Source organism: Erpetoichthys calabaricus, chromosome 17, assembly GCF_900747795.2.
Source record: "Erpetoichthys calabaricus chromosome 17, fErpCal1.3, whole genome shotgun sequence".
In the NCBI taxonomy this organism is placed as follows: Eukaryota; Metazoa; Chordata; class Cladistia; order Polypteriformes; family Polypteridae; genus Erpetoichthys; species Erpetoichthys calabaricus.
Window position 1 is genome coordinate 29,651,705 of NC_041410.2, and position 144,179 is coordinate 29,795,883.

The 144,179-nt window shown below is 41.2% G+C and overlaps 3 protein-coding genes across 7 annotated transcripts in view; 2 read left to right on the plus strand and 1 right to left on the minus strand.

Annotated features, from left to right (window-relative positions):
• Positions 1-3,343: 3,343 nt before the first annotated feature.
• islr2 (immunoglobulin superfamily containing leucine-rich repeat 2) lies at positions 3,344-7,201 on the plus strand. Its single transcript, XM_028823376.2, has 2 exons — positions 3,344-3,816; positions 4,586-7,201. The coding sequence occupies exon 2, from the start codon at positions 4,595-4,597 to the stop codon at positions 6,647-6,649; it is 2,055 nt and encodes a 684-aa protein (XP_028679209.1). The 5' UTR covers positions 3,344-3,816; positions 4,586-4,594; the 3' UTR covers positions 6,650-7,201.
• Positions 7,202-17,049: 9,848 nt separating this feature from the next.
• Positions 17,050-116,864, minus strand: stra6 (signaling receptor and transporter of retinol STRA6). 4 transcript variants are annotated; one of them, XM_028823199.2, is made up of 18 exons: positions 116,728-116,864; positions 83,661-83,877; positions 74,758-74,824; positions 70,489-70,574; positions 65,648-65,787; positions 55,409-55,575; positions 51,958-52,083; positions 45,805-45,869; positions 43,936-44,012; positions 39,679-39,740; positions 36,393-36,555; positions 32,980-33,055; positions 30,093-30,226; positions 27,122-27,239; positions 26,852-26,953; positions 24,579-24,742; positions 20,959-21,096; positions 17,050-17,615 (listed from the first exon to the last, which is right to left on the minus strand). In XM_028823199.2, exons 2-18 carry the CDS (start codon positions 83,741-83,743, stop codon positions 17,398-17,400), a joined length of 1,986 nt encoding a protein of 661 aa, XP_028679032.1. In that variant the 5' UTR covers positions 83,744-83,877; positions 116,728-116,864; the 3' UTR covers positions 17,050-17,397. The 4 variants fall into 4 exon arrangements, with proteins under 4 accessions (XP_028679032.1, XP_051776591.1, XP_028679033.1 ...); XM_051920631.1 differs by lacking the exon at positions 116,728-116,864 and adding an exon at positions 116,376-116,544; XM_028823200.2 differs by lacking the exon at positions 83,661-83,877 and having other exon boundaries at positions 116,728-116,854.
• Positions 116,865-121,700: 4,836 nt separating this feature from the next.
• The window catches only part of ccdc33 (coiled-coil domain containing 33), a 309,934-nt gene continuing 287,455 nt past the window's right edge, over positions 121,701-144,179 (plus strand). The window contains exons 1-6 of one of the 2 annotated variants that reach the window (XM_051920613.1): positions 121,701-121,969; positions 126,298-126,446; positions 130,744-130,793; positions 136,024-136,299; positions 138,684-139,195; positions 144,032-144,179. The exon at positions 144,032-144,179 is cut by the window's right edge and continues 29 nt beyond it. In XM_051920613.1, the coding sequence (XP_051776573.1) occupies positions 130,745-130,793; positions 136,024-136,299; positions 138,684-139,195; positions 144,032-144,179 (985 nt within the window). In that variant the 5' untranslated portion in view covers positions 121,701-121,969; positions 126,298-126,446; position 130,744. The remainder of the gene's footprint in view (positions 121,970-126,297; positions 126,447-130,743; positions 130,794-136,023; positions 136,300-138,683; positions 139,196-144,031) is intronic. The other variant, XM_051920615.1, reaches the window with a different exon arrangement.

Here is a 144,179-nt window from a genome sequence, read left to right on the forward strand (position 1 = left end):
TTTTTTTTGTAAGAATGATGCCCCATCGCAGGACCCTGAGAGGCTGGCTGGGTCTCCCTTTTTCCAAACAGGCTTCCCTGATGCTGAGCAGGGTCATTGGAGGGCTGAAGAAGTTGACCCCAGCAAGTTTCATACACGGGACAGGAACAATCCATGGACAGGGTGACAGAAAATCACAAGGTGCAAATACACAAACACACAGCCCAGGGTCAATTTAGCATCACCAATCCAGCAGTCTGTGGACTGAAGGAGGAAACTGAAGCACCTGCGGAAAACCCATGGGAACATTCAAAATTCACACTGGGAGTAGGCAGTAATTAAACCCAGGCCTTCTTATTGTGATGCAGAAATGCTTTGACTGTGCCACTCCATATTATTTCAAAGTCACATATTTTAATATACGGCTCAATTGATGTATCTATTATTTATAAGCTACCTATGTCAATTCAGTGGCCTGTGGTAATAATTCGGATTTTTTACATTTATATAGCATTTTTCTAACTACTCAAAATACTTCACATAGAGAACAGGGAGCCACTTCAACCACCGCCAAATGTGCAGCTCCCATCTGAATGACATGATGGCAGACAATTTTGCACCAGTTTGCTCACCACATCTCAGCTATTAGCTAGTGAAGGGATGAGAGAGATAAGTCACATAAGGGACAGGAGATGATTAGGGGGCCAGAATGACCAACATGTGGCGGTTAATTTAACCTGGACGTTGGGACACGCTCAATACTTTACTGAGGAGGCCCAGGGATCATTTATGGCCACAGACAGGCAGAACCTTGGTTTTAACACCCCCTCGCCATTTTTCCAGCACAGCACTGTATCCACACATAGACCACAGGGTAAGCGCCCCCACCTGCTGGCATTACCAACACCTCTTCCAGGAGCAACTCGAGATGTCACAGGGAACTAGGGCGAAGTAGGTTGGCATCGATAAAGATGTTGCTGCTCGTGTCTGCATAAGCAGGTAGGAAAATAAATGAATGGAGGAATTAAATATGAAGAGTTTGCAGAGAACTGTCACAATGAACTATTAAGACTGAGCGGAGAAATGTCTCAGCTGGCTTTTCCTTTAATCGTTCAGTTACAGAATTTTAAATGAATACATGCACTGTTTACAGTTACATGTCAGAAAGGGTATTACAGACTTAGTTAAAGCTTCGCTGATTTAGTTATGTTTTTTTTTCGAGTAAGCAGAGCAGTTTTAGCAGTAAACGCTGAAAAGCATACGTTTACAGCTATCCTCCAGGAGTGTGTGACGTATCTGTACGCGGTCAGGTCACGCAAGTGCATTACCGTTGCAACCACGAGATGGCGCCGCTGAGCTGTATAATGCTGCAGGTCATTTTCCAGACACACGAGCCTTCCCATTGTACGCACCTATACGTGTATATTATATGTTTTGATGCGTATTGGAATATATTATCTGTTTTTGTCTGCAAAAAGCCGTCAAATTAGTCAACACATTTAATCATTATACTAAGAAAATAGTTTTGATTTTATTTTTTTTACATTTTAAACGATTTTAACACGTGCTTAATTGTGTAACGATATGCAAATAATAAATCGACTTCAGTACTAAAACAATAATTAAATAAAATAATTAATGATATGAAAGACGAGTAAATGCAGGCCGTTTCCCATGACATATGATCAGTTCTATAAGATGTAGAAGTAACGATTGTGATCAGATACAGTGATGAATAAAGAACTGAGGTAAATTATGAATTCAAAGTTGCAAAGGTGATTTCGTTAAATCGAGAAGAGCGCATTTTATTAAATCACTGAACTCATACACCAGGAACAAAGCAAGCATCTCAAGTGTGACAAAAAGTATTGTTTCTTGTCATCTTGTATACTTTTCCTTTTGTGAACTGTAATTGAAGTTTTAATTTCTTAAACCGTTAGTAGTTTAAAATATCAATTTACTGTGTTTTAGACTTATTGATAAAATGTTACATTTTCAACGTAAGCTTTTTTTTTTTTAAAAAAAAAAACACTTCTCTAAGGAGTTCGAATTCCAATTGTTACATGCTTGATGAATAAATAACTGAAATAAATAATAAAGCTACTTTATCACTAAAAATAAAAATTGTTGATAGCAGAATTCGAACAAACTGAATTTATTACAGAAGACTGAATCATTTCCTAGAATGTTTTGTCAGACACATAACGACCAAATTAATTTCCTTTCAATAATCGGAGCATTTAAACAAACACACTTATCTTCTGAAACGCGTTGGACAACAACAAGCAATTATGGGTGACACATAATAATTTTACATAAAATGATCAAAGCGGAGATATTTCCGTATACATTGTAATTTTTCAAACAGATGTACCCCGATATATTCACATATAAATCGGTGTATTCATTTATTTTCTAGGGAACCCAACATGCACAAATTGTGAGAAAGGCAGTTTAAAACTGAAGGACAAAGCACCGCCTAGACAATGAGCCGAGCCGCACTGTATGGTTACTGTATCAGCAGCGCAGTTTAAGTATGGACATTCATATAGGAAGTGAAACAAATTCGTGACATTAATCGCCGATTTATATAAAGAACACCACACCGCCTGGATACGGAATGAAGTGCTAATTCCTTCGATAAAACCGTTTTGTGAAGATATGGGTCTTTGCAACGAGTCGTGGATGGCTCTTTTTGCATATACATTTAAATCACGCAGACAATAAGGAATATCTTCTTTACAATAAAGTAATTTCATATTCTGTAATGAAAGTAAACCAAAAGGAAGATGCAAGCATATCACTCAGCAATGAACAACTCATCAATTTCTTATTTACGACGAACACAATTCGCTTTAAAGATAGACTTTTGATGACTCCTTTGTTTCCGCCAGATTTGCCCCCCATTTTGAGGGAGTGTGGGAGGTGCACGTTGGCGCTCGTCCATCCTTCACTCCTGCGCTGCGCCCAGCGCTGCTCGGGTGGGCTCCGGATCCGCCCTACTCTAACTGCATCATGTGGGCAGGAAACACTGCTGGTTGGATATAGAAGAATGGACTGACGTTCCGCCTTTTTATCTTCCGAAAGAATTGGTACTTTCTTCCAAATTACATTAGACGATGTCAAATATAAAAACGAGCCCCGTGTACACCACCCATAACGGGTAAGGTTTTTCGAAATTGGATTTAAGTGTAGAAGAGCTAAGTCGGCTCAACTGTTTTGGAACAAGTTACTCCTTTGTAGACTTTAAATGTTGTTGCCCCTCAAAATTCGCTTTTTTCACAGAACATTACTCCCTACACTGTTCATATAGTTCAGAAAATCTACTTTCGCAGAAAAAAGCGACGCTTCAGCTTGTTTTTATCGCCTGCCTTTGAATGAACGTCGGTTTAAAAATGAAACGAATGGGCATTCATAAAATGGCGATTACTGGAAAAAAGAAAAAAGAAACATCGGGGCAGGGCATCACTGCAATAAAAATTTCATAAGGCGCGCGGGGCTCTGTGTCTTTAACGCTGATAAAAAAAAGAAAGCAGGCTGGAAATGGGTGAGGTTGCGCGCTCCCGGCACCACCTTCCTTTCAGCAGCCAAGCGGGTGCGCGCAACAAATGCAAAGCGAACTGAACAGAAAAAGAAGAGCAGCTTCGGGTCTTCGCGCTTCGCATAGCAAGGAAAATGAGCCTGGCAAAGGAAATACTCGTCTTAAAAAAGTTTCGAATGGGAATGGATAAACTAGATGAAAAAGACATCCGTTAATTTGCTGTCTTATTTCTCCTGAAGGATTTATAGTTTCCCGGTCCATCGAGATTTTTAAGAATCTGTACCATTTGGAAGAAGGTAAGCTTGACATGTAAAGCTTTATTTGATGTTAAGGTCTAAATATTGAGATTTAAATTGTGCACGTTAAATGGATTTGTAATGAAAGAGAAGCATGATAATACGTTAGACTACAGGAAAATGAAGTCACGTTTAATTATACTGAGGTTTTATAAACCATGCAGGTTTCATCAGTAAACGCGTATTAATCGTAAACTGGATTAGTAAATAAGTGTTCATTCTGTGTGCTACATTTATAGTCGTGTATATGCTACAATTCATTTGAAATATAGTGTTATCTATAGAGAGAAAAAGGTATGTCGAAAATTCAAGGCATTGCCGCAGTGTCCTGAAATAAAAGGACATCTAAACTTTCAGAATCGAATTTTTATTTCTAGCACGACGGATATTTCAATTTTCTACTAAGTGTCAGGGAGTGCCGATCCAGTGGAGTCAGATTCATTCTTATATGAGCTCGAAAACTCAACAAGTCATATGTAGGGTGCATTTCAATAAGGATGATGATTTTCCATTCTGAGGCGGTACCAATGTGATGTACCGATTTAAAACGAGTAGAACCACTCGCTCTTTGTGTTCAGATGTGAAGCCCAACATAAAATATTGCTCATTTATTTTAGAGAGGTGTTACTCACAATGAGCACGAATTGGTGTTCAAGTGGACGTTTCCTGTTACTGTGCCGGGCTAACGGACTTCATTACAGTGTTAATTATATGTCGGACTGCAGGTGGCGGTTGGACCCACTAATCTATGCATGTGCTTTGTTTACAGGCACCGGGCATGATGGCATACATGCGCTGCTTAGTCCTGTGGACTTTTTTCATGAGAGCCGCCCAGAGCTGCCCCGAACCTTGCATTTGCACCGACAAATACGCGCATCAATTTACGGACTGCGCCTACAAAGAACTGCAAGTCGTGCCCGAAGGACTGCCATCCAACGTGACCACACTTAGCTTAACCGCGAACAAAATCAAGTCCTTACTGAAAAACTCTTTCGCAAATGTCACCCAAGTCACCTCTCTATGGCTGGCCCACAACGAAATCGTGACCATCGAGAAGGGCACTTTGGCAGTACTTGTCCAGTTGCGGAATCTGGATCTTAGCTATAACCAGATTGCCCATTTCCCTTGGGAAGACCTCTACAATCTCACAGCTTTACAGCTTCTGAAAATGAACAACAACCACATGGTTAACCTTCCGAAAGATGCCTTTTCTACTCTCAAAGACTTGCGATCCCTGAGAATTAACAACAACAGGTTTACCTCCATACTACAGGGCACCTTCGACTCCTTGAGCTCAATGTCACATCTCCAAATCTATAACAACCCGTTCAGCTGTACCTGCACTCTCTACTGGCTGAAAGACTGGATTGAAGGTGCGCTTATCTCCATCCCCGAGCAGGAATCTATCGTATGTGAGTCTCCGGAAGATTTCAAAGGGATCCAGATTTCAAAACTGCCAAAGCTCCAATGCGTACCCCCAAGCGTATCGATCTCTACTCTGCCCAGTCTTGACAGCACCGTGCTCGTGGAAGGCATGACCCTAACGCTTCATTGCAACACCAGCGGGAGTCCCAAACCAGAGGTGAAGTGGAACATCAGGACCGGCAACCAGAACATCCAGTTTAACCTGCCAGTAGGTCACACGGAAAATCACGATCTACCCTTAGAGGACTCCCAAAACACGGCCACACGCTTCTTGGTGTTTAAAAACGGAACGCTGATCGTCCCGCATATCAGTAAGCGGGATAACGGCAGTTACGTGTGCTCTGCCAAAAACGATCAAGGGAGCAAAGAGAGCACAGTTAAGGTGGCGGTGTCGGGCATCGGCAAAGGTGCGGTTAACACGATGCAAGAGCGTATCTTTGACAAGAACGCCATCTCTGAAGGGAAATCCGGCGTGAACGTTTTCAAAAACCACGAGATTAGCCTTCCGGACTCGGAAATCACGATCACCGGCCCCACGAAGGCTACTTACTCCGTGGCCACGGAGCGAGGGGGTGCAGCGGTCGCCTCCGGGGCTCCCGTAATCACGCAGAAGTGCGGCATCAGGGACAGAACTCAGTACATCTCCAATCACGCATTCAACCAAAGTACCGAGGATCAGAAACGGCACACTTTTGACTTCGGTGTCATTGCCTTGGAAGTCTCTGAAACGGAGGCCAAAGTTCAGCTGACCGCGTTACAGACCTCCGTGGAAAAGGCACACTTGGAAATGCTTTACTTGTGCGTAGATGCGGGGAACGGCCACTCTTTGGTCCAGTGGTCCAAGATCGAGGCGGGGGTTAATGCCTATCAATTCCAAGGCCTCCATCCGGGTACCAACTACACCCTGTGCCTCACTTACACTGGAGATGACTGTCAGGTGCAGGTTGTTTTCACCACGAGAAGGAAAGTTCCTTCCTTGTTGATCATCGTGGTGGTGAGCACGTTTTTGCTGGCCATTGCTACGGTTCCACTGCTGGGGGCCACCTGCTGCCACCTGCTTTACAAATACCAAGGCAAGACCTATAAGTTGATCATGAAAACACAAAATCCCGATCAAATGGAGAAGCACATGGTCGCCGATTTTGACCCCAGGGCGTCTTATGCGGATTCGGAAAAGAATTACAATGCGAGTGAGATGGGAGAGACGGCGGGGGACGGGGAAGAGGTGGAGGCAGAAATGGAGGCGGACGAGAGCATTGTAAACGAATCTATTCCCGGCTCTCAATCCAAAACCAATCAGGAGGAATTCGAAGTGGGGTCCGAGTACAGTGATCGCTTACCGCTGGGGGCCGAGGCCGTGAATATCTCTCCAGAGATTAATGGCAACTACAAACAATCAGGTCGCTGACGGCCAGAAGCACAATATTGTTAAAACAGGAGTACTTCACGGATAGTGTTTAATACGAGCCCTGATAAAAAGAAGGCGCACTCTTAGGTGCTTCTGTTTCTTTCTTTTCTTTTTTATTTAGTTTTTCATATAAGCACTAAAAATCCCAGCCGAGGTGTCAGAGCAAGCCCCCTAGAAATTATCCTCGGCAGTGTAAGGGGATCACTTATTAGCCAAGCCGTCTTGTATTTTTAAGTGCCAGGTGACTGGGCTTTAATAACTCAATTAGAATGTAAAATGAAATCATTATATTGGGTCACCGAAAACTAAACAAGCAACGTAAAATGAAGTCCAGCTCAGCAGAGCCGTCTTCTCTCTTTACTCAGGGCTCTCGACTACGTAACCTCATCGTGGTTTTTCACTGGCACTTGCTTCAGACAGTCGAGGTGCTGGACAGCGACATTCGTGACTGCGTGTGTGTATATTGACTGTTTTCATATTCTGTGAAGTAGACATGCAGTTTAACATTTGAAAAGTGCTGGAAGAATCCCTGGCCCCTAAAAAAATGACAAAGTAAGCCGTGTTCCGTGTACCGTTAGAGCTGCTCTGGGGCACAGCCGTGCTCAGTTCTAGTGTGTGCCCCCTCCTCTCTGCAGCCGTGTCCATCCCCGTGTCTCCTTCTTAGAACCTGCTGTCTGTTTGGCATGTCACACATCCGTATTTGAACGTGTTTTCGATAGTAGAGCATAGGACTTGTTAGATATTCTTCATGTTAATGTATCGTGTAAGCCGCTTAACTCAAAAAGAATGCAGATCTTAAGAGATTTACAGAAAATGTCAGTTTCGTCGGGAAGTTATAGCCTACTTTGTGTGATTCTTCAAACTGATAACAAGTGCATTTCTAGTGACTGTTCAGAAATGTTTCACATCTAGCCTTTGGCGTTTTTGATATGATTTTATGTAAGTGTATTAAATAAAATAATGAGAATGAGAAATGGACACATTTTCTTTATTGTCAGAGAACAAAGAGAACGCAACGAAACGCCGGGCCTCACGATCTCATTAAACAAAGCGTATATAAAATAACATTCGGAACACAAACCTAAACTTGTAGCTCATTCATATTATTTTTGAATTAACACGTGTCAGGCGTTTCACTTTAAGAGAATGAAAAGAGACACTTCATTCCATTAATGCGATGTTAATGTGTGGAAGGGCTTACTTATGGGGGGAAACATCATTTTTCATTTTTTGTCCATTTGAAAGAAAGCTTCATCAGACCGATATCTGGTGGATACGTGAGTATCAAAGTAGTAAGCGGCAGATAGAAAGAAACGCAAAAACATAACAGCGCATTCTAGTAAAGCGGGCTCGGCGATGCCATCTGTGCGAGAGAAATATAAAATAAATAAGACACCTACGCACCATCCCCGCTTGTCTGCATCTTAATTATCAGCTTGTTAGCATCTCCTGTACAATTGTTCGCTTTTATTTAAATTGCAATATGGTGTTAAAAAGAAACGCCATTGCGAGATCATTTAAGAAATGTAAATACACGAATGAAAGCTGCAAACAGGCTCATGGTGGCTGGAGCGCTGCAGCTCCGTGCATCTACAGACATGGGTTCAAGTCCCATGGAGCCCTGGTGTCGTCTGTGTGGAGTATGCGCGTTCTGCCTAAAAATAAAAGTGCCGGACTTGTCCTTCAGACTGATGACATATAGGAGAACCATTTTAGGGTCCCAAAAGACTCATTCACCGAAAAGGCTTTAGAACGAACTCTTGTATTTATTTAGAATATTTAACAGGCTCCATGCAGTAAAAAGCATAAATGGATGGTAACATGTTTGTGAAATACCACACACTAAAGATTTCGGTGCGTTTTTCAAAGCACAAAGAATCAACTTCATATGCAATGAGCCCTTTCCTGAATGAATGGATCTTTGACAAGCAATAGGTCTACGAGGAACCACACAACCCAGTAAGGATTTGCCATTAAAGAGCCAGCATTTTTAAGAATGTACACTGTTAAAATAGTTGTTCTGTAATGGCACTTTACTGGTTTTTATAGATCCAGAACTGTTTTTTTATAGATTCACTCCATTCTGGAAAGATATATGTGAAATCGAGTCTTTAAGGCTTTAAAAAGGTTCCTAATAGGAAAAGTAAAAATCTTGAATGAATAGTAGGCTACCTAACAGAATACAAAACATCAAGAAAACCTGAACTTAGCCCGAATGATTACATACAGCAAGAATCCTTTTAAAACCAGAAACCCATCTATTATCATCTACTCGTGGTTATTGATGGTGTCTGTTAGGAATCTAAATTCTTGATTCTTCCAGTGGATGGTTCTTTTCAAAGAAATTCACTATCACACTTTTATTTTCAAGAGTCGGCTCTCTCAGTCTCTCTCCACATACTCCAGATGCCTTCGACATCCAACATATGCGCCGGTTCACTGGTGTCTCTGCATGAGAGTTTTTCCAGTCTAACGTCCCGTCCAGGCCTGGTCCATATAGGCTGAGCCCGGTGTTGCCTGGATTTCGTCCCGCTTTGTGCGGCTCAGTAACAGGATTGAATGCTTTATGAGTTAGCTTCATGGATTTCCGTGCAGTCGACTCTTTGAGAACTCGTGCCGTTTTAAATCGCACTGCTTTCCAAGGTAAACCGCGCCTAAAAGCACCGATTGTAGGCCTGAGTGCTCTGCGTTAGCAAATGCGATTTGTTGCATCTTCACAGAATGAATACGCATATGGACGTAAAATCAAATTTTCATCCTTATTATTGACTACCAATGTAACAAGCTTGAATTCTGTAAGCTACACCGTGGCATGAACAATTGACTTTCTTTCTGCAACGAATAATTGAAGATGAAGAAATAAGTAGCTATCAAAAATTCAGTATGCGTGTATTATTTTATAAGATGCAAAAATATACATTTTCTTTCGTCTGCCCTATCACATAATATAACAAGCTAGACCAATATAATCTCAAATAAATGTGTGCGCCTTTCGGAACGTCGAATGGTTATTCTCGGTTTCTGCTGCAGCCTCTCCCCAAAAGTGAGCGTATAACAGTAAGTGGCCTCCTAGAAGGACATCCCTTGTTTTTCAGACGCATCAGCCACGCTATTTAATGTTCTAGAAGACAACCAGACCGTCAAAGACGGAGCACTAAAGTGATTTTGTCCCAACAGCGTATAAGTGCAGTCGCGTAAACAGTTCCAGGCTTTCGGTGTTATTCCGGGGATAAAATAAAATCAATATTTTTACAGTTAAAATGATTGCTTTGTTGTTGCACGAATTCATATAATTTAATTGACTCTGAATTAGTTATTCTCATTAGAGCTTTAGAAGCAAACCCTGGACGGGACGCCGTGGCCTCTCATTCACTTAAACACCACGCGTCATTCTAGCGTAACCACACATCTACTTGCACGTCCTCCTTGGTTTGTGAGAGGAAGATATAATAGAGGTAATTATAAATAGAAATGTACAGTGAATTGTATAAGCGAACGATTTAAATAATTGGAACAAATTTACATGTTCATTTGCATAGCGCACATCACACTCTCTGCGAAGTGCAAAATGATAATTGTGTTAACACTGTACAGAATAAGCTGTCATCTTCATCAAATTACTGCGATCGTGCCTCCTGGGCCAATTGCAACCCCCCAAAATAATGTAAGCAATTTTACTATAATTTTACAGACACAGAGTAGGAACAATGGTTTCATAATTCGGGAACGGATTTAGTGCGGATAGAACTTTCACATATTTCCTTCTTGGTTTGGATTTCTCGTAATGAATATTTAATGATGCTCGACTATCTCGCGATTATCATGGCGACACCTCACTAGGATGCTTCACAATTCAACCCCCGTAGTTCAGACAGCCTTCCTCCAGGCTTTTCTTACTGTGTAGCTGGGCGGTACCGTACACCTCCGAGCTTTAGCTGTTCGTATATTCTTGAAAATTGCCAACTAATCAATAGCATTTATATAGCGTCTTTCCCGCTCCTCGCGCGCGTTATATAGACAGAGGGAGAATCTCCTCAAACACCACCAATGTGTAGCACCCACCTGAATGATGCGACCGCTACCCCACTGTGTTAGTACACTCACGACGCGCCAGATATTAGGCAGTGATTGGGTGAGAGAAATAGCCAATCAGAGACTAGGCAAGAATGGACGAGGCCGTAAATTGCAGTTTGGTCAGGACATCGGTTTCAAGGACGGTGACACATTTATAACACGGTGTCCCCGTCACTGCACTGGGATCCACACACAGACCACAGGTTAAGCGCCTCCTGTTGGCCTCACCAACACTCCTTTCTGCACCAACCCTTCATTTTTGTAGATGGTCTCGCACCCATGTACTGACCGGACCCATACATACTTCGCTTTAGGTGGATGACGTATTCTGAAGCACAGGTGGTGTAGCTGCTGGCCATGGCGCTCTTCTGGGTTATGTGGTTTATCGCAGCACCACTGATTGATAAAAGAACCGTTTTCATTCTGAGAAAGCTTTAAATCTCATGAAATCGGTTCTTTGAGCTTTGAAAAGCTTCCTAATATGTGGACAAAACAGCAATCATTTAAGGTATTGGAGGCTACAAGCAGAATGCGACAGATCAAGAAAATCTGAACTCAGCCTTTTGTTATATGCAGCAAGAGTCCTTTCAAAATCTGGAATTTCTTGGTATTTCACAAATCTGTAATCATCTATTCATGGCTATTCGTGGAATCTGTTACGGATTTAAATAAAAGGTGCTTTCTGGTTCCTTCAGGATGATTGTTCTTTTCGGAATCAAAAATGTTTCCCTTATGGCACCGCTCTGAAAAATACACGCTTTTTAAAAGTGTACCGGCAATGCGTCCTGGCAGCGTGTAATCGAAACGCACCGATTCACGCTTATTCTATCAGTCCCGACGACCTCCATCCCCCGGTCGCGTCGCTCGAATCTACCCCCCTACTCTCCAATCGACTATTCTTGTATCGCTCGAAGCGCCCTCTCATCGTGTACCAAACTCCACGCTCTGCAGGAAGACGTCAGTTTTAAGCATTGGGTACCAGCGCTCGCTCATGTACTGCAGATCCACTTCAGGCACCGCTGTGTAGGCAATGAAGCTCATCTCCACCTCCCAAACCTCCACTACGTGCCTCGAGGAAATGATCAGAATATCCGACCCCTTATCACCTTGAAATGAACCTTATAATTAATCCGTAATACCGATGGGTTGTGTCGGGGATGACAAATACACTCACACAAGGGTTTAGAAAATATGGCAGCGCTATAATGGAAAAAAAATTAACAGAAAAAAGAAACAATACTATTACTGTTATAGACATTGTGTACCACTTTGCCAAATCCACCGTCCTAGAAAAACAGACAAGCGAAAAGGACGCCAGAAGTCAGAACATTTGAGAAATTCAAGTCAGTGGTCGGCCAGACGTAAGGTCTTTGCCAGAATTATCAACTTTGGGGAGATTTCATACCTTAGTTGAGAAAAAGGAGAATGGCCGCATAGAAAGAAACCATTGTTTTCAGACGAAACAGCCACTCAATACACTTAAGCATCACGGCCAGAGTGGAAGGTAGAATTCGTTTCGCCCGAATTCACACAAGGCCACGCCCACGTGAAACCCCGCCCACAAGCGCTTGTCATTCACTCGCTTATTTTGACAGCACTTTTGTAAAGAAAACATCCGACACTTTGATGGTGAGCACAGAGAAAACATGCCAGCTTCGCAAACTCTGGAATGTACCCCAAAGTCAAAGTGGCAGGAGGGGGGCACCGGTGCTGCCTCACAGTCTCCGTTTAAGTGCTGTTGGTATCTTTTATTTACCTGGGAGCCCTTCTATGCCTCTAAATCAGGGGTTCTCAAACTCAGTCCTGGAGACCACTGTGGCTGCAGGTGTTTGTCCCTCCCAGTTTCACAATCAGTGAGTCATCTTACCTCTTATTGATCTCATTTCATTAGTTCGTCTCTTTTCTCTCCTCTTATTCTGAAGAAGAAGAGCAATGGAGTGTGATTTTTACATGTGTCAGACAATTGGGATTTTTTGTATTTCTGCTATAGCTTTAAATGTTTAAGTCTCCCCTTAATTGGATAATAACAATTAACAGAGAGCTGAGAAGATACAAGGATTAACAATACTGAATGCTGAAAAACTGCCTCTATACTCAAACAAATATTGATTCTATAATGCTACTTTACGGGTTGTAAATGGGAATCTTTGAAGGGTTCTTTGCATATCAGATTGGTTCTTTGGTCTGTGAAAAGGTTCCTAAATATATGGAAAAAAACAGAAATCTTTAAAATATAGTAGACAATGTAGCAGGAAACCAACAGATTGAGAAAACCTGAACGTAACCTGTGTGATTGTAGGCAGCAAGAGGCCTTTAAAATTCATGAATCAATCGGTATTTTACAGATATGTTATTATCTATTCATAGCTATTTATGGAATCTATTACAGATGAAAAGAAACAGATTCTTTCCTGAACCTTCTTTTACTTGGTTCTTTTGGCAACCAAAAATGGTTCCCATATGGCTGGGCTTGTTTAAGAATGCTGATGCTGGTGGTGCAGTTAGCAGCCCCATCGAAAAGTGGGGGGATCGGGGGGTATGGACATAATTATGAGTTTGGATCATGGTTAGGGGTGGCAAAGCAAATTTCTGGGGGAGCATAGCCCTTTGCAGCACCCCTCGTAGATCTGGCCTTGTTCTATGGCATTGCTCTGAAGAGCCGTTATGGCCAGTTTAATTTTAAAGGATAAATTCCATATTTTTAAATTTGAAGTTATTTCTTCACAATCATGATATATATATATGCATTTGCAATGCAAAATGGTGTTCTTAGTTAAGCGCTTTCTATAGTTTTAAATAAATATCTTACCCACACTTGAGCTTTACAATGGAGGCACTGAGGAAAAGCTTAAAAACATACCAAACACATCCAGTTGACTGATGCCTTTATCTGAGGTGACTTACAACATTTGAGATACAATTGGTTCAATTTCTTTTTTGGTTTTCCAATTGGAGTGCAGGCAGGTGAAGTGACTTGCTCAGGGTCACACAGTGTGAATGGCAGGATTTGAAGCCATAACCATGTAGTGGTTAAGACCCAAAGCCTAAACCACTACATCGCATTGCCCAACCAAGCTGCCTTTTTTGAGCCAAGATAGTTGTCAAGTATTGTTATGCGTCTTGTGATTAAGCACACATTAAAAAATAGTTTATACATGTTATTTGCTTCATCAAATAGCCATGCACGATCACTGAGCACTTAGTTTCCCTGTTCAACATTTTTATATCCATATATATACAAAGGATGAAGCTCAAAGTGCTTTATGAGATGTCAAAAAGGTAATTACATGCAAAAGAAAAAAAAAGAAATTTAGGTAAGAATAACAATAAATAATAGTATACAAAAAATAGATAAATAATGTGCACTTATATAAGAAAGATGATATAGTTAAGAGAAACAGAGTCCTTAAAATATACAATTGTTTATATTTAAAGTTTCTAAATGACAGATTGATGGTAAACTCAGATGGTCAAGTTGGACAAAAAAATATACAAAATATTCCAGGTAACCTGGAAAAAAAAAGTAAACAACAAAATTTGCAGGGGTTCCAGGCCAAAAGACCACCCAACACCTCAGTGGGTAACAACCTTTCACCACCCATGTACTCTTTTTTTTGCCACATGGTTGGTTTTGCTTTGATTGACGTCTGTGTTTATGTGAATAGCAAACGTATCCTTACCACAAGAAAAGTAGCGCGAGAAACATAAATATTTCAAGATCACAGAAGGTGCAGGTCAATACTCGACAGCTGTCATGTCAAAAATGGACATATTTGGTAAGTTTTTAAGGTTTTCCTCGGTGCCCCATAGCCTCCATTGAAAAATACCAGTGAAGGCAAGATATTTTTTTACATTTATAAAAAGCATTTAACTTTAGAACACAATTTTACAGGGCAAATGCATATATACCATGTTCGTGAAGAATTAACTTTGACTTGAAAAATTCCAAATTTATGCTATGAGTGTAGTTTAGCATCCAACCACAAACATGCTTTTTAGTAAATAACGGATTAATTAACCAAAATACCTGGAAAGGTACAATGGAAACTGATGATGATGAAAATTTTCAAAAATAGTTTTAAAAAACACACTAAACTATCCCCATGTAACATACACAAATGCATGGCACATTTTAATAAAAACCTGCCAAACGTAGTTGCGTTATTTCTCCATTGCTCCTAAAAAACAGAAACTGGGAAATCACAGCTTGCTTGATAAGGCCAGGAGGCCAATGAAAAAGAGAAGAACAAAACCCTGCAGCCACAATGGACTGCCAGGACTGAGCCTGAGGACCACTGATCTGCACCACACACAATCACCTTAATATCAGACAAACAGTGAGAGTAGGGAAGATCATTTTATTCCATGGAAGAAAACGGTTAATATTTTGTTAAAAGCTGATCGTATGTTGTTATCCAAATCAGTCAATCAATCTTCACTTACACAAAAGCATCAAAGGCAATATGACGCAAGCAAGAAATTAAACAATACATCAAATATTCAATGACTGTCAGCCTCAAGGCAACAGAGTAAAAGCCCCTGTAACAGGAAAACTGTCAAAGGGAACGGCACCCTGGGGCATTTCCTACTCAGGATGAAGGGGCGTCTTTGACAGGATTCCAAATGTCATCTAATGATTTGGAGTCTACTGCATGTCTTTGTACAGTGCTCACTGTATGTAAACCAGCACCTGGAATATACGTTTTTGCAAATGTCTTAAAGTTTCTGTTTGTGCCTGATGGGTTCAAGTAGAATTCCAGCCAATCCAAGGTGAGTCCAAGGTGTGGATCCCACACATAGAGAAAGACATCCACCTTTACACGGATTTTTACCAGGTGTTTTATTTGGAAATATTTGTAAGTGGACAGGAGTGTTTTTTAGGACATAATATTACCGTATTACTCCAAGATGACTTATAACATTAACATGAGATACAATTGGTGACATTTCTTGTGATTTTCCTGTTTGAGCAGAGGCAGGTCACAAGGTGTCAGCAGTGGGACTTCAATCCCTAATCTCAGGTTTTGAGGTCCAAGGTTTTAACTGCTACACCACATTACCACCATGATTTGTATTGGAGGAAGCTTCTGGGTTTCAGTTTAGATGCTGCCTTGAGAAAGCGAACCAACCATCATCTTTATTTGATGTGGTGTCTTTCAATAGGGCTCCTCATCCAAGGGCACTTTACAGTACTAAGGTAAGGGCTGATTAATTGACTCGGTCAGGGTCATGCCTTTAGTCAGGAGTGGTCACCAAAACCACAGCCCTTAACTTTATAAACTAAGCAACATTATATTTAATAGAAACAAGATGAAATTCAAAGATCTTTAAATGCATGTTAGATTTTGAGGAAACAAACTTTGAAGAGCCTACAAAAGATGGGGGCATTTTTATGAACAGTATGGGATGCCAATCCAGTAGAATCTGGATAAGTATGGCTGATACTGAAAATTCAGATTAGGAATCATAACCTGTACAGTGAGGTTGATTAAATTACTTCAAGGTGATGCTGTAGCTGCACTAAAAGGGTCAAGCCGATCAAAGATGAATACGTCCCCTCTCATTCCAGAGAACACCATGGTCAGCAGTATCCAAAATAGTGTGGTCAAAGGCTGGGGGGCATCAGTATTCATACAGTAAGTGTTCCATTTCAAGCCAAAAGTAGATTCATTTCAGTGCTGTCTGGGGTTCAGAATCCATCCATTTTCCTAACTCACTTTGCATTGCAATTCACAAGGAACCAAATGTGGAGTAGCAAAAACAGCAGGAACCAAGTGAGGACCAATTCCAGTCCATTATAAAGCAAATGTTTTAACACTGGTCCAATTCAGAGATGCCATTCAACTAAGACTGAGCACTGTGGGCAGTGGCTTGGACATCAGTTGAATCCTGGTCACTGGAGCTGTGCAGGTGTGAATCTGGGTGGCTCGAAGTTAGGTGCCAGTGCAGGAATCTTCCATTTTGAAGTAAGTTCACCAGACTGACTATACCTGCAGTAGAGCCCTGGCATGGCTGGACTCAAGTGAGTAATGCTGGATAGGCCATGCAATGGCCATGCCAACAATGGAGATCAGGAGATAGCATCCTCTGAGCAAGGAGTGTTTAGTGGCATGATCACCATCCTGTGGGGAGACGAGCTCATTTGAAGCATACATGGCTACGGGACAAACTGAAGTGGGCAGGAAAGTCCCAGAATCAATGATGACCCTCTTCTGCGAGTGATTTATTCATGAATCATTTGATTAAGAGTCTTTGTATCTACATGTGCATCCTCCCCCACCACTTACCATGAGATGAAAACAGAGACAATCCTCTGAACATGGTGATCAAAGAGAAGAGATGTCTTTATTCGTTTTGTATCTAAACACGTGGCGGAATTCTAAATTCTCAGGTTGCTCACAAAGTAAACCTACAGTAACAGTTACATTCATTAGTGCTAAACAGCCCTGTCCACTTAATGGCTTTCTTCATCTAAACAGGACATTTGTTAACTAAAAGTGAAAGGCTGAGGAGTGCTTCATACAGACATAGGTGGGTGCTGCAGTGCTCCCTTCTGGTCCTGCAGCCATGCACTCTTTGCTAGGGTTAATGATGCCATTTTGTTGAATGTCCTCCTTACTGCTGCTGTTCAGAAAAAGGAAGCTGTTGGGTGCCAGATTTACAGGTGACTTCATTCAGGCCTCTGCTTTTTCAGGCTTCTTCTCACTCCCCTTATTGTCACGGTTCAGTGTCCCATTGTAAAAAGCTTCAGCGCTCTGACACTGGAAGTGCTTTCTAGAAGCCACAAGTGATGGGTTGTTGACCAGAGTGAAAAGTAGCCACCACCTGGCCCGGGCCACTCGGGACTTGGAAATCTTTGTCTTTTTCTTGTCCTGTTGCACCAGTTGGATACCTGTGAACACAAAGTAACTGCCACCACTTGTCTTATAAAATAGGGATAGGGAGCAGAAAGGTTTGTCTTGGGCTGATCCATCCAACATTTACTACAACACTTCTGTGTTTCATTGGTAGGATGGTAGAAAATAAACAGCCTGTAGGGGCTGCTGCACCCTGGTAAGGTCAAAGATGGCAGTTTGCAATACCTGTACTGGCAAACTGAAAACCACTAGGGGGGCAGTGTCCACTCTGTAGGCCCTCAGTGTAGGAGTGGGCATCACACAGGATAAGATGCTGGAATATAAATCATAAGGGTGCCTATTCAGTCCCTGACCCTGAGTGAGACACTTCACCTGCCTGTACTCATATGACAGAATTACAGAAATATTTGTAGTGTACTTGTAAAACATCTTGGGATGGGGTCAACTATAAATGGCTGCTATGTACAACTATGATTTCTAAGTCATCTCCGATCAATTGGTTTACTAAATACATAAGTGTAAATGAAAGCCAGAGTGCAGGCATACAGTGTACGGAGCAGCCACTAGAGGACAACACTGCAAGACAGACTCCAGAATTTTGGAAGAAGATACCAGGACCAGATAAATAAAATTGTGAGGCGGCCTAAAGATGGGATATAAAAAAAGTACCTAGTACTAGATGCATTGTGCTTTACAGTCAGGAAGAGTAAGGCGTAGAAGTGAAAAGAAACCTCATTTTTTTTTACTATCTTCTCTGAAAGCTAATTTAGGAAAAATGACAGCTGTCCTGTGGTCAGATTTTTGATTACTTGATGACAGATGACATCCAATGTGTAGACAATGCAGACACCAATGAATCACTTTTGTGTGGTTTAGGGAACACTTGTCCTGATTAAGGGTTCAAAGGAATAGTCCACCAAAAAATGAGATCCATCTATCCATCTGACTTACTGATCCTCTTATCCAGGTATTTTGTACACATTACTTAGCCCTTATAGTTTGTAGTGATGGCTGAGATACATTTCAATGTCTGTTTTCATAAAAAACAGAGATAACAAAGGTTCATAGATGGAATAGGTGTCGATGGAGGCCAATGCCGCACAACAACAAATATCAACAACATCCATAAAAAAATCTCACGTTACCCGTGTCACATAATCCTTATGGTAAGTCTTTAACCTGTACACAATATCCCAAATACATGTACTTTTACTCAAATACTGTTAAATAAACCACTTCCAGAAACCACTCTCCTGAGACAAAAATGAACACGCTCAGACGTGAACAAGCATTTGCAAGTAGACCAACCTGCCATTGTTACATTTATAGTCATAGTAGCCACATTACATGTTGAAGACAGGAAATAGAATAATTAAAAAATATTTCTCATCTCTTGCTCTACGTACCTTCAGTGCCATTCCTTTGTATCTCTTAAATGGTGCTCTCTCTCTCGAATGTGTGCTTCTAAGAGTCTGTCATTGTTTTCAAGACCCCTTTCTCACATCCTGTCCGGTTTTATACTTGCTGTCTTTGAAGGTGACTCTCTCAGCCTGCCTCATATGCCTTTACTCCTCTTTCTGCATATCACACTCGCTCTTCCTCTTTCATTGCGTCACTAAAGCCAAACTGACCAATCACATTGCTTAGAGGGACTGGACACACACATACCTTAGTGTTTTATTATATAGTAGATGCACAACTGTAGTACCGTGGGATTATTCAGAGACAATCTGTGAAATTGCATGGGTGACTTGACCTCCTGTTTGTTAAATCATCTCGGATATGCACAAGTACGAGATGTATTCTCCTCTTCATGATGGTTCCATGTGTATATCATTAACTTTTCATGTTTAGTTCTACAAGTCTCTCAGTTCATGCTTTTTGTTGATAACGTGTGCAGTGCAGCGTCAGCCAATGAATGAGCTGTTACTGGGCTGGACTCGTGACCAATGAATGAGGCAGGGAGGCGGGTCTTCAGTTCATCTGCTCAATCACATGTGTGCAGATTCCATTTTAGTTCATGACAGCATTTTCCAGAGGTGGCTTATTTAACAATAGTTGACCTTATATACATGTGGATTATGTGAAGTGAGATTTTTTTAATGGAAATTTTTAAAATTGTTTGCTGTTGTCCTGGTATGGTCATCATAGAGGACTATTATATCAAAACTCTGTTATCTCTTTTCTGCATGAAAACATGAGATTACATTTTTTTTTCTCTGGCATTACTGCTAACACAGTAAAATAAAAAATGACAATTTTTAAATGGAGTAATGGGCTCTAATTACAACAATATGAATATGCCATGAGCAGCACCCTGGTGGAGTTTTAATGCACGAAACTGTTAAACTGAGAATGGACCAACATCTAAAAATCCATGAACCAATGACAGTCTTGTGACCAGACAGAGACCAATGATGAACTGTCTAGGAGTCTGCCATAATTTATTAGGATGGGTTACAGTTAGTCAACTAGCTGGTGAATCCAGCAATGGAGAGGAACTCTCTATAGTTTGTGTACCCATGATTAGCTGGTAGGCTGAGGAACACAAACAACAGAGGATTAGAAAAATGTTGCTTGATCTGATCAGTCTCAGTTCCTGCTAGTTCATACAGATGGGAGGACAAGAATTTGGTAGGATGATGGTTACACTGAAATTGAGTGGTGTGTTGTCAGACCCTTTACACAAGAAGAACATCACAAAACCCACATATTACTGCTGAATGGGTACATCCATGCATAAATGCTACAGCCATCTGCAAATGGGACATCTTCAGCAGGATAATCTTTCAGGAGGCAAGACTAGGAAAATCCAGGAATGCTACACAAATATGAAAGTGGATTTGGAATAATGCATGGTCTTTGGTACCAGATTTCAAATTGGTATAATGCTCGGGGCATGTATTCTGCGAAAAGCGCAAGACTAGGCTACGTAGATTTGAATTCTTCCTAAAGGAAACTGTGCTATTTGTTGTAGAGCTCATTTATAACCTTGGGGACCCCATGAGGTCAGCACCCCTGTGAAGTCAAGGACTGCACTTTATCCAAAATGAGTCCCGTCCTGGGGGAAAGTTAAGTACTGTAATGAAGCCGTGACAGCTTTGTATTCTTGAAGCATGTAATGTTTAAATATAATATTTTCAAAATGCTCAAATAGCAATCAAGTTAAAAACAGGAATGCAAGGCCTAAAGCATTTAAAATTAATGTCGGCGACAGTGATTTTGAATGTGAATTTCAGAATATTATTAATAGTCGAGCGCTATTCTGTCTGAGCCACTCCGACTACAGACGCTCTGCTCCACTTCTTCAGCTAAAAGAATAAGAATGGCTGTCAGGATTCTAAATCTGGAACACAAATCCCCTGTGTTTGTACTGACCTTCCTCTGCATCTTGGATCCTCTGAGCCACGGCCTCCTCTAAGCATTGAGACTGAAGTAACAAGCTGCAGAAGGCTTTCATGACGGGATGCGACTGGCTGACTTCAACCTTCAAGTAATGTGCATAGCAGCGGTAGCCTGCAGGTGAGAGACACTCCGTTTATTTATTTATTCACTCTATGTCTGTTTAGCACTCAACACCGAGTGCAGGCGCAGAGTGCTGTGACAAGTTCACAGGTAAATGCAATTACAAACTTTACAAATTAAATAATGAATACACACAATGAAACAGAATGAAGCAAACACACAGTAAACAAAGTAGAAACTGGTTAACATAAATGGAAACCAACAATATCTGTCCATTTATTAATTGTTGACCTATGGTCAGTTGATACCGGAGGAGAAGGAAACAAAAACTCCTGTTGACAACATCCCTGGAGGAAATAAACCCCTGGAAGGTCCACAGGAAAGATCAATGTGAGAGTGCAGTGGGGCACCCATCAGAACTGACTCCCAGAGCGCTCTGTGTGCAGAGGTGAGCCCCCTGGTGTCACTGCACCCTCAAACATGGAATTCACAGATCTGTCCCTTCTATCTCAGATGGAAAAACGAGGAAAAAGGGGCAGGGATGGATTCCAAGTCCATGGGTCCCTGGGCCTGACAAGACTTTGGGGCGCTTACACTCAAATCCTGTCACCAGCCAGAATCAATTTAAAAGTGCATTATTCAAGGAAATGTCAATGTTTATTTGTATTTATAAGACATCAAATACAATCTAATAAGCTCATGATACTAGCTGAGTAGACAGCACCCACCACACAATACAAAAAAACGAGTGTGCAGTACATGAGGAGCTGGCAATTGGGGAAAAACACCATAGCCTAAGCACAAAACACAAAACCAGTAAAGCCCTGCAGTAGCACAAACTAAATAGTAACACAGTCAACGTTTGCTGGTCTTTGGTTCCCCACATGCTTTCACAAGAATCCCAGTCACTAGTTTACTGGAATGTAGACTGTCCAAGCTAAAGCTGACCTATAGTAATGGCGCAGTGTTGGACCATACTGCACTCTAAACATCCATCACTGCAGCCCACAGTGAGGTGTGTCTCATCAACTCTGTACGGCTACACATAACCACATTATACGGGGAGATTCACTCGAAAGAGGCCCCGAATAGTTTGTTGTAACTCCCATTAGGATGAAGCAATGTGAACCAAAAAAATATGCAATATACCTTGACGTTTGTGTAATCGATTGCATTACAGGTGATGCTGGAAGTGGTTTCCGTTTTCTGCCAGACATATTTCGACGTGGTGCTCCATGTTCATGAATGTATTGGCTAGCATCTCGGGGGGGAATAGCAGAAATTTTATGTTGGATGTTTTCAATTCAAATCTTCCACAGTGCGAGGCTTGTCCTGATAGACTTTTCCTTTGCATATACCCAAAAGGAAAAAGTCTGGTAGTGTCAGATCCGGCGACCGTGGTGGCCAAAGCCCCTTTGAAATCACCCTGTTGCTGAAAAAGGACTCAATTTCTGCCATGCTCCTTGCCGATGTGTGACATGTTGCTCCATCTTGCTGGAAGAAACCTCCCATTAACTCCAGTTGATTCTGACATTGCTTAAACGAATTGGTGACCCAATAGGTTCGCACCATGAAGATGCGCTGCTCAATACAGTACATCACCATTCTGATGAGAAGTCAAGTGACTGAGTGAAGGAGTACGGGCAGTATATACCAAGAAGTTGCAAATGGAGGTTAAACGTCATGACAGCTATCTGGTGCCTACCTCATTGCTCTGACGCAGGGGCATCCCGGCTTGTTCGAAGCTCTTACACTGAGGAGCACATTGCACGTTGTTTCATTCAGATTGCTTCATTCTAGCAAGAGTTATTACAGAATATTTGGGGGCTCTTTCAAGTGACTCTCCCTGTAGCCATCATCACAATCTGTGTTTAAAATCCTAAATCAACCAACCAATAAAGACTATCAGCACTTTTCTCCTATTTTGTAACTAGGCTTCTCCAGCCGTGGTTTCAACATAAGTTTTATGGCCGAATGCCAATCATGAGCTATCAGTTGGTCTAAATACTGTAGAAAACACAATAACAGAAGAACTATCGAACAACAATGAATAAATCAGTTGTGCTGCCTTACAGAAGGTTCTGTCTTGTTTTTCTCCTCACAAATTCATTAACAATGTTATCAATGTCCACATTATTAGTCAGTTTGCTTTCCATGGCTATTACAGAAAGTAACTTCAAATGTTTAGATGGTTTGAATTTCATGAGCGCCCCCTTAATTCTTAAGCCTGAGCTTGACAGACCTGTTTGGGTATTCATGTTTAAGAAGGGGTGGATGATGAGATTTTTGTGGTCCGATTATGTGGGCAGCACATTCTAGCATGATGGTCTCCAGTCTCTCTCTTGTTTACCACATAGCAGGGGTCGCCAACTCCGGGCCTGGAGGACCACCGTGGCTTGCAGGTTTTCATTCTAACCCTTTTCTTAATGAGTGACCTGTTTTTGCTGCTAATTATCTTCTTTGAACTAATTTTAATTGACTTGCTCTTGAAGACTCAGACCCCTTAATTGTTTCATTTTCCTTGATTAGCAACCAAACAATAATGAGATACAAAATGAGCCAAAACAACTGGTATCTATCATGCAATATCTGAAAATAAAGAAAGATTAAGGTATCAGGAATATCAATCTGCACTGGTCTCCAAAATATTTTACCAGTGCTCTTAGAAAAGAGAAAATCAGCAATTTTGGAAATGTCTGCTAATGCACCACAAGAGCAGCAACAAGCCACGAAATTAAAGAATTGGTTTAATTAGAATCGGCACCTCATTAAGCAGCTGATTGGAGTGAAATTGGTTGGAGTTTGAGGCCCTCACTTAGTTGGTCTTCTGTTGGCTCACTCACTTCACATTTCATTTCTCTTTGGGTGCCATTTAAGGAAAGAAATGAAGCAATTCAGAGGAATGATGAAGAAATTCAGGGGAGCAAATCTTAAAAAAGCAATTCAATTAAAATGAATTTAAAAGAAGTTAATTAGCAGCACAAACAGGGCACTCATTTAAAAAAGGGTTACAATGAAAACTTGCAGCCACGGTGGTCCTCCAGCACCAGACTTGGCGACCCCTGCCACATAGCATATATTGGCACAGTGGTTAACATGATTGGCATAACAGCTTCAGTGACATGGGTTTGATTGCTGGCCTGGTTACTTTGCTATCTGTATGGAATCTGCATATTCTTCCTGTGTCTTTCCCTGCTAATTCAACTTCCTTCTCCCTTCCAAAGATCTACTGGTTAGGCTGATCAGTGACTCTAACTTAGTTTGGCATAAGTGAGTGCACTGCATGATGGGCTGCTGATTAACTCTCCAAAACCCTTAAGAGAAAACTGTCAGTCGTGTGACACGTTGCTCAATTTTGCTGGAAGAAACCTCCCATTAACTCCAGTTGATTTTGACATTGCTTAAACGAATTGGTGACCCAATAAACCCAACTGGAAGGCATCTCTAGTCATGAGTTCCCAGACACATTTCTGACTTTCCTTCCACAAGATCTACAAGATATTGCTTTGTGAGAAAAACAAGACCATACCAACCTGGATCAAAGGACTCCACAGCCCGATTGAGCAGGCTGATGTCCAGTCTGCTGAAATGGATAATATTGTAGAGGGAAGATATGACCATCCGCCACAAAGCAACGAGAAAGCCCACCAGCACATTGACTGGAAACAGCAGGTAAGTGAGTAGAAAAAGGGCATGCCTGTCAAGAGAGAGAATGAGAGAGGGATGTTAGACTTTTTTTATATGGCACTTTTCATAGAGGCATCTTCTACTAAGCACACAAGTGGCTGAGCCATTTCGATGACTGTCACGGTATAGCAATGCCAGCACACAATACCCCACTGGATCACTGGTCTCTTTATGAAAAAGGATGTGTATTGGCCCATTTAGCATGATGTTCTTTTAGACCTTGCCCTGTCTGTGTTTTACTAGAGCACATGCACTTATGTACCCCATGAAGACATACAGTGGTGTGAAAAACTATTTGCCCCCTTCCTGATTTCTTATTCTTTTGCATGTTTGTCACACAAAATGTTTCTGATCATCAAACACATTTAACCATTAGTCAAATATAACACAAGTAAACACAAAATGCAGTTTGTAAATGGTGGTTTTTATTATTTAGGGAGAAAAAAAAATCCAAACCTACATGGCCCTGTGTGAAAAAGTAATTGCCCCCTGAACCTAATAACTGGTTGGGCCACCCTTAGCAGCAATAACTGCAATCAAGCGTTTGCGATAACTTGCAATGAGTCTATTACAGCGCTCTGGAGGAATTTTGGCCCACTCATCTTTGCAAAATTGTTGTAATTCAGCTTTATTTGAGGGTTTTCTAGCATGAACCGCCTTTTAAGGTCATGCCATAGCATCTCAATTGGATTCAGGTCAGGACTTTGACTAGGCCACTCCAAAGTCTTCATTTTGTTTTTCTTCAGCCATTCAGAGGTGGATTTGCTGGTGTGTTTTGGGTCATTGTCCTGTTGCAGCACCCAAGATCGCTTCAGCTTGAGTTGACGAACAGATGGCCGGACATTCTCCTTCAGGATTTTTTGGTAGACAGTAGAATTCATGGTTCCATCTATCACAGCAAGCCTTCCAGGTCCTGAAGCAGCAAAACAACCCTAGACCATCACACTACCACCACCATATTTTACTGTTGGTATGATGTTCTTTTTCTGAAATGCTGTGTTCCTTTTACGCCAGATGTAACGGGACATTTGCCTTCCAAAAAGTTCAACTTTTGTCTCATCAGTCCACAAGGTATTTTCCCAAAAGTCTTGGCAATCATTGAGATGTTTCTTAGCAAAATTGAGACGAGCCCTAATGTTCTTTTTGCTTAACAGTGGTTTGTGTCTTGGAAATCTGCCATGCAGACCGTTTTTGCCCAGTCTCTTACTTATGGTGGAGTCGTGAACACTGACCTTAACTGAGGCAAGTGAGGCCTGCAGTTCTTTAGACGTTGTCCTGGGGTCTTTTGTGACCTCTCGGATGAGTCGTCTCTGCGCTCTTGGGGTAATTTTGGTCGGCCGGCCACTCCTGGGAAGGTTCACCACTGTTCCATGTTTTTGCCATTTGTGGATAATGGCTCTCACTGTGGTTCGCTGGAGTCCCAAAGTTTTAGAAATGGCTTTATAACCTTTACCAGACTGATAGATCTCAATTACTTCTGTTCTCATTTGTTCCTGAATTTCTTTGGATCTTGGCATGATGTCTAGCTTTTGAGGTGCTTTTGGTCTACTTCTCTGTGTCAGGCAGCTCCTATTTAAGTGATTTCTTGATTGAAACAGGTGTGGCAGTAATCAGGCCTGGGGGTGGCTACGGAAATTGAACTCAGGTGTGATACACCACAGTTAGGTTATTTTTTAACAAGGGGGCAATTACTTTTTCACACAGGGCCATGTAGGTTTGGATTTTTTTTCTCCCTAAATAATAAAAACCATCATTTAAAAACTGCATTTTGTGTTTACTTGTGTTATATTTGACTAATGGTTAAATGTGTTTGATGATCAGAAACATTTTGTGTGACAAACATGCAAAAGAATAAGAAATCAGGAAGGGGGCAAATAGTTTTTCACACCACTGTATGTCTGCCTTCTTTGATCATGTCAATTTGTTTTTGCTGTGTGGTTCCTCTATTTGGGCCGGATCAAGCACCAGAAGCATTAAGCCTTGGGAAGGACACCAGTCAATTACTAGGCCTCACTCACACACACACTCAAGCCTATTAAAATTCAGTGCTATATAAAAAGAAAGGTGGTCACATCAACCTCTGTCAAATGGTCACCATCTACACACACGTTGATCCTACCTGTTGTCCAAATCCAGAGTCCCGCCATCTTTTTTGAGGAAAGCAAACTTTGCAGCTACATGCTGAAGAATTCCTGCCAGGCAGAGTGTGAGCCACAAGGGCCTGCATGAAAACAAGCAGACAGAATTACTGAAGCAACGGAGACAGAGGTGGGGTTCATATATGGAGAGTACATGCATAAGAAACCGAGGGAGTAGAAAGTGGATTAGTGAATACCCATCAACCCCCACCACTGTCACCAAGACATATCATGCTTCTCAAATCACTCACCACATTGCTTGTAGGATCCTGAAGGCAAACAGGTGTCTGCCATAGAGGATAGGAAACAGGATGAGGAAGACAAACCACAGAAGGCAAATGAAGAAGACCACGGTCTGAATCAACATGCCTGTAAAGAGGAAACCGATTTGAAATAATCAACACATTAGCAATAAAAGAGAAACAAAAGTGGACATCGCAGGTGATGTGTCTGTCCCATCACCTGCCTGTCATGCGTCTTCCATCTTGACATCCAGGTGCAGAATGCTTTTATGCTGCAGAACCTTCACTAATCCTGGGCCACCATGATCTCGTTTTGGTGATGAGCAGTGCCATTAAGCTGCTTAGGGGCCTTGGTTTTTATTATAATGCTAATTGCTTTAGTAATAGTGCTCTCTTTGAAAGGCATGTCAGAAAATATAATCATTTTAAAGCAGTTTAGCAATGGGAACTCATTTAGAGGAATTTGCAGTGATTACAGCAGACAGTGGAAGACAGAAGAAATGCATAAATACAGTGCCAATCCAGCATTTTATGCCTATGGTAACTTTTGTTTCGTAAAGTATGCTATGTGAGAAATACAATTCAATTGAACAACATGATTTACTAACTAAAGTCATGAGGCAGCATCAGTCAATGCTTATTGTATATAACACCCTGCTATGCTTATATAATGTCAAGGTGCATTACGGAGAACAGAAGAAGGCAATACAGTGGGTAGGGATAAGTGTTGTGTTCACTTTAGGGTAAGTGAAGCCGATCCACTAGAGCTATTCTCAATATGGCCTCTGACACAAAGTGCTGGATGAGATGCCTGCAAACAGTGCGTCCTAATATTAGCAGGCCCTTCTAACAAGGAGCCACTGCCATCACTTCAATTAGCCACAGAGGCGAGAGGAGCCATCTGCCAGCCCGTGCCAGTGCTTGTGCACATCTAGTGAGTACAACTGACAAGGTGTCATTATCAAACTGCATCTTAGGTGTGAAATTTGCCCTTTGAGACAAAGTGAGAAAAATGTGAAAAAAAATAAAAGAGCAGCTGCAGGTAATTAAAAAAAATGAAGATTTAATCAAGTCCTGATGCAGTGATCCTTAACCCTGTGCAGCCAAATGCAAGAGGAATATCAGAGAGCGCCAGCGTGGGGGGACTAGGCGGCTCAGTACTAGGCAAGATTATCTTTGTAGTACTGTATACTAGTATATTACTCGCTTCGCTCGCCAGCCCCCCGGCCTGTGCTACACGCCAGCCACTTCGCGTCTCTGCCACTCGTATATGTGGATTTCACTTTTACCAAACAACAAATCTTTTAATTCTCACGGATACACCTTATCATTGGAGAGAAACACTACTTTTCCCAGATGGCAACACAAATTAAACGATCTACAAGTCTCTGACTTAAAATTTAAAGCCAAACAATATCTACATACTTCTGTCATATCACCTATGTCCATATATTCAATCTCTTTTCACTGTTCCATTATTTCAACAAGTAATAATCTCTGTTTGTTAGCGCTACTGCGATCTTTATTATCAGTTTTGTGAAACTTTCGAATTTTAGTACTTTCATAATCTCTAACCTGCTCTGCATGTGTATCACACCCAAAATGTTTCAACCTCTTTACAAAGTTCTACTTTATCTTCTACTCTTTGTCTTTTATTTCCGACCCCGCTTGGAGCTGACAGCTCAGCAACTGTGTCTGACAATAGCATTCAAATGGATGAGAAGTGAGTGGACTGTGGGTGTGGTTGTAAATGTTCGAGAGGAGTTTGGGACTTGTCAAAATCTCTTGGCAAAAACTCTTGTCTCGCAGGACCTGAAATTATCTCCAAGAAAGTCTCGTCTGAGGATTTCCTTTTATAATAGAGAGATATAGTAAAACGCTAAGGTCTGTGTGTGTGTGTGTGTGTGTGTGTGTGTGTGCGTGCGTGTGTTCGACCATCCCCAAAATACAGGTGTAGCATTATTTTTTGTTCCAAAGTGTAAAATAATAACCCCCAATTAAACCCTTAGGACTCCTTGAAAGCCTAAATATCAAACACTGGAGGGAGGTGTCTCTGAAAATAAATGTTCATAACCTGTAATTGTCTTATAAATCACGCAGTGCCTATTACTGGGCTTGAGAGAAAGTATTGCAGCAGCTGTCTGTGACTTCTTAACAGTAGGCAGGGCTAGATGTTTGAATGGCGGCTGGCTGGGTGGAGCTGGATATTCGAATGGAAGCTGACTGGGCAGGGCCGGTTGTCTGACTGGCAGCTGACTTGGTGGGGTTAGATGCTTGTGCGGCAGATGGTTAGGCAGGTGCTACATGCTTGATGGATGCTTGAGTTGCAGCACTCTGTCAAATAAGAAGAAGACATTGTATATAGTAATATTCTTCGGATGGATTTGAGAAAGAGAAGGGAGACTTTCAGAGAAAAAGGATAAATATGAGCCCCACACAGCCATTTCAGCTTTTCTTGGTCTGAGTAATGCTGGAAACCGAGTACAGAAGAAAGTGGCAGGAATTGCTGATACTAGGATACCATGACGCCGACAGTGCTTGCTTCTTTACGCTCGAAATGGTGTGCTTATGCTTTCCGTGCTCTGAACTAACAAGAGCTGCAGAGATGGTCTGTAGCTTTATGGTAAATTGGTTCATGGTGTGCAATTAACTTAATCTGTTTATGTGATGAAATAGCCATTTTAGTGTTGCGCACACAGCATCTAAGTGCATTTGTCTCGCGAAAAGTGTCTGTTGTTTGTAGATTGCATATCCTTGTATGATGCTATTAGTCTACTAACGTTATGCATAACCTAATGCTGGTCATTCAAATGTAACTGTGCTTATATAACCCTTAGCTTCGTCAACAGTGGACATCAGTGTCTAACATCTTACATTTTGGAAGACAGGCCTCTTAAAATACTATGCAGAACCTCAGTGAAAAATCAGAAGAGACAGATGGGAAGAGCATGTCAATGCCCACAAACAAGCTTTGCCTTACCCAGGCAGACGAACGCTGACTGGTAACTGGTGAAGGACATCCAGCATACAAGAGCGGGTCGCGATGGCCGGATACTGCGTTGGCAGTTATAGACGGCATAAATGTCCCCTCTGTAGAGTCCTTGCAGGTTCAACCTGACAGAAAAAAGCAGCAAAAGAAACAGTTATTGATCTGCTTATGTAGTGCCTTCCACATGTACCCCATACCACAGTGGCAACAGGAAGATGAAGGATCTCACTGAGACAGTTGTGTGGATCATTTCAGTTTCAAGGCTTTTGGAGCCACACTGCCAGGCTTAACTGAAGGCATCACTACATTTTAAAAAATCAGTTTGGGGAATTTCCAGTTATTGGGAAATGGTCTTGGTCCTGCGTGGTTCACTTGCTTCTGACAAGAACCTGTGCCCATCTCACCAGGGTACACCGAGCAGACTGCAAGTTGAGACTTCTGTAGCTGGTCTTACAGAATGCTGCATCATTGTGTCACTTTCAGTGCTCAGAGCCACCAGCTTCAATCAGATATTTGAATTAAACCACAGGCATCCGCTTAAACCCCAAACGTCATGACTCAAGCACATAGCAGGAAACCCACTTATAGTGTGGACCTAGTGTTGTGAGGCACCGTAAGGCATGACCTTTGATTTCTTGAAATTTATTTTCACATGAAGGGGCACTATACACAGCAAATGGATCCTGTTTAATACTCAAATGCTTTACAATTCTCTGCTTGAATTTTTGGCATAAGGTGGGATTTGCTGCCACAGGAGGCAGTGCAGTTGCAGAAGACACTCCCACAGACCCAAAGGGGGCGTGGTCAGCACGCCATCTGAATCTTGTAAACTATAAACACATTCTTAGCAGATCCTTGTCATTTCACCATTTGGTATTGGAGGGCACACAAACAAGACCATGAAGATAAAGCTGGGAATACAGTTACAGCATTAGGCAACACATCCACAGTCATATTAATAGTAATAAACAATTAATTTCAGTTATATAGTGCTTTTCTAACCAACTCAAAGCATTTACATAGACAATGGGGAGCCACTTCAACATCCACTGATTTTTATCACCCACCTGGATGATGCAATGGCAGCCATTCTTGCAACAGCATGCTCAGCACACATCAGCTATTAGGTGGTGAAGGGGTGAGATAGATAGTAGGCCGCTAAGGAACAGGGGATGATTAGGGGGCAGCAGTGGGCAATTTAGACAGGATATCAGGAAACACCCCACTGTTTTCAAAAGATGCCCAGGGATCTTTTATGACCACAGGACCTCGATAGGATGGCACCATTTTACAGTGCAGTGTCCACTTACTGCACTAGGGCTTTAGCATCCATTCATAGACCACATGGTAGGTGTTCCCTGATGGCCTCACCAAACCTCTTCCAGTAATCCAAGCCTTTGCAAGTGGTAGCTGGGCTTAAACATGCTTACCTGTCCTTAAGTGCAAGCAAGTAACAAAAGTGTAATTAAACCAAACAGAGAGGACCTATAGAACCGCAGGATATCACTTCCTGATAGCTAAGGGTTTGAGGACATACGGGTATAAGTCTAAGGACTCCAGGGTAGTGGCGCTTTGTGGTAACAGCACACTAGTGGCTGAGATTCTGAGGATGTGTGTCTCACATGGTCTCAAGGCTGCAGGCAGCACTTTCTAGTGATTGATAAAGCTGAAGACTGCAGGACAGCACCGTCTAGGGCAGGGGTCCTCAATCACAGTCCTGGAGGGCCGCAGTGCCTGCAGGTTTTTGCTCCAACCCAGTTGCTTAATAAGAAGCACTTATTGCTCAAGTAACACTTCTGCTTTACTTTAGTTGTCTCACTTGTTAAGATTTTGAACCCTTACTGCTTATTTTAGTCTTAAACAGCTGTAGTCTTGGTTTTTAATTGCTCCTAATTAGCAATGAGTTGCTAATGACAAAAGAGACCAGCATTTCTGTATTCAGCTTGTTACCATTTACACCTGCGTGTATTTATCATGCACTATTGGGTTTAATTAAATACTTGGAAGGAAAGTAAAGAGAAAAAAAAGAAGGACTGAGAATTACTCACCCATTTCAGCCTTTAAATCATTTGGATGATATCCTTAGAAAGGGGAAGAATATCTAGGATATGAGAATAACCTGACATTGCAGAGTTAAAGCACTAACACGCCATGAAATGACATTATTGGCAAGAATTGCTTTCTAATTAAGCAACCAGGTTAGAACAAAAACCTGCAGCCACTGTGGCCCTCCAGGACTGTGATTGAGGACCCCTGGTCTAGGGTCTGAGGACATGTGGGTGCCGGCCTCTAAACATCAAGGCAGCACCACCCAGGGCCTGAAGTGATAGCTCTGAGTTAGTAACCACAGCCACCTTTGGTCCCATGGAAAGAACAGGTACAGAAAAATTAAGTAAGAATGGACTGGTATTACCCAGCTACCTTCTTCTTGTCTTACATCTTTGCTCTTTGCCACAAGATTTCATATCTGAGAGTCATGTTTTAGATAAGACTCAGAAGGCAGCATATCTGAGTGTCTAAAGTAGAGATTTGGTGGTGAGAGGACAGCCACAAAGATGGCAGCTGCATTTAGCTGGTTTATACATACATACAGTGCATTCTCACACTGCCTGAAACACGCTGGACGGTTGTTAGGACACACACATGTACACATTTACTTACACTGGGGCCAATTCAGAGATTCCAATCCAACTACTTGAGTAAATGAGGAAAATCCACATTAACATGGGGAGAACAGGCAAACTTCATACAGAAAGCAACTACTGGACCCGTGAGGGCACTGCACTAACCACTGTGCCACTGTGCCGTCCACATCTGGATTTGTCTGAGCAAAATATAAAAGCTTTCACTTCAAATGTGGATGGGACATTAGGATTACCTGTGTAAAACCATCGACCTCATGAGCATCGTCAGGGTCACCAAGCAGGACAGTGTCAGTGCGGAGTTGTAGCAAACTGGAAAAGAAGCCAAAGAAAAGAGTCAGCTGGGGAGGTCACCTGGTACGACGCATGTCCAGAGTATATTCAAACACTTAAGAGTGCCAAGGATGAGGCTGCTACCTATAGTATCTGTGAAAAAGAAGTGTTTTGGTGTAAGGTCGTGCGTGGGGCCCATTATGTGCATTTTCTACAGGTGTCATCTTTTCTTCTTCCCTTCAGGCCATCATCTCCCTGTGACTTCTCTTATGCATATGTGCACTTCAGCTCTTGATGCTTTGTAGTAACATGGATGGATGGATGTCTCCAGAATAGTTTGTGATGATGATTACCAGGAAAGATACTATATAAAAAAGCCTCCAGAAAATTTGGGACAGTTCTCACAAAGAAAGGCAGAATTGAAAGCTTTCTTCATACAGTTCACAATGGCGCATACAAGGGATGGGACTACATAAAACAAAGAGGCTCCTAGAAGTTCCCCGTATATTTGCTCATTTGACTGCCGAGCCCTTAGAGACGTAAACTGGGCACAGGTGCACCTTGTCTGCTTCCCACCCATGCCTGCTGCTGCCAGGAATCCAGCTGGGGCCTTTCACTCACTGCCAAAGGAATCTGCGTGGGCTACGGCCTCAAGGTCTACACGAGACGAGATAGCAGAGGGCCGGCACTAGTGGTCAAGTCCTTCATGAATCTTTTATCACAAGCCTGTCTCATATCTCAGACTGAGGATTTGTGGCCATGGCTTGGCATGGCCCACCTGCTGATCAGTTTGGCAAGTTGATGCCAAAGTATCGGGAGTCTGAATCAAACCGACACCCCAAGCGTGCAATTTCAGAAGTGGTAGAAAACACAGCGTACGGTGATTTAAATTGAATTTTATTTTATGTTTCACCTTTCTCAGTGCCCCTTGTCACAAACTTTGTTTATCTTATTTAACACAGTTCTACTACAGTGCTGTGAAAAAGTATTTGCCCCTTCCTGATTTCCTCTATTTTTGCTTATTCATAACACATAATTGCTTTTGACCACCAAACAATATTAGCATAATACAAAAGTAAACACAATGCACAGTTTCTAAATGATTATTTGGTTTATTGAAGTAAAAAAATTCACTACCATCTATATTATCTATGTGAAGAACTAATTGCCCACCTAATACTTGGTTGTGCCACCTTTAGAAGCAACAACTGCAATCAAACTCTTCCAGTAACAGCAGATCAGTCTTTGGCATCACTGTGAACAAATTTTGTCCCACTCTTCCTACAGAATTGTTTTAATTCAGTTCCATTGGAGAATTTTTGACTATGAACTGCCCACTTAAGGTCCTGCTACAACATCTCGATGGGGATCAAGTCAGGCCTTTGACGAAGCCACTCCAAAACATTAATTTTTTTGGTTTTTTTCAGTCTTTCAGAGTTGGACTTGCTCTTGCACTTTGGATTGCTGTCCTGCTCTACAGCCCAACTGCATATGAGCTTCAGGTCATGGACTGATGACTGGCATTCTCCTTCAGTATTGTCTGGTAGAGAGCCGAATTCATACTTTCTTCAATGATGGCAAGTCACTCTGGCCCTGAAGTAGCAAAGCACACCCACATCATCACACTGCTGCCACCATGTTTTGACTGTGGGCATGATGTTCTTGTTGTGCAAAGATGTGTTGGCTTCACACCAAGTTTATCGGGTCCCATGTCTTCCAAAATGTTGCACTTTGACTGATCAGTCCACAGAAAATTTTCCCAAAAGTTGTTTCATGGCAATTGTTAGATCAGCCTTTATGTTCCTTTTGTTTAGCAGTGGTTTTCACCTTGAAACTCTCCCATGGATGCCATTTTGACCAGAGTCTTTCTAATGGTGGAATCATGAATGTTGACAGCGGCCTGAAGAGACCTTAGATGTTTATCTGAGTTTTTCAGTGTCTTCCTGAATCATGTAGTTTTGCTAGATTAGCCACTCCTGGACAGACTTGCCACTTTTCCAAGTTTTCTCCACTTTGAGATGATGGCTCTCATGGTGGTTTGCTGCAGTCCTAGGGTTTTAGAGATTGTTTTTTAAACCTTTCCTGACTGATATATTTCAGTAACTTTTTTCTCAGGATGTCTGGCATTTCTTTTGATTGAGCCACAGTGTGTTGCTGGAAAGGTTCGATTTAAGAGACATTTCAATTCAGATGGACTGGCAGCAGTCATCCTTGAGTGTATCTAGTCTAATTTAACCCACTATCATTTAAATTTGATTCTTTGGTTGACTGAGTGACTAAGAGGGCAAATATTTCTTTCATATTGGTGATAACAGTGTTTACCTTTATTATTTTAAATGGTCATTTTAAAACTGTGTATTATCCTGTACTAAATTTGTTTGGAGATTAGAAACAATACAATACAATTTATTTCTGTATAGCCCAAAATCACACAAGGACTACTGCAATGGGCTTTGACAGCCCCCCAGCCTTGACTCTCCAAGAAGACAAGGAAAAACTCCCAAAACAAACCCTTGTGGGGAAAAAGTGGAAGTTCAGAGAGAGACCCCTTTCCAAGTAGGTTGGGCGTACAGTGGGTGTCAAAAAAAAGGGGGTCAATACAATACAATACACTGAATACAAGTAATCCTCAATACAATATAATAGTGCAATAGAAATATTACAAGTGCAGAGAGGAATTCAACAGTAGATGATATTACATAATATGATTTGGATTGGTTCAGAGTCCTGGAGATCTTGGCCATCAAGCTGCCTCCCCCTATTGGCCATTCCACAGCTGAGTCAGTGCTGGGCCAGCCAATCTGATGAAAGGACTCCCTACCCAACGATTCCTACGATCCTCCATCAGAGATGACTTTACCTTAGGCAGGCAAACCAACTTGCACCCTATGCCAGCTGGGATAGGCTTTGGCCCTAAATGAAACCCTGATCATTTGCTATGATTAAGCAAAAATACACAAAATCAGGAAGGGGGCAAATGCATTGTTACAGACTGTATGTGCCACTCCATCAATATATCTTTGGATTTTTTTTACCTTGAAATTACATTTCTTCTGTGCTCTTCTTCAGTCTTGTTATATATAGCGTCTTTCACAGCGAACTTTACCATGAGGCGCTCGGGTTCACATAAACTAAGTGAAGCCACAAGTGGCACACGGTAAATTTCAGTAGAAGAGTACAGCAGCACAAAGTGGGAGACACAGCTGCTCAGACTCATTCTGACAGAAGAGCCCATGAAGCCCTAATTTTAATCTCAGTTCTTCTTGAACTGTCAGATCTGCAGTGAACATGTGGACTCATCTTTGTGTGAGAGCAGTACATATCCATTAGTCAGTCTGTCAAGAAATGACCAAGACGGAAGAGGAGGCTCACTCACCTTCCACCACCCAGAAGTAATAGCGCACCAGCTCCACCACTTCAGCCTTGCTCTCTGACAGGACGATACCAAAGCCAGCAAGAACGTAGACAATGTCCTCCTTTACTCCGGCTCGCATCTTCTGTAAGACGGGGACCACCTGCACCACCAGGAGCAGTGCCACCTAATGCCAGTAAAACACAGTTAGCCTCTGCAGTCACTTCACCTGAGATCCTCCATCTGCTCAGGACCTCACCCATATGATAATCCATAAACTGCTTCACTGCCAACAAAACCGCTAACAAATAAGGAACAAAAAATGATGCTATGGGAGGACATAAAATCACTAACATAAATAAAAACACATTGAAACAAAAATGCAAAAACAAAATGGCTATTGGATTCCATTTTCACATAAAATCTCAAAGTGATGTTTAAATTAATTTTGGGGCCTGTTTAAAAAATGTTATAAATGATAGTTTCAAATTGTCACAAGTATGCGTTGAGAATTAATGTTAGAGCTGGGCTGATCAAACAACTTTGTAAATAAACGCACATGTTTGTGTTGGCTGGGATTGGCTCCAGCAGGCCCCCCATGACCCTGTGTTTGGATTCAGCGGGTTGGAAAATGGATGGATGGATGGATGTTCACCCGGTCATGGCTTCTATTTTCTAAAGTAATCAGTTTGGGGTTTTGCATTGTTAATTAAGTTTTTGATAGTTCTCTGTATTTGTTTAATAATTCTACACTGTTCACTGTTTATTAAGTTACAAGGGCGTTACCTCTTGCTCGCTTTACTCGCCAACCCTCCAGGCCTGCACTACGTGTCAGCCACTTCGTGTTTTTGCTGCTCGTCGCGTGAAGAGGGGGGCTGAACGCACCCCAAGGAGATGTGGTCGCTCCTCCGAAACCCCCTATTAAATGGTGATACAATGGGAAACAAATAGTTTTTTTTTTACCTTCTCTTTGCTTGATCAGCTGCTGCTGACGTGCCGCGTGATCTGCATCTCGCGCTGCACTTCGAACATTTAAAAGTCTGTACAGCAGCTGTCCTACTCTTTGTCTTTTATTTCTGGCCCCAGGTGTGGTTAAATCTTTTGGCACAAAGTCTCGTCTTGCAGGATGTGAGTTCTTGTTAATTTTTAGTTTATAATTTAAAAATGGAATATGAAATCTGAAAATCTAACAACATCACATTAAAGTTCGATAAATTCTGAAAAGAATGATACCAACCATATATATGTAGGTTTTAAAATAAGCTGATTTAAAGCGTGACAAAAAATGTGACATAAACACGTCACATAAAATCGTTGCACAAAATCGTCTTCACTTTTAGGCTTAGGATTTTATATATAGAGAGTAGATTAAGGTAATTGGTGAATTGAGGAGTGAGACCACTGATTATGTAACAACCCTCAGATGCCTCAATTAGTTTAGCTAAGCCAATGTCAAATTACACAATGTTTAGTCATTGGGTCTGTCGCAATTGCCGACTGCAATTACTGATCTTGTTGCTGAAGCATGTCAATTTAAATGACTGAAAACCATTGGGCATATCCAATCTAGTGACTACTGTATATATTTTTGTATAAGTTGGTACTTGAAACCCAAAATATCGATCATAAACTTATACAGCCGTTCAAAAACACGACAATTTTTTTTTTACATCTTGCCTCCTCCAATCTTGCACCAGTTCCTCAGATACATTAAATTTTGTTGCAGCAGCGCAGTTGCCAATTTCTTTTGCAACTTCAATGACATTTAATTTAAAATCAGCTTGATATTTTCTTCTGATCAAACGCTCCATCGTAGATGACGGATGCTCTTACGATAAAGGTGTGTGAGGGTGTGAGATACAAAAAACACAAAACAGTGCAAAAGTCACTTTGGAATAGTTTGGGTATTACCATGTGGTCACATAGGTACAATACATAGAAAAAAAAAGGCCGTGTGCTCCGTGGTTACTCTCAGGTGGACGTTAGCATATCATAATCTCTTGGACCAATAGCGTGAGTTTTCCACATTTTACTTATAAGACTGACTTATCCGTGGGAGAACTTAAACATGAATATATACGGTAGGTGACAAACTTTCATCACAATCATGCTCACCCCTTTTTATGACAGCCAGCACCATGCTGCCTGTGCTGTATGAAGGGTTAACAGGTACGCGGGTTCAGCCATAATCTCTGCCCTGTTTTTTCCTTTTATCCATTCTGTTGTCATGTCATTTTCTGACCCAATTAATCCAGGTCAAGGTTTGATTTGGGGCTGGAGCCTATCCCAGCTGGCACAGGGTGTAAGGCAGGAACAAACCCTGGACAGGGCGCCAGTCTATCGCAAGGCAAACACACAAACACACACACCAAACACACAATATGGTCAATTTACTGTCACCATATAGCCTAACCTGCATGTCTTTGGACAGAGGGAGAAAACCGGGGCACCTGGAGGAAACCCATGCAGACATAGGGAGAACATACAAACTCCACACAGGGAAGACCTGGGATGCAAAATCTGGCCCCCGCACCACCCTATTTTTGAGGTCTAAACACCCTTTGTTCCTTATTCCTCATTGCTGCATTCTACGCATTCATTGGCTGTCAGCTCCCATGCACACAGAGCCCGTCCCCTCGACTAAACACAAAATCAGACCTGTCACTCTGAGTCATAGACTAGTTGGATTGAGTCTCTGAACATGCCAAATGGTGTGATTAGACTTCACAAGAGCCGACTGCCTCAGACTCGCTAAGATTAACAAAGGCTATGACAGAAAATCGCTGGAAAAGTCGTCTAATATGACATGACCATAAGAGTAACCGAGGGCTAAAATGTATAAACTTTAGGCAGCCACTGTTTCATCTGGGAAGCCCCTGCTTCAACTTTCTAACAATGTTTTTCTACTCTTCCTTGTCTTCATTTATCTTTTTAAAGTGTTATCTTTCTTTTGATCATTTAAGTTGCATTTTGTTGTGATTTCTGAGTTTTGGTTTTATATGTTGGAGTGCAGAGTTTTGAATTGGTAATATTTAATTATATGTGGTTTTCATTCTGATGTTGCATTTTTTTCTTTTTGTATTTTGAACTTTGTAATCTGAATTTTTGGAGTTTATTTATTAAATGTTGTTTTTGAATAAACAAACAAATCAACAAACATAAATAAATAAATAAATAAATAAATAAATAAATAAATAAATAATCCATTTATTTAAAGTTTTATGTGGTCAGAATTTTGACAGTTTTTCCTCCTTTTTGGGGTTAAATTCATAAAATGTGCACTGATCAATAGATATAATATGCTGATTACCTGATAAACAGTGACAAAAGCCACAACCGAAGAAATGGCCACTTTCAGAGGAAATCGAAAATCTGAGATAAAAAAAGATACAAAAATTAAAAGTTTTCAGATATTATGTCATTTATTAATTATAGGAGTTAAGTGGGCAGATTTGGGTGCAGCGTCATAACCAACCCTAGTCAAGATGCCACTCTATCACAGGGCACCACCTAAACTAAATGTATTTGGGCTGTGGCAGGACACATGTGGGGACACTTTGAGACCCAGAGAGCAACTAGTCTGGGGTTTAAACCCAGGGATCTGAAGCTGTGAGGCAGCACCACTAACCGCTGGCTCACACAGAAACAGTTTAGTTATTTTATGTGGTGCTCTTCATAAAAGGAAGGCTAAGTAAGAAAATGGTAAAATGATAGAAAAATTAGAAAAATATACAAAGAGGAGCTACTAACAAGCCAATAAAGATGAGAAATATGTTGATTTTACAATAGGATAGACTACAGGCAGCATGGCAGTAAAGAAAAGGAGGTAAAAACAAAGCCAATAAATTTACATCATGTGGAAGAATAATTTTAGGGTAACATAGCATTCATCCTAAAGAAATAGCATAAAGGGTTAATAAATGCAGGAAACCAAATAAAGGTCAAGTGAACAACAAAATGTACACTGAAATATAAGAATTAGTTTAGGATAAATACTGAGATGGTCAAGTAAATAAAGAATGTACCAGAAGAAAGGTTGATGTAACATACAAAATGTACTGAAAGATGACTAAGAAATCAGCAGATGGCCTATAAATGGACAGTTGTTATCTGCACAGAAATTTCAAGGGTGGTGTCTCATCTCAAAAGGTGTAAGAAGAACCAGAATAGAATATAATAGGCTTTTATTTTATATAAATCATTTGGGTGTAAACCAATGAACCAACCAGAGTAAAATGTTCAACAGTTCATGAAATGAACCTCGACCCTTTGTTTCTCTGACCATTCTGAAGAATGCACCCTCCAAGGCATTTTGCCGAGGAGTCATTAAAAGATACAATGAACAGCTTTTCTCCAGCCTGATTACTGAATTGTCCTATTAGAGGAGGTTTCTTTCTTAAAGAAGATGTTAAATTTTGACCACAATCATCATGTAAGATAGAGAAAAACGGCCCACTGAGCTGAGCTCTGCTCCTCGTTTGTATGCCCAGCGCCTTCATTTGGCACTTTTGAGTTCAATAATGTAACTGACAAGCAATCCTACCAAGTTTTAGTTATCTGCTGAATACACAAGCATCACTAAAATAAATCCAGTACTTCAGTTTAACATTCAGCTATCAACAGGAAAGCAGATTCAACACATAAAAAGTCAGCTTTAGAGTAACGCTAGGAGAGGTAAGGAAGAAAAGAGTGTTTCATGGACCTTCAACAGTTTTGTATCCAGAAGACTTTTCTATAGAAAGTGGAGTTTTGAATTTGGGGACGCTTGGATAACATCTTTGGGACAGGCTTACAGGCTTATTTGAGGCACTGGGTATGCCAAGCTGCTAGCTATCTGCACACATCAATTATCAACTCTCCCCTTTGTAAATGTTCTAATGTTTAATTGGCAGCATGTTGAGTACTGTATAAACTGTAATCTACATTTATTTTCAACATGGACTTGGTCAAAGAGGTATTTACATGAATTAATAGCTCAGAAAATGTTGTGGCAGAAGGACTCTTTGCTGCCCTATGGCTGCTCAATCTACTTCAGTGGGGCGCTATATAATAACGAGTCATACACCGCTCAAGTGTGGGCTCTTAGTTTTCCACCTGTGCATCGTCTCTATTCAAACAATCCAAAACATCACTGCAGTTTTCATTGTTAGGCTGCATGACTGACAAAGCCATACGAGAATCTGCAGACTGAAAAGAAGCTGTAGGAAGGCTGAAGTCAAAAGGCATAACTTACAATAACAAGCTAATGGAATGCAAAGTCTGAAGTCCTGAGCGGACACAAAAAATGATTTTGAACTCATTAAAAAAACCCTCAGAGTGTTTGGCAATGTGATTCTTAAGAATTTCATTTAGCAGAAAGGATGTAGGTGGAAAGGGATGGAAAACAAAAAGTACTTCTTTGCATTAGGGAAATAATATTCTGCGACGCACTGCCTATTTTCGTTGTGGAAATATCTTTTCAAGAAGCAAAAGGACACTTCAGTAATTGACTAATTAAAAGAGGGACATGAATGGAAGGATTTATTCTTATTAAATTTATAATTTTGTGTCATATATTGTTCACTTTGAGTGTGATGCAGGCAGGCACAAATTTCAGTATTTCATTAATTTTTATATCAGCGTGAAGTAGGAATGTAAGCCATAAAGGGGATTAGCCTGAATATTCTAGTAGTTGGCAGACACAGGAGGTTTCGGGTTATTATTGAAAATTATGAGGGACTAAAGTTACCTTCTTTCATTCATTGCAGAGAGCCTGGAATCACACAGAACTGTGGCACTCTCCTTGATTGGCCAGGACGCCTTGGGAACACCCTAAGCTTTTCAAAAGATACCGCAGAGAGTCAGGGCCTTGGTTTTAAGGTCTATTGTTTGACAGCACAGACATTGGGATAAACCCTACTCCTGTTGAAAGACGCCCAAGGCTCTTTAATGACCACAGTGTGTCAGGACGTTGATTTTACGTCTCATACATAGGATAGTGTCATATTTATAGTACAGTGTCCCTTGTCAGTACACTAGAGCAATGGCATCCACACATAGACCACATGGTAAGTGGCCCCTAATAGTGTCACAAGCAGGGGTGTTGCACAGAACTCTGGGCCCTAATCGTAAGCAGTCTCTCTGGGTCCCTTCCTCTTGAAAACAAACTTTTCATTCCAGGCTCCAAGTGCTCCTCGCACAGTGGGCCCTGGGTAATCATTACCACTTTCCCCCCTCTATGATGCCCATGGTCATAAGCACCTATTCCAGTTTTTCCTAGACAAGTGGGTTAGTAGCTCCATGGATACCATCAGGTTTTGTAATGAAAGATTTCTTGTCTTCTTCAGTGTTTTGTTATCATGCCTCCCACACCCCATGGGCAGCTCATAATAAAATAAATTTGACCTGTTTGATGTCCTCCGTCCATTACAGTGACCATCCTGTACCACTGTATAGTTTACATGAGGCCTGGTGGAGCTGATCCACAGTAGGAATACAGTCTCCTTGGAGGGGGGTATCTTATATAAATGTCTACATGTTTAAGTGTGTGCGTCTGTCCGGCCTGGAAGTGAGAACCACTCCACCTCCGAGGAAACAGAAAATTTGTTTAGCCGCTAATAACACAAGTGAGGCCAGCACGTCAGCAAAACGAAACTTCAGAAGAAAGGCAAAGTCGCTTAGCCGCTAACATCGGTGAAATGGTATCCCTTTTACTTTTCCTTCCGCTGCTAATGCACAAGAAATGCAAGCATGTCGGCAAAACAAATCCTCCTAGGAGAGAGATGCCCAGAGTAGTTCCTTTCAATTACCTGACATCTCTACATTTCATTTTTTTTTCTGATGATTTCAATAGTTTCTAGGACCCTGGGCTTTTTACAGCACGGGCTTACACAGCTAGCTCATTATATTAGCCTACCTGTCCAGAAGTTATTCTTTGATAATTCACTGCTTCCTTTTGTAGAAACAGGCAAACTCTTCCTTTTGTAGAAACGGGCAAACTCTCAAAATTTTGAGAAAAGTAAAAATAGGGAAAAAAAATGATATGGCAAATTCCAAATCCTCATAGCATTTCTTGCCCTGGGAAAATTAACAGATATCAGTACTCGGGGTCTCCAATCTTTTTCATGTGTTACTCTATTACAACGATTGAGTGGTTGGCAAACTGTTGAATCAATTCCATCTTTAAAAATGTTCACCCCACAACTTGTTAAAGATTCTGGAAAATGAAAACACTGCTGCCTTTTATACATAAAGCATAAAGCGACAGTCATCTTCTCTCCAAAACCTCCATGGGACCATCTCAAAATGTAGAAGGTGGCCATATAGACCTGTCAAGGTCTCTTTAGAAAGGTCTGCTAACCCTTAATACTAAGCCATTCTCATACTAAATTAAGTGTCTACAACAGTGGCATATCAGGACCCTGAAGTTCCCATTATCCCCTCCATCCACAGCAATGGGCACCGGTGTCCACCCCGCTAAGCTTTAATAGCAGGAGAATCATTAGATGGAAATAAAGAAGAGGAGAGTAAAGCATTAGGGAACAAAGGGGAGGAAGAAGTCAAGCAAGTCAAGAAGCGAGGGACCTACCATCCTCAGGCTTGTAGATGTACCCACTCAGGAGTGTTTTGACTCTTGACTGCAAATTAGGAGTTTCTGGGCTCAAACTGGGACAAAAAAACAAAGAGAGTTGGTGATGATATTGTGGGAGCATTTGGCATTTGTTCTCATCCGGTTGGCTGTGGTAAATTCATAGAACATCACCTGGATTGCATTGAAAGCATACCTAAGAGTAATAATATTATATCTACACCATTCTGGGCCTGTTCTGATGCACATGCTAACCAAGAGACATATCCTTACATAGCAAATACTTCTCAAGCACAAGACACTAGTGAGGTCATCTCAGTAGCCTTATTGACCACCCTTTGGAGGCATTACTCCCGGAAGCTTTGCTTCATTGATTCCAATATCAGATAATGCAAAAAAAAAAAATGACCAAGTAGGTAGCCCTAACTGATTAGACAGTAGTAGAAAGACTTCCATGTGAGATTCGAATGAAAAGCAAGCTGCTGAGCTCAATGGTGTGGGCTAAAAGTCTTTTTAATGAACAGAGACATCCTGGTCAGGAGCCACATTCCTTGATGAACAGATGTTAGCATGCACTTTTACAGCCCTCTGAGTGTGAAGAACTGTAGCGTCTTCCTTGTGTCAACCACCCATTGCTAGAAGGATTTAGCCCTGTCTTGTTTTACCATATTAATAATTGGGCATTGAAGAACATGTCTGCAGGAAGCATGAACTAAGTAAGTCATAGTGGACCTTAACTGGCATCATGACACAACTTGTGAATTTAATAGTCAATGACATCTCTCAGACTGGCAGGAGTTTCCAGGATGGATTTAGTATGTGGAATGCTGTTGGATCACTTTATTACCTACACAGATCTGGTACAAACATACACACGAATCCACCTCTATATAAAAATATGGCTACATATAGGTAAAGGACCACAAAAGCATCACAAACACACACATGCATGGAAACAGACACAAACACACAGCAAAATGAAAACTCATCGCTTATCTACCTAGTGGTTCTCAAAGTGTGATCCATGAGCATGTGCCAGGTGGTCCCTGAGCTCACCAAGTCATCCTTTTTATTGATAAGGCCACATTAAGCAGCTCAACCACAGAACATGCTCTCTGACTTTTTTGTAGATGATAACATCTTGCACTTCTGCACGTCTTCTTTCCACTCCAATCCCATACTCACAGCCAGCATGTTAGTTCATAGATTAGCAGTACATGAATTTAGATTGTATTGTAGAAAGAGACTGAGGAGCAGTCAGTTCTGTTTTGTTGTCATTCTTATGGAGCCAACCAAAGGCCTAACAGCAGAAATGACACAGGCACTTAAATTTAGGAGGTGCTTTCCAATAAACAGTCCAGGTCATTCCTCCTGACTCAGTATTTGAGTTTGTATGCCAACTCTTCTACCAACAATAGAAATGCATGCATGATTTTGAGTTTAATGCGTGTGTAGCTGTGAAGCTTGCATCTACCTCTCTGTAGATCCATACAGTATTTTATATGCACTCACACTGAACACACTTCAACTATACGCAAGATACACTCAGAACGTCTACAAACTTGTTAACATAGATTATTATAAAAAACAGTTCATCTGTACATGCATATCTACAGACATGAAAACATGCATGGACACACACAGTTTTACAGAGGCATAAACATCATAGCAACTTAGAAATTAGCACACAAACTCATGCAAACATCTCTACACTTGGTAGTACGCTCACAAGCATCTAAACTGAGTTCATCTAGACTCACATCTTCATATATACAATATTTTTACACACACACATCCGCAGACACATGTATACACATCCAGCACATTAAGGACATGTGGACACATATATACAGGATGTCTCTTCCCTACCTGATTTTGATGGGCTTCCTCAGGATTTTACGCACATAGTCCTTGTAGTAGCTGCTCTTGAGGTCCTAGGAGAAGAGAGAGAATGACTTTGAAGAATACACACGCACTGTCTGCAGCGTTGGCCATGCCAGTAAAGTCATGAAGGGTCTGACACCCACCTCCTTTATGTTATCGGGCTCATATACTCAAGTAGTTAGGGAGACCAGAGGTACTCCTGAGACCAAAGATGCCAATTTATTGGCTCATCATTGTCTCAGCCCCAAAGTCTCCCTTAAGTGATAAAACATGTGCAGTGTCTTCTAGATGGCCTTAACCACGCAGCAGACAAGCTCGACTGTGGCACATAATGGGGCTGCTGTGATAGTAAGCCTCATAAAATTAAATGGCAACTGTCAGGAGGTTTAAAAATACAGGAATTTATTTAATTTGCTTACTAGTCATCCACTGAAGCTCCCTAAAGTGTGTTGTGGCTCTTACAGAGGCAGGTTGGGTCTGAGTCTCCCATCCACTGTGCTTCATTGCCACCTTGAAAAAGAAAGGAATCCACCGGTGCTGACACTCTTCACAAGTGGCACCTTGGCTAATTATAAAATGAATGCGTGCATGGCTGATTCAAAAAGATCAGGTAGTGGTGGTGGACAACATGGACACAGGTCAAGTTCACCAGGGGTGTCCCTTGCATTCCACATGTCTTCTCTCCACCCATAGTGAATGCATCGGGTCAGTGCAGATGACATTACCTGCTGCACTGTGCCCAAATGTTAGTTTACACCCCCAGGTAATGGGCTGCTCATTAAATTCATCATCCAGTCCAATCCCTGAGTGGATTTCACACTGGCCACGTGAAAGCCTGTGTCACGCCTACAAGCGCAACTTTCCTCCATATCGTTTTTTTGTAAACACACTCTTGCATTTGTGTTTCCATTTCTTAGCTTGGTGCTACTAGCCGTTGTAAATAAGCCCAATGCCGCTGCCATCCCTGCTGTGCGCTTGTACAACATTGAAAGTGTAAATCTAAAAACAGCAAATACACCAGCAGGGCTGCCACCGACGGGCAGATGGCAAGCAGTAACAGGCTGGCAAGAGAGGCAAAAAACGAGGCAAGCTGTTACAGAAGAGCTGAGAAAAAGGAGGAATGTGTCTAAGGCATAATGAGCTTCATCAGTGCAAGATAAGAGAGGTATGGCAATGGCGGGACATTAAAGGATGACGGAGGCAACAGTACCCACTCGCATCCCACCTCTCATTATCCGGTAACACACGAGACAGTCCTGGCTGCAGTATTTGCAACACCCTGTGTCACACAACAAATTCAGGAGGTTACAGTAAGGTGGCACAATGCTGGAGTGAATGTCACAATTAAAATGACATCCTCAGACCCAGTTTAAGTCTGCAAGGGTGTAGAGCTCATTATACACATTCACCATTCACAACTAGGTGATCGTCATTTGATATAGTGCCTTTCACACTGTGCTCTGTAACACTGCAGTTTACCCTGTAAATTAAATTACAGCCTAATCACATAGTGTCCTCGTGTGTTTTTTATTACAGTGTCTGATATGAAGGGTAAAGCAAGGAAGGATTTAAGTGCAACACAAGCCACTTACGTGACTACCTCCTCCAGCCCCCAGGGATCTAAGCAAACACCAGTGACCAGATTTATCAAGCACCTCAGAGTAGGAAAAGGGTCCTAACTGGCTCAAAAATCACAGAGTGATACAAACTTGGAATAATCTTAAGAGTAAATGTAAAAGCATTTTATCATTTTTCCTAATTTAGGAAGCTACTGTTTAACTTCACCAGGATTTAGGAGAGCTCTTGAGCTGGCCTAACTTGCTCGTAGCTGGCAGAAGATTGGCACACAGAATATTTTGGAAATGCTGGACAACAATGAACTCCTAAAAAGATAAAAAGATTTGATAGAAATGGAATAATATTTGTAACAGATCACTCCTTCTACACGGAGAAGCCATGAGCTTTCAGTACGGGTAATATACAGAAAAATTTTTTGGCCATGTGCAAAATGCAGCTTTGCAAAAGCGATGATTTAGGTATGTCATAACCAACCATTTCTCAACGTGTGAGTTCATACGCAGATCTATACATTTCCATGTCAGGTTATGTTAAGGCAAGCTGCATTCATGCAAGTCTCTGTTTTTCCTTGATTGATGGCACACACATAAAGGTGATTGCCCCAATTGTGGATGAACACACATACGTGAATCGCAAGTGATATCACAGTATCGGCACACAGCTAGTCATGGATGTAAAAACCCTAATGATAGGCGGGGCTGGATGGATGATCAACTTCGAAATGTCACACAGGTACAGTGGACTCTGCATTCTACAAACCATTAGAACATTCACAAGATTGGGAAGATTCCAGAAGGCAGGCAGAGACTCCTGGGGCATTAGATAAATAGAGCCTCTGAAAAGATTAAGTGGGGATGAGGACTCTGGAAGACAATTGGGAAAACTGGAAGAGAGAGCATGGTTTCAAAAGCAGTGCTGCTATTTACGAGCCCTTTCCCATGGCCTTAACAACGGGTAGAGTGATTCTTCTGAAAGTATGGCTGTAGATCATTCATTGTTAACTAAGCGTGCCCCCTAATTGGGCTTTACTCTCATTTGATGTGTGTGTATGTATCAGTCATTCCATCTCAGTGCTCATTACAGGACTATTCTTGATGTTATTGTTAAGTGGCAACAATAAGGTGCATATGATTTTCTTCTGCTTTTCTTACTACTCTGAATATTATTATTATTATTACTGTTGCTATAATAATTATTATTATTATTTTTGTGCTGAAACCTTAGCATTGGTGTCAGAAAACTATAAAGCACTAACATGATTTCCAAGGAAACTACAAAACACCTTCATGAGTGCCTTTGGCGGCTGAGGGTGTCATGAAATTGTGATGTTGTTTGTTCTGAAATGTAAACTCCTACTCTTTGCTGGCAGAGCGTGTAGCACACATCATACCTACTTCTCACGTCTTCCTCTGGGGTAGAACTAATTCTGCTGCTAGTCAGACATTCGGTGCAATTCCTAGGAGTAATCCTGAGGCAAATATGAGCCCTGGCTGAAGAGGCCTAACCACCACACCTCTAGTTCCCTCTCTGACTCTACTCCTTCCAGTTCAGACAATAAAAGAGCTGCCAAGCAGGAAGTCACTGATCATTTTGGGACCAACAGAGCTCAAAGGCAGCTTTACCTTTACCATATTTACCGGATATACAATTTAAAGAGATTGCTAATTTCATGGGAATTATTACATATGCATTATTTTCACTTTTACTTTAAAACTTTTGTAAAAACAATACTGTACTTGTCCTTTATTTCTGGCCCCGGGCATGGTTAAATGTCTTTCTCGCAGGATGTATAATGCTGCTCGCGTTGTGAACACACACTAAGGAGAAGCAGTCGGATCATCTGCTGGCTTGTTGCTGCTGCTGGCGAGCTGCGTATCCTGCTTGTCGTGCTGTGCGTCGATCATTTAAAAGCCTGTACAGCAGCTGTCCTTTTGCCACTTCGCGTCTCTGCCGCTCGTGTTGTGAAGGAGGGGAGTTGGCTGAACGCATGCTAAGGAGTAGCAGTCGGATCATCTGCTGGCTTGCTGCTGATGGCGAGCTGCGTGTTCTGCTTGTTGCTTGTCGTTGTTTTAAGAGCTGGGAGGACATGTCGTGTTTCTGCCAGAAGCATTCCAACAACTGCTAAGTTAGATGTCCGTGAACTTGTTTTAAATGTTGTCTCACTGCCTTGTCTCGCGTGACGTTAAAGTGTCTCTCGCGGGACGTCAAATTGTCTTCCGAGAATTTCTGAGAAGATCACGTCTTGTCTCCCTAGTCTCCCTTTCAAGATTTTTTTTTTATAATAGAGAGATGTAATAATAATAGTAATAGAAAGGAAACAAATATACAGCGTAACATACTTAAACCTCCTTAATCCAGTTAACACCATTCCAGCAGCACTGTGTCTCAAGGCAGGTGACATCACGCCCACTCACACTCATACCCACACAGGGTCTATTTGGAATTAACAGTTAGAAGAGTACTTCACCCAAAATGTGTGTGTTTTTTAATATGTTACTTATTCCCCCATTCATTGGTCAACAGTCTTGCCTTCAGTTCCAGAATTCTGATTATTTCAGAGGCAACTATTTAACAATATTTTAGTAAAAATGCATGTGTTTTGCATATTTTGAACATTCGACGGATAACTGAAATGTGAATTATGTGACATGAGTAAGATGAGATTTTTTTTGCATGGATGCTTTTCACAGTGTTTACCATTGTATAGAATTGATCACCACTGGGTTCTATTATATCATAAACATTTTTTCTCACCATTCTTTTTAAAAACATGAGAGATTATTTTTTTCTTGTATATCACTACAAAATACATGGGGTAAGAAACAAGTAAAAAAATATTTTTGGATAGAGTACTTTAAATTAAACACTTTGTGATGGGGATGTGGGAGGAAGGTTGGAGTACCTGGGGAACCCCACATTAAGTCCACATGGACGAAAGCTAAGTGTGGGAGTCAAACCCAGGAGGCCTGTAGGCAGCAGTACTAACCACTGCACCATTATGCCGCCCAATAAGTGGATAAAACTTTTTCAAGATATAATAATAATAATAATAATAATAATAGAAAGGATAGAAATATGCAGTCACCATCATCATTTGTACCATTTTTCCTGATGAGATTCACCACAGCGACTCACTAAACTATGCTCATCAGGCCTCCTCTGTCCCCACCTACATTCTGCAGACATTCCTGGTGAATAACCAACTCCCTCCAGGACAATCAAGGAATCTGGTCTGTCCAGTGTGCCCAGCACATCCTGGCTCTGTCCCTTGGTCTTCTCCCGGTGGTCTGTTCCTTGTATACCTCCAGTTGGGTGCTGGTGTCTCTAAGATGTCTGCGGTTTGTTATCCCTGCCCTTCCTTCCTTAATAATTTCCATAGTGTTTTTACCTACAGTTTTTTAAGAATATGTCCTTCTATATAAGGCGCTATGTAAATAAAGTAAATGCTTGCAAATGTCTGATGGTTTTAGGTTCTTCCCTAACAACTCTTTGGATTCCCATCATTGGGAGAACAGCCAGTTAGGAAATAGGAAAGCCGGGAAAATCCTAAACACTCAATTCTCTGTTTTTAATTGTCCTCCATAACGAGTGGCACAAAGCAGCTTGACCTGAGGCCATACTGAATGAGGCCCTGCAGATTAGTGGCCAATAAGCCCGTCTTTGTTTCAGACAGTGTGGGAAAACATGGAGTAAGCAGTTATGAAAGACATTGTGAGGCAAGCCATACAGAAGCATTCCCAGAAAGTTTTTGCTGGGATCCCAGTGCAAATAAAGCTCATATGGCACTATAAACTGAATAATAATAAAGAGTTTAATAGAAACTAAGTTGTGAGTCCAGCTATCTCATGAGCTTGTCTCATTTAGCCTTGTGTAGATCACTCCACAAATCAGCCAACTGCGCACCTTCAGGGCCTAGGCTACTATACTCTCTGCTAAACTGGACCAATGCCAGCTGGGGACAGAGAGACTCTTTCACCCTGCTCCTAATGGTGTCATATGAGGGATCAAGTGTTTAGGTCTTGTATTTACTTTCCAGGGGCTTGATGTTCATGCAACCACCATTTGAAAGCTTGGGAAACCTAAGAACATCATTTCACATATTCCTTTCACCCATACAAATGGTCAATGGTTCCACCTGTATAAACTCTCTAACACGAGGAAGGCTGGTGAATACCCACAGATCCACACCTTGGAGGAGAACCTATGAAAACCATTCAGAGAATAAGAGGAAGTGCAGTTAGTTGGAGGTACCAACTTGTCCTACTCCCAGGATCCCCCTTGTGCCTCTCTAGCTAAGGGTTGATATTGTTAATTTGAGATTTAAGGTTCCTTGCAAGGTGTCACATTCTTGGATACTGATACTCTCTCCTGGAGGGGGGGCCTTATGGCTAACAGTTAATAACAAAGAAAATTAGGAGAACACTTAAGGGGGGTCCAGCAAGGCACAACATTAGAATGTAGCAACAGGAGACAATGGAATACATGTGGCCAGACAAATGGTTAAAGTACTCCAAGCACGTCGGCCTGACTTGTGACTATGTTCACCATGGGTATTCTTACCTCACTTGCATTTGTTTGGCTCTCCGTGTTGAAGTTCTTGAAGAGTAACAGAGGATACTGAAAACTGAGGAAAGCAAGGCATCCCATCTGAGGAAAGCTGCTGAGCAGTGAGTGATATTTATAAATCTGGAAAAGATAAAAATCAAAAGGTGAAAAAGAGGAGACTGTGACTGTAGCGGAACACAGTGGACAGACAACGTAAAAATAGATGAAAGCCAAAAAAGTGACCTTCATTACATCAATGCTTTTGTTATATAGTGCCTTTCATAGAGTGCATCATGACAGAAGATACAGGAGATGACATAAAACAAAATCCATTGGCCATGCAGATTGGGGTCTTGAAGGTAGGAGTAGATGGAGATGGGGTACAGATGGGACATCTTAGACAAGTGACAAGTTATGATGACCAGGCAGGCAGCAGAGCTGTTTCATGCTGGTCTTCTTTATTGTCCAACATGTCTCCATCCATCAAACGTATGACAGGCCCTGCCACCTGCATGTCCAGCATGCCACTCAGACTCTCAGGTACTTGACCAATGTCTGTTTTGCAAAATGACTTTCAAGGCCTGGATATGTTAAAACTGTTTACACCATTTTTTACAGGCTGATTAACTAGCTTGGTTAAGGCAACACAATGACTCTAAAGCAGGAACTGAACAGGCAAAAGCCTAAGGCCTTTGCCTCTACATCACGGCACCTGAGAAACATCTTGTGTCCCCAGCAGCATCATTTTATCACCCATTTCTTCCTCCAATTTGTCCACATAAGAGATGCAATTGCTATTTCCAGCTCAGTCACCCCTCTGCAAAGCATGACAGCAATTTTTAGAAGCCAATTTTGTGCATTCAGCAACTCTGCTGACAGAATGTCACTTTCATTTGTGGTGGACTAGCTGCCATTGCACATTTTCTCATGGGTGGCTTTTTCTATACACATATAATTAAGGTCCCTGGTGTCAAAGTTGTCTGTGATGTAAGAAGACGGGTCATTTTAGGAATATGGGGAACATATGACGTTCATGTCACTAGCAGTCTATTGACAGTTGGTAACATTTGGAATTTACATTTATGGAGTTATTGGGTGACAATGCACCTCACATGAAGAAATCAGTGATTATACACCCAATGAGGAAAGTCTTCAGATCACTTTTCTAATACTGAGTAGGACCTCCCTTTACTCTCGCAACAGCCTCAGTTCTTTGTGGCATGGACTCTACAAGATGTTGGAAACATTCCTTCGAGATTCTGGACCATGTTCGCTCCTATGATTGCATCACACAATTTCTGCAGGTTTGTTAGCTGCACATTCCTGCTGTGAATCTCCCATCCTTCAACATCTCAAAGGTGTTCTTCTGGATTCAGATCCAGTGACTGGGAAGGCTACTGTCACATTCATGAAACCAGTTTGAGATGACTTTTGCCTTGTGACATGGTGCATTATCATGCTGGAATCAGCCATTAGAAGATAGGAAAATGGTGGCTATGAAGAGATGCACATAGTCAGCAACAAAACTCAAAATAGGCCGAGGCATTCAAGCGATGATTGATTGGTATTAATTGGCACAAAGCATGTTGAAAAATATTCCATAATACCACCAAAACCAGTCTGGACTGTTGACACACATCAGATTGGATTTCATGGGTTCATGCTGTTGGCGTCAAAATTTAAAGCCTACCATCTACGTACTTCAGCAGAAATTGAGATTCATCTGACCAGGCTATATTTTTCCAGTATTCAACTGTCCAGTTTTGGTGAGCCTGTGCCACAGCCTCAGCTTTTTGTTGTTTGCTGACAGGAGTGAAACCTGACATGGTCTTCTGCTTTGTAGGCCATCTACCCCAAGGTTCAAGGTGTTGTGCATTCTGCAGTGCTATTCTTATTATCACAGTTATTCAGAGTTGTTATCTGCGTTACTTCTGTGAGCTTCAACCAGTCTGGACATTCTTCTTTAACGTTTCTCATCAACATAGTGTTTCCATCTGTGGAACTGCCAGTTGCTGGATGTTTTTTGCTTTTGACTCTGTTCTAAATAAACTCTACAGACTACTGTGTGTGAAAATCCTAGGAGATCAGAAGTTACAGAAATGCACAGACCAGCCCATGCAGCACCTACAATCATTCCTGGTGCTTGATGTGAACATTAATTGAAGCTTCCGACCTGCCTCTGCAGGACTGTAAGCATTGCACTGTTTCCACATGATTGGCTGATAAGATAATTGCATGGATAAGCAGGTGTACAGGAGTTCCTAATTATTTTTTCAGTGAACGAATGTAGGAAATGAGTCTTGGTGAATACACCAGCATATCATCAACATAAACGATGACATTTCAAGAAAGACTGAAATCCCATAAAGCAGGCTGACAAGATAATTGCATGGATAAGCAGGTGCAGAGATGTTCCTAAGCATTTGCTCAATGACTGTACATAGAATGAGGACATGCAGCAGAAACTCTGATAGACCATTAGTTCAGTGACAGGCAGACATATGAGAGCATGCGCTGACAGCTAACAACATAATATACAGAATATAACATAAATAATGTAACCTAACATTTTCTGACCCTCTTAGTCTACAGTAGTTCCAGCTGCACAGGGCCGGGGCTTTTCTCCATCCTCTAGACATGGCACCAGTTCCCACACTTATGGTCACACAGTCTGAAATATTCCGTTGCCTTAAACTGCATGTCATTGGGGTTCAGGGTTGATAAACTGGCAACCGTCACAAGCACAGGAAGAATGTGAAAACTCTACAAAGAAAGTGAGCGGCTGTGGGATTGGGATCTGTGTGACAGTAGTACTAATCGCTGCACCACCATACTGCTCTAATTCTGATTAATCGCATCATGAAATGCTGATTTTATTTAAAGAAACCCTAACCCTGTAGAGTTGGTAATGCCCCATTACTGTAAAGCCATGCTCTCCATGAGTATAAAGTGTTCCTATAAAAAGCTGTAAGTCCTTTGATGGGGGAACAACTAGGGTTGGAGGACATCAGGCCAAATCCTACCCCACCATCTGGATGACAGTCAGTTCTGGTTTCTAGTTTGACCCCTGGTTATGTGTATTATTTCAATTTTGCCAAAATCTGTGGCTCCATGAGTTGACCTCTGAGATACAGTCTTGGGTGACCATAAAACTTGAGACAGTGGCTTGCAGTAGGGAATGGCAGAACAAAGTTCCTGTGTGGTTACACATTGCTGGTGTTTCACTGCTGCACCCTACAGTTGCATCGGGACAAGTTTCTGTTTTTTTTTACTGCTCTCATCTTTTCTTTTTTTCCCAACAAATGAGCTGAGAAAACGAAATCTGCTCCTACCTTCCTGCCGTCTGAGCCTTTCTGCAGTTCCTACTTCTTGCTGACATCACAGCGCACACAAACAGGATTGGTTGATACAAACCATTCAAGTATGCCAGTAAATGCCGTGCACCCAGCTCAATTACTTCATTTACCTCTGGCGTCCGGGGACAGTCAGACTTCTGCCAGACAAGAACCGCAAAGTGAGTCCAGGAGAGCAGGCTGCCCAAGACGTAGCCGACGCGGCTCTGCAGTGAACCACACGCTAGCAGAGGATAGTACAGAAGAGGGTAGTAGAAAAGCGCCAGAATCTTCCAGAGCTCTGAGAACACAAAAGTGTAGCAGCCACAGTCAGACAGATATAAAGATGGAGTGACCACTGGGCAGTAGCAATTCCGCTCACAAGTCACCTATTTGGACTTGAACATAAGAGAGGGGCTCATTTTCTTTCTTTTTCAAATTATAATTTCTCCAGCTTGGCAATTGTTGCTTACATGACAGTGCACTGATAGAGGGTACCCTACTCATGCGACTGGTTTCCAGTCAAACCAGAAGTAGACTTTATAACATGCACTCTAAGAGGATCCCCAAAAACGAAACCCTCATCCCACTGCGTCCTTCCATTCCATCTTACCACTCTCTTTTCCCCCACAGGTCATCAAACAAAATTAGCAATTTTGCAGACTGGTCCTTCCACAGGGGCCTTTTTTCCTAATCCTCCCATGACCTCCTTTCATTGATCACCTGACCCTTCAAAGAGGAGCACCCCCATCCTCACCAGGCACTTTGAGCTGTAACAGGAGTCACCGTGTCACTTGCAAATATGTCACCAACAATACCCTTGTGCCTGGCCCGCCTGGTAAATTTTGCATTAAACAAGCCAGTCTAAAAATCGTATTTAATGTATTTCCTTTAGGTAGTATCCAGCCTTCTACATAGGTGAAACAAGGAGATGGCTGGCAGACCATTTCAGGAGAGCACAGTTGAGCCATTAAAATCAAAGCCTTTTGTAGATCAATTCACATGCCCTGATCATGGCCACACTGATCTCTCTGCTTTGTGTTCTTTCAGAGGACTTCAAAGACACTTTCAAAGAAAATCAGAAGAAGCTCAGCTCATTCTCAGCCTGGGATCACATAATTCTCCAGGTCTTAATGACTGACTAGCTTCAGAGGGGACTGGGTGGTCTCGTGGCCTGGAACCCTTACAGATTTAATTTTTTTTTCTCCAGCCTTCTGGAGTTTTTTTTTTTTTTTTTTTCTGTCCACCCTGGCCATCGGACCTTACTCCTTTTCTATGTTAACTAATGTTGTCTTATTTTAATTTTGTATTTTGTCTGTTATTTTTCTTTTCTTCATTATGTAAAGCACTTTGAGCTACTTTTTGTATGAAAATGTGCTATATAAATAAATGTTGTTGTTGTTGTTAATCTTTCCCTCCATCTTCTCTAATGGCAGATTATTCTCATCTCCTCTCTCCTTTTCTCTGATCATCTGCCCTGGCTTAGATTCCTCCTTCTTCTCTTAAATGTGTTACCTGCTCTTTCCTTTTCAGCTGCACACCTAATGAAGACTTTACAGCTGTCACACACGTGCGCCTGGGAGGCAGATAAAGGGCTCAAAGGAAGGTAATTCCATGCCAGACCAGGGGGAGGCAAGGTGCACTGATAATTTCTTTTTTTCCACTGCAGACCCATCATGGAAAATTCTGCCTGGTCCCCATGACCAGTGTTGTACGCGAAATAGTTCCAAACAGCGCGTTCATTGAACAAGCGAATTTTTCTAAGAATGGTGAACTTAACGTAATGTATTTGCAAGTGAAGAACTTGAACGTAAGCTAGTTCAGTGTTATGTGACATTCTGGATCTGGTTTAGGTCCAGATTAAACGTTTTGCCTTACCCTGTAATGTAGGAGTGGAGCAGAATCCAAATAAGGTAATCGGATAAGAACAAATAGTGGATTTTTACAAATATTTATTACGTACAAATTTTTTGCCATTTACAGTATTTGTATTTGGAAAAAATAAAGTAAAATCAAATAGGCCCTCTCTGTGTCTGTCTGCATGTGCTTAAGCTGTAGCCCTGCTGACACGAGCACGCAATGAAGCTCCGCTTTCGCATTTAGGAAAATATTGCTCTTCGCGAGGCCACTTTATATTTTTTTCTGTTGGACATGCAATATGTGACGCAAATTTTGACTGGCAGCGTGATAGGTTAGTTCACTTACACGTTGGCTCGACAGTCACCATTTGTATCATACAGTTGGAAATAGAGTGGTAATTTATATGTATACTTGCATCTATTTAATTTCTTTTGACCGGGAGGATATTAGCATATATGGTTATACGTGTTTGTTACTGGGTATAGCTCAATAAAGTGTATTTAAATAAAAAAGTCTTCATAATTATTGTATTTTATTCAGGAACGCTGTAATAGCCTAATATAAGGCATGCAAAATTGAAAAAAGTAAACTCATGGGTCATGTATTCTCACTCCTTAAAAATACAAAATGAACTGAACATGAACTAGTTCAAAATTGAAATGGTGAACTACGAACATGAATTTATTCATTTTAATCTGTGTGAACTGAACTTTGAGCGAGTTCTTGTGAAGTGTGAACTTGCACATCACTTCTAGTCAAGAGCTCCACAATGTCACATCTGGTCCAGAAGACGTCCCATCTGGTCACTTCTGATTCTGGGCATAACTACCTCACTTCCTCTGTCGTACTTTAAAAACCCACCATCTCAACCTCACCAGTCAGTTCTATTTTGGACTCAATCCAGTACACATCTGTGCTAAAAAAATTTCCATTTTGCAGCCAGGTAAATTATACGGGTGGCTGCCCCAAATCTTTTTATGGCTCTTGTCTCATCTTTGACACAGTCAAAACGTTGTGCCTTTCACCTTCTTTATTCTTCAGTGTGGAAATAACCTTTTTTCAAGTGGTGGTACTTTTATTAAGATAACATTACATTTTATAATGCCAATAATCATAGGTACTATTGGGGTCTTCGGTATCTTTTACTTTTGGAAAGGAGACTGAACTGCTGGATGGCAAGTATGGGGGAGATACCGATGCTTCATATTTAGCACAGCGCCAGGAAGATTTACTCAGACTGTGGAAGAAAAGGAAGCCAAAACAGTAACAGCTGCAGCAGAAAATCGAGACGATTATCCAAAACAGTCACGGGAACATCCTAAGTTCCCAGAAGCATAAGCCTTACTCCACAATTCTCAGCTGTCTTGTGCTGAACTAAGCGAAATGGCAACAGCATAAGGGCCCAGCTCCATGGCAAAGTGACCCTTGGCACTCAAGTGCCCTAGCATCATGAGTGAGCCTGTGGCCGGCTACTGGCAACACTGAAAAAAATGTCCTTTTCTTTATTGTGTTTAATGTGCTTACACTAAGTGATGCTGTTCTTTCATGACTTCTAATACTGTGACAATTTTATTATGAACATAAAAACAGATTTGAGAAGAACAGGCCTGTCATCGCATATGTAACTTGTCAAGCCGATGTTAAAATGGATCAAAGAATGGAACTTCCTGTGGTGCTTTTCTACACAACCTGATAATTGTTTCCATTGAGGGCGTTAGGTTAGTTGGCATCTCTGTTTAGGCCTGAAACTGACACACAGCCTGTCAAGGTCTGGTTCCTGCCTTGCGTCCAGTACTGCTGGGCTAGGCTGAGGTTCTAACTTGAATGGTGTGGGTTCAGGACATGGGTGGGATGAATGGCTTATCCCAATAGTGGGACTGGAGTCTATAGTAGCAGCGATTAGGCACAATCCCCAAACCAAGCCAAAGTCCACCAGTCTAATGTAAGGAAACCATTTGCTCACAGCAGGCCATTTTAGATCTGTTAATTGTCCTACACATATTTGGGAAAAACAGAACACTCATTGGAACTCCACAGCTCGTTCTGGGCAAATAGTTTGTCAATTAAAAACAGCACTTTCTATTATTGACTTTTGCTTTATTCTCCAGTAGTAGGTGCTTGATATTTCAAATACCCCTTTCACCCATTAGGGTGATATCATTCCAGAAGTCAGAGGGAATGTCAGACTTGACGTCTGCATTGCTGATCTCATTGCCTGAGGATGTCAGATTACACTGATAGGATTTGCCTGTAATGACAAACTACATGTCTTCATGATGACTTCCCAGCACGGGTTCACACTTCCAAAGCATCACGAGTTCGCCCTTTTTATTTAAATTCAATAACATGCTGCCTGACCATGCCAGTGCTGTATGAATGCTTTACAGGTACAGTAAATTCAGCTGCAATATTAAACCTCCCTTTTTTTGTTCTTTTTCCTATTGTGTTGTGGAATGACAGTCATGAGACATCAGACAGATGAGCCTCTCTTCTGTTTGTGAGGTCCAAAACATTCATATTCCTTTTTAATCGCAACTGCTTTCTGTTTATTGTACTTCCAGGTGAGTACTCAGTTGTTGTCAGCTTTCACACAAGACCACCAGTACAACTTAAGACAAAATGAAACCTGTCTGAATCAGTCAGGGTGAGTGGCAGACTAGTTGGATTGAGTTGCTGGGGATGTCACGTGACTGGTGGTCATGGGAGCGTAACATAACTCCCTCTGACTCACTAAAAGTTTGTTAATGAAATATGCAATGGAAACAATCATGTGACATAGCCTTGATTTCTAAGGTCTACACTGCTGGATTTTACATCTAAATGTCCTCAAGCTAGTTCTTCTTTGGACATTTTGCCCCCCACTAAGAAGTGATTCTTTGCGGTCTGGCGTTTTCTGCCATTCCTTGATTCCTTACTTTGTTTGAATGATTGTGTTTGGTGTCTAAGGGGATGGTCTTGTCATTCACTTAGGTTGCCGGAGTGTCCTGTCTGATGTTCCTCACTATAGCGTTTGTTTGCCTTCACTTTTATGACCCTAGCTCTCTGGACTTTTTGATCAAATCCTTTTGATATTATTTTATTGGCTAGTTTGGATGTAGAAATTTACCTATTCACGATCCCAAACTTTTAATTAGCATGTTGGATTTGTGGATACAACAAGCTGGATCTACTCTATTTGAATGTTAATGCCTGGAGTACAAATGAGAAGATCAGACCATCACACTGCCACCTACAAGTCTGTGATCGACAGCAGCAGCTCACTTATTCAAGACACAAGTTTTTATGTGTGAGTTCTTTAATATTTATATTTTTCTTGAATTTCTGTAACTAAGCATTTGACTACAGTTTGTACTATATGTATAACTATATGTCCATAAATAACATTTGATTCGATTTGATTGATTAATTCTTAGAGAGCAATGGGAAAGGGATCTTTCTATTAAAACTTCAAAAAAGGAATAGAATTTATTCATTCATAAAATTCATTCTAATTTACTATGCACTAAGCAAGCTATAATCCGACAAAAAATGATTCAGTATTTGCATGTATCTATGTATGTTGAGACAGGCGGCCATGGCCATTACCTGGCTGGGATGCCAACAGAATGGAGAGAACATTGATGAGGCAATACCTCCCTTGGGACACTAGAGGGCAGCCCTCCTGGGCGGCTGTGACACCACGGATTTCCGCAGGGCATGCTGGGAACAGGAGTTTGATACTGCCCTGTTGGGTTCCATGAAAGCCACAAGGGGGAGCTACAGAGCTCTATACTGGACTTCTACCATATCTGGGAGTGATTCCAAGTAATCTTGATGAGCACCTGGAACACTCCAAGGACCTATAAAAGGAGCAAAGTCACCACCACTTACAATAATAGCCTGAGTTGGAAGACAGTGGACAAAGCTTGTGACGAGGAGTGGAGGCGGAAGGACTGGAGATGAGAAGGGACTGTGGTGCAGTATGGACTGTGCTGTACTTTGTGGGAGCAAAAGAAATGCATCCCCGAATGTAAATACAGTAAATTGTGTTCTGTATGGTGAAACTTGTGTCCTTCCCGTCCGTGTTGGGTTAGGCTTCACAATGTATACCTAAAATTGTCAAAAATGTACCTGGGGAAAATTCAATCTGTGAGCTATGTCATCATTGTTAGGTTGCAAGTTTTGGGAATGACCCACATGTTAACTGTTTTAGGCAAAAAATGTTTGTATATCTCTCGGATGGCCTTGGATATAAAGTCCCTTCAAAAAGTTTAACAGCAGTATTAGGAATAATGACTGATGGGATAACAGTGTTTGTAAATCCTATACCACCAGGAGCAGATCTAACATCAGGGGCTTACAGGTGTGTGTCCAGTAAGGCAAAGATCAAATGATCAAGTCTCCTCAACCTCTAGATAAGGCCCTTGCTCGGTGAAACGATCGTATGTCTACATGCCGAATGCAAGAGTAGGAAATACCGCTGTCACACATGGGTGGCTGGGAGAAAACTTCAAGGCCTGTCAACCTGTAACTCCAACCCAAGCCAAGGGTTGATGCTGTCTTGTAACACTTCTCTCCTTCTCTTGCAGATCTAGAAACCAACATCTTGTGGGCACATGACCCTGTTTCAGTTCTGGGGCTCCTGCCTCTTCCTCCTCAGTGACTTTATAACTGGCACCACCATCACCTTTCTCTGGTCTATTGACAGACTTTGAATATATTTCTCTCACTGCACGTTAATTTATGTTTATTATTTTGTTATATAACATACAGGGTTTGCCTAAATGGTGCCTCAAATCTTTATGTTTGTTCTTTGTTTCATTTAAACTACAGAGTGTAAGCGTGCTACATTATTAAATGTAAGATTAACTCTCTGTTAAGGAGCTAAGTCACCCAGGGGCCTATAGTGGGGTCTTAATCTGGGTTTGTATACCACATTACTTGTATGAGGACTCATTTTGCTCAACTTGAAGAATCCAAATCCACCTTTTACAACTCTGTATGAAAGTGATGTTCCATATTATATCAAATTGGAAAAGAAATTAATTCTCATGTTGAGTATCTGTTCAGAATTGTTTCAGATTTTTGTCTGGAACACCTTCATTTGATACTGAACAAATCAAGCCAGGCCTGTGTTGAACCTTTCAATTTTATTTGCTGTTTTCTTCTAAAGAAGAAACACTTTAGACAGGGTTCTCTTGGCGTACAGTTGAGTAGGGCACGAGTGCTGGGTGGGTTTCATGGTTTAGTCAGAATGTATTATTGTTTGTGATGAGCAAAACAGCGGGGTTTCATTTCACATACAGTTTCTCAAAATTGCCTTTAAAATTAACCTTGCACGTGATTTAGCAATCATGAAGCGAGAAACCCACTTATACTAAATTTCTTGGATTTTCTTCAAGATTTTGGGGGTTAGAAAATAAAGAATATGGCTCCCAGAGGGTCATTCTGGAGTCGAAACTCTTTACTTGGCCTCTCTCCAGCACCATCCCAAAGTTCCATGGCTACTTTCAGGGAGCAACACACAACATCACTGAATGGCCCGCCTGCTCATTCACGGTGCTAGTGCCACCTCGTAACACTCACTTAGGGTCAGAGGCAACACTATGGGTAACACAGTGGCCACATACCCAGGTCAAGGGATTTTAGCAATGGCAAAGCGCTTGCGGGCATTTGCTCTCCAGCTGTGTTCCTCTTTCCATGATCTGCGCCATAATAAACTGTGCTGGGATTTTCCACATGAAGAAAAAGGGGGCAGGTGAGATGAAAATATATAAACTCATTACTTGGATTTCACTTGTGGAGAAGCACCATTGCTTAGTGAAATTTCGTGTGAAGCAAAACCCTATGTGTCACTGCAATTTCAGTTTCACACAAATTGTTTCGCTCGTCACTAATTTATGCATTTGCTGTGTTATGTGACTGGATTGTATTTTGTTATTGTGTTTTGTTCTTTAAATAAAATAAATTAAAATAAATCATAGAAATGGGCGGCACGGTGGCGCAGTGGTAGCTCTGCTGCCTCGCAGTTAGGAGACCCGGGTCCTCCCTGCGTGGAGTTTGCATGTTCTCCCCTTTTCTGCGTGGGTTTCCTCCGGGCGCTCCGGTTTCCTCCCACAGTCCAAAGACATACAGGTTAGGTGGATTGGCGATTCTAAATTGGCCCTAGTGTGTGCTTGGTGTGTTTGTGTGTGTCCTGTAGTGGGTTGGCACCCTGCCCGGGATTGGTTCCCTGCCTTGTGCCCTGTGTTGGCTGGGATTGGCTCCAGCAGACCCCCGTGACCCTGTGTTCAGATTCAGTGGGTTGGAAAATGGATGGATGGATAAATCATGGAAATTGATTTTTAGTTTAGTAGTATGGCTTTTTTGAAATCTCATTATTTGCTATTTGTGATCTTACTACTTCTGCCATTTTCATGTAATTCACGCATGTCACTTACTGTCTCCGTGATGTGAATCTCCTCTAATTCTACCTTCATCTTCCATATTCTCTGCCTGCCTGACCTTACCAGTTTCATGCTTTAAAGCTGTTCAAGATGTTAGGGATATCAGGATCTTATAATAGTGATAAGAAATGGGCATCTTAACAAATGTTTATAATAGGGTGTCCATTTTTAAGGCTTGACAACATCCATCAGTATCTAACACAGCAATTCTTTTTTGTAAGGTATGCGCAGGGCTCTTCGGGACTCAGCAAGTTGCACTGTGTATGAATTGAAGAACGCTGTTCTGTTTTGGAGGTTTTCTTCAAGGAGAAAAAAAAATGATCTAAGCAATGATTAAAACTAGAACTCAGGGTACAGGATTGGTTCCTGCCTTGTGCCCTGTGTTGGCTGGGATTGGCTCCAGCAGACCCCCGTGACCCTGTGTTTGGATTCAGCAGGTTGGAAAATGGATGGATGGATGGATGGATAGTGCAACATCTAAACCAGGGGTCTCAATCTCCAGTCCTGGTGGGCCGCAGTGGCTGTAGGTTTACATTCTAACCCTTTTCTTGACGAGTGACCTGTTTTTGCTGCTGATTAACTTCTTTTGAATTAATTTTAATTGGCTTGTTTTTTGTAAGATTTGTTCCCTGGAATTTCTTCATTTTTTTTCCTTAAACAGAAATGAAATATGAAGTGAGTGAGCCAACAGAAGACCAACTAAGTCAGGGCCTCAAACTCCAACCAGTTCCTTAATTAGACGCTGAGTCTTGTTGTTAATTAAACCCGCTCTTTAATTGCGTGGCTTGTTGCTCCTCTCATTGTGCGATAGCAGACATTTTCAAAATTGTTGATTTATCCTTTACTTTTCTAAGAGCAGTGTTAAAATGTTTTGGGGACCTGAACAAATCAACATTCCTGAGACCTCCACCCTCTTTATTTTCAGATATTGAATGATGGTTACAGTTTGCTGGTCAGGCTTTGGTTCATTTTGTATCTCTTTATTGTTTGGCTGCTAATTACAAAAAAGAAACAATTAAGGGGTCTGAGTCTTCAAGAGCAAATCAAATAAAATTAATTCAAAAGAAATTAAAAAGCAGCAAAATAGGTCACTAATTAAGAAAAAGGTTAGAATGAAAACCTGCAGCCACTGTGGCCCTCCAGGAATGGAGTTTGAGATCCCTGATATAAACTGAGAAGCCTAAAGTTTGCCCTAACGACTTACAAAGGAAAGCAATAGAAAGTGGATGGAGTAAAATAACCCAAGCATGCAGTGTACAAGTTCAAAAAAAGAATTGACATCGGCTCCCTTCAGCAGATTTAAATGTTTTAAGCAACCCTGGACACATCCCTGGGTCATTAAACACATTTAACTTCAGAACTCAACTAAACGAAATCCTGAAACGCTAAAACCCAAATGATTTTGATTGAAATTGGATCATGGGAACCTTTAAATTGCTGAATAAAATTATCACTTTATGTCAGAAGTGTCCCTAAAAATTCTCTTTTCAAAGTTTTACATAAAAGTTGTAGAACATTTTGGCAGAGACTCTAATTGAGTCTTCCAGCTTTTTCCGGGTAACAGCTATTTTTCATTTATTGCAGAGGTGGGTTTTGTCATATACAGCACTGCAACTGTGTTTCCTGGAAAAATGCTTCAAAAAGAGAGTAAAACAACTTGCACTATTTCTAAGAAATACTTTTGAGATTCCTAACAAATTTGGAGAAACTGTAGAAATTTTCAAATTGCTGGATAAAAGGCCTGATGCGTTCACTGGACAGTAGAAACCTTGTCAATCTTCAGTCTCCAGCATTTAATAAACGTTTAGGGCAGGTTTCCTTCTGTAAAGTTAGCACTGAGTTTCCAATTGTTATTTACAAACCTAGATCATGAACAGCAGATGTGCTACCAAAGACAGTGATATTCTCCATATTAGAATATGGACCGAGTAGACCCAGCTTTATGTATTTTGTGGTGGCATTTCATAGCTGCTTAATAATTATTTTTATATCTTGTATCTCCTCCTTCTCTCATGGCTGAACTTAGATCCATACCCTGTGGACATGTCTCATTAAACTGCTTCAAGACTTAGCACTGTACATCTTTACCTTGAGTTGTTGGACTGGATTCCTTAATGAATGGCAGAGGGTTCTTTGACATAACCAAGATACTCAGCTTGCACATGAGCAGTCCAAAAACAGCCGTGGCCAGGCCTTTGTGCTGCGTCTGGTTGAGCATGTTGACAGGGCTAGAGGGACAGGGTGGAGAGAAACACAAAAGAAGTTTTAGTGGACACTTTGCTCAAAGAACATCTTCATCTTCCTTCTGTCCATTTGGAAACTGGACAAGAGCATCGGTGGTGCTGACATGGCTCCCTTGGTACAGGTTGTGAACTTGGGAATGGAGCCAGACACAGTGGAGCTGCCACAGAAGGACACCCAGGCTAATGTCATCCAGTTGCTCAGCATTCAGCATCACCTTCAAAGCAACCCTGATATTGTAATGTGTATGGAGTTCAGTGAAATTCTTATTTGCATGTGCTAATAAACATGTAACACGTCACCACTCTCTGGTGCTGCGATTAGTGAATATTACTACCTTGTCCTAAAACTTCTGTCTTCATAACCCAAGATAACTTCCTTAGGTCTAAAGCAGTATTAGAATGTGAAGCTAATGGAATATATTTTAAGAGTTATACACTCACTGGCCACTTTATTAGGTACAACTTGCTAGTACCGGGTTAGACCCCCTTTTCCCTACAGAACTACCATAATTCTTCATGGCAGAAATTCAACAAAGTGCTAGAAACATTCCTCAGGGACTTTGGTCCATATTGACATGATAGCATCACTTAGTTGCTGAAGATTTGTCGGCTGCACGTTCATGATGCCGATCTCCCATTCCACCACTCCAAAAGTGCTCTATTGGATTGAGATCTGCTTACTGTGGAGGCCATTTAAGTACAGTGAACTCATTGTTATGTTCAAGAAACCAGTTTGAGATGATCTGAGTTTTGTGACATGGCACGTTAAACTGCTGGAAGTAGCCATCAGAAGATGGGTACACTTCAGTCATTAACAGATGGTCGTGGTCAGCAACAATACTCAGGTAGGCCGTGGCATTTAAATGATGCTCAGTTGGTACTAAGGGGCCCAAAGTGTGTAAAGAAAATATCCCCCACACCATTACACCACCACCACCAGCCTGAATCATTGATACAAGGCAGGATCCATGCTTTCATGTTGCTGATGTCAAATTCTGACCCTATCATCTGAATGTTGCAGCAGAAATCGATACTCCTTACACCAGGCAACATTTTTCCAATCTTCTACTGTCCAAACTGGTGAGCCCGTGTGAATTGTAGCCTCAGTTGTCTGTTCTTAGATGGCAAGAGTGGCACCTGGTGTGGTCTACTGCTGCTGTAGCCAATCTGCTTCAAGGTTCACATGTTGTGTGTTCAGAGATGCTCTTCTGCAAACCTTGGTTATAACAAGTGGTTATTGGAGTTATTGTTGCCCTTCTATAAGCTTGAACCAGCCTGGCTATTCTCCTCTGACATCTGGCATCAACAAAGCATTTTTGCACATAGAACTAACACTCACTGGATATTTTACCTTTTTCTGACTATTCTCTGTAAACCCTTGAGATGGATATGTGAGAAAATCCCAGTAGATCAGCAGTTTCTGAAATACTCGGACCAGCCCGTCTGGCACCAACAACCATACCACATTCAAAGTCACTTCAATCACCTTTCTTCTCCACTCTGATGCTCAGTTTGAACTCCAGCAGGCCGTCTTGCCAATGTCTACATGCCTAAATGCATTGAGTTGCTGCCATGTGATTGGCTGATTAGATATTTGTGTTATCAAGCACTGGAATGGCTGTACCTAATAAAGTGGCTGGTGAGTGTACACTGGTTTCCCATAAAAGGCATAACTATAGTATTTAACCTATGCATTTACAATCAAAAACAAAGTTCATCAAAACAGCAGTCACTGAATTCCTCAGTGGAATCTCGTTGCAGACCCCTTTCTTCATTGAGAAGCCAATCAAACTGCACACATCTGATGGTGTTTAGAGCCTTCACATTATACGCCAGTGATATCACATGATATGTCCACTCTTTCTCAACATGCCCACTTCAAGGCGTACCTTGCACTTCATTCTCATAAAACATTCCTACACTATGCTTAATATTATAATGTGGGAGGGTTACCTGACTAAAAAGTAATGACAGCTCTCGAGTAGATCTGTCTTGTAGAGGGCGTATCGTGTAGTAGGACTGCCTCTCAGGTTCCAACATGGTCTTGTAGTGCTGCAGCCAGTGTTGTGCAAGTTCACACCTCACAAGAACTAGTTCAAAGTTCAGTTCATACAGATTAAAATGAATAAATTCACGTTCATAGTTCACCAGTTCAATTTTGAACTACTTCATGTTCGTTTTGAATTTTTTAAGGAGTGAGAATAAATGACCCATGAGTTTACTTTTTTCAGTTTTGTATGCCTTATATTAGGCTATTACAGTGTTCTTGAAAAAATACAATAATAATGAAGACTTTTTTTATTTAAATAAACTTGATTGAGTTATACTTACCAACAAACACGTATAACCATATATGCTAATATCCTCCCGGTTAAAAAAGAAATTAAATAGATGCAAGTACACATATAAATTACCTCTCTATTTCCAACTGTGTGACACAAATGGTGACTGTGGAACCGGTGTGTGGGTGAACTAACCTATTATGCTGCCTGTCAAAATTTGTGTAACATATTGCATGTCCAATGGGAAAAAATATAAAGTGGTCTCGCGAAGTACAACATTTTCCTAAAAGCGAAAGTGGAGCTTCACCACGTGCTCTTGTCAGCAAGGGTGCAGCTTAAGCACAAGAAGGCAGACACAGACAGTGCCTATTTGATTTTAAGTTATTTTTCCGAATTCAAATAAATGGCAAAAAATTGTTATGAAATAAATATTTGTAAACGTCCACTATTTGTGCTAATCTGAATACTGTGTTTGGATTCGGTTCCACTCCTACATTACAGGGTAAGGCAATACATTTAATCTGGACCTAAACCAGATCCAGAATGTCACATAACACTGAACTAGCTCACGTTCAAGTTCTTCATTTGCAAATATGTTACGTTAAGTTCACTGTTCTTAGAGAAAATATCTTGTTCAATAACCATACTCCTTTGAAACAGTTCATATACAACACTGGCTGCAGCCATTTCCAGACCTCTCAAGGAGTTTACACAGTAGTGTAAATCACACGACATAAATGAACAGTTCAAGTTCCTGAATTGAGGAGCTCCAGAGGTCAACAGGTAGACTCAACTCAAATTTCTAATTACTGATGTCACATGACCTATATGGTAGAATGTTCTCCAAGTTCTCAAGTGAGAAAGAATGAGTACTACTGCACTAGCCATCTGGAACATTAGGATACTGACTATCCTAAAAGATGAGCGCTCTGTTCTTGTTATCAGTCAAATGTTTATGATGACTAGCAGTAGTTCTGCATTATTTTTTATGAAAGGATTGCGAAATAAAGATAGTCAGGAAAAAAAAAAACAAAGTCATTATTGGAAGATTAAATTAAACCAAATGTCAAAACCAAAACACAAAATGAAAGAATAGTAGTCAAAAGAAAGTCAGAAAAAATTAGCATGAATTGCTAAATTCAATTTTGAATATAGCAGCTGGTCTCCTTTTAAGATTCACCTGACTCATTTAGATAGATAGATAGATAGATAGATAGATAGATAGATAGATAGATAGATAGATAGATAGATAGATAGATAGATAGATAGATAGATAGATAGATAGATAGATAGATAGATAGATAGATAACTTTATTAATCCCCAAGGGGAAATTCACATGGTAATAAGTGTCCAGGAAACGAAAACGAGTCCACATAAAAGAAAGTGGTAGGAGTGATCAGAGAGATAGAGAAAAAGGTAGAAATATTAAGAAGATAAAGTCCTATAAAGATAAAATCCTACACGGAGCTGCTGGAAAGGCTGCCACTCATGGCGGTGACTGAGTCATGATTAGTCATTTGCCATCATTAGGTTCTCCCAAACCAGCTACCACGCACAACGTAAATTTCTCAGGTAATCAGATGCACTAGGCACGATGTAGAAACTGTGGAAAAGTCCAAGCTGCAAGGTTGGAATCCTTACAAGCATTCAAATTGTTATATTCATAGGACTGAATTATAAAGAACATTTCTAGCAAATTCAGCCAGAGGTAACTGACCATTCCAGTCTATTTGACTTGAATGAATGAATAATACAGCAAAGGAATTTTTCTAAATCCTTATTTACCCTCTCAGTCTGACCATTAGATTCAGGTAGGTTAAATTCACAGTACATCCCATAAGCTTACAAAACACTTTCCAAAAATTAGATATAAACTGTGATCTTTGGTCAAAAATGATTGAAGATTGGAATCTGTATACGCAAACAATATGTGTAAGAAAGATAACTCCTTGGCAGAAGGGAACTACTTGGGCAAAATTAAATGAGCACATTTAGAAAAGCAATCAATTCCCACAAAAACTGTGATATAGCCTTTAGAGGGTAGAAGATCAGCAGTAAGTTCAATAATGAAACAGAACAACGTCAAAAATGACAGAGAAAAATTATTAACTTCTAAAGAAAGCAGTAACTCAAAAAACTCCTTGGGTTTCATTGGTTTCAAGATTATTTCTATTTTTACATAAAAGAACATTGCAAATCCTAACAACATTTCACCCTTTGCAATTAATTAAACGGCAGTTCCAGGAGAGTGAGTGAGAGTGGTCATGAGCAATCGTTGCTCTTTGTACCTACGACTTGAGCTCTGGATGGCTACCATCTAAATTGGCCTACCAATCCTGTATATTATAAATCAAAGCTCAGCCCACTCATTTCAGAAACTGCAGGAACAAAATAAGAGCTCACCTGAGTAAACCTGGAACCCCATTAAAAAGGCCCAGGCACAGTCGCTTCCGTCTAGTAAAGGCAGCAAGAACCAAAAGAATGACCAGCTGAAAAAAACCCCAGCATAAAGCATATTATAAATAATGGTAAGAGAAAGCTGTAAATGAACAGAAATATTATTAATAACAGCAAGAGTATGAACACTATGCTGTAAATTAATTATAACAATTCTATAGTATTACTGATAAATAAAATACTATTAAAATGAAATAAATACAAATTACATTGACAACAAGCCATATTGATTGTTGTCTAAGAGTTTTTTTTCATAGTCAGTTCCTGAGTGATTCCTGCTACAATCCTCTCTGATAAATGAGGATATTTTAAAAACAAGTAAACTGTTCAAAGGAAAATGCAATTTAAATACTTCTCTTCAAATCTTTATACAGCAGAAATACATCATGACTTTGAGCGAGACAGTGCAATTGTTTCAATGATAACACCCAGGAGATGAAACATAGTGAAGAATAAACTAAGTTTAGTGGCAAAAGTCAAGCCAATCTGTTGTCAAAATAAAATTCGTCAAATCAAACACAATGTGCCTAATAGCCAGATATTAAGTTCAAGTACAGAAAAGTAATATTCAGAGGTTATTCACACACTAACTGAAGGATTTATCCACAATCTTGGATGCTGCAAAAATATACACTGTGAACTTTATATGGTCACTCTAGTGACACGTCACACATCCAAGTTAATTCTGGTTGCCTTCATCACAGAAACTCCTGACACAAATGTTCTGAAATGGCTCCACCCATAGCAAAACAAAGATGTCATTGAGGCATAACACTAAAAAATTCAACTTTTTCAAAATGTCTTGAAACAAAACCCCTAAATAGATACATACTTTACTCAGTTTTGTTCCGGGAAACCAACAAATAAACAAATGAGCATAATATATGGTAGGGCAGTGGGTAGCACTACTGCCTCTCAGATCTGGTTTCTCTCAGGACAGATTTTACACATTCTTTCAGGATCCATGTTTTTTTTCCCAGTCTTCTGAAACTTCTCCCAAATTCTAAAGATATCCAAGTTAATTGGGCCAGCTATGGCTATGAGTGGGACCTGAGATGGACTGACATCTACTAGGTTTGGTTCCGGCCTATTGCATAGTTATACACAGACAGACCTCTGCACCTCATAAACCTGATCTGGATTAAGTGATTAAGTTAAGTTGAGAATGTGTCAAAATTAGGGTTGGTGCAGAAACACTCATTGTTCTTCATCTCTGTCTCACTTCATTCCCTATTTGCTTGTTGCAGTGGCAAAGCACCAGTTTGTGCAGAAAAGTGTTCTCCCTAAACTCAGTAACATTCTATAATAATAACAATACTACTACTACTAATAATAATAATAATAATAATAATAATTAATTTTCTAAAGTACCCAGAGCACTTTTGCATAGATAGTGGGGAATCACTTCAACCACCACCAATGTGTAGCATCCACCTGGATGATGTGACGGTAGCCATTCTTGCACCAGTACACTCACCACACATTAGCCATTAGGAGCTGAAGGGGTGACAGAGACAGTTAGCCAGTAAGGAACGGGGGATGATTAGGGGGTCAGAATAACCAGGCCATGGGGGGATACCCTACTCTTTTCGAAAACTTCCCAGGGATCTTTTTTGACAACAGAGAGTCTGGACTTTGTTTTCACATTTCATCCAAAGAACCATTGTTTCAGCACAGTGTTCCTGTCATTTTGCTAGGGCATTGGGATCCACACATAGATCACAGGTTACACCAGGGGTGTCAAACTCCAGTCCTGGAGGATCGCAGTGGCTGCAGGTTTTCATTTTTACCATCTTCTTAATTAGTGACCAGTTTTTGCTGCTAATTATTTCTTATAATTAGCTTGACTCGGGCCCCTTAGTTGTTTCTTTTTCCTTAATTAGCAGCCAAACAATAAAGAGACACAAAACAAGCCACCACATGACCAGCTCATTTGTACCCATCACACAATATCTGAAAATAAAGAAAGATGAAGGTCTCAGTAAGGTTGATCTCTCATGTCACCAAAACATTTTGACAATGTTCTTAAAAAAAACAGAAAACAGTTTTGAAAATGTGTGCTGTCGCAGAATGAGAGCAGCAACAAGCCATGGAATTAAATAATGGGTTTAATTAACAGCCAGAATTGGCTTCTCATTAAAAATTGGTTGGAGTTTGAAGCCCCAGTTTAGCAGGTCATCTATTGGCTCGTTTCACATCTCATTTTTGTTTGGCTGTCATTTAATGAAGAAAGGAATCAAATCAGAGGGTTGAATCCTTCTAACAGGGGATATTAAAATGATGGGGGAAAAAAGTTAATTAGCAGTGAAAACTGGTCACTGACTAGGAAAAGGAATAGAATGAAAACCTGTAGCTGCTGTGGCCCTCCAGGACTGGAGTTTGACACCCCTGGGTTACACAAACCCTGCTGGCCTCACCAACTCCTCTTCTAGTGGCAATCCAAGCATTTCCTAGATGGTCTTCCAACACGACACAAACATATTTAACTTCAGGTGGATTACCAGTTGTGAAGTGCAGGCGGTGTAAGTGCTGAACATCTGGGAATTTTCAAGGTCAGCCAAGCCAGCAGTGAGATTTAATTGCTACAGCATGACCTGGGTCTTCTCCCAGTTGGAAGCTGCTGGGGACATCCTCACTACATGCATAAACCATCCCAATTAGCTCCACTCCATCCATAGAGTCAACTGTTATATACTCTGAGTTTCAAATTCTGTCATAGTGAGTGTGCACAGCCCTAAATAGGACCTTCATTTTGTTAAGATGTTTTGGCTCATGCTACAACAAAATATACAAAAAAGTAAAAAATAAGGCCTATACCTCCAAAATGGAGTCTCAGGCATTCCTATTGTTGACTCCAAAATCGCAATGCCAAAGTGAGGCCTTGCCTCCCTCATCTAGCCACAGGCTTCCCTGATACCTGTTCTCCAAAACATGTCTTTCCCAGAACAAAAAGAACACAAAAAGGGGATAGCTAAGACTCAAAACAATCCTTAACAACCCTCAAGAAGCATTCAAAAGGAGGAGAGGAAACTGTAAAAACCTCCAATTAAAATAATAAAAATTTAGCTCTGGCATGAGCTAAAAAACACCAATTTATATATTTCAAGTCTCAATTTGAAGGAAAATAAAACAATGTAAACATCTTGTAATGAAGTGTGGCTGCCTCTAGGGGTACTAAACCTGAGACTGAAACCTTTGGAGTAACTATTTTATGATTTAGTCTCTGAATATTATCTTTTCTATAAAAGAAGGTCAAACTGTTCAGATAGTGGTCACTGAGTAAAAATGACTCCTTATCATTACAAACAGGCCACTCATGTGTAACGAGCTCCTAATCCATAATTCAAACTAACACAACAAAGTTATGATTTAGAGTGAGGGTACACAAGGAGTGCAACAGAACTGGCACCTTGTTGCACCCTCACTAATGTCTTTGCAATACAGAGAGACAAAAACACAATTGTTTAGAGTAAAGAAGATTAAGAAGAGCCGCGTGGGAAAAGCCAAGCGTATAAGGAGATTACTTGAGTCCACTCAAGGAGGCAGAGACATGTCACCGGAAAGAAGATGACTCCTAATATGTTATATAACTTTAGTTTCTATGCGTAACACATGGTCACCAAAAGTGTGGTAGTGAAGTTATTACAGAAATGGCTGGGAAAAGTAAGCAACAATGTGAAAAGTGTCATGGCCCCTTTCAAGAGGGCTAATTGAATATATCAGTAGACATTGTACGATTTTAGGGTTATGGTTAGGTGGACTTTTTTCATCCCAAAGGGAAATTTTGTTTCAGCAGGAAAGTACAACACATAACGCATTGATACACAGATACAAGAAAATAAGCCAAGACACAACCGATAGCCAGTGGTGTCATTAAGTGCACACACTCAAGATTAGTTGCTCCATTCCTGGGATTAATAAAGTATCTATCTATCTATCTATCTATCTATCTATCTATCTATCTATCTATCTATCTATCTATCTATCTATCTATCTATCTATCTATCTATCTATCTATCTATCTATCTATCTATCTATCTATCTATCTATCTATCTATCTATCTATCTATCCTGTCAACATCAGTGCAATAAGGGCATTGTGCTAGAACTGATACAAGTTATTATTGTAGGTCCCATATGCCGACCTTACCTCACCAGGTTGCCTACTTATCTGTTTATGAAGTAGCAGATCATGACACAAACTGGCATACTTACAGACAGAGCCAAGATGCATATGTGGTACAAGTTATCTGGCACCGTGGGGTCACATGGCTCGATGACTCTAAAACACACAAAGAGAAACATCACTTCATTACAGCGAACACTCAGGTAACCAAAACGGACCTAGGAAGCTGTCATTGTGTGCCCCTGTACTGAGGTGATGCCAACTTCCTTAATTTTCTGCTTGCATAGTCACTCATCCACAGAACAACAGGACCAGAAGGAGAATCAGCAGCATCACCATAATTCTCTTTACTGTACCTGTGATACATCTTGGGAGAAAACAATATTGTCTGCAGACAGTTACCCTTCACACAACACCTCTTACCCTGTGTGCTCTCTGGTGTCCAGATAACTTGAGTCTACTCAAGGAGGCAGAGACGTGTCACTGGAAAGAAGATAACTCCTAATATGTTATATAACTTTAGTTTCTATGCATAGCATATGGTCACCAACTGTGTGGTAGTGATGTTATTACAGAACTGGCTGGAACAAGTAAGCAACAATGTTATCAGTTATGATGTGCCCTGTTTTGCAGACACGAACAGAACCATGAAAATGAGGAAATCTAATTCTAGGAGGGTAGTGGACATCTGAGGAGGATGTGCTCCATTGAGAAGGTGTGTTTCAGTTGGTGACCACAAATATGAGTAAATGTGCAAAGTGAGGCCTAGCCCTATAAGTGTCCTATGAGTTGAGTGGCCCTATGGCCAACAAGGACACAAGGACATAGTACAATACAATACAATACAATTTATTTTTGTATAGTCCAAAATCACACAAGAAGTGCTGCAGTGGGCTTTAACAGGCCCTCCCTCTTGACAGCCCCCCAGCCTTGACTCTCTAAGAAGACAGGGAAAAACTCCCAAAAAACCTTGTAGGGAAAAATGGGAGAAACCTTGGGAATGGCAGTTCAAAGAGAGACCCCTTTACAGGTAGGTTGGGCGTGCAGTGGGTGTCAAAAAGACGGGGGTCAATACACCTGACCCCATGTGTACAACCCGCATTCTGTTCGTGTTATGTGGTCACCTGTTAAATATCAATTTTTTTTAACACCTACTTTGATTTTACTTTCATAAATGAATAAAAATAATTAAATAAGTGATTATTAAAAAAATAATAAGAAAAATACAATTAGTTGTTAATATTGTAATGTTAAAATGAGTATTCAGCAAATGAATAATATTACATTAACTGACTAAACATGAATTCATAATTAAAGCTGGCATACAATTATTTATATTGAAATAAATTAAGCATTATTGGCGCGGTGGTATCGCTGCTGACTTGCAGAAAGGAGACCAGGGTTTGCATCCCCAGTCCTCCCTGCATGGCGTTTGTATGTTCTCCCTGGGTAAGAGTGGGTTTCCTCTGGGTGCTCTGGATTCCTCCCGTTGTCCAAAGAACACGCAGGTTAGGGGGATTGGTAACATTTAATTGGCCCCTTTGTGTGCTGTATGTGTGGTCATCCTGTGATGGACTGGCTCTCTGTCTAAGGCTTCTAAGACAGGCAGACAATCCCAATGATACTGAACTGGAAAAGCAGTAAAGAAAACAGATAAGTGGATATTATTAAATGAAAAAGAAGAAGAATATTAATGGTTAATATTAAATATTTCAACTAATATTGAAAGAACTATTTATTATTAAGTTGATACTAATAACAGTACTATTGATCATTGATAGTTATAATTATGATTATTATCTGCAGCATGGTAGTGGAGTGCTAAGTGTGTCAAAGTTCTAGATGTGTAGCCCTGTGGAGTTTGTTGTCCTTGTGTACCACTTGGATGTCCATTGGACTTTTTAATTTCCTCCCTTATCTCTGAGTCCTGACAGTTAAGCATACCGGCAACTCTGATTTGGCCTTGTGAGTGTCTACAATGTGGAACTGATGTCTAGGCCAGTGCTGCTTTCTGCCTTTCACCCAGTCAGGCTGGGATAGGCTTGCGCCACCCAAAAAAGTGCACAAAATTAGGCAGGTTCAGAAAACAAATGAATACTGTTATTACTATTAAATAGAATTAAAAATATTTATTATTACAACCATCAGCCACAACATTAAAACCACCTGCCTAGTATTGTGTAGGCGCCCCTCAGGCTGCCAAAGCAGTGCTGACCTGTCGTGGTCTCCTGTAAGTTGCAAGGTGGTGTCTTCACAGATCAGACATGTTTTTCCAGCACATCCCACAGGTGCTTCTCCAGATTGAGATCTGGGGAATATGATGGCCCAGTCAGCAGCTTGAACTCTTCAACATGTTCCTCAAACCACTCTTGAACAATTTTTTGCAGTATGGCCATCAGGGAATACCATTGCTATGAAGGGGTGTGCTTGGTCAGCAGCAATGTTTAGGTAGGTTGTAGGTGTCAAGTAACATCCACATGAATGACTGGACCCAAGGTTTCCCAACAGACCATTGCCCAAAGCATCACACTGCATTTGTTGGCTTGCCTTCTTCTCATGGGTGCATCCTGTTGCCATCTCTTCCTCATATAAACAACACACACACACCCGGCCGTCCACATGCTCTAAAAAAAACATGATTCTTCAGACCAGACCACCTTCTTCCATTCCTCCATGGTCCAGTTTAGTACTCACATGTCCATTGTAGCCATTTTTTGTAGTGGACAGGAGTCGACATGCGGCAAGGTATGATGAACTGTGTGTTCTGACACCTTTCTCTGATGGCCAGCACTAATCTTTTCAGCAATTTGTGCTACAATAGCTTTTCTGTGAGTTTGGATCAAACAGGCTAGCCTTCTCTCTCCACATGCATCAATGAGCCTTGGGCACCCATGGCCGTGTCAAAGGTTCACCTGTTGTCCTTCCTTGGACAGCTTTTAGTATGTGCTAACCATTGCATACTGGGAACACCCCACAAGACCTGCCATTTTGGAGAAGCTCTGACTCAGTTGTCAGGCCGTCACAATTTGGCCCTTGTCAAAGTCTCTCAGAGCCTTACGTTTGCCCATTCTTCCTGCTTTCAACACATCACCTTCAAGAACCAATTGTTCACTTGCTGCCTAACATATCCCACTCCTTGACAGGTGCCATTGCACTGAGATGGCTGATGTTATTCACTTCAACAGTCAGTGCTTTTAATGTATAAATAAATAGCAAAAATTCGGACATGAGCGTCAGTAGGCTTTGTGCCCTGAGAACCAAGTTACCCGAACTATTCTATAACATTACAGTAATTATTTACCACTCTGATGCTGATCTTTCTGATTATAAAATAGGTCATTACGATAGTAATTGATGAGAAGAATTCATAATTAATTACGGTTTTTGGGGGTTCCTCTAGAGCAGGGGTTCTCAACGTTGGTCCTGGGGGCTAAAAAAATGTAGAAATTAGAAAACTAAGTTTGGTAAAAAAAATATATATATACGAGGTGAGACATAAAAATAGCCAGACTGGGCTTGGGGCTTTCCTGGAAAACCTTCTGGTGGTCGGCCGAATGTGAATCATTGAACTATATCCCCTCCTACACGCCCTCTCAAACCGCCGACCTGCTAGGTATATCCTGTGAAGAGCCCAGTCAGAATTTGCATAACAATCGTTACACGAGTTGCCGTAATGATGCCGGGTGAAAAAATCGAACAGCGAATCAACATCAAATTTCTCGCAAATTTTCTCTTTTTCCGTAAAGCAGTTTTTGACTGACAAAAACATTCCTGCCCACAATCATCCTCCCTATTCGCCTGATTTAGCTCCCTGTGATTTTTTACTTGTTCACGAAAATCAAAAGTGACCTGAAGGGAACACATTTTTCTTCAATGGATGAAGTGAAGACAAAAACGGCAAACCTGTTGAAGACTTCCAGCACTGTTTCAATCAATTGAAGATACGTATGGAGCGGTGTAGAGATCAGGAAGGGGAGTCTATACAAGGTGACAATGTGTAGAATGCTGCAATTCATCAATAAATATTTTTATTTAACCAATCCGATTATTTTTGTGTCTCACCTCGTATATATTGAAATGTACCAAGCAGTTATATTGGAATAATGTATTTTTTTCTTTCTTTTTAACAATATTTTCATCTTGATTTTCATTCTGTTTTTTGTCGGGTGTTCTAATTGTTTAATTAATCCATTATTTTCTAATTAGTGGGTCTAATGCTAAAGTAGTTATAGCCTTTGGTTATTCAGTGTTGTTTACCTGGCTGTCTGCTCTGCTGGTTGTCATTATTAAGATACAACGAAGGGAGCAAACTGCACAGAGAAAGGGCAAAATATAATAAAATCAACAGAAGAGGGCATTTAAATCCATCCATCCATCCATCCATTTTCCAACCTGCTGAATCCGAACACAGGTTCACGGGGGTCTGCTGGAGCCAATCCCAGCCAACACAGGGCACAAGGCAGGGAACCAATCCTGGGCAGGGTGCCAACCCACCGCAGGACACACACAAACACACCCACACACCAAGCACACACTAGGGACAATTTAGAATCGCCAATCCACCTAACCTGCATGTCTTTGGACTGTGGGAGGAAACTGGAGCGCCCGGAGGAAACCCACGCAGACACGGGGAGAACATGCAAACTCCACGCAGGGAGGACTCGGGAAGCGAACCAGGTCCCCAGGTCTCCCAACTGCGAGGCAGCAGCGCTACCCACTACGCCACCGTGCCGCCCAGCATTTAAATCTCTAGCAAAAATGGAAATATTCCTAAATGTCTTATAAATGTAACAATCATGCTGCAGTGCTTTCTTAATGTAGAATAAGAGAAGAGAAAAAAGATACCAGCTAATTAATTGCGATTAGTGTTATCAGGCGTTGTCACTGATTATGAATCTGGTTGGACCAAAAACCTGAAGCCACAGTGGGCCCCCAGGACCGAGTTTGGGAACCCCTGCTCTTGAGTGGCTCATTCTCTTGAACGATTTGGCTCAAAAACTAATCAGCACATTAAGTTTCGAGTTTTTTTTTTCTTTCAGCCATTTTAGTTCTAGGCCTTCCTCAAGAAATTGTGACCGCCCTCCACACACACACACACACAGACAGTCACACACCCATCATTGAGAAATCAGTGTTTTTGGTATCGGGGGACCCTAAAACGCTGACATCTGTTGAAAACTGGACATCGAAATTTCTGATGAATCTAAAGTTTTTGCTCCTTCCCCATAAGCAATCGGTTATGGTGGGGAAGGGCACAAAGCAATAAAATAAAAAATTATTATGACAATATTGTACATGATTTTAACAAGCAATCACTGTTAAACATGTAATAATAAGAATCAATAGACTGAAAATGTTACTGCTTCACTCAAAAAAGTAATTCAAGGAATCTACAGCCAATACTTACTGTAAATACAGGTAAATGCATGGTTGCAAGGAGAATGATTTTGTTTAATTAAAACTTCTGAATTGCAAGCATTATTTAATAAATTGTGGTGACACAATAATAACAGTTAAGTAATTTGAACTCCATTTCATTAATTCACTGATAACACCCAGCAATGATGTTGTGGTAACTGAATCAAGTTGCTTTGGCTGATGGGATTTCATTTGAAATGCCGGACCACTTTTAAATGGCAGCACAAGATCGTGACACGTTACCTGCCTGCTGAACGCCTCTGTCTGTAGCGCTGAGGCACTCGCTGAGGGAGAGGAGGACTTTATTTAAAGACTCGTTGTTCTGATCAGTGCGATTTCTGAATGCAGGCTTATATGGGGAATCTTTTTTATGTTGAGGTCACAAATTAACCTGAAAATGCTAACAAGTAATGAGACAAAACTGTTTACAACAACTTATTTGTGAAATGTTTGTCAGCCTAAAGACATATATTCCTACTCATGTTTACTAAGTACATGATACACAGAAGCGTAGCAGGGTGGTAGCAGACCAGGGTCGGATTCTCAGGTCCTCCCTTTGCATGTTCTCCATGTGTCTGTGTGGGTTTCTTTGCACAATTCAAAGGCGTACAGGTTGGGTGAATTGGTGATGTTAAACTGGACTGCCGCCCTGTTCAGGGGATGTTCCTGTCTATGCCTGTTGTTTGCTGGGATCAGCCCCAGCTGCTCCCAGACCTGCTCTAGATAAGCAGGCATAGAAAATGGATGATGATTACAATGCCCTTAGCTTCTGAGAAAAAAGTACTTATTTTTTGTGTAGCCAATTTAAAAAGTTGGGGTTCTACTGTCAATCATTAAGCATATTGTAATTAAAAATACTATACCATACCATAGCATTTTCTAAGCTACCCAGGGCTGTGGAGTCGGATTCGTGGAGTCGGAGTTGAAAACAATGATTGGGTTACTAGAGTTAAAAATAATTTGTTGACTCTGAAATTTGTAATATAATGTGCTAAACTGTGAATTTCCCATTGGGATTAATAAAGTATCTATCTATCTATCTATCTATCTATCTATCTATCTATCTATCTATCTATCTATCTATCTATCTATCTATCTATCTATCTATCTATCTATCTATCTATCTATCTATCTATCTATCTATCTATCTATCTATCTAAACCTTCCAATTTTATATATACTAGTTTAAATAAAATACTTTTTCTTCTAGCCATTTGATAGAAATATGGCCTCTTTTTACATTTTCATAAGTTTTGTCTTTTGTTTAATGATACTTAATGTTTGTATCTTTTTTATTAAATAATTTTAAAAAGCCACAACAGCATCACTACAGCCTGTAAACCCAAACTTTAACAGGTCAGGGCACTAAAAAGTGGAAGTGATGAGATGTCTTGTATCTTGTATGTTATGTGCTTTCAATTAACACAGTAAATGTGAGTCTGATTACAAATAGAGGGGTCTGAGTCGGAGTTGGTGGTAACATAATCTGAGAAGTCGGAGTCAGTGGCACTGTAAATTGAGGAGATGGAGTCGAAGGTTTTGTGTAATGACTCCACACTCCTGGCTCCCACTTAATCTTGAGGAGGGTCAAAGGTGGCTGGAGCCTATCCCAGCAGGCATAGGGCACAAGGGAGGAGACAATCCTTGGACAGCATGCTAGTCTATCGGAAGGTGAACACACTCACACACACAAACACACACACACACACTAAGGCCAAATCAGCGTTGCCAGTCCACCTAATCTACATAATCAAAGTAAAAGGGAAGAACCCAAGTGGACATGAGGAGAATGTACAAACTCCACACAGACAGGGACCAGACCTGCAGTTAAACTCAGATCACTGGCAATGTTAGGAAGCATCATCTGCCACTAGACAATATACATTTACACTGAAGTCTGTAAAACACTACATTTGGAACATCAAAAAATAAACTCAGATATGCTATGCACTGTGATAATGTGAACATGTATGATGTTACTTACAGTAGTAGGGTGTTGCACCGTGGTAGCCATTATGGATGCAATCAGAAATCAAGCAAAACGATTATGTCTTGCCTGAAAAAGGGGCCTGAGTCGCCTCAAAAGCTTGCATATTGTAATCTTTTTAGTTAGCCAATAAAAGGTGTTATTTTGCTCAACTTCTCATTGATGTTACTTATGAAACAGAAGAAATTGCTAACTCAGGAGAATGTTCCCTTAAGAAAAAGCTAATTCAACTTGCTCATCAAAGTTGAAATAACTCAAAAAGTTAGTTGCAAACTGTTGTGTTATTTTTATTTTTTTATTGACCTGAAACATTTGTTTTTAGAGTGTACTTTGTTTAAATGTGTCTCTATGGGTGCTCATTGTCCATCCATTTTCCAAACCCGCTTTACAGTACATGGAGAATGGTCATGGAGAAGCTGCAGAGCCTACCCAGGGCAACACTGAGTACAAAGCAGGAACAATCTCTGCACAAGGTGGCAGACCATCTTAGGGTGAACACATGGACACATATCAGGGGGCAATCTTAACACTGACAAACCACTTAACCTGCATTTATTTGTACTGTGGAGTGAAACCTTACCTTATTAGTCATTTGTAAACACTTTTGCATGTAGTGTAGCTGTGGATTTCAAACCCTGAGGCTGTTGGTTCAAATCCCACTATCGACTCTGTGTGACCATGAGGAGGTCACTTCACCTGCCTTTGTTCCAACTGGACAGTCAAAAAGAAATGTAACCAATTGTATCACAAATGTTGTAAGTCATCTTGGATGAAATCGTCACCCAAAAAAATATTAAGAGAAGACCCAAGAATGTTCCTTAAAATCAAGTGAGGTGGGTGCTAGCTGTTATTTTAGACAGGCAGTCTGGCAAGGTGGTTAAGGATTGTCAGTTCCAACCCTGCTGTTATCACTGTGTGACCATGAGCAAGTCACTTCGCAGCCTGTACTTCAAATGGAAAAAACTAAAAGAAATGTAAACAATTGTATTTCAAATGATGTAAGTTGCCTTGGATAAAGGCATCGGTCAAACGATTACTGAGGGAAGACCTAAGAAAGTTGTTCAAAATCAAGTGAGGCGGCCGCTAGCTGTTGTGGCAATGCTGGGTACTGGTTAAGGGTTTGGATTTCAGACATTAAGGTTGCGAGTTCTGATCCTGCCACTGTCACTGTGTGACCAGGAGCGAGTCACTTCACCTGCCTGTGCTCCAACCGGGAAATCCAAAAATAAATTAATAAATAAAAATGGCATCTGATTGTATGTCACATGTTGTAAGTCGCCTTGGATAAATGCAAATAAAAAGTAAACGTGGCTGCATGTACCTGTGACCCGCTTACAGCGCTCTGAGCCTGCGCGCATTGACGAGCGCTATACACAAATAAACGGAATTACACTTGAACATGTTCAGGCCACTGATTTATATCACGTTTCTGACAATTTCTGGCACCAATGTGTCGTGTTCGAACACGAATGGCAGTGGCCGAACAGCAGCGCTCGTCTGTCCTCCGAACACGTGGAGCTGCCCGGCAGTCACACAAGTTTACTCAATCCGAGGCCGCCGACGAGTGTAACAACCGGCTGCACTTACTCTTTAGGCGGCGAGGTGGGCTCCAATGGATCGTTGGAATACCAGCTGTCATCGTCGTAGTCTGTCGGCTCGTTGGTGCCCATCGCGGCTTGATGTGGCGCTCCTTCGTTGGACGCCTGGAGTTCTCGCTGTACTTGTGAGCGGCTTCGCAAAACTTCTCCGCAGGTGCCGAGTCGACAAGCCCGTTATCTGTCTGCACGCATCTCCTCCCCTCAGCCTTCAAGAAACAGAGACCGACACTGGAGGGATACTGGCATGAGCTGCCCCCTCAGCCCCAAGCCAGTCCCCCGCCCCCCTATAAGTAAAAAGCCTTTTCAGGGGGATTACACGGCTCCAGGAAGAGAGAGGCCGACAGTGAAAGAGAGGGGGAGAGAGAAAGAGAGAGGGAGAGAGTGAGTGAGTGAGAGGGAGGAGTAGGGCAGGGGGGCACAACTGACCCGGTAAGTGGGCGACTTTAGGTTCCTCATAATAAGCTGCCTTTCTGTCTGTCTATCTGTTTCCATATATGTCCAGACAGCCCGTACCCCCCCCCCCCCCCCCCCCCCAGTTAAGAGAAGGGCCCTCCTAGGCCGCTGGAGGAATGCAATAACCTTTCACCTGTTTGTTGGGCTTTGATTTATTTGTGGATTCACACAGACGGCGGCCCACATCAATGCGCATTTTGGACATTTATCTTTCTTTAAGATTAAAACGCACTGTGTGCTTTTCATTAAGTGGCACTCTAAAGACATTTTTGTAATCAAGTATATTTTACTAGAAATGGATTGCTGAGATTTTTCCCTGGGCAACAGACAAAAAGGAATAGAAAGACGACCACATGCATTAAGTGCCCTCTTGGCAGACATGCAGAAGGAATGAGATGCGGCCCTGTCTTCATGTTGTATATTAACAGCAGAACACAAATTCGACTGAAGTGACCGCTCAGACTAGCCAGTGAACTGGTGCAGTGCTTGGTGCCATTGGTGGACTTCATCGGACACTTTTAGCCCGACAGAGCACTTTCTTACAGCCATGTGAAAACAGTAAGTTCACCAAATAGAAATTGTTGTCTTTGTCAACATATCTGAGTAGTCAAATTTTAGATCTTCATGCAAACTGTGCCTTCTGATAAAAGTGATGCACATGAACAAATGACACACAGAATTACTTTGGTGTATTCATTCTTATCTCTCTATTATAATATAAAAAGATGAGACTTTTTAGCCTGGGACGAGATGTGACTTTTTCAGAGAGATACTTTGATGTCGGGCGGCATGGTGGCACAGTGGTAGCGCTGCTGCCTCGCAGTAAGGAAGCCTGGGTTCGCTTCCCGGGTCCTCCCTGCGTGGAGTTTGCATGTTCGCCCCCGGGTACTCCAGGTACTCCGGTTTCCTCCCACATACCAAAGACATGCAGGTTAGGTGCATTGGCGATTCTAAATTGTCTCTAGTGTGTGTGCCCTGTGGTTGAATGGCGCCCTGCCCAGGATTTGTTCCTGCCTTGCGCCCTGTGCTGGCTGGGATTGGCTCCAGCAGGCCCCCGTGACCCTGTGTTAGGATATAGCGGGTTGGAAAATGACTGACTGACTGATTGACTTTCATGTCCTGCGAGACGAGACTTTGTGCCAAGAGATTTAACCATGCCCGGGGCCGGAAATAAAAGACAAAGAGTAGATGACAAAGTAGAGAATTCGTAAAGAATTCAAAAATGTTGGTGCAATACACATACAGAGCTGGTTAGAGATAATGAAAGTACTAAAATTCAAAAGTCTCAAAAAATGATAGTAAAGATCACATTAGAGCAAACAGATGGAAATTATTACTCGGTGAAATAATGGAACAGCAAAAAGAGATCAAAAATATTGTTCGGGTTTAAACTTTAACTTGGAGACTTGTAGATCATCTAATTTGTGTTGCCATCAGGGATAAGTAGTGTTTCTTCCCAATGAAGAGGCATATCTGCGAGAATTAAAAGATTTGTTGTTTGGTGAAAGTGAAATGCACATACACAAGCGACAGAGACGTGAAGTGGCTGGTGCATAGTGCAGGCCAGGGGGGTTGGCGAGCGAAGCGAGCAGGGAGCAAAGCCATCTAGTAATCTAAATGAATAAGAATGCAGATTTGACTTATGTAAAAAGCAAGTCCACCCTTACATTTATCACCGCTTCAGATCCATCAAACTTAATTAAATTAGGTGTCCCAGATGAGGTGTTAAAAATATAGTAGTATGAATGAGCCCCAGATCACGTCCTAACTTCATTAAACAAAGACCTCTAGCTGAAATGAGCCCCAGTGTCTGCCGACCAATTTGGTAGGCTTATCCATTCATTGAGAAATGTGACTAAGCAGAAACAAAAGTGGCTACCCATAATGCTTTGCGAGAGTGGCACCTATCAATTGTCCAGTGCCTTGTAACAGAACACGCAGTCTAGGTCCCAAAATCAGGCTGGCAGACCTTGTTTTCCTTGAACCATTAGGCAGATTGAAGACAAGTCTGATGAGAGGACGTGTAACTTCAAAGATGGCAACATACAAAGAAGGATGGTACCCACTTCTTACAGACTTTACTCCTTGCACAGCAGAGCCTCATCTTATATATCACTTCCCAGGATATGTCACCTCACCACCTCCTGGCTTACTTATGCACACATTTACACTCTTAAAAATAACAGTTCTTTAATGGCTCTTTCCTGTATTGTGTGGTTCCTCTTAGATCCCTTGCTTGACAAAGAACTGTTTCATTCTAGTAGTGCTTCTTTGCCCTCTTGGTTCTTTGGGGTTTGAAAAGGATCCTAATATGTGGACAAAACAGAAATCTTTAATGTATGGTAAGCTACCTGGCAGGCTACAACAGATCAGGAAGACCTGAACTTAGCCTGTGTGATCGTATGCAGCAAGATGCCTTTCAAAATCAGAAACTCAACAGTATTTCACAAATCTGTTAACATTCCACTCATGGCCATTTATTGCACCTGTTTTAGGTCTAAATAAATAAAGGTTCTTTCTGGTACTTTCACGTGGATGATTCTTTTGGGAAGCAAAAATAGTTCCCCAATGGCATCACTCTGAAGAGCCACTTTGGCACTTTTATTTTGTATTTAATCTGAAATCCAGCTGAGAAATACATATGTATGTACACCAAGACCTGGATGTGCTACTCTCAATGACTTCAATCGGCTTTTTTCTACATTCACAGTCAGCTGGCAATATGTATTGATGATCGGGTATCAATGTAGGTCCAGATGACATCAGCCTGGTCAGTGAATTGGCCCAGTTTATTGAGGGTTCTTTGTCCTCATAGACACAAAGACTGGCAGTAAAAGGACATCAGAGTACCTCAGTTTATTTGTCCCCTTAGGACATTTTTCTGTGTCTGCAGATCTCCGGTAATCCTAAGTAGTTCGTGGCACCAGGCAGAGGAATGAGGGGCCTCTCAGTTCCCTGTTCACCACGTCACTGTATTGTATCCACCTCAGATGCAACACTCTGTCTGTCACTCTCTTTGAAACTTAACCTTGACATTTGCATTTAAGCGGTTTCTGAACCAGGGGAAGGTTTGCTGCATCCTGGGTCACTCTGCCATCTTTGCTCTGTGAAGGCCAGTTTCCTGCACCTGGCAATCGCTTGTTGATGTTGTGTAACATTTCCTTAGTCTGCCTAGGCTCACTTATCCATTTCTCGTGTTCCTTAATGAGCTTACTTCAAGATTAGCTCAAGGATTGGTGTCTAAAGTGCCCCGCTAACACTCCACTACAAGGCTTTCCACAGCTGACTCTGAATGACATCAGCATGAATGAAAAAGAATGTGAGAAGATAGGCGAACAAGAGCAGAACAAAATTTTTATTCCAGCCACTGCCAATGCAGCACACACAGTGACAAATGTGAAGTGCTTTACAGTGGGCAGGGGCTTCTCTTATACCAAGTGTAAACAGTGAACACCACATAAAATCAGGCTTTCAGTCCTAATGTAAGATTTTCTGGGACCCTCCAGGATATCCATCTTTCTCCATGTGTGTAGGTTCAGCATACACAAACAAAAAGTCCAATTGACTATTCATCATCTGTAACTGCAGTGTCCAAATATGGGAGAGAAGGGGGCAAAATCTACCCCTGCAGCATCAGGTGCAAGGCAGGAAACAACAACGAACAAGGTGCCAGTCCATCACAGGGTAAACCCATTCACACAGAGACAAGCTAGTGCTGATAATTATCTTAAAATATACACTTGGTATGAGAAAACAAAACCAGAGTACCGACAGAAAACCTGCACAGGCCCGGGAAGAATGTGTAAATGCTGCACAGATAATGTATTGGTAATATTGGTCTGCCTGCTACTATAAGAGATGCCCCTTCGGTCTCAGCTTTTAAATCCCGGCTGAAGACTCACTACTTCAGTTTAGCATATCCTGACTAGAGCTGCTGATTAACTGTACAGACTACATCTATGTTGTTAGTCATTAGCAGTAAAACAGAATTTGGTCATTGACAACAATGAAACACTCAAATCTGAGATGTCCCATCGTCTGCAATGCCTTACAAATTACTTTTACTATCACTAATTTGTTATAGCAGTGTTTAAAACACTGTAAAACCTGTTCTAATAAAAATATGCCTAATTAACTATACTAATAAATATACATTTCTAATTTTATGCACATAAAATAATACCCTAGAGGCTACATATTTAATTCATTCCACACCTTTGCTTAAAAAACATGAAGTGCTGATGCTCTATGCTGATGAGGGCATAGAGAACACCTAGTGGCTAAAGGTTTGAACTGCACTGTGCAAGGACACGTTTCAATCCCATCTAGAACCTACCATTATGACCATTACAGAAGCTTCCACATATCTGGTGTTCACCTATTGAAAACAAGGAACAATATGCCCTCCATCTTTGCTGTATCGTAGGATAGTATTCTCTATAAATGGTGGTAGATTAAAGCACAAGGTTATGGGTTTAATCCTTACCATTGCATTCCTGTATGACCTCAAGCAAGACACTTAACCTGTCATATTAAACAGATGTGTGTTTGAAAGGTGTTTGCTATGAAAGGCAATAAAAGTACAAGATCAAGAGTTTAGCCCTTGAGTGTCCCTTAGAGATTCCTTAATTAAAAATATAGAAACAATGGCATTGTATCTTTGGAAAATCATGGAATGGTGTTCAGTATAAAAGGTGCTATACAAAAGCACAAGGGCACGGATTTAGTCCCTAATATTGACTCTAAGGGAGTCTTTTAGTTAATCAGCTCTCAGATGGTAAGAATATGAAAGCATCCATCCATTCATCCATCCACTTAGTACCACTTATCCAGGTCCAGGTCATGGGGGAAGCAGTCTAAGCAAAGAAGCCTAGATGTCTCTTTCATGGCTCCTCCAGGCTGATACCAAAGTGTTCCCAGGCAAGCCTTAAAGACATAATCTCTCCAGAATGTCCTGGGCCTGTCCCAAGGTCTCCTCCCAGTTGAACATACCTAAAACACCTCGATAGGGAGGTGTCCAAAAGTTATCCATACCAGATACCTGAAACACCTTTGCTTTTTGGTTCAGCTCTCTCATTAACCATGACTGACCAGTACAATGACCACTTAACTACTGACACCGCTCCAATCTGCTCATCAGCATCTCAGTTCCTTCTTCCCTCACTCGAGAATAAGACCCTGAGATACTCAAATTTATCCTTTTGAGGTTGCATCTTCTTCCCAACCCAGAGAGGGCACTCCACTCTTTACTGGCTGAGAAACATAACTTTAGTCTTGGAGGTGCTGCTTCTCATGGTGACCCCTTCACACTCGGCCACAAACTGCTCCAGTGCACAAATGAGGTCACCACCTGATGAAGCTGCAAAAAGCAGAGATGCGACCCAGAGGTCAACAAACTAGACCTCCTCCTCCTCTTGACTGTATCCTAGAAATTATGTCCATAAAAACTATAAACAGGACCAGTGAAAAAGGGTAAGCCAGGCCGAGTCTCACACCTACCAAGAATAAGTCTTATTTACAACTGGCAATGCAAACCAAACTCTCTATCTGGTTGCACATGGACTGAATAGCTTGTAACAGCAGACCTGGTATCTCATATTTCCAAAGAACTCTTCACAGGACACCCTGAGGAACATAGTTGTAGGCCTTTCCCAAGTCCATAAAACCCATGTAGCTGGGTTAGGCAGACTCCTATGAACCCTCCAGAATTCTTGTGAGGGTAAAGAGCTTGGCCCAGTGTTCCAATCAGCCACTCATGTGTTTGTAATAGTCTAACGTTTGTTGCTACTGTGATGTCTCTGCTTCTCCAGATGTTTCTAAGTGTCAGCACTGCATTTCTAGGCAATCTTCTTCTTATATCTGTATCACACTTACCAGTTTATTTTATCATCAAGCTCAAGTAAACAAAACACTCCACCTGCTCCAGTACCTTTTCTACAATAGCTATTTTCCCTGTGTGATGTACTCTCGCTGACACCATTGTTTCTGTTCTGGTGACACTGATTGTTAAACCTGCTTTATCACCAGCTTACTCTGTCTACTAGGTCTTGTAAATGAGATTCTGAGGTAGCTATCAACACAATGTCACCCGCACATCTCATGTTGTTTATAACTCTGAGTGTTTGTTAGAGTTGTCGCTCAGAAACACCTCCCTTCTGCTGTCATATAGGAAGTCCCTGTTTAAAGGAGCACCTAACTATAAGAGATTCCTTAGTCTTAATGGCACTTTATGTGCTCAGGCTGTTGGCCTTTCGTATTGCTTGCTAGTATTGCAAAGCAGTTCATATTTCCAGGTTTTTCCTTACAATTCTGCCCTTATCTAGTGGTGCACCAACCTTGCCCATTTCTCACCTCATCTTCATCATCCCTTATGGTAATCCTTTAATAAGGCCCAACTGAGATTCAGCACCACATAAGGCAGTGGGTCAAGCAGTATATGCCATTGAAAACAATGCAGTAGCATCTCCACTAGAGAGAGGACTATTGTAAAAGGGGACCGTCACCTTAACCATGGAAATCTTCAATAGGCAGGTTCAGTCCTTAGCATTCACTCTTTGCATGACCCTGATCAGGTTGAGCTGCCAGACAAACATATGGGTTTATAATTCCATCTGGAGAAGCATCAGCTGAATAAGTAAATGACATGGGGTGCCATGAGCTGTTAATGTGTGCTTATGAGTCTTTATGACTCAAAGGCTGTTATGTGCAGGGTGTGTCTATTACCCTTAGTTACGCCCATCATACTCATAAGAATGACTCACTGGCCTCTTGTAGCACCCTGCAGTTCTTGAATGCCATATGATACAATATTCTCCTAATTCTGAATATGACCTTATTTCACTTGAACTTCTTATCATCCTCATTGTGCAAGCTCTGTTTTCATTCCCAAACTGCACTTGTTTCATGTCGTCGCAGGACAACTAATTTAGCCAAGTGGTTCACATTAAAAGCAACAAGCTGCCATGCCGAGTTGAATGGCTTATATAGCGCACTCGCTATTTTAGAGAATTAATTTAAAAAATAAACTGTTCTACCCCTGCAATGAACCTCCTCAGTCCTCTAGCACTGATTTCAATCCCTGGCGTGTTTATCCATTCTGAAGTGAGGACAATGCATGGCGTGAATGTTTATTTAATTATGTGGAGGAGGCCATGTGGATCTGCTAGATAATGAAGAAAAAATCGGAGTGGTCTCCCCTGGACTTTCTCATATACTCAGATATGGGGATGGATATTCGAGGAGTAAATCACAAGAGAATGATTATATTTTTATATTATGTACATTAAAGAACCATCCATCCATCCATCCCTCATCCAACCCACTATATCCTAACTACAGGGCCACGGGGGTCTGCTGGAGCCAATCCCAGCCAACACAGGACGTAAGGCAGGAAACAAACCCCGGGCAGGGTGCCAGCCGACCGCAGACATTAAAGAACCATCAACAACAAATCAAATCAAATTAATAATATATTGAACAATTATTATAAAAGTAAAGCTGAATAAATCAGACTCTGCAGCTGCATGAATAAAAGGTAAAGTACCACTTCTGGTTAGCGGAAATAGCCCAAAAGTTTAAAGAAATCTATGTTTTGTACCTAATACTTGTATGCAAAATTTGGTTGACCTAAGTGAAAACGTACTCAAGCTATTGTGTTTACACACACACACACACACACGCACACCCACACACACACACACACACACACACACACACATGCACACACATGCACACACACACTGACATACACACACACATAATTCCAAAAAAGGATTTTCTGACTCAGGGTGGTCTGAAATGGCGAGATTCATCAAAATCTCGACATCAAATCTTTGGACGATTACAATACTTCCCTTATACTTAGTATACGAGATAGTAAAAAAGGCTGAAAACTCACTTTAAACTAAACCTTTTAAACTTTAATCTTTAAAATGAGAAAACAAATAAGTGGAAATGGTTCTCTTGCACTTGCGAATGTAGCCAGTAGGTCTATGAAGATAATTAACAAGCAGAATCAATCTTGGAGGCCCCTCATGTGTCATTACTCCCCTGCAAGGACAGCATAGTCAGGAAACAACTGTTGCCAACTACACTGGCATGTTACCTGTATACTCAATTACATTTTTGACATTTCATACATACAGGACAGTGGATTCAGAAAGTGTTTAGACCCTTTCAATTTTACAAACCTAATTGTGTTGCAGATTTAATTTTAAATTGAAAAATCTGCAGAAAGTGAAACGATCTGAATACTTTCTGAATTCACTGTAGCTATCCTAGCATCACTGAGCACGAAGAAGGGCACAAGTCCATGGCAGGGCCAATTTAGGTGCACAATCATGCCTGTACTCACACAGGGACAATCTGGAGTCAGCAAACTTTTGAGAATGTGTGAGTAAAGTCTGTGAAGAAACTTCTCACTGGAAAAAGGCAGGTGTGGGATTTGAACCTGCATCACGGGATTAAAATCAATTCTATTTGTTTCATTTTTTGTAATTATACCTTACAACAGGATGCCAAAGTGGCATAGTAATTAGTGCTGATTTATCCAGAGTACTGGTTTCTAATCTCAGCTTGGTCACTTTCTGTGTGAGGTCTGGGTGGGTTCTACCATCAAGGGTTTGCAGGTTAGTCCAATTGGTTTAGCTTGAGAAGGTCCTGTGATGGCCTAGCAGCCCATTCTGAGTTCTAACTGCCTGATGTGACCAAGATGTTCTCGGGGCTCAATTTAATTAAGTCAAGCAGGTTTGAGAATAATATTATAACTTAGAGTCCAATTAAAAGTATTTGTTGCTAATCTGACAATGCAGTTCAAGGTAAACTAAAAATGCTATAAATGAAAAGGCAATAAATATCAACAAATACCTAGCCGTAGCAAATTAAAATAAATCCATCCATCCATCCATCTATTATCCAACCCGCTTGTAAGAGCCAATTTTAGAAAGTTATTGTTTTGAGTTAAACTCATATTAATGTTTGCTTAATTTGAATAGAATATAATTTCTTCCATAGTCATAGACAAATGGTATAGTCTTTTCCCCCTATAAGTTAGTAAGAGATGGAACCTTCTTGCAATAACTTTGAAATAGTGTGATAACAAGTAAGCCTGCGATTCGCTAGCGAATCGGAAATCCAAGAATGGCAATCAGTTTCTGTTCCGTCTGATATCTGGATGGATGACATATCATGGAGGGTGGGTGCGTCTGGGGAAATGTCATCTAACTACATAAGCATATCTGTAGTAAAGTGGTCTCGTTTTGTGGAGACGTGATTCCGTTGCCTTTGCTGACACCGACTGCTGGCAGAGTTTTGCACAGCAAGTTCAGTTTACAGGTTGTGGTATTCGTGTGCCAGCCACTGAGTGTGGGAAGCCGCTGGGTTAGAGTCTGTGACTGTTACGTGATCTATATTACTGGCACAGTGGATCAGAGCAAGTGTAGCTCACAGGTTGTGTTGTTTGGGCGCCACGTACTGACTCTGGGAAGCCGCTGCGTTTTTGGAAGCCGCTGCCTTTGACTCTGGGGCGGGTGCCACGGCGCATTACGTTGTGTTATTTGGGCGCCACCTACTGGCGCCGCATTTTGAGTTTGACTCTGGGGCAGGCGCCACAGCGTTTTGGGACGCCGCTGCGTTGGACTCTGGACTCTGGGGCGGGCGCCAAACTGAATGACCGTTATGTGATCTACATTACTGGCACAGTGGATTAGAGCAAGTCTAGTTTACAGGTGGCGGGCTCGTTGCAGTGCGGCAGTGCGCGTGACATCCGGTTTACAACCTTCTCATTTCTGTGTTTTCTGTGCAGTGCGGCAGTGCGCATGCGCCTCGATGCGCCCTGCGCCCAGCGCCCTGCGTCCATATCCGGTTTACAACCTTCGGTTAGTAATATGGATAAGTTCAGTTGTGTTTAGAACAGGTCCCAGTAAACAGGGACTTGAAAGACCCATTTTCAACTCCGAAATGGGATAAGCATACAGTTTTCTGACCGTTTTGAAATGGTTCAGGAATGTTAAGTAAATTGTAACAATTTGAGATGTAACAAGATTTAAGCTTTGAACAGAACCATTCTTAACAAGAATTTTTCCTTTTTTTTTTTTGCTATTTTAATTTTCTTTTTGTATGAACCGTTTTACTTTGAAACTTAACTAAACTTTTAAAAACGAAGATATTTTGTCTGTGGAATCATTTCTGCGCGACAGGCTTTTGTTGAATCCCATTTTTTGAGTTAGAGCTGCTGAACTTTGGTAACTTTGGAAAAATGCAGCTACACCGCTATATCCTAACTACAAGGTCACAGGGGTCTGCTGGAGCCAATCCCAGCCAACACAGGACGCAAGACAGGAAACAAACCCCAGACAGGGCACCAGCTCACCGCAGATTAAAATAAATAATAAAGAAATATAAGATAAATGCACTCACTGAGCAAATGATTTGGAACACCTGCACAGCTGCTTATCCATGCAATTATCTAATCAGCCGATCAGGTAGCAGCAGCGCAATGCCAGAAATCCTGCAGATGCAGGGCAGGAGCTTCAGTTAATGTGATCTCAGTGATTTCAGCTGTGACTTGATTGTCAGTGCCAGACTGACTGGTTGAAGTATTTCTGATCTCCTGGGATTTTCATGCACAGCAGTCACTGAAGTTCACTGATAAACAAAAATATTCAGTAAGTGGCAACTGATAAGAAAGGTCTTAGAGGAGAATGGGCCAAACTGGTTCTGAGGTGACAGAATAACCACTCTGTACAACTGTGGTGAGCAGAAAAGCATCTCAGAATGCACAACACCTCAAACCTTGAGGCAGATAGGCTACAACAGCAAAAGACCACGTTGTATTGCACTCCTGTCGGCCAACAACAGAAAGCTGAGGCTACAGAAGGCACAGACTCACCAGCACTGGACAGATGAAGACTGGAAAAACAGAGCCTGGTCTGATGAGTCTCAATTTCTGCTGAGGCATACAGATGTTACAATCAGAATTTGGTGTCAGCAGCAAGAATCCATGCACCCAACCTGCCCTGTGTCAACAGTTCAGGATGGTGGTGGTGTGGGGAATATTTTCTTGGCATACTTTGGGCGAATCCCATAAACGCCAAAAGTGACTCTACTTCGCTGGGCCCTTAAGTAAGGCCCTTAACCTGCAATTGCTCCATTCTGGGTATAATGTTAATCTGCATCCAGCCCTGCATCTAGACCCTCCAACCTGCAGGGAACAAACTGGGGATTGGTGGCAGAATTGGCACTCTGGCCACCATAAAAAAACCTCACACTGGTTCCATTCCATCTGAACTTGTGTGGTGCTGAGGTGTCACCTGTTGCATGGCATGGCTACATACTTTGGGCCCGTTCCCACCAACCAATCATCACTTGAATGCAAAGGCCTATTTGAGTTTTATTGCTGACAATGGGCCTCCTTTCACAATCTTCTAATGGCTGCTTCCATCAATGCACCATGCCACAAAATAAAAATTGTCTCAACATGAACATGACAATGAGTTGAGTGTTCTTTAGTGGCCATCCCAGTCACCAGATCTAATAAAACACCTTTGGGATGTTGTAGAATGGGGGATTCATAACATGAATGTACAGCTGACGAATGTGTAGAAATGGCATGATGCAAACAAGTCAGCATGGACCAAAATCTGAAAGGAATGTTCCTAATGTCTCGTGGAATGCATGCCACAAAAACCTGAGGTTGTTTCTGAGAGCAAAAGGATCCGCTACCCAGTATTAGTATAGTGGTCCTAAGGATTTGCTCACTGAGTGTACAACAGGCAGCAGGCAGAATAAGTAACAAACAAGACAACACACATATCTGAGCTTCAGACACACCAGCTTATAATGTACACATTAACCCAATTTCCACTTCCATCACAGCAACTAATGATGTTACAAAACTCATTCTACTCAAGTTACAGACTGATTTTCCCAGGCCTTCTCAGGAAGGATCTACAATTGTAAAAGTTACTGGTACAATACAAGTATTGATATTATGGTCTTAAAGCTTACAGATGACTTCACGAAAAGTTTGAGATCTTAAAAGGTCAAATTTAAGACTCCTAGTTGGCAGTCCTAGGGATTTAGCTGGATTTGCACTTTCACACACACCAGGATGACCTAGTAAGTGCTCTGGTCAGTTGTGTGCATACATAACAGCCCCAAATGAAGGAGCAAAGCTCCTAAAAGGCGCCCTGAAAGGCAACAAGAACTCATGTCGCTTTCACTTTAAATAATACATGCATGGGGAGCAGCAGTCAGGACCTCTGTTTCTCATGTTATTACTGTTTCTCTGAATAATGTATATTTTTAAACAATATATTTGACTCACAAAGTCACATTTGCGTTTTAAGCAGTCCTATGGATGGGAAACTGAAAAACAGCAAAGCCAGAAAAGAAACTCTAGTGATATGAAAATGTATGCTATTGCATTTTTACCATTTTGAAAAGTAGCACAAGGCTGTTTACATGGAACAAGCACAATGCCACACATGTGTAGTGTTGAGTTAAAAGACAGGGTGTGAGGTGGACGGCACATGGTCATATCTGGTGGTAAAGGGGCTTAACAGTTTTCTCATCGGGAAGATTAGCTACTCTATTATACAATCCATGTAATGTCTAGGCAACTTTGAAATACGTAACCTTGAAAAACATAACACACACACACACAAAAAAACAGAATTCCTCTACTTTTTGTGAAAATATCTGACCATAGGGGCATTATACAGGTTTGCTGCAGTAAATCTATTAGTTGCTTATTGGTATGTAACACAAACTAAGTCTTTGCTAAGCTTTTGTGACATGGCTGTACGTGACAAGCACATGTATGTAGGTAGCCCCTGCTCCAAGTTGTAGTCATTGGTGCTTCGCAAGTTTTATTAACACCAAACAAACCCTATGTGAAGGTCATATTGCGTAGCAGTAACTTGCTAGCCCCAGTTTTAAAGTGTCATCATATTGTCCTCTTACCATCTTACTATCAGTTCACTTGCATCCACGTCACCATATCTTGCATGGGTTGTTATAACTTTTTTTACATTTGTTTTAGCAATTTAACAACTTTCTTTACATATAAAACAGCCTGGTAAATTTCCTGTGATGATGATATGTCTGGACAAAGAATAGATGGATGGATTGACCTGTGATAGATAGATAGATAGATAGATAGATAGATAGATAGATAGATAGATAGATAGATAGATAGATAGATAGATAGATAGATAGATAGATATGAAAGGCACTATATCATAGAAATAAAGGGCACTATATAATAGACAGATAGATAGATGATACTACTGTATATGATAGATAGATAGATAGATAGATAGATAGATAGATAGATAGATAGATAGATAGATAGATAGATAGATAGATAGATAGATAGATAGATAGATAGATAGATAGATAGATAGATAGATAGATTTGCTGGCCTCAGTTTCAGTGATTCATAGAGTGGATATGCTGCATTGTTCAAAATGGTCCTCAGTTTTGTTTTAATTTTCTCCTCCACTCCTAACTCCTGGGGGTCCAGAGTGCATCCCACAACTGAGTCTTCTCTTTTGATTAGTTTGCTGATTCGGTGGGCCTCGCTTGAAATGATGTTACTGGCCCAGCACAAGACACCATAGAAAGTCACACTTGGGTATGTGTGTGTTCAGTCAATAGTTCGTGTGTTTTTATATTAATTTATTTAAAAAGCAATAAAGTTATATCTATCTATCTATCTATCTATCTATCTATCTATCTATCTATCTATCTATCTATCTATCTATCTATCTATCTATCTATCTATCTATCTATCTATCTATCTATCTATCTATCATAAATCATGGATTTAAGGACAACTGATAAATACAGAACATTTTCAAACATAAACGGGTCCATTTTAACAGTTACTGTAAATCATTTACAATTGACCAATGGAAGGTCTATGGTGGCCACAGCCTCAGATGACAGGGAAATGGAAGAAAGGTAGAAGACAGCTAGCCACTGATCACACGTTTGTTGACTGCCCTCAGCACTTTGTGGGATGTGGCATGTGACTGGTTAAAGTGCCTTTACTTCTTTGCAGGACATAAAGGTAATAGCTGCTTATTAAAATTAATTAGTGCCTGTGTTCACCAGCTATTTCTCACTTCTGATGCTATTGTGACACATCAGAGCACATAGCCCTTATCTAAAAGGACCCGTGAGGCCAACAAAGTCAAGTAGGCCTTTGGGTACCAAGAAACAATTAGCTGAATAAGAAAATAAAAAGGAATGTGAAACAATGTTCTGTTTCAGCTTCTTTTCCATGTTTGGTTGCAAAAGAACTAACAGGGACAGTGGAGTCCAAGTGTACACCGAGCTGGTGCATAAGCACTGTGCGTGGGCCTATCAGAAAAAACTGCCAGTTTTCAGTCAAGTAAATTGGAGCAAATCCCAGGCTTAATGGATGAGTCAGACGTATGGCTTCATCTCCATCATAGTGCTTATGGTATTGGATTGTCATGTTTCTTGATCCAAGACAGTGATAAAGGGAGATCAGTGATGGAGGACTATCTCATAAGGTCATTATTGTTCAGTGTTCACCATGGAAATTTCAAAAGAGCAGATGAAGGACCTCAGGTAGTAGGGGAGTCATCATCATTTTGTCATTAAATTGAGAGTGGCATTTGGTGACAAGCAAAAATCATTCCGGGACTGGGCAGTAGTCTAACACATGGCCTGTTTGGAATCACCAGTTAACCTAACTTGCATGTCTTTGATGACCACTTGTGAATTAACTGTCATCTGTAGAGATAGTTAAACTCTTGAGTTGTAAAGTGAACTGAGGTGTGATTCACTCCGAGGGATGTTGTAGAAAATCACAAGGTCACTCACTTAAAACTCACCAGTGACTACTTGAGTGACCCTGACTAAGTACCATCCACTGCCAGGGGTCACACTGTAGAAAGAGGGAGGCAAATGAGCCATACCTATTAACTGTCTTGGGATAATGTCCTCTATGAAAGGAGTTATGTAAAATACCAAGATCAGAACTTCAACCATCTGTGTCACCCTGAAAAAGTCTCTTCATCTGCTCACATTGAAGAAAAAGAAATTTAATTGTGCTATAGCTGTAAATTGTTTTAAGGGGTGGTCAATCTTAAACACAATATCTATATACTGTACATAAAATGCTAAGGTCTGACCAGCTGTCATGAGATTACTCATGAACTACTGGGGCTGCAACATTGATCTTGGTTCTTATCGAAAGCTCATGACTTGATATATTCTATAAATTAAAAAAAAATTGAGGTAGTAGGAACCTCGGCAAAGGGATCTACTCTTGCGTGCTTATTATGATGAAGTGATCACAAATCCAAGCCACATGGTGGAAAGAAAAAAAAAGAGCGACAACATCAGCTGAGTGTCAAGGTAATCGCAGAAGCTGATTATGGGATAAAGAATACCATAATAGGCAGAAGTAGACAAGACTCTGAAGGAAGAAATGATCCTGAAAATAGACTGTTATACTTAGGAAATTAAAAAAAAATTAGGTTGCAGCAACATGTTGACCAGAAAGGTTAATAGTAATAAAAGCATGCAAGCCCATCTATTGATGATAACCCAGGACACAATACACTTGTGTTCAGAATTCATAATCAGGTGTACTTTGGGTTTATTGATAATCAGACACTGAACTTTGTTAAATGTGTGTTTACTGCAACGTGATCACAAAGCCAAGCACCACATCTGCTGAGCTTTAGGCAAATCTCAGAAGGCGATTAAGTGACAAAGAATAAGAAGACAAGATGCTGGACCACACTGACAAGTAAGACGTAATTCTGAATACAGAGCAACCAAGCAGCAGACAAACACGAAGGCTCATAGACATATAAGGCAATGTCCAGGATACAAAATGTGAGAACAAGACAGAAGTGCATGATGACAATAAAGAAGATTGTCAGGTAGCTGAAATCTCCAATCATATCAAAGCATTCATTTAACATCTTATATCGATGTTTCTTTGAAGATCATTACTTAGCAAGGTTACATCAGATCACATTCTGATCAATACAAAGCTGTATTTTTTAATGTTGAAAACTAAGGAATGTGCTGCCAATATAGAAAAGTTTAGCTTATTCTACTTCAATCACCAGAAGTAATATAATACATTATGATTTCTAGATGAACTGAATTAAGTAACTATTTAAAAACATAAGAGCAATCAACAGTTCCTTATCTTTAACTTGGATTTTATGTGCATTGTATTTTAGGACTGTGGGTCCACGTGTTTCACTAGTACAGTATAAAATCACAAGTATGCAGCTTCCTAATTGATTTTCTCTAATGAAGTGACCACACCCCTGAGATGGCCCACTCTGTTCCCCTGCATGGTCTGCACCAGAACCACTGGTTCTCAAAGCTATCCTCATTCAGAATGCTAGTAAAAGCTTCTCTTGTTAAATGCCCCATGGGATCATGGCTGAAGTGGAAAGTGGGCCGGTTTTTCTTAGCTGGTTTACCTCTTTTTAATGCACAGGTTCCCTTTCACTCTCCCACACACTCTGCACACTCTCATAATTTAGAAGTGGCCTTGCATGCTTAACAGACCATATAGGCAGTGCGGCTTTCACTATGTGACACCATCCAGTTCATGAGTCAACCATAACTTATTTAAAACAGCACTGCCTGCTCAGTCCTTGACTTTCCTGCCCACGCGTCTTCAGATGTATGCTGCTAAATTGTGTCAGTGTAATTAAATCTGAAATTTGAGTCAGCCTCCAGAATGAAGCCATCTCCCTATAAATTAAACTTCAGAAATACTGCGCGAGTGTCATATAAGAAGGAGGCGAGAGCTTACATGTGATTGCAGGAGGACAGGTATCTAGAAGAGAAGAATAAAGGCATCATCTGCTTCCTAAACCCTATGATGTTCCTGCAGGCTTGGGCTGCCATTAACTTTCCTTTAGAGTCAAAAGCTGCTTTGATTTCAAGTAAGTCTGCACTGCTAAACACAAGGCTCCACACTTCACAAGCACCAGAAGTCTAATTTCGTCAGTCTGGTTTTCTGCTAATTTTGCACCCTTTACAGTCCATTGTAGCCTGAGTCATCATTGGATGTCACAGCAGGTCAGAAGCTACTGGACATTGTAAATGAACCTCTGGCCCACAGTAGTTTTCAGGCACATCTGCTGCATGGCATTTAAACCGAAAAAGCACATTCAATTTCAAAGAGGCATGCCTGGTAGAATTACATATGAAAGGCAGTCTGGTAGGCTTCATAGGGATGATGCAAGGAGGGGAGAAGAGAAAGCTCTGATATAATCCAATCAAATCACATTCGAGGAGTTACACAATGCACAGGCCTCCTAGTTAGAGCAGAAGGAAGTCAGGTAGACAGGAGTAAGCGTGGGAGAGGGGAAGGAGGTCAAAATACACACGGATTGTATTTCACTTCCACACATCTGAAACGACATCAAACGTGTGATCTCATCGGGTGTTTTGTCAAATCCACTTCCAAGACAAAGTTAGTGTAACCTTCAACAAATACATTATGGAATTGTCTGCTGCATAACTAAAGCCACGTCATGGCCAGAGTGAGCAAGAAGAGCTATAAAGGTCTGTGCAGCAAATGGAGGCGACCACAGACCAAGCGCAGTCTCTGATATGCTGGTAGGTGAGCCTGCACCGCTGCTTGACACGTTGTGATGGCCACTGACAACTGAAACATGAGAAAAGCAGCTAAACTAGATGGGTAACATTTTATATATGGGTACAGAACAATTTACTCTAGTGAGTGTGACACCAAGTCATTTTACAAGAACAGAACTTTAACACCATTCTTTTTACATTAAAAAAGAAAATTACATAAGAGGAAGGTTAACTTTCCATTGTATTGTAAATGTAAAGGGCCTTGTGATGCTGCTCAAAGTGGAAAGACCCTGTACACAGTAAACTTTGGGTCATAAGGTGCCAGTTCAGCTCCTGCTAGTAATTCACTGTATGACCCCGAGGATGGGACCTCACTTGGGAAAGTAATATTTTACCTAGATATTGTAGATTCTCTTAGGCAGATTTAGAATGCTGGCTTAATCGCTGGATTTAAAACCAAATCGCATCACGTCTGTGAAATTATAATGGAGAAATCATGAAAATTATTGTTCAACATCTATGAATTGCATTAGAATGGTGTTTCGTATTAAAGACACTGTACATAATGAGTTTGGTGACCATGGCACATGAATAAACAATGGGAGGTCTGGAACTTGAAGGCACCCCATATAAAAAGGATCTGGGACTCATAATGGACTCGTCACTATCTACATCAAGACAGCGTACAGAAGCGATCAAGAAGGCTATTAGGATGTTAAATTATATAGTGCCCTGATGTGTGGAGTACAAGATAATGCAAGTTATGTTTAATAGATACAGTACACAGATAGGTCCCAATGCTGTCTCCTCTGCTCGAGACTAAATGTGTTTTAATTCCCGGAGTGTGTCATGGTAGGACACGTCCTCAAGTCCTGGGATGCACTTGGCTGCTCTCCTCTGCACACCTTCGAGTGCGGTTTTGTCTTTCTTGAAGCGTGGTGGCCAGAATTGCACAAAATACTCCAGATGTGGTTCTACTAGCACATTATAAAGTCTCAGCATAATGTCCTCTGATTTGCATTTAACAGTTTTTATGAGATAACCTAAAATTTTCTTCACCTTTTTAATCGCTTCTGTGCATTGCTTAGATGCTGAAAATATTCTGTCAGCATTAACTGCTAAATCCTTTTCAGTGGTTGCTTCCTTTTGAACCATATCTCCCATCTCCCATCTTGCATTTATCATTGATATTCCTGTTGCCCACGTGTAGCACTTTGCACTTTTCTATGTGTTCGCCCAGTGCTGATGCTTGTCCAAGGCTTCTTGAATTGTTTTTGCTATCTCATCTGCATTTGCCATTCCTCTAATTTTAGTATCATCTGCAAATTTCACAAGTTTCCTAACTACTGGAATCCATGTTGTTAATTTAAATCAGGAAAAGTAGGTGTTCAAGGTTAGACCTCTGAGCCACTCCTCTGATGATCTCACTCCACGTGAAGCATTCTTCTTTTATCTCTACATTTTATATAATGCCTTACATAGTAAATACAATCCTAATGCACTTCATTGATGTTGTTTCCTTTATTTCTACAATCTGAACTCAGGGCAGTGAAGTGACTTGCTGAGAGTCAAATAATGAAAGAGTGATGATGATTGAGCCAGCGACATTGCTTTGTTGTGCAGTGTCTTTCATTTTCTCCCCATGTGATTTACAGATGCAGCCCAGTTGTTTCCATTCTTTTCTACCAAATGAATTTAGATGATGTGAGGTGAAGTTACTTGTTGAGAGTTACGCAGCATGTAAAAGATAACGGATGAGCTTGTGAACTGGAATTTTACATATTGCTTTATATAATGAACACCATCAGAATAAACTTAACTTTTGTAGTTCTGTCATTTTATTCTACAATGTGACCTTAAAGAAGTCGAACAATGTTTATAGAATTACTTAATAATGCATCATTTTGTGTTATACAGTATATGACCACTAGGGAATGTTGCAGAACTCCAAACTCCAGACACAACAGCATAGACATAATTCCCAGGTTCTAATAAAAGGTTCATTATAATAAAACACCATAACAAAAGGCTCCTTTGTGATAATAAACAGCAGCACAACTCCCTTCTGTCTTTTCCTTCTCTATCAACTCATCCAGGCGAGCTTTGCTCACCACCCACATGACTCCAACTTGCCTGAATGAGGTGAAGAGGATTCTTTTATCTTTGATCTGGAAAGTGGGGATCAGAGAGCTTTGCAGCACACCCTGGCAGCAGTCAAAGAATTCAAAAAAGGCTGCTCTATGGGACTATAATTCCCAGCATGCCTTGTGGGTGTCTGTACAGTCAGCGTCTCCCAGGGATGCTGCCACCTGGGGGGGTGGGGGGGGGGGGGGGGAGTATGTAGCCCTTATGAGTTGTCTCCCTCTGTCCTTCTGTCACACTGGCATCCCAGCCAGGTATTGTTCCTCAGTCCAACCATGCCAGGACACCATTGTGCCCACTTCCATACTGAGGCAGGATGATCATCCCCTTCTTTCTTGTGCCTCCCAAGCGTTGACCTCCCATCCAGGTAAGGAACCTTGCCCCACCCCAGCCTTTCATAGCAAACCACACCCCAAGGAGTTTTACCTGTGCACTTTGGGTGTTTTCCATTATTTTCCCAAGGTTAACTCAAGGAGGTGACTCACATTTACTGTGTCATTAGAATATTAGAAAAGGTCATGATGAAAAAATTAGGCCATTCATCGCAACAAGCTCATCCATCCTAATCACAGAGATTGTCCAAAATAACATCAAGTTGACATCTGAACGTCTCTAAGGCCCTGCTCTCCACCACATCACTCGATCATTTAGTCCATGAGCCTACGGTTCTTTGTGTGAAGGAAAACATTCTAACATTTGTATAAAATCTGCCCTTAACAAGTTTCTAACTGTATCCTCCTCTTCTTGTGGCAGACTTTATTTAAAAGTAACAATTGGGATCTACTGTACTAATTCTTTTTATAATTTTTAGAAACTTCTAATCATGTTCCCTTCTAATCAAAAGAGAAGGCTCAATTATGGGATGCACTTTGGACCCCCTGGAGTTAGTAGTGGAGGAGAAAATTAAAACAAAACTGAGGGCCATTATGAACAATGCTGCATATCCTGTCTATGAATCACTGAAACTGAGGTCTTTCAAGCCATCTACCGTAATTTTGTTAGATGTCACAGTAGCTCAGTTAATTTGTGTTCAAACAAAGCAAATGAATTTCATGTCCATATAATCATCATTTACGTTGCAATGTCATGGAGTAATGTTGCTGACTGGACAGGTTGCTCCATTCAGGTAACATTTTCCCATTTGAAAATGAGTGCTTAGACAAAGTGCGATTTTTGAGATATTTCCCAGATGGTTTTTATTTGCAGTTGTTCAGTTATTTTTCTTGACAACAATTTCTAATTTGCTTAATTATAGTTAATTTGTAGAAGAGGCCACCTTTTTTGTAGAGAGTTTTGAGGATCTCTACTCATTTATGCAGTATTAATCAAAGATCAAGCCTTTGTACATAAAACTAGCATTTTAACTGCCACGTAAAGTATTTGTACATTTCTGAAAATAGCTATCTGAAAATAGCTTTGTGTGTCTTCAATAGTGTGACAAACCACTTACACACTGTACATCACAAGATCACATGTGTATTCTTCATGTGAAGATGGGCAGCAATGTAACAAATTATTTATATTCTCTGGTGTAATTGGATATTTACAGTGCAACCGGAAAGTATTCACAGCGCATCACTTTTTCCACATTTTGTTATGTTACAGCCTTATTCCAAAATGGATTAAATTCATTTTTTCCCTCAGAATTCTACACACAACACCCTATAATGACAACATGAAAAAAGTTTACTTGAGGTTTTTGCAAATTTATTAAAAACTGAGAAAGCACATGTACATAAGTATTCACAGCCTTTGCTCAATACTTTGTCGATGCACCTTTGGCAGCAATTACAGTCTCAAGTCTTTTTGAATATGATGCCACAAGCTTGGCACACCTATCCTTGGCCAGTTTCGCCCATTCCTCTTTGCAGAACCTCTCAAGCTCCATCAGGTTGGATGGGAAGCGTCGGTGCACAGCCATTTTAAGATCTCTCCAGAGATGTTCAATCAGATTCAAGTCTGGGCTCTGGCTGGTCCACTCAAGGACATTCACAGAGTTGTCCTGAAGCCACTCCTTTGATATCTTGGCTGTGTGCTTAGGGTCGTTGTCCTGCTGAAAGATGAACCGTCACTCCAGTCTGAGGTCAAGAGCGCTCTGGAGCAGGTTTTCCTCCAGGATGTCTCTGTACATTGCTGCAGTCATCTTTCCCTTTATCCTGACTAGTCTCCCAGTCCCTGCCGCTGAAAAACATCCCCACCGCATGATGCTGCCACTACCATGCTTCACTGTAGTGATGGTATTGGCCTGGTGATGAGTGGTGCCTAGTTTCCTCCAAACGTGACGCCTGGTATTCACACCAAAGAGTTCAATCTTTTTGTCATCAGACCAGAGAATTTTCTTTCTCATGGTCTGAGAGTCCTTCAGGTGCCTTTTGGCAAACTCCAGACGGGCTGCCATGTGCCTTTTACTAAGGAGTGGCTTCCGTCTGGCCACTCTACCATACAGGCCTGATTGGTGGATTGCAGCAGAGATGGTTGTCCTTCTGGAAGGTTCTCCACTCTCCACAGAGGACCTCTGGAGCTCTGACAGAGTGACCATCAGGTTCTTGGTCACCTCCTTGACTAAGGCCCTTCTCCCCCAATCGCTCAGTTTAGATGGCCGGCCAGCTCTAGGAAGAGTCCTGGTGGTTTCGAGCTTCTTCCACTTACGGATGATGGAGGCCACTATGCTCATTGGGACCTTCAAAGCAGCAGAAATTTTTCTGCAACCTTCCCCAGATTTGTGCCTCGAGAAAATCCTGTCTCGGAGATCTACAGACAATTCCTTTGACTTCATGCTTAGTTTGTGCTCTGACATGAACTGTCAACTGTGGGACCTTATATAGACAGGTGTGTGCCTTTCCAAATCATGTCCAACCAACTGAATTTACCACAGGTGGACTCCAATTAAGCTGCAGAAACATCTCAATGATGATCAGGGGAAACAGGATGCACCTGAGCTCAATTTTGAGCTTCACGGCAAAGGCTGTGAATACTTATGTACATGTGCTTTCTCAGTTTTTTTATTTTTAATAAATTTGCAAAAATCTCAAGTAAACTTTTTTTCACGTTGTCATTATGGGGTGTTGTGTGTAGAATTCTGAGGGAAAAAATGAATTTAATCCATTTTGGAATAAGGCTGTAACATAACAAAATGTGGAAAAAGTGATGCGCTGTGAATACTTTCCGGATGCACCGTAGATGTCTATGCATTGTGTTGGCTTTTGTGGATTGGGTAGTACTTTTGCTTGGATGGAGGCTGTTTTAAAAAAGAAATACATTTAGCTAATAATGACTTTTTTAAATTTGTGATTGGGAAATGCACAAAGTAAGGTGTACATTACATCTACACATTAGGGTAACTTAATTTGAGGAAATAGTTAACATAATCTTAATAAGCAGATCCAACAATATTTTTTAAATAAACTCATGTTATAATAACTAAAGATGATAACAGTAGACCTCCACATTTGCTCATAGTAGAAGTACTCATTTCAAATAAACTGAAACAGGTGCCAACATTTTATTAAGTAGATCCAACGAGTTTATTTCTTCAATGTGTATCTGTGGCCTGCGACCAAGCACAGGGATCGATTTTCTAAAATCAGATTAAATCAGACCTATAAACACTACCGGGTAGCATCTCTCAAATATAATTTCACTCAAGAATGATAATGATGCCATTTGATGCTGTCGAAGTCGATTCTAAAAACAGCAGCACGCACGAGGTTAAAAGCTCCAGCTCCGGAAACCATTTTCTCCTGAAACGTGAGACGATTATGCTGTGCATAAAAGCAAGTGCCATTTTCAGAAAGTAGGGACCATTAAAAAGAATACTCGAGATGGTGTATTGATTAACGAAGTGGAAACTATTAATAGAAAACTTGTATTATTCGTGTATGAATAATCAGAAATGTGCAGTTGTAACGCTTGCGATTCCTTATGTTAGCGTTAACAGCTACACATCGTCACAGGTGAACAAACACCTGCCTTTAAGTGGAGATTTTCAGGCACGGGAAGCACCATTCCACCTGGATTTGTTATCATGCCGCGGAGAGTTTACATCAGGTCAGAGCCAGGTGTGCTTGACTGCACCCTCCACAGGTCAGTTGCGCCGCCTAGTGTGCAGCAACGCTCCGCCCCTTAAAAACGCTCACGTGACACCGCTGAGATTCTGAGAGGCGTGACAAGCGGCAAAAGAAAGGTGTTCATAAAAAAACGAGGCCCTCCTGTATAATTAACTTAGGTGCTACAAAACATCTTAAATGCATTACCGCTTCCAAATGGGAACTCAGGTGAGAGGATAAAATCACTCGTATACAAAAACTTACAATGTTTTCTGAAAAAAAAGGTTTTGTCAAGTCCATGCATTCATTAGGAATGATGGCAATTAGCAGAACTGCTGAATAAACCACACTGAAGAACGCCTCTTCAGTATTTACTAAACTTAACATCCTAACGGCACCTTTCCTATCTGCTCCATTCATATTAAGTGACATTTCTTACACATTTGTACTAAGTGTGTCAACTGCTATTATATTTTTAATTAAATAATGTTACTGAAAAGCTCACTGAGAAAACGCACGTTGTGAAAGGCGCGATTTCGAAGCATACGCTTGTTGATTAGAACGCCCCTGTCAGGACCTAATCAAGTCACATAGCCTGATAGTAGCTACTGTACATTCTACTATGCTAGGAAGGTGAATAAAAGACAGCAGAAACTAAAGAATTATGTCAACTTGGTACAACTCTTTAAGTTTACACTCTTCAAAATACTGGTTCTAAAATGAAACTTTACTGGGCAGATCGGTTTCTGACCTAGACCAATGCTTTACGAAGAACCATGTAACTCTGTGAAGGGTTCTTTGCATATGAAATTGGTTCTTTGGACTTTGAAAAGATTCCTAATATGTGGACAAAACCGAGATCTTAAACGTATAGCAGGCTAAATTGCAGACCAAGAACACCTGAACTTAGCCAGTAGTATTGTATGCAGCAAGAGTCCTTTTAAAATCACAACCCCATTGCTATTTCACAAATCTGTTGAAATCTATGGAATCTGTTATTGATCGAAATAAAAAAATAAATATTTCTGTTGTCTGGAAAATTCACATGGATAGTTCTTTTGGGAACCAAAAATGGCTTCACTTTGCTTTTTGGCACCTTTATTTTTTAACGTGTACCTTCATTGATTTATCTTAATGTAGTGAGATTTTTCAGCATAAATCAAGACCATGTTGGTTTCACCTATCTCACTTATTATGTTAAAAACACAAACAAGAAATGTCCAAGTTGTTGTTTCTTGATTATAAATATCAAAGTTTCATTGGGTGGCTGTTATTTAGAGGCACTGTGATTCCCCACCATTTTATCACAAGAATCAAGAACAAGACAACATGGCATTACCTTAACTTTAATGTACTTTATATAATACTAGTGAAGCATGCAGACCTACAGTCCAAAAATAAAACGCTACAGAAGGCAAGATATAAACAACAGTGAACTCTCTGGCTGTTATTTACAAATGTAGGAACTTACACTTGATTATGAAAATGGATGCTCAAGTCAACAGCACAGTAAAATCCTGTTTTTTCCAGCTCAGGCGTATCGCCAAACTCAAGCCTATTCTGTCTAACCATCTCCTGGAATCAGTAATCCATGCATTTATTACGTCCCGGCTTGATTACTCTAATTCCTGCCTTTATGGTATCAGCAAAGCCACTCTTTCTAGACTACAACTGGTTCAAAATGCGGCTGCAAGGCTTCTAACAGGGAGTGGCAGTGGCCAACATATTACTCCAATTTTAAAAACCTTACATTGGCTGCCGGTTAGATTCAGAATCGATTTTAAGATACTCCTCCTAACTTATAAGGCATTAAATGGTCTAGCCCACACCTATTTGAGTGTTTTGCTCCATCGATACAATCCCCCTCGCGTTCTTAGATCCACAGATCAGCTCCTTCCAACCGTTCCCAAGGCACGTTTCAAAGCTCGTGGTGAAAGGGCTTTCTCCATCGGTGCACCCAGGCTCTGGAACTCCCTACCCTTAGTGGTTAGGCAAGCCACTTCAGTTGCCACATTCAAATTACACTTAAAAACGCACTTCTTCACATTGGCTTTTAATTCTTAACTTGTTTCATTTTCTACTTGTTTTTCGCTATTTTCTTTATTTTATTGGATCCTCTGACCTGTTTTTAGTTCTTAGTTCAAATTCTCTCTTAATGTTTGCTTTAATATTTTGTTTTTAGTCCTGTTTGTTTTAACTGTACAGCGCTTTGGTCGGTTGTAATGCTGTGTTTTTAAGCGCTCAACAAATAAATATGGTATGGTATGGTATGGTATGAAATTTGAATGTGTTTGTATTTTACTTACAATAAAGTTTTCTACCCACAAGGTTAGCACTACCTAAACTTTTTTTCAATTTCCAAAGCATATCAGTCTGTATTCAGGATTATGTCTTGCTTGACTATATGCTTCATCGTCTTGTCTGCTTCTGCCTATTACGGTATTCTTCTGCACATAATTAGCTTCTGTGATTTGGTTGACATTCAGCAGATGCTGCTGCTCGTTGTTTTATTTCCTTCACGTCTTTTTGATTTTTGCGATCACTTGGCATAATAAACACAATGAGAACAGATCACTTTGCCGAGGCTGACCCCAATTTTTTGTATTTACAGAACATATCTGCTCATGAGATTAAGACCAAGATCAAGGTTCTAGCCCAATTAGTTTGCAAGCAATCTCATGACAGATGGACAAAAAGTAGCATTTTATATGTACTGTATATAGATGGGGCGGCACGGTGGCTCAGTGGGTAGCGCTGCTGCCTCGCAGTTGGGTGATCTGGGGACCTGGGTTCGCTTCCCGGGTCCTCCCTGCGTGGAGTTTGCATGTTCTCCCCGTGTCTGCGTGGGTTTCCTCCGGGTGCTCCGGTTTCCTCCCACAGTCCAAAGACATGCAGGTTAGGTGGATTGGTGATCCTAAATTGGCCCTAGTGTGTGCTTGGTGTCTGGGTGTGTTTGTGTGTGTCCTGTGGTGGGTTGGCACCCTGCCCAGGATTGTTTCCTGCCTTGTGCCCTGTGTTGGCTGGGATTGGCTCCAGCAGACCCCCGTGACCCTGTGTTCGGATTCAGCGGGTTGAAAAATGGATGGATGGATGTATATAGATGTATAATTTGAGAAAATTCTAGTGTTGGTAATTGCTTTAATATTACAAATGAGTGATCTTTGTGTTGTACTTTGTACCACAAGTGACCCATTGTAGACTAAACTTTTTTTTCATTTTGTTACAAATGGACAAGTCCCAAAATATCGACATATATTGTTCACATCAAATGAGACCTGCTTTAATAAAATGACATTATTGACACCAATTTTGTAATTTCCAATTTCTTAGTTGGATGTTACCACATGTAATGAAACATTTGGATAAATCCAGTTAAGAATTTCAATTTGTGTATACATAGAATGTTTAGATGGTGGTTAATCTGAGACATAAGGTTGTATAAAAGTGAAATCCATCCATTCATCTTTTCAATTTCCAAACCTGCTTTATCCTGAGCAGGGTAGCAGGGAAGCTGGTATCTATCCCAGCAAGCACAGGGCACGGTTTGTATTTCTAAAAGAAAATTAGTTTAGACCAAGCTGAAATTGTCCTTTTCTGAAATCTTTGTGTTTCAGCTCAGTTATATTAATTTCAATCAAATAATTTGTTTGAATTGAATAAACCCAGGTAAATTACCTGTTACTACATAAGAACAGCAGAACATTAGAAACATTTTGACAAGAATGGGCTATTCAGTTCAACAAAGCCTGCCAATATTATTCACTGAACAACATCAAGTCAAGTTTTGAAGGACCCTAAAGTTCTTCTCTCCACTACATTCGTTGGTCACTTATTCCACTTGTCTAAAATTCTGTGTAAAATTTACGCTTAGTTCCAACTATGCCACTGTGCTCTTGCTGAACACATTTTAAAGTAATAGTCTCAATCCACTCTACTAATCCTTTTATGATTGGAAGCATTTCTATCATCTATCCATCCATTATCCAACCCGCTATATCCTAACTACAGGGTCATGGGGGTCTGCTGGAGCCGATCCCAGCCAACAAGACAGGAAACAAACCCTGGGCAGGGCGCCAGCCCACCGCAGGGCACACACACACACACCCACACACCAAGCACACACTAGGGACAATTTAGGATCGCCAATGCACCTAACCTGCATGTCTTTGGACTGTGGGAGGAAACTGGAGCACCCGGAGGAAACCCACGCAGACACAGGGAGAACATGCAAATTCCTATCATGTCATCTATTAATCTTCTTTTACTTAAACTGAAAAGGTTCAACTCCTTTAATCTTTCCTGATGACTCAATGAAATGTATTTTTTGGTTAAACTGACTAAACACTTTTTATAACATAGTATGGCAATAATGGTCCACTGTACTTAAAGCCCTTTGCCCTAGTGCTGGAAAAACAACCACATAAAACTGCACAGTAAGAAGTTTATTTGCCACTACTGACTCCTTGCTTGAGTCACATGCGTCACTGAAGGAGACGCTATAAGAGTAAACAAACAACTATACTTTAACTGTAAAGCACCTAGGGAAGCTGTTGACTAGAGATGAAAACAACTCAAAACAGTGAAGGATAATGTCCTCATCACCAACTCCCCATGTCACTTCACCCGCTGGTGCTCAGTATAGGCCAATGGAAGCACCTGCACTGTAGCTGTAAAGCACTTTGAGGCGTGTTTATAATGAGAGGCCCATATACAAATCACAAAGACACTGGGTCAGCTACTCCATCTGACTCCCTAAGTGAAGGGCGTGAGTCAATAAACACTTTCACATTGAAGAATTGGAAAACCAACTGCTGTATGTTATAAACACCTTGTCATGCTGCTCAGTAAAGAACAAGAAAACCATCATTTATTTTTGGTGAATTTTTTTAAATGAAACGGTCCATCTTTGTGGTGCACAGCTAGTGTCCGCTCTAACATAAATAGCAGATGACATGTCACTGATTAAGCACAGGTCATTATTCAGGTTAAATCAACAAATTACTTAGAACATGCGATAACTGACCGCTCTCTGAATGGAGGTCATTCAAGGGTCAATACCGCCGCACTCCTGAAATGAATTAGACTAAAACTTTTATCTGAATCTTCTTGTGGGTCCTATGCTATCTGTCAAGTTTATGGAAAATGTGTACAGAAATGTGAAGTGACACTCTTCTAATATATAAAGCAGAATGTGTGTTTGTCTGGTATGCAAATCCACACCATTGGACCTAAAAATTAGGACTTGGCACAGGTATGCAAAGTCACTCCCCAGACTTTTACAAATAAAGATGCCAAAGTGGCTCCTCAGAGAGATGCCATAAGCAGTACCGGTGCCACCAGTAAGGCAAATTAAGCATTCAGCTAGGACTCAGATCACAAGGGTGAGGAAAACCCAGCCACACAAGTTAGCTACCGAACAGTCGGCTGGCGCACTAATAAACTTGCCCTAGGGTGTAAAATACCTAGCACTGGCACTTGCCATAGAGGAACTATTGTTCGTTCCCCCCAAAAAAAATCCAGGTGAGGGTTCCAGAGAGAACATTTATTTATTTAGATTTATAAAAGGGGTGCACAGTGGGTAGTGCTGCTGCCTCGCAGTTAGAAGACCCGGGTTTGCTTCCCGGGTCCTCCCTGCGTGGAGTTTGCATGTTCTCACCGTGTCTGCGTGGGTTTCCTCACACAGTCCAAATACATGCAGGTTAGGTGCATTGGCAATTCTAAATTGTCCCTAGTGTGTGTGCTTGGTGTGTGTGTGCACGCCCTGCGGTGGGCTGACGCCCTGCCCAGGGTTTGTTTCATGCCTTGTGCCCTGTGTTGGCTGGAATTGACTCCAGCAGACCTCTGTGACACTGTAGTTAAGATATAGCAGGATGGATGGATTTATAACGGGTACCATAAGTAGCAATGAAGAGATAATAACAGATTTGTGAAATACCAAAGTGTTTGTGCAACAGACTCTTACTGCACAATCACACAGGCTAGGTTCCAGTGATAGGATGTGTTGTATCCTGCAAGGTACTTGTGTATATGTTAAGTATTTCTGTGTTGTCCATATATTAGCCATATTCAAAGAATCCTTCCAAGAATGAAATGGTTCTGAATCAGAATCACTTTTATTCGCCAGTACTTTGACTTGGTAGATTTGGAGCTGCTTATAACAGAACAAAGCATCACATACAAATAACATAAATAGCATTTCTATAATATATAAGTTTAAAAGATAAACAATCCAAAAAAGAAAAATGTGATACAAGTTTGCAGAACAGTACTATTATAAAGGTGATGTGCAAGTGAAAGTGTGAGTGCACGTGCACACACACACATGTTACATATACTGTATACACACACATTTGTACAGTTTCTGACAGAATACATGAATATATATAGAAGCCAGGTTAGGTTACTGATTTGAGAGGGCTATGGCTCAGGAAAAGAAACTATTGAGGTATCTGTTAGGTTTAATTTTAATTGACCTGAAACGTTTACCACAGGGGAGTTTATGGAATAAGTGATGAGCAGGGTGAGATGAGTCCATGGTGATCCTTTTGACATGGCTAGTGACACGAGATGTATACAAATCTGCAACAGATGGAAGGGTACAGCCAATTGTTTTCTCAGCAGACCTCACAACATGCTGTATTTATTTTTGAAGTGTGCTGTTGCTGAACCAAACCAGACAACAATGGAGAATGTGATTACACTTTCAATTGTGGCTTTGTAAAACTGAACTAGGATTGGCTGGGAAATATTTAATTTCTTTAGTTGGGGTAAGAACTACAATCACTGCTGTGCCTCTTTATTGATGTAGGTGGTGTTAATGTCCCAGCTGAGAGTGTTGTGATAGTTGTGCCCAAAAATTTGAAGGATTCCACCATACTGACTGCAGAGTCATTAATTTTTAGTGGAAGAGGTTGCAATTGTTGTTTGTAAAAGTCAATGACCACTGTCTTGGACGTTAGTGAGCACTAGATTGTTGGAAGCACACCAAGACACAAGACACCTCTTTTCTATAATGTGTTTCATTCCCATTAGCAATTAGACCAATAATGGTGGTGTCATCAGCAAACTTAATGATTTTAACTGAAGGATCAGTGGCCCTACAGTTATTGGTGTACAAGGAATAAAGTAGGGGGGAAAGTACACAGACTTGAGGGGCACCTGTGCTAATATGGAGACAGTCAGAGAGGTGGTAGCCCACACAAACATTCAATTTACAGATGGAAGAATTCATTTCAGTCTGTAGACATTTAGTTAACTACAGTTAAGGGACAATGGTGTTAAAAGCTGAACTGAAGTCAACATACAGTATTCTGGCATAACTTCCTTTACTGTTCAGATGCTCCAGCACAAAATAAAAGCCCTTTTTGATGGCATCGTCCACAGATGTATTTGCTCGATACGCAAACTGAAAAGGGTCAAGAACAGTAGCAGTAACAGACTTCCGATGGGTTAGAATAAGTCATTCAAATATTTGCATTAGAACAAAAGTAAATTCTTTCTCAAGGAACCAGGAACTAAGGAACCAAACAACCCACTACAGTGCTATTGATGAACTAATATTTTTAAAGACTTCACAGTGGGCTTATAAAATTTAGGTTTGGAGGCATAATATTTTCCTATGGGGATTTTATTTTGTGACTACACTTTCGTTTTTTAACACCTGCAACAGTGCCAGGTACCCCAGTAAGTTGATCATATAGCACAGCACTACACTTTACTTGGATGTGCAACCCCTAATAGAAACATGGCTTGATAAAGAACCGTTTTATTCTGGGCTTTGAAAAGGTTCCTAAAACTTGGAAATAAACATAAATATTTAGTTTACAGTTGGCTACCTAGCAGGATACTTAAAGAAAGTGCTTCTGAATTTAGCCTGTGTGGTTGTACAGTATGCACCAGTAGTCGTTTTAATATCGGAGCCCAGTGGTATATTTCTCAAATCTGCTATCACCTGTTCATAGTTATTTATGGAACCTTTTACGGACCTACATAAGTGCAGGTTTTTTCCAGATGACAGATGGATTTTCCATGGCATCGGTCTGAAGAACCACTTTGGCACTTTTATTTTTAAGAGTGGGTGTAATTTTGCCAGACTGAAATGAACTCAAAACCCGTGAAAATATATTGTTCTTTTAGCCCATCTTCTCCTTTCTTGTAGCAGTGTACATTTTGCTATATTTTCTCAAAGGAAATGTAAGGTATGCCGAAACTCACAAACTCACATTAAATTATTTTAATGTACTGCATGAAGTCATGCCATCGTAAACTTATTTATGAAATGGGTTACACATTTCACATTCATCATAGAACGATTTCATATGTAAACGAGTAACAGTTTTGAATACAAGAGAAAACATCCCGAATTACTATAGCCCCTCCAATCCCCATTTACTGCAGTAACACAATAAAAGTTATGAAGGACGGAGAATGAAAAGATTCATGCAAATCACCGTTTCCCTTTCTAATGGGCGCATCGTCTTCTCTCTCTTGCGCTGTCCTGTATGTCACACACTGACCTACTAGCTTCAGCCAGTCCTGTAGTGTGTCACTTGTGGCTTCTCTCTGCATCAGTTGCGGGATAGCTTTAAAACTGCATGTTCTCACAGCAGCCAAGAGTGAACTTGACGAATGTGAAGTCGAGTAAACTGCACCGCGGCTGGCCACACCTGCTTCGAGCACGCGAGACGGAAACAAAGCGAACAGCAATGATCCCGAAAATGAATTCCCCATGCACTTTTGAGAGAGAAAACAAAAGAAAAAGTGAAATAGAGCAGGCGGAGGTATACAGAAATAAACGAATACCTTTTGGCGGTATGAACAGACTATAGACGTATTGAGAGGAGTCGTGCAGACAGGCAGAGGGGGATCTTCAGTCTCCTGACAATCCGGCAGACAGCGCACTGCCACTTTTCCTGCCCCCAGGACCACCCCCAGTGCTAACCGCTCGAGTAAAGCTTGTGTAAGAGCAGCTAGAACTTTAGCCCTGAGGTCATTCCGGTTGATAGTCTGCACAGTTTACCCCATCGAATACACAGAGTATGAGGATTGTAGAAGAACGAATTAAACACAAAATGAAAACAATGAGAAGAGCTAAGAACACTGCGAAATGTATGATATTCACTTCGTTCAAAGACCTTTTTAAGAACAGTATTGGCAAGTAAATGATGCAAAGCACACAGAGAAAACATAAAAAAGCATTATAAGTCTAAAGTGTAGCTTTAAAAAAATACAGACAAAAGAGATCTATTGGACATAATCCTTGTAATGTATTCTTTAATAGAACCATTACCGAATTGAAATGCATTATATAATGCCGCCTTAGTCTCCAAATGCCGACAATAACATACAGTACGCTTAAACGGTGCACGTTTATTTATTTAATGCAACATATAATGGTACGTTCAATTCAAAACAGTGCAGATTTGTGTGCGGTGTAAAAAGATGGCTCGAAATTCCGTCTGTAAACGGGTTTTCGTGAGTCTTGCTGCTATGGCATCCCACCCAGGGAGTGTTCTGTCCTGGCTGGAGGCTGAAATGCACGCCACATGTTAACAATGAGCACCTCATGAAGACGGAGAATAAAACCACAGTGTGCCACGCAGTTCATGCAGAGGGCTCGCAAACAAGGAGTGTCTTTGACTTTCCAGCTGCGCGAACTCGCCGCAGACATCGTGGGCGCAACGTTGCTGGAGATCGGACAAATAATGAATTGGGGGGTGGTCGGGGGGGGGGGGGGGGGGGGGGGGGGGGCGGCTGTGTTTGGAATGGCAATGCGTCTCAGAATATGGCTGGGATTTCCAGACTGCGGGATCATCGACTTTAGTGGTTTGTTCTTGTTCTGGTATTACAAAAGAAACATCAAACGAATCTTATTTTTGTAACCCAATATCCTTAAACCGCCTAATCTAATCAAAGACAAAAGGTTCCACATTTAAAAGTTTTTTCAATTATATGGATTGCAGAACGTTTATAAGTGTAAGTTTAATATGGTGCCATATTCATATGTTTTAAATAAAATGTATATTTGATTGCAATTTTACATAAGTTTAAATATCTTTTTTGCCATGGGTCGGTGACTTTATCGCTCGCAAAAAAAAATGTGAAAGTCGTTAGACTGTGCGTGAGATGAAGGTAAGCTAACTTTCACTTGTACCTGAAAAGTGTCTCGGTGGGTAGCGCTTGAGCTCATCGATCCAGGGTCTTGAGTTCGACTTTGGGTGGAGAGCGCCCCAATGTTCTCCCTTTAGCGCAACAAAATTCAAACACGATCGATATAAGGTTAGTGGAGGTGAGCGGCTAAAATGATTGACAATTGACGATTAACACAAAACAAGAAGTCGTTTTGGCTGGCTTCTGATCTGGCTAAACCAAACGTGTAGCTTCGCCACTCGGTGACCCGTTTTTCCTGATGTACTCCCAGACACCTGATGGTTGTATTGCTTGGCCATTCCGAATTGGCCTTGTGGCTGCCAGTGTGGACCCTGGTATCATATACCCATCCATCCATCCATTTTCCAACCCGCTGAATCCAAACAGGGTCTGCTGGAGCCAATCCCAGCCAACACAGGGCACAAGGCAGGAAACAATCCTGGGCAGGGTGCCAACCCACCGCAGGACACACACAAACACACCCACACACCAAGCACACACTAGGGCCAATTTAGAATCGCCAATCCACCTAACCTGCATGTCTTTGGACTGTGGGAGGAAACCGGAGCCCCCGGAGGAAACCCACGCAGACAACATGCAAACTCCACGCAGGGAGGACCCAGGAATCGAACCCAGGTCCCCAGATCTCCCAACTGCGAGGCAGCAGCGCTACCCACTGCGCCACCGTGCCGCCCGGTATCATATACCTCTTTTAAAAAATAAAGGTTCTTCAGTGTGATACCATAGGAGAATCATTTCTGATTTCAAAAAGAGCCATCCACTAGAAGATTCCAGAAATAACGTTTATGTGTTTAAAATCAAAACAGGTTCCATAAACAACTAGCTGATACCAGATTTGTGAAATAGCAATGGGCTCATTATTTTAAAAGTACTCTTGATGTACAATCACACAGAATAGATCAGGTTTTCTTGATCTATATCCTGTTAAGTAGCCTACCATACATGATAAGATTTCAGCTTTGTCCTTTTCATATCCAAAGAACCAATTACTCATATAAAGCACCCTTCACCGAATGAAATGGTTCTTTCTCAAGCAATGGATATATGGCCCGCACAAACCAGTAAAGTGCCTTTGTAGAACCATTCTTTTTAAGAGTATACAACTTTGTTAAACTGATTCAATAATCGTAAGTTATGAAGTGTATAAGCTTTCAATTTTAAACTTCTAAGAGAAAACGAATTAGAAAGATAATTGTTTGAAATTATCAGGATTGGTGTACATCTGAAACAAGAAATACAGCCTAGTCATCACCACGCAATTAAACAGCAGAAATTAATGCAGCTTGCACCGTTTAACTTTTACCAGGTTAAACGACACGTTGGTAACATTGTTTAAAGTTTTCAGCCTGGAATTAAATTTCATCCGTTGTTACCGTCATTTCAAGGGTCTACCTGACTCAAATTATGAAATTAATACTGTAAATAACATGATGTAGAACAATATGTTTATTGGGCGGAAACGTCTGTCTTAAAAATATGAAGGACAAGTTGATCGGGTTTCACCTTCAGTCCCCAGGGCAGGGGCGGACTAAAATCACGTGACGAACGGGGAGGGGCGTCAGGTGTGTTGTATTTGTTCAGAGGGCAGACCGGCCGACCTCGTTTATTAAACCTCCAAAGGTAACTACTGCACAGCATCTTCAGAAGTGACGGCATGGAGGATGATGAAGGCTAAAATTAGCCTGCACTGAGAAGACATGCTAAGTTTGATGGATGCGATGTGATACTAAGAAGTTCGGTGCATTTATGAGGTAAGGCCAGCTTGATAAAGTTCCCACTTAAAGTGTACATATACATTTTAACGGACCAAGTTCACATATCAACAAAAAAAGATAAATTGCCCACCCCTTTGCCATTGACGTATTTGTGAATCATGGAATAATTAGTTCCAATAGAATAGATGGGACGTGTGTCCTCTTCACCACATGTCATCAAATCTGACAGCATGGATTCTCTGTTTGAAGCAGCACAGTGTTTGTCCTTCATAGCTTTCTGCTTTGTGAAATTCTATCATTCTTCTAAGCGTTCAACACCCCATACATTTCTTTTCTGGCTTTAGCTGCTTTTAGCATCATGAAGCTGTAGGAAGTTGGTGGCCATTTCAACAGCAATAAGAGAAAGGAAAGACTTAACCTTGGATAATAGGTAGAGAATTCAAAGACAAATCCATGCACATTTACTCATAATGAGTCAGTTTTTTTAAAAAATTTTTTTGGTATACTATCAACAAAAAGAAGAGACCACCCATGTAGACAAAAGATTTGGATACACAAGACAGCCATCACTGGCACTCTTGTCAATGATAGGTGTCCCTGCCAGACTGAAATCAACCTCATCCGTGGTCCTTCCAGGGCAGACACCACCAAAGCCTTGTTAATATGTCACAAGATGATACTGTGTCTAATGGGACTGATATAAAATGAAAACTAATTAATTTCTAGAGTAACAGATGTCAAATGAATCACTTGTGACAGGAGTTTAGATTAGACACAAAGGAAAACAATCAGTCCCTTTGTTTGTATCCATATTGGGAGATACTGTTGTATGAAATAAAATCAGGACAAAAGCAGAAATTGTGTGAGCACAGGTGAGGGTGCTACACAAGTTGGTGGGCACATGGTAAATTTATTTTAATATCTTCTGATCTAGCAGATTGCTCTGTATACATTACTAATAATTGTATTTATAGGTGGTTGTGTATGATGTATACTCTCTTAAAAATAATGGTTCTTTAACAACACTTTACTGTGTAGGGTGGTTACATTGCTTGACAAAAATCCTTTTGATTCTGTGAACAGTTATTTGCATATCAGATTGGTTCTTTGGGCTTTAAAAAGATTTCTAATATGTGGAAAAAATTTAAATCTTTATTGTGCAGTAAGCTACCTAGCAGAGTACTGACAGTTCAAGAAAACATGAACTTAGCCTGTGGTATTGTATGCCGCAGGAGTCCTTTAAAAAGTACGAACCCATGGTTATGCATATTTCATAATATAGTATCAGCTATTCATTTTTGCTAATGGAATGATACAGATTTAATACATAAAGCTTCTTTCTGGAAGCTTATGGCTGGTTCTTTTGAGAACCAAAAATGATTCCCCTCTGGCATTGCTGTGAAGAAGCACTACAGCACGTTTATTTTTGGGATTGTGGGTGTGTTGGTATTTTGACTGAATATGCACATGTGTGTCAAGGTGTGTACACAGAAAAGTTTGTGAATGAATTGTGTGCCTTTAGAGCCAGCTGCATGTTTGTCCACTGCATGTGCAAATGCGGATGACAACTGACGTGTATGTGGTGTGCATGTTGTGCGCTTGTGTATCTGACATTGTGTATTTGTTGAATACATTCACGACTCAGAGGGGCTTCAGTGTGGGTTTCTTTCTGCATGTCTCGTGTGTGTGTCTGTACGTACAGTATGTGTGTATACATGGGCTTCTCTAGGTGTGTGTCCTGAGTGTTAAAGGTGTGTGCTTGTAGGTCAGCGTGTGCTGGAGTGCCGGCACGGGTGTCGTAACCTTCGCTGTTTACTTTGCTCACAGAACACGCGCTTCCTTAGCGGCCAACAACACAAGATAACTGGGCGGCGATCCCCGTCCAAGTCTGTTCGCTAATCCCGACCGCTGCTACGTCTTCTCTTATTTCTCGGTTTTATTTTTGTGTGTCCCGATGTGTGTGCGCGTGAGTGCGCTCTCAGATTTCAAGCTGCTGAAGTGTGCCGCGGACTAAGGTCACTGTTTTGCTTCGGTATCCAGGTGAGTGACTGACTGCATTGTATGGCAGCCACGGTGTCAGTGTCAGTGCAGGGATTGTGTCCGAATCAGACTGCCTCACTTTCTCGGACGCGAAGATGATTTAATCCAAAATGCGAGGGGTGAGTGGAAAGTGCAGCTCTGGCTTTAAATTGTTATAATGTAATACATCTTTTATTTTTTCTTCGTTTTGTTATGAACGCTCCAGTCGCCCGGCCCCCTGTCTCTATGTACACAGGCATGTTTGGAGCTGACAGGTGAGTGCGCGCCGGCTTTAGCCTGCCGGCAGGTGGAAACGGCGGTGCCAAAAAAGCTCTAAATGTTTTAGGAGGACAAGTTGAATAAACTTGTGCAGATGCTTATTTTGACAACATAAATAAGCGGCAAGCTGTAAAACGCCATTCATTTATGAGAGTATACCTTCTTAAACAGGCCAGGATCTTAGAATATGGAAGGACACTCTGTCTGGCTCTGTAATGGCATCATATTGGGTTGTGTGATTCCTTGCAGACCCCTTGCTTGGCAAAGAACTATTTAATTCTCTGAAGGGTACTGTGAACATTAAAAATGGTTTATTTGGACTTTGACAAGGTTCCTAATATGAGGAGAAAACAGAAATCTTTACTGTGTTGTAGGCTACCTGGCAGGATACTAACAAATCAAGAAAAGTTGAACTTTTAAAAATCAGGAACCCATTGATATTTATATTTATCATGGCTATTTATGGAATCTCTAGGGGATTTAAAAACATTCTACCTGGAATCTTTATATGTATGGTTCTTTTGAGAACCAAAAATGACACCCCTCTATCAAAAAAATAAACTATTGGGGATATTTACTTTATTTATCTAATTAAAGTTAACTTAAAAGAATTAAGTTAGCTAGCATTACTTAACTTTTTTTCTAGTTACATTGGCTAAGCAAATAAATGTAAATGCAAATTAAAATGATTTCCTGGGAATCACAGTGTAAATCAGTGGTACGGGTTGAACTGGCAGACCTTGTGGAGTTTTATACTGCATTTCATGCTGTACTTAGACATGACACAGGAGCAGTGCAATTATTTCCATATTTCTAAAATGTGAGTATAGGTTGGATGTGTTGACAGAACCTTTAACCTTTTTATTTTATATAGCAGCTTTACATAACAACTACCACCCCAAAGCCTTTGTTGTACCCAGTACAATAGTTTCCCAGTACTATGACAGACTTGCTAAAGCACTTGACTATCAAGGATACCAAGTCAGTACTCAGGTCTGCTCGAGTGACCCTGAAAAAGTCCCTACATCTGCTAATCACATGGTAAAAATATGGAATCATTCATACGCACCTCAAAAACCAACATGGAATTGTAGGCAACACAAAATACATATCCTCAATGTTTGTCAGTCACCTAGCCGACCAATACTGCATTTGTAATATACAAAAGAAAACATAAGAAATCTGACAAAGGAGAGGAGACCATTCACTCCTTCAAGCTTGTTTGTTTAGCTAATCATTATGCTGCCCTGATATCTCATCCTGACATTTCTTAAAGGTTGTCAGTATTCTGCTTCAACTTCATGTCTTGGTAGCTTGTTTCATACTCCAAAAATTTTTGAAATAAAGAAGTGCTTCCTGACTTAAATGCATTGCCCCTTAATTTCCACGGCTGTCCTCACATACATGATTCACCCTTAATTTGAGAGACTTTGCTAGGTCTACCTTTGAGTATTTTCAAGACCTGGAGTAGGTCTCCACACAGTCTCCTCTGCTTGAGACTAAACAGGTTTAATTCTCTGAGTCTGCCACAGTAGGACACGTCCTTATTCCTGGGGTATAAGGGCTGCTCTGTCTTTCTTGTAGTGTGGTGAATAGAACTGAGCAGATCCAGTCTCACTAGTGTATTATGTAGTCTGACCATAATATCCCTTGATTTATGTACATATATATATTATATATATATATATATTGTGATGCCTGGGTGCATACAGCTACCCTAACCCCAGCGCAGACAGGCAGGACACAGGTTTAGCACACAATGCACAGTTTAATTTACAGTCAGGGAGCACTTTTCTCTGCTCCCCACAGCACAAGACAGTACACAAAGCACCAACACAGTCCCTTCTCTCAGCCAGTCCTCCACAACAGGCTTTGTCCTTCCTCTTCCAGACTCTGGCTATTGACACCTGGCAACTGGCCCCTTTTTATAGGGCACCTGTAAGGACTCCAGTTGCCTAACAAGCTTCTTCCGACAGGATTTCCAGGTGTGATGGAACTGCTGCCAAATAGGGCCCCAGAAATGTCCATGCTTCCCCTGGTGGTGGCCATGGACCCCAACAGAGTTGCGCTCCTATGCTCATGATCCATGGTCCCGCTGAAACCCAAGGGGGTTGTCCTTTGTCAGTCTGGGGGAGAAACTGTCCTGGTAATACTCTCTCCCATGGTCCTTCCATAATCAGGGTGTCACTATATATATATATATATATATATATATATATATATATATATATATATATATATATATATATATATATATATATATATATATATATATATATATAATAGTTTTTAACATTCTATTTGCTTCTTCAGTTGCTAATGAGCATTGCTTAGACCACGGGTGTCGAACTCCAGTTCTGGAGGGCCGCAGTGGCTGCAGGTTTTCATTCTAACCTTCTTCATTAGTGACCTGTTTCTTCAGCTAATTAACTTCTTTTGCCTTAGTTTTAATTAATTTGACTCATACCCCTTAGTTGTCTCTTTTTCCTTAATTAGCAGCCAAACAGTAAAGAGACAAACAAGTCACCATATGACCAGCACACCTGTGTCCATCACACAATATCTGAAAATAAAGAAAGGTGAAGGTCTCAGTAAGGTTGATCTCTCAGGTCACCAAAACATTGTGACGGTGTTCTTAGAAAAAACAGAAAAATCAACAGTTATGGAAATGTCTTCTGTGGCAGAATGAGAGCAGCAACAAGCCATGGAATTAAATATCGGGTTTAATTAACAGCAAGAATCAGCTTTTCATTGAGAGACTGGTTGGAGTTTGAAATCCCAGTTTATCTGGTCATCAGTCGGCTCGTTTCACATCTCATTTCTGTTTGTCTGTCATTTAATGAAGAAAGGAATACATTCAGTGGACTGAATCCTTAAAAACAGGGCTATTAAAATGAAGGGAAAAGGATCTAACTAGCAGTGAAAACTGGTCACTGATTAGGAAAGGGTTAGAATGAAAACCTGCAGCCACTGCGGCCTTCCAGGACTGGAGTTCGACACCCCTGGCTTAGACAATGAAAATGTTCTGTCAACATAAACCCCTAAATCTTTTTCAGAGGTTGTTTCCTTTTGATCAGTGACTCCCATCTTCTATTTGTAACTGATGTTCCTGTTGTGAACATGTTGCACTTTACACATTTTTCTACATTAAACTGCATTTCCCAAGTATTCGCCCAGTACTGAAGCTTGTCCAAGTCTTTTTGAATTGTTTTTGCTGTCTTATCTATGGCTGCCATTCCTCTAAATTCAGCATCATCTACAAATTTCAGTTTACTTACTACTGGAATCTATGTTATTAATATAAATCAGAAAACATAACCGTCCAAAGAAAAGACCCCTGAGGCATTTCACTGATAACCTCACTCCACATGGAGTGTTCTCTTCTTATCTGTACTCTTTGTCTCCTGCCTGTTAACCCACTTGAGAGCCAGTTTTGTAAGTTACCTCTGATAATAGATGTGTACATATAAAGTAACCATGGATGGTACACACTCTAGCAGTGAACTACATAAAATAAAGTGTGTTTGTTTGATTTGTATTTTTACAATGCAAGTACTGGCCTGTGAATTAGTGTCCTAAGATTGAAACAATGAGGTGTTAATTGTGACTGAACTGGCAATTTTGTCATTTCATTTAACTTCTTTCTGTAATGAACACCCACTCAGTGTTTTTGGCACACTTAATTATAAAATATGAGCTCTTTTGAATAAAGCTTTTTTGAATAAAATACAGTTTATCAGTCCCGGGGCTACAACTGGCAGATCTGCATTTTCCAGTTCCACCCATTAATGAGGTGACTTACTGGAGGTCATTAGTCCAATGTGTGAAATGAAAAAGTAAGTAGATGGAGATAGAAGGTTGGCTGATCATCTCTTTCCTTCTAGAGCAGGAGCTTGTGGGAATGGCTGCAGTCAGTGTCTCATTTCTAAGAAGAAGGAGAAAGCCGGCATCAGTGATTCAATAATAGCAGCTGAGTAGCTGAAAAGGAGTGCCCATGTTTTCTGATTTTGTCCTCTGTTTGGCTTCTCGATGGGCACAGCCATGTCCATCTATTCAGGTCACATGACACACCCCCAATCAGAGTTTTACATTTCTATCTGAAATGCCATCAGTGCATTCTGAATTTCAGCTCTGTGTCTACAGAATCACAGAAGTTTATCTTGTGACACTTGTTTTTTTCCCCTGTCAGGAGAACAATAGACCCACATTCTCCGTTACCTATGGACACTCAGTAGAACAACATCCAACGTGGGAACCAGGAGCTCAAGCACCTAACAAGACTGATTCCATTAAAAGCTGAAACCCTTCTGACTGTCATTTTCCATAACCTGCTGAAAGGTACTGGCATTGATGATCTCTTCATCTTCTGCTCATCAATTTATTTCTTATTTATGACTTGAAGTCTTATTTCATTTTCTGTTAAATCTTCTATTTTCAAATGCTTTATTTTGATACCTTACTGGGTTTCTTGAGACTATTATTGCCACCCTGTGTGTTGATGGGCAGCCATTCCTGTGATGGTCTTATTAAATAGAAATCCAACCGAGAACATCATCATTATTAATAATAATTCTTTACCTTTATATAGTGCGTTTCTCACTACTGAAAGCACTTCCACACAGGGAGGACCCAGAATGAGAGGCCATGATCTCCTTACAGCAAGGCAACAATGCTACCACTGCGCCACTTTTGGCTAACAGAAGCGTGTTTAACAAATGAGACTTTGCATTCCTGTGCACTCTGGTGGCAAAATGTCTTAGTTATAATTGTGTTTTGTAATGAACAGTAGAGTCAAATGTAACAGTCAAACCTCTGAATGACAGATTGTTACACATGTCTGTTGCAAGGGGTGAAGATGCACCTGGTTATGGCAGGCCTAAAGTAAGACCCAAAAGAGGATTGTAAAAGAAAGGGAGATAGAATGAGACAGATACCCAGACTGGCAATGTAAGAGCACTTCAGTATGCCAGGGTGAGTAGACTGGCGCCACCAGAGGATAGTAATGCCCCTTCACTGTGAATGATGCCCCAGACAGCACAGCAAGACTGAAAGGACTGACAGGATGCCAGCAGAACTCTACTGGGTTGGCAAATGGCAGATAAGATGTTTCAGTCTGGACAGGTGGGACCCTGCTTCTGAGTATGAGGTATAAACAGCCTGTAAGGGGACTTCTGGTTGAAGTGTGCCATATTACTCAGAAAAGCCTGTGGCTCAAGCATTTTGCTGACTCCAGAAAAAGTTCTAGGGTTTGGCACATAAATGGACCACAAGTTTAGTAAAGAACACCTTTTGTAATCTGGGAAGTTACTTCGGTAAAGACATAATAATAATAATAATAATAATAAGGATGCCTTTTATTTATATAACACCTTTCCCATGCTCAAGGAACTTATTGAGTAGAGGAGATAGCGATGGGAGGTACAGTAAGTGCAAATGTGGAACTGGGAATGTGTCAAAGCCAGCCTTTGCTTTAGCCCATCTGGACCACATAATTTTGTTCTCTTTTATTTTATATTATATTAGGTTCATAAATATTTGGACAGAGACAACTTTTTTCTAATTTTGGTTCTGTACATTACCACAATGAATTTTAAACGAAACAACTCAGATGCAGTTGAAATGTAGACTTTCAGCTTTAATTCAGTGAGCTGAACAAAACGATTGCATAAAAATGTGAGGCAACTAAAGCATTTTTGAACACAATCCCTTCATTTCAGGGGCTCAAAAGTAATTGGACAAATTAAATAACTGGAAATAAAATGTTCATTTGTAATACTTGGTTGAAAACCCTTTGCTGGCAATGACAGCCTGAAGTCTTGAACTCATGGACATCACCAGATGTTGGGTTTCCTCCTTTTTAATGCTCTGCCAGGCCTTTACTGCAGCGGCTTTCAGTTGCTGTTTGTTTGTGGGCCTTTCTGTCTGAAGTTTAGTCTTCAACAAGTGAAATGCCTGCTCAATTGGGTTAAGATCAGGTGACGACTGACTTGGCCATTCAAGAATTTTCCACTTCTTTGCTTTAGTAAACTCCTGGGTTGCTTTGGCTGTATGTTTTGGCTCATTGTCCATCTGTATCAGCGTGTGAAACGCTGCCCAATCAATTTGACTGCATTTAGCTGGATTTGAGCAGACAGGATGTCTCTGAACACCTCAGAATTCATTCAGCTGCTTCTGTCCTGTGTCACATCATCAATAAACACTAGTGTCCCAGTGCCACTGGCAGCCATGCACGCCCAAGCCATCACACTGCCTCCACCGTGTTTTACAGATGATGTGCTATGCTTTGGATAATGAGCTTTTCCACACCTTCTCCATACTTTTTTCTTGCCATCATTCTGGTAGAGGTTGATCTTGGTTTCATCTGTCCAAAGAATGTTTTTCCAGAACTGTGCTGGCTTTTTTAAGATGTTCTTTAGCAAAGTCCAATCTAGCCTTTCTATTCTTGAGGCTTATGAGTGGCTTGCACCTTGCAGTGCACCCTCTGTATTTACTTTCATGCAGTCTTCTCTTTATGGTAGACTTGGATATCGATACGCCGACCCCCTGGAGAGTGTTGTTCACTTGGTTGGCTGTTGTGAAGGGGTTTCTCTTCACCATGGAAATGATTCTGCGATCATCCACCACTGTTGTCTTCCGTGGACGTCCAGGTCTTTTTGCGTTGCTGAGTTCACCAGTGCTTGCTTTCTTTCTCAGGATGTACCAAACTGTAGATTTTTGCCACTCGTAATATTGTAGCAATTTCTGGGATGGGTTTCTTCTGTTTTCGCAATTTAAGGATGGTTTCTTTCACCTGCATGGAGAGCTCCTTTGACTGCATGTTGTCTGTTCACAGCAAAATCTTCCACATGCAAGCACCACACCTCAAATCAACTCCAGGCCTTTTATCTGCTTAATTGATAATGACATAACGACGGACTTGCCATGAAATAGCTTTTGAGTCAATTGTCCAATTACTTTTGAGACCCTGAAATGAAGGGATTGTGTTTAAAAAAATGCTTTAGTTGCCTCACATTTTTATGCAATCATTTTGTTCACCCCACTGAATTAAAGCTGAAAGTCTACACTTCAACTGCATCTGAGTTGTTTCGTTTAAAATTCATTGTGGTGATGTACAGAAAAAAGTTGTATCTGTCCAAATATTTATGGACCTAACTGTATGTATATATATATATATATATATATATATATATATATATATATATATATATATATATATATATATATATATATATATTCTTCATGGCATTCGTAGTCTGTGTCACAATCTGATTGTATGGGTGGTTACCTACCAGGTAACGCTTGTGGTTGGCCAGCAATCTGCTAACATCCGCCACGGTGCCCTCAGTTTGTGAGGAACAGATCATAGAATGGTTGAAATAGTTTACTGTCAAATAAATGCAAAGAGTACGCAACACGTATATATAGTGACAGATAGGGGGCGCTGTCCTCCCCTGGTGGCCCCCACGTTATCCAGCAGGGCTGTGACGAAAGACTTCAAGTTCCATGATGCCCTGCTGGAATTCGGGGCCCCTCCATGTTGCAGGGATGACTCCATCTGGCGGCTTGGGGGTGTTGGCCGGGATATACTGCTGGCAATCCCTCACAATATATATGGACAGAAATGGAAATGCTCCTGTAGAGCAAACCTCACATAACACTGACTAAGCCTACGTGTGTGACACTGGTCAATATCCTGCTATGTGCCTGTTTGGTGATGTGTCTCATGTAGCCTGTGACATTGAGGCACCAGTGTTATATAAGCTGGCTGCTCGGTGAATGCAATGCAAAGGAAATACTTTAAAAGGCTTTGACTGTTCTTCTTGTTAGGATACACAGGACCTATAAAAAGTATTCACCCCTTGGAAGTTTCCAGTGATATAAGTTGGCTTTTTTGACCCCGGTGAACAGAAAAAGCCTCTTTAATGTCCAAGCAAAAGCAGATCTCTGCTAAGTTTTTTCACTGCTTCCTTGTTTACTGTGTAAAGTGCCTGTGAGGCCCTTGCTGCAGCTAGTACCATATATTGTACATTCATATTAATTTCCATCCATCCATCCATCCATTTTCCAACCCGCTGAATCCGAACACAGGGTCACGGGGGTCTGCTGGAGCCAATCCCAGCCAACACAGGGCACAAGGCAGGAAACAATCCCGGGCAGGGTGCCAACCCACCACAGATTCATATTAATTTTTACTATATAATTATCAGTGTAATATAAAACATACACGATATCCAATCCAGAGGGCTATGTCCTTCTTGAGAAAGTTCTTTAGCCAGGTATCAACTTCTTTTCATTGTTTGCTTATACCTGAATCCATTGGCTTAACTCAGAGTTGTTTTAATTTTGGTTTGCATGGCCACACTGGCTAATTTTTTCATCCACACTTCTCCTGGTTTGCTGTGGATGGTGTAAAGTTTAGGTCCACGGTGAGCTGAAACACATAGCAAGTTTGATACACAGCTCATGCTTCTTAGTCAAATAAAAATGCTTTTGGCTGAAAGATCCTCATTTCTCTCTCCTGCAAAGTCAGGCAAGCTGGCATGGGCCATGCCCTTTTTCATATTACTGACTTTAATTTACAAATTTAATTTCTTTACTCTTTGTCATACACTTTAAATGTCTTTCTCCTCCTCAGGATGGCTAAACGTTCCCAAGGTGTAAGGAGGAAAGAAAAGCCACAAGAAGGTAAGACTTGTGCTCTGATTGACCAAATCACATTGCACATTGAAGCAGATCAGAAAAAATGAGTCGAAAGAAAACTCAAATGTTTGGGAGTGTCACAGAAAGGACTGAAGTGGAGCGTGAAGGGTTGTGGACTGTAAGGGTCAGGTGGGACTGTTATAAGTGGCTGTCTTCATCAGACTGGGAATTTCATCTTGGTCTAAAATGGTCATTGAGTGTCCCCTTGATCATTTATGCTGTATGTCAGAATGAGTTCATGAACTCTGATAGATTCAGTGATGTCATAACAACAACAACAACATTTATTTATAAAGCACATTTTCATACAAATAATGTAGCTCAAAGTGCTTTATAAGATGAAGAAAGATAAAAAAAAAAATATAAAAATAAGATTAAGCAATGCTAAGTAATAAAGATGTAAAGACAGACAATTATCCAACCCCTCTGGTAGCCCATCTTTCTGCTGGAGGCTGCAGGCTTCTTCACCATGTTCTTAATTTGATTGCTGTTTCATTTTAGAATATTAAAAAAACTTTTCACAAGAACAGGGCATTTAGCCCTAAAAAAGTTTCCAGTTCTACCCACCTAATTCTTTCCGTCTACCACACTACTTGCCAATTTAGTCCATGTGTCTATAGTTCTTTGTGTAGAAATATTTCTAATGTTTGTGTGAAATTTACTCTTAGAAAGTTTCCAAATGTGTCCATGTGTTCTTGTTGAACTCATTTTAAAGTAACATTCTCGATTCACTGTACTACAATAATTCCTTTCATAATTTTAAACACTTCAGTCATGTCACCCTTAATCTCTGTTTGCTTAAACTGAAAGGACCCAGCTCTTTAATCGTTCCTCATAACTCATCCTTTCAGCCCTGAAATTAGCCTAGTTGCTCTTCTCTTGACTTTTTCTAGTGCTGCTTTGTCTGTTTTGTAGCACGGAGACCAAAAATGTACACAGTACTCTACATGAATCATCACCAGTGCATTTTAAAGTTTCAGCACAACCTCCTTGGACTTGTTTTCCACTTTATCAGCTAATAATCTGTCAGCCTTCCTAACAGCTTCTGAACACTGTTGATAGTGACCAGTCCACTATGACTCCTAGGACTTTTGCATAACGGGTACTGTCAAGTTTCATCCCGCCCATAGTATATTCAAGTCTAACATGTTCACTTCCTATGTGTAATACTTTACATTTACTTATATTAAATTTCATCTGCCCAAATCTGTATGCTGTTCCAGTTCCTCTATTATGATTCAAATGATTCTAGATGACTGTGGTGGGCTGGCACCCTGCCCAGGATTGGTTCGAGCCTTGTGCCCTGTGTTGGCTGGGATTGGCTCCGGCAGACCCCCGTGACCCTGTGTTCGGATTCAGCGGGTTGGAAAATGGATGGATGGATGGATGATTCTAGATGATCTGCCAATCCTCCTAGCATGGTATCATCTGCCAACATAACCAGTATAATCCATTCTTAACATCCCCTGTTCTAATAGGGTTCATCACACCATCACCATCATCCATCCGTCAACCCATTGTCATCTCTCTAGTATATAAAAATATCCTGGGACGAGACGAGACTTTTTAGCCTGGGACAAGACGTAACTTTTTCAGAGAGATACTTTCAAGTCCCGCAAGACAAGACTTTGTGCCAAGAGATTTAACCATGCCCTGGGCGGGAAATAAATGACAAAGAGTAGATGACAAAGTAGAACATCGTAAAGAATTCAAAAACGTTGGCGCAAAACACATGCAGAGCAGGTTTGAGATAATGAAAGTACTAAAATTTGAAAGTCTCAAAAAAATGATAGTAAAGATTGCATTAGCGCAAACAAATGGAAATTATTACTCGATGAAATAATGGAACAGCGAAAAGAGATCAAATATATTGTTCGGATTTAAACTTTAAGTCAGAGACTTGTAGATTGTCTAATTCGTGTTGCCATCAGGGAAAAGTAGTGTATCTTCCCAATGAAGATGCTTATTCATGAGAATTAAAAGATTTGTTGTTTGGTGAAAGTGAAATCCACATACACTCGCGGCAGAGACGCAAAGTTGCTGGCGCGTAGTGCAGGCCGGGGGGTTGGTGAGCGAAGCGAGTACCTCATTAATCTAATTCTGGAGGGCCAAAAACAATTTATTACAGGAGCATAGGATTCAAAGATATGAGTCTGAGTGTAGTGGAAGTCCATCAATTAGCCCACTTATCCACTGTCAGACATTTCAGACCAACTTAGAGCCAACAATTAGCCTAATGTAAGGGTTGGAGAATAAAATGACATCTGGAGACGAACAGAAAATGAACTGTGAACCTGGACACTATGAGCTGTTAACCTCCGTACCTCTCATTATATAGCAAATCTGATTTAGTATTTATTGAAAAATCTCAAAAAGTTAAGGGAGTTGAAGTTTTTAACCTATTCCAGTTCTTAAAACCTTAGCTGATTTTTCCAGGACAAGTGTAATACACACTGGTAGGAATATTTGGCACATCATGATTTCAGTGAGAACAAAGATCAGAACATACCATGTTTTAGTTGAAACCAAGAACTGATTTCTAATTTAAAAACTTGTTGGAGTGAAAACCTTCAGTTTTTGAGGCCAGCTAGAGCTAGAAGACTCAATGTGAAATTGTTCGGGCTTCAATCTCAACTGCTTACACTAGGTGGCAGCACTCTAATACAACTTATTCACTTTGAGTTTTAGGGGCTCCCCACTCCCAAATTTAGTGGCTTTAGAGACGTTTTGTCATTTTGTCAAACTCACTATTTTATCTCTTTAATATATTATTTTAAACCTTATTTTAAGTTTTCTGTTTACATTTACAACATCTCATCCCATCTTATTCATACATAAGGGAAACTGTGCTCTGTGGGAATGGTTTTAACATCCACTTAAAGACTTTCTTTGATTCTTGAAAATGTAATTAATACCCAGGTGAATTAAGAATAAATGGCGTTTTAAACCAACAAGTATTTTCCAGCCTTTATCAACTGTTAAAATATACAAAGAGTGTATAAAAGTAAATGGCACACTGATGCAGTGGTTCTTAGTGCTACCTTGCTGTTGAGTCAGACTGGGTTCTGGGAATCCTGCTTCTGGTATCTTTATGGAGGTTACATGTTCTTGTGATGTCGATCTGAGTTTTCCTCCAGAACTCCAAAGATCGGCATGTGAGATAAATTAGTAACCCTAAATTGGTGCTGTTGAAGTGAGTCTGCCTTGAGATAGATTGGCACCCATTCTCCAGGTTCCTGACTTGCACCCAATGATGCCATGGAAGTCTTTGAAATGTTGTGACCCCAAAGTTGAAAAATAACATTCACAAAATGGAGAAATTACATGATAAATGTAAAATGCACTCTATAATAGATACAGTGGTGTGAAAAACTATTTGCCCCCTTCCTGATTTCTTATTCTTTTGCATGTTTGTCACACAAAATGTTTCTGATCATCAAACACATTTAACCATTAGTCAAATATAACACAAGTAAACACAAAATGCAGTTTTTAAATGATGGTTTTTATTATTTAGGGAGAAAAAAAATCCAAACCTACATGGCCCTGTGTGAAAAAGTAATTGCCCCCTTGTTAAAAAATAACCTAACTGTGGTGTATCACACCTGAGTTCAATTTCCGTAGCCACCCCCAGGCCTGATTACTGCCACACCTGTTTCAATCAAGAAATCACTTAAATAGGAGCTGCCTGACACAGAGAAGTAGACCAAAAGCACCTCAAAAGCTAGACATCATGCCAAGATCCAAAGAAATTCAGGAACAAATGAGAACAGAAGTAATTGAGATCTATCAGTCTGGTAAAGGTTATAAAGCCATTTCTAAAGCTTTGGGACTCCAGCGAACCACAGTGAGAGCCATTATCCACAAATGGCAAAAACATGGAGCAGTGGTGAACCTTCCCAGGAGTGGCCGGCCGACCAAAATTACCCCAAGAGCGCAGAGACGACTCATCCGAGAGGTCACAAAGACCCCAGGACAACGTCTAAAGAACTGCAGGCCTCACTTGCCTCAATTAAGGTCAGTGTTCACGACTCCACCATAAGAAAGAGACTGGGCAAAAACGGCCTGCATGGCAGATTTCCAAGACGCAAACCACTGTTAAGCAAAAAGAACATTAGGGATCGTCTCAATTTTGCTAAGAAACATCTCAATGATTGCCAAGACTTTTGGGAAAATACCTTGTGGACTGATGAGACAAAAGTTGAACTTTTTGGAAGGCAAATGTCCCGTTACATCTGGCGTAAAAGGAACACAGCATTTCAGAAAAAGAACATCATACCAACAGTAAAGTATGGTGGTGGTAGTGTAATGGTCTGGGGTTGTTTTGCTGCTTCAGGACCTGGAAGGCTTGCTGTGATAGATGGAACCATGAATTCTACTCTCTACCAAAAAATCCTGAAGGAGAATGTCCGGCCATCTGTTCTTCAACTCAAGCTGAAGCGATCTTGGGTGCTGCAACAGGACAATGACCCAAAACACACCAGCAAATCCACCTCTGAATGGCTGAAGAAAAACAAAATGAAGACTTTGGAGTGGCCTAGTCAAAGTCCTGACCTGAATCCAATTGAGATGCTATGGCATGACCTTAAAAAGGCGGTTCATGCTAGAAAACCCTCAAATAAAGCTGAATTACAACAATTTTGCAAAGATGAGTGGGCCAAAATTCCTCCAGAGTGCTGTAAAAGACTCATTGCAAGTTATCGCAAACGCTTGATTGCAGTTATTGCTGCTAAGGGTGGCCCAACCAGTTATTAGGTTCAGGGGGCAATTACTTTTTCACACAGGGCCATGTAGGTTTGGATTTTTTTTTCTCCCTAAATAATAAAAACCACCATTTACAAACTGCATTTTGTGTTTACTTGTGTTATATTTGACTAATGGTTGAATGTGTTTGATGATCAGAAACATTTTGTGTGACAAACATGCAAAAGAATAAGAAGTCAGGAAGGGGGCAAATAGTTTTTCACACCACTGTATATACACAGTCTTTGCCACCATGTAGCACTTTAATGGAAACAGCATTTTCAGAAAGAGAAGAGATGTGTGAATATGTAAAGAATCAATTATAGCAGACAACTAGAAATTGTTTTTTCTATTTAAATATTTTATTGAAGATCAAGTAAAGCATGCAAAAAAAAATTCTAGTATCACTTGCAAAGATCCATATTAGACAAACTGGTGGGAATCAAACCCCAATGGCTGCTGTCTCTTTCAGGAGTGATGGAGAAATCCCAGTTGAAGATTGAAGAGAAAGAGCTGGATTTTGAGTTTGAAGTTATTAACATGCAGTTCAACGAGCTGGGGAACTACGCACTCCGCCTGACTGTAGAGAACCCGCTGCTGGACAACGCCGGGGAGGGGGTGCAGCTGCGTGTCAATGATGGAGATGTCCTCTACAGCAGCACAGGCACCACTGACATCATCGAACAAACCGATTTAGAGGAGATTTACACTTGTCTCCGACACAAGTTTGTCTTCACGCTGCCTAAAGGTAAGCATCCCAGTTAATGAAATCATCATTCATGATAATTAAGATAAGAGGAGGTCCTTTTAGCTCTCAGACTGTCATGTAAAACAAATCTAGTAGATGTGAGAATGCGTCTGGGGCTCAGTGTAGCTGCCAAGTCCCATCAGCCTAAATTCCCACTTGTGAATAGGCAGAGTGAGCATGTCAAGCCTCTAGGGGTCCTCACATTGTGTAAGGGGGCACTGAGCAGCACTTGAGGTGGTATCATGGGGATCTTAACCATTATGTGCAAGCTGTTTGTAGTTTGTCGAGATGGGATCAGAGGGTGCAATTCACTTGAGGTTACTTTACAGCCCAAGTGGGCAGATCTGGGGTTCGAAGAAAGGGCCCATGAAGTCATCCAGAAAAAATGATGTCTATGTCTTAAGTGAGCAGACATCATCAGATAATGGAAATGACAGATAAAAATAGGATCTGCTTATAGTGCCCTTCACTAAATGGTAAAATTATCATTATTGGCTTCTGTTTGTAAAACCATCAGGGGGTGTTGAATTTGTGGAGGCTGACAGAAGGAGCAGCATTTAACAGCCCATAAGGCTGACATAATGGTGTAGGCTCAACAGAAGAATAAACGGTGGGACTGAATCTTGAGGGGAGAAAATGAGATTAAATGGGCATTGGGACAGACCTCCTGGGTAGGCAAACACTCCCAGTTGGCTTGTAAATCTGGAGCAAGCTCCTTTCCTTCTTTCTACGGAGGGCTCTGTCATTTAAGTACATGGGCAATTCTCACTCCTTCAAGATTTGGTCTGCTATTGAAATAGTGTCTGACTCAGCAAATGAGTTGTAAAGCACGTTTCACACTAGCTAAATCCCACTGAAGTTCCTCTCTTCTTCTCTGACAGTCCAAGCCCTAACTTGATGCTGCCCTGCCAGGACTTCTATGCCCACAGAGCCACCTAGCTGCTATTGTCCTGTACCAACTGTGAGGTTCACAGTGGCTTTTTGAACTCACAGAGGGTTGAGCTTGTACAGCACTGCCCCTGGTGCCTGGAGGCAAAAGTGTGTAGTAATTTAGCACTCTGTAAAGTGCAGCAGACTGTGTGCATCTAAGTCATAGTGCAGGTCTGGGTGAGCCTATGAAGAAATAGACATGATGGCAAAGATAATTAAAGTTTATGAAGTCTGTCATTCAAAAGGCTGATAAAAAAGCAAAGGAGTAGTACTTGTGAACGTGTCACAGCTCTCTGTGCCTGGACTCAGTGAAGAGTGCTATACAAAAATAAGCACTGTGTTACATAAAAAGAATACATAAAAAAAATACTGAAAAAGAAACAAAGAACAGGAAAAAAGTTATGAAAGGGATTCCAAATTACAACAACATTAATTTATTTCTTGTATAGCCCAAAATCACACAAGGAATTCCTCAATGGGCTTTAAAAGCCCTTTTTTTGACAGCCCCCCACCCTTGCCTCCCCAAGAAGACAAGAAAAAGTCCCCATAAAAGCAAAACAGAACAAAATTGCTTGAGAATTCCAAACTCTTAACCCATCCCCACCCACTAACCCATTCCCCCCCCAAAATCACAAAACCATAGGAAGATCAGAATTGTGGCTACAAATGCAAATGCTCAAAACTCTGCTAGGCTGGTCTCAAACCTGCTGTTGCCCACCCGTTTTTCCACTTCTCATTGCAGTCAGTCCATTCACTAACTCAGCACAACCAGTGTGGCTGCAAAGTCATGTCAGTTGTATGGTTCCCAATGGTACTGGTTTACTGTCCAGGTTGTAGTGAAGGCATCTCCAATAGCACCATGTTTTGAAGTTTTTCTTAATTCATATTTCTTATGTGTTAAGCTTGGCATCAATGTAGTGTTTGGCCTTCCATGGACTCTTCATTTGAGTAATTCTGACCTTCAGTGGCTTCTTGACTCACCTTCACAGCACTGTGAGCCTCCCTGCAGTGCTGCTACTGGCACCTCCTGTTGTCTTTGCACACTGTTAGTGATGCCTGTAATAGTAAAGATCTGTCTGGTTCCTAAGCAAATTCTTTTCCATCATTTTACCATTGGGTTATTCCCCTCTCCCCAGGATTGAGTTGTTTTAACACCATCATAGGCCATTTGAAATTTTCTCAAGATACACACTTGTTTTTGCATGAAAGAGTGACCATTGCTTTTGAAGTGACTTGATTCCTACTCGATCCACAGTGCTGCCCCTCTCTAGTTCCTCTGCTTGCTGGAGGTGGACATGTTTGATGGATGCTTCCAGCAAAGACCTCCTTGGACTGACATAGGCCTTATGAGCACAAAACATTTTTGATTCCTAGGGCCGTGTGTGTGCTGCTTGTACTTTCTTATTTTGCCTATGATGGCAAGAAGCTTTGATTGCTGTTTTTATTCCTTCCAGGATTCTGTAAGAATGACAAAAACCATGACGTACGCTTGAAAATTGAAGCCTTGCGCATTCCAGACAATCAGATCAAGAATGGGGTCAAAGCTGGTGAGGCCTTCTTTGCTATTTACCCTCGGACTAATGCCCCTCGCATCAACGTGAATGCTGGCAAAAATGATGAGCTGTATCACTACAGTGGAATCATGGCCCTTCTCCGTGTGCAAAATGACTACCTCGCCATGCATTGCGGTCGGCTGGCCTACACTGTCAAGTTCCATGAGGCTCGCCCACCCCCTGTCAATGGCAGTTCCAGCTCACGCATGCCATCCATCATGGAAGAAAGTCACAGCAATGGACAAAGCTCCAAAGCTCCTTCTCCAGGACCCTCAGCTCCTCAAGAACCTCCAGTAAGTCCCACAACCTCCCAGTCAGAGGCAGAGCCTGGGCCTTCATCATCTCCAGTACCTCAGAAGGCTTTGCCAGAGCCACAGACTTCTCCAGTGTTCAGCCCACCGAAATCTCCACCGGTATGTGTACCATTCTGTTACTTCTCTTGTGTCCTAGGTTTTTGGTAGCTCCTCCTTTAGGTTTTACAGAAAACCAAAGCAATTGGCGCTCCAACATGGTGTCTTCATACAGTTTATCAGATGCTACTTTAGTTCATTTTATTATTGTTTGCTTTAGTGCAATGGTGAGTGTGGCAGTTTAATTTATGATTGTCTATGTAGTCCTTGTCATTAAAATGTGTTGCTTTATTTATCATGGTGTTTGCTATGAAGAACACTACATAAATAATACAACTGTTTCCATTTTGGAGACAACCCAGTTTAATTCCTAGGCTAAGTGTAGCATCATTACTTTTGATGATTTTTTTTGATGGCTCATGGCTTGGAATGTTTCAATTGCTAAGATCCAAGTTTTCTTTTCCATTATCCTCATTCTTTCTTTTATCTCCAACTCCTGTCTGCTATCGGGTCTTTGCCTGTCTTTTCTGCTACCTTGCATCTTCTATTAACTTTTTCTCATTCTCTGTGCTCATAGATAAAATCTTTCTCTGGTACTTATGCCTTTTAATGTAAGGCCACCTTCGAGTCCTTGCCCATTTTGCCATTGTTGTCACTGCTTACTTCCCTTGATTCTCTTAGAGAGTCAAGGCTGGCGGGCTGTCAAGAGGCAGGGCCTGTTAAAGCCCATTGCGGCACTTCCTGTGTGATTTTGGGCTATATAAAAATAAGCTGTATTGTATTGTATTGTACTTGGACCTGTTTTTTTAAGAACATCACTTTTACCTCTAGAAATCCCAGTCACCAGATGAAAATTAATTTAAACTCAGTTGAATAGAATTTTTTTAATGTTCTCATTTGTGTCTGCAGAATTGCCATAACCAGAGACCTTCCTGTATCTTCCACTATTGTCTCAAGGTTAACGGCGTCCCCATCTGTCTAATCAGATTCAGCTTCGTGGCACCACCTATCTCAAACTCGATCCTCTGCTTTACGATGCTTTCAGTCTGGCACTTGGCTGTCAATTTGTAGTGCTCTCCATCTTGTTGTTAATCCACAGCTTTGCCGTGGCCATGTCTGGCACTCAGTGTGGCACTCATTTTCTTTCTTCACCCTGCCTGCATTAAACCTGAGCCCCAGCTTTGCAACACTCCCTGCTTGGCACTCAATGTCAGTACCAGCTTGTGCCCTGTGGTTTCAGTCCTTCTCTATGACAATGTTGGTGGTGTTTCTGACTGATTAATTAAGAAGTTGGTGATTTTGCTCATGGGGGAAGATGCTATATGAATTAAACTTTGAAAAAGCTTCAAGTCACACCTCTCATCTTCTGCTTTTATGAAATATTATTGTTGCAGTTTTGCTAAGGATTCATCCCTGGATTTAGTGTAATTCAACCCTTGTTTGTTTATTTTGCTGTCTTTTTGTGTGTATGATTTTGATATTGTTCTGTCTCAAACACTGGACAAAGTATTTTGAAATGAGAGAGGACCAGGAGATGAACGTGATGCAAGGTTTGTAACAATTTTGTTAACATGAGGTCAAAACAATCTTTTAGCCAGAAACAAAGCTAAACCCAGTAATCGAAGTCAAAGAATAAAGTAAACATCAAAAACTGTGAATGAAGGAGATCTTTTGAAAGAACCAAAAGGTCAAAAATTAAAAGACAAGAGTAAAGATTTAATTGGGAAATAATCAAAAAGAGAATCTTTGGAATAGCAATTCAAGGTTTATTCATCAAACTTGAATAACACATGACCAGGAATTCTGCAATAATTTGCATAATAGATAGATAGATAGATAGATAGATAGATAGATAGATAGATAGATAGATAGATAGATAGATAGATACTTTATTAATCCCAATGGGAAATTCAGATAATACATTTTTTGAAACAAGAGATCAAAACATAATCAGGATATTTAAAGTTTTTTTGCCATTTTCTCTCTTTTGGTTGTGGGGAACAGCCCGGACACAAACAGGTAGACATGATGTTTCTTCACCACACACGTTTATTTACAACTATTTTATACAACAGAAGTGCCCAATCCCAGTGCCTCAGCACCAATCACCCCTTAAGTCCTTGGCCACACTCACAATGCCTTTGACAGTCTCTGGTCCGCCTCCACTCCTCTCCACCAAGCTTCATCCTCTTCCACCCGACTCTTTCCCCTGACTGGATGGAGGCGGCCCCTTTTATTCACCCCGGAAGGACTCCAGGTGTATCCTGAGGGCTTCTGTAGCCACACCCCTGTGTGGCGGAAGCTCTGTCGGAATATCCGGAAGTCCTCTGGGTGTCCCCAATACTCTTCCCCCCAGCACTTCCGGGTGTGGCGGAAGTACTGAGGTCCAGGGCTCCCAAGGCATCGGGGCACCCCCTGGTGGTGACCACGGGCCCCTACAGGGTTGAGCTTCCATGCTCTGTACCCGTGGCCCCCAAAGCAACCAGGGCGGACGCCCCCTCATGTTCTGGAGGAGGCACAAGCCTTCCTCCGGTCCTCCTGGGCATCCCCGGGTAGGAACCCCAGCCGGGTGCCACAGTGCCCCATCGCAAGCGAAGACCCGTTGGTCCGAGCGACACACCCCGTTAGGGTGGCTCAACCCCGAAGTGGGTCCCACTCTCTGTCCAGGGTCCGTTCTGGCACCCTGGAACTCTCTTCTTCGGCTCCCCCTCCGATATCTACGCTCCCCGCTGTTCAGTGCCGCTCGTGCCTTCGCAGCCTCCGCCAGTTGAGGGAAACGATGGTGCGAGCAGACCCGTCAGACACCAGCAGAGGTGCAGGAAGCCTGCAGAGAAGGTGCCAAACAGGCAAGTCACGGAGTGCCGTTAAGGGAGGAGAGCGCTGCCAGTGCGCGGCACAGAGGGACGTCAGGTGGTGGCGTCCAGGCAGCGCTTCTGCCCCTCTTTCTGTTTTGGTTACAGGGCCGGACCCCGGATGTGCAGTAGGGCCTGCTTCGTGGAGGACCTGCCCTCTCGGGATGGACCGCCGCACTGGAGGACTCTTCACTGGCGATGGGGCAGCCCCACGACCGGCGGAGGCTATGAAGGTGCGAGTGGCGCAGCACAAAGGGGCGCAAAGACCTCGGAGGGGGTGCCGAAAACACGAGTTCCAGGGTGCCGGATTGGACCCTGGACAAATAGTAGGACCTACTTTGGGGTTGTACCGCCCTCATGGGTTGTGCCGCTCAGACCGACGTGTCTTCGCTGGCGTTGGGGCACTGTGGCACCCGGACGGGGCTCACGCGCGGCCGGGACGCCCAGGAGGACAGGAGGAGGGCTCATTCCTCCTCCAGAACACGAGGGGGCGTCCGCCCTGGTTGTACTGGGGGCCACGGGTACAGAGCTTGAAAGCTCTACCCTGTAGGGGCCCGTGGCCACTGCCAGGGGGTACCCTGATGCCTTGGGGACCCTGGACCCCAGCACTTCCGCCACACCCGGAAGTGCTGGGGGGAAGAGAAGAAGGGACACCCGGAGTGCTTCCAGGTACACAGCCGACACTTCCGCCACACTGGGGAGTGTCGGTGGAAGATTGCCGGGGAGCACCTGGAGCACATCCGGGTGTGTATAAAAGGGGCTGCCTCCCTCCAGTCATTGACAAGAGTCGGGAGGAAGAAAGATGATGTCGGGAGGATGGCAAGGAGGCGGCCTGAAGAGAGAGAAGGCATTGTGTTGTGGCGAGGTCTTTGGGGTGTTGAGCACAATATGGACTTTGTAAATATTGTAAATAAACGTGTGTTGGGTGACATGAGCGTGTCTGCCTGTCTGTGTCTGAGGCAGTCTCCACATGGTGTTTAATTCTTTTTCTATTCTTATTATTTTGATTATTTGTTATTTTCTTGTTGTCCTTTAGTCATGTATATTTAATTGGTTATCTATCCTGTGTTTTGTGTTTTGAGCCCAACGGGAACGGCTCCCAACACTACAGTTGAGGTGGACCATCCTCGGCCAATATAGGGTGTGAGATGTGCTGAAGCATTAGCTCCTGTTTGTATCGATCAGTTCCAGATGGATTTTATTTCAGATATTATTTATTACATGTATTTACTTAAAATATGTTTTTAATCCAAAGTGACTTCAGCCTCAACATAATCGAGTAAACATCAGTCTGAGGGATTGTTTGGGAAAAAGTGTTACAGGACAAGGTGACAAAATTGATTATCACAAGTGAAGAGCTCAGAACAAAAATTCAAGCGAGTTACATCTCCTAAGTTACAAAACCAAACACGTGGACAGAAATTCACCAAACAAGAGGACCTTCAAATGCTTCTTAAACACATTAAAGAAGTCAGAAATCTGAATGGAGGTGGGTAGCTCATTCCACCAGTAAGAAGCTACACATTACATCTTGCCTGAAGAAGGGGCCTGAGTTGCCTCGAAAGCTTGCATATTGTCATGTTTTTAGTTAGCCAATAAAAGGTGTCATTTTGCTTGTCTTCTCACTGGATCCATAATGGCTAACATGGTACAACACCCTAGTACTACTGAAAATCTCACACAAAGCAGAGCCATTCGGAAAGAGGACTTGTTCCTAAGGCGAAACACCTCCGGCTGCCCTTCACTCTGCCTGAAATCCAGAGGTCATATTCTGTCAGAAACTGAAGGTTAAAAATCACAGAGAGACTATCTGATGACAATATATCAGTCTTTATGGTCTGTGCAGCTCTGCCATTGGTGGCACAGACCACCGTGGTCTCGCGTTGGGCTGAGCAGGTCTGTTCTAAGTGCGAATTGAATACAAAGAGCCTTCCACAATGAATTATCATTGTAAATAGTGTATTTCATAAAGTGCTTTATGTCAAGGTATTAAGTTTTTATTTTTACACTGTGTTATCTCTGTCACTCATTTCTTCACTATATATAGACTAAATCCAATAGGAGGCGCTCTCCTGAGATGCCAGCTGAGTACCTTGTGGACAGCGTGCCTTCCACTCCAGAGCAAGACCAGCGACAGCGGCGACTGCCCAGTGAGGCCAGCCTACACCTTCCATCTCCACAGTACACACCTGTGC

Excerpts from the sequence above, each read along its gene's own strand:
- stra6 (XM_028823199.2), bottom strand. The coding sequence starts at position 83,743 with ATGGGCACCAACGAGCCGACAGACTACGACGATGACAGCTGGTATTCC. Across the intron at positions 39,741-43,935 it reads CATCTACAAGCCTGAGGATG|ATTTTCGATTTCCTCTGAAA; the intron begins GTAGGTCCCTCG and ends TTTTTATCTCAG. Across the intron at positions 36,556-39,678 it reads CTTTTGTCACTGTTTATCAG|GTGGCACTGCTCCTGGTGGT; the intron begins GTAATCAGCATA and ends TACTGGCATTAG.
- islr2 (XM_028823376.2), top strand. The coding sequence starts at position 4,595 with ATGATGGCATACATGCGCTGCTTAGTCCTGTGGACTTTTTTCATGAGA.